The sequence below is a fragment of the Amphiprion ocellaris genome, chromosome 16 (assembly GCF_022539595.1).
Source record: "Amphiprion ocellaris isolate individual 3 ecotype Okinawa chromosome 16, ASM2253959v1, whole genome shotgun sequence".
In the NCBI taxonomy this organism is placed as follows: domain Eukaryota; kingdom Metazoa; phylum Chordata; class Actinopteri; family Pomacentridae; genus Amphiprion; species Amphiprion ocellaris.
In genome coordinates, this window is record NC_072781.1 from 14,972,828 (window position 1) to 15,114,997 (window position 142,170).

The window sequence follows — 142,170 nt, forward strand, 5'->3', positions numbered from 1 at the left end:
ATGGAGCATCAACAAGTGACGTCTACAACACAACAGAAATGTCTGGAAGCCAGTGGCCTCCACTTTGAGCACCTCTTGTAATTGTAGAGGCCAAAGATAACTTTTATTAATCTCATGATGTCTGAATAAATTTGGTATTGAAATATTTATGCAAGTTTTTCTTTTCCTGATGTGTGTAAACATTATTTTGGCTGACTCTGTATAATGGGTTTCTGACAGGTCACCAGGCAACATCTTTTTATAATAATGACAAACATACCTGCATTCTACAGGAGTGATTTTCCTCATGTGCAGGTAAAGATGTGTGAGGAGCTTAGAGATGACAGGAGCAGGAGTCATCCTCACTAATTCAGCTTCCACCTAGAAACAGAAAGACCACAAACAAACACACTGATATACTCTCAAACGTTCAACCTCACAGCCTCAAAATATCTGTTTAGGAAGTGTTGTGTTTCTAAATTCTGCTGAAAGCATTGACAGACATTCTCTTACAAGGTTGTGTAAAAAGCAGCCTGTCCTCTGAGCTACTGAGAAATCTTCCTGAACAAAGTTTCTACGTGTAAATCAGCTCAACAAAAACTAAAGCCTCAGTCAGAGATAACAGGTATCGCCAGTTATAAAGAACTTTCTTTGTTAACTCAGACTTTCTGCTTCAACCTCACATAAAAAGGGGAGTTTAACTCATCAAGTGACTGAAAATGAACGGCTTGTGCAGTTCTAGATCCAAAAGTAGGATGTTTCAACTCATGTTTTACTACAAATACATACAGTAATAAATAAATACAATGGCTGGTTGTTAGTTTATTCACTATTAATGTCATTTTATATACCGGATTGAACTTGAGCAGTGGAAGAGAGAAGAAATTTAATGAAATTATGGAGATTCAGAGAGGTAATGTTGCGCAATGTTAAGCGCGGTTTAATTCAAACCAGCTGAATGTTAAACTTCAGTGCAGTTCAATGGGTTTCACTTAAACTTAAAGTAAAATAACTTTTTTAAAAGCTAAAATACACGGCAGAGAAATACAGGTTGAGAAGGTTATTCTAATAATGACGGACAGCTGCGACAGCAACTAACACAGGTGTTCAGCGGTAAGTTAGCCACCTGTGTTAATTAGCCCGCTAGCTAACTTAGCCGCTTAGCCAGCTAACGCGTCCGGACCAACTGCTCAAACACGACAAAACACAACTCTTCACAAGGCGCTGACTTAACGTACAACAAAACAACGTTACTGATTAGAAGTATTTATCTTCTTACCGTGTTTTACTCCAAAAACAAGGTCGACAGCAGCCACAGGATGCTACCAGACGTGCAGACCATAGAAGACTAGATACGCTAGCGCCCTGTCTTCTATCTTTGGTCTGACCAATCGCTGCTCTCTGGCTCCGCCCTCTGAGAATCTTGTTGTCGTTTGGCTCCACATTTGCTGATGACCACTTCCGGTCTCAGAAAATGAAAAAACGGACCTTTTTTCGTTTCTGTCTCTTACTGATTTTACTTTCTTGTTATTCTAAATATAAAACGAAAATCAAAGTTTTTTTTTTTTTTAAATCGTATATCCCTTTTTGATCATGAAAAGGAAAAACGCCTTGTATTTCAATTTTAGTTTTTGTATTTTAAAACAAAAATCAAATAACCACTCGTTTTTTGTTTTTCAACACCCGTTTCAGAACGGAAAATCCAATTACCAGATCCGTACACGGACCCACCACACACACCTTTGACACACTTCCACACATTAGTTGAGGAGCCGCGAAAACCTGGTCGCGCCAAACTATTTTACTTCTGGCGCAAAGCTCTCCAGCAAACTACAGCGTCGGAGTCCAGGCACTCGTCTGGCCCGGATTCTGCCACCAGCGCGGATGAAGCCGATCTTATCGAAGGAATTGATCATTCCAGTTACATTTAAGTCTGTATTCATGAGAAGTTGTTTGAGTTGGAGAAAAGTAAAGAAAGTATAATATACATGGAACGCCGCCGAAAGCATTCCGCGCAAAATACGCATCATTTTTACAAGTCATGTGCTGCGCACAGCTAACGTACCACGTAACTTTTTCTGTGTGCAGCATTTACAATGTTTGGAAGGAGGAGGAGGAGGAAGAGGAGAGAATGGAGGTCTCCTGCTGTCCTGGTACCCAGCTAGAGGTAGAGGGACAGACCGCCTCCAGCCAGGAGACGCTGCAGCAGCCGCTCCACCAGCGAGCGCTCCGGGCCAGAGGCCTCCCTACAGCTGGCTGGAAAACTGAGAAGGAACCTGACAGCTTACCTTCTCTGCCACATTTCCTGCCGAAAAGGAGGCCAGGTGTCCAGCCACCTCTGTCAGAATATGTGGACAGCCCTTCTCCATCAGACCTGTCCAAGTACTTGGACCAGGAGACTATCAAAATACTGTTTCTGATTCAACTCAGTAAAAACGATTTTCTTTTATTTTCAAATGCACTTTTTATGGTCTGACCATGGTTTTGTACATAAAATATGTGTGTTCATAAGTATCTGGCACACTTAGAAATTTGATTGCACTATTGTAAATAATTTGTTTTAATGTTGATGTTGTCTCTGCAAATTTTGCAGTTTTGTTTATTTTCGTTTTTTTTACAGGTTACAAAATTGACCATATCTCAAAAAGCAAATTATGTACAGACTCCAAATAAATTTCCTGTGGTTCCAAAGGATATTGTGCAACTTTTTTACATTTACAAATTTGAGGGATACAGCTATGCAATTTCTGTATTTTGAAATATATGTGAAAAAAACAAAAATGTTTTTCATTTTTTTAAGGTTTATTGCACTTTTAAGCAATTTTTTGTAGTAGTTAAGACATAAGTCAATACATATTGTTGAAATTTGGGATATCAGGGTTATTTTGATGTAAAGCATATGAAAATACTCCAAAAAATGGCACTACAGCATGTAAAAATGTAAAAATATGTCCTGGCGGACTTGCACAATGGTGGGTCTTAAAGGGTTAAATGTCAAAGATTCTCAATCACATTTTCTGGGTTCCAAGTGGGACACTGGTCTATACAGTTTTCTTAAGTGCAGAAGCAATGCAGTCATGCTTCCTATAAGTATTAAAAGTTCAACTGTGAGCAGCCTTGTAGCCAAGTATCTAGGACATACCACTGGGTTTGAGTCCTGTCAGCTGTATTAGTTGATGCATGTCACTCCCCTCCTCTCTTCCCCCACATGTCCTTTCTGTCCCCACTGTTTCTATCAAGGCCTAAAAATTCTTTTTAAAAAGTTCACCTATGTTTTACACACTGAATACACTAGAGCATTTTAATATAAGGGTATAGCATCCATCTAATTTAGTTGTGCTTTGCTACAAGGACAAGTGTATAGCATGAACCAATGTCACATACACATAATTTATAGCTTAAGCTAGTTTGTAAACCCTTTGAAATACTTCAAAATTCAAGTCCATTGTTGAATGCAGTTGTGTAATATTGCAGTATTGCAGCACAAAATAGGTTTTATTAAAGTATCAGATTTTTCTGAAAGTATAGTCACATTTTGCCCACACCTTAGATGGACAAAATATAGTAAGTTCACTTTTCATTTTGATTCCTAGTGGGAAACAATATAGCATTATTAATATGCAACATCTGATATAACTGGCCAATTTATAATCTAAATTGAAAATCTTTCCCCTTCTGCAATTTATAATTTAATTGTCAGTCCACTACAGTCAAACACAGAGGAACAGTTACTCTTTAAAGTTCATCTGTACCCACAGGCACGTGTCAAAGAAATGGTATTGACTGTTGAATGACAATTAGTGTTGAAAAAAATCTATGGATTAATTAAGAGTGAAAATGATCCTCCGAGAAATCCATATTATATTCTGCGGATAGGGGCAACTCCACTGTGGCTTTGCAAACACAACAATATTGCAAGGAAAAAGGCAGTTATTCAGTGTATACATCACAGTCTGATGAGGTTATGTGGTTGATCAGGTGACACCGGTTGCTATGAAACACCGAGATCAAGCGCAAGCTGTTCTGTGGAGTTGAATTAATTATTTATACAGTTACCAAACTGAACACGACAACAAAAAGAGCTGTTCACTTCCCTCTGACGAGACAGAATCAACCTGTTAATAACTATGTCCTCATTACTGGATCATGGTTTGATCAGGACTGCAGCGGTGGAGCAGGTGGTTGCACCTATCGCGAGTCATTTATGCCACTTGGTGCTGCTGTGTGACAGTGCAGAGGACCCTGAACAGTTCAGCCAGCTGGAGGAGGCGGCTCAGGCTGTGGCTAAAGCTACTGAGAACCTGGCAGCAGCAGCCTCAAGGTATGTGGAAAGAAATTTAATACGCAAAACTCAGATGCAACAGTCTAAAAAAAATCACTTTCCCACTTCTGAACTCATTTAATTTATATAGGAGACTGACATGTGTATAGTCTGTATTATGAGATGAACACCAGACTCTTTACTTGTAGACATATCAGTGAAACAGAGGATGAAGTCTTGCATATGGAGATGTCGTCCCTGCTAGAGTCGGTCACTGTGTCTGGACAGCATGTGCTGCTGGCTGCTCAGAAACTCAGCATCCAGCCCAGTTTGCCTGAACACAGAGAGGAACTCATCACTGCTACACAAAACGTCTTCCTGGGAGTAGTCAAAGTAAAGTATGATTTTTCTTCTGATTAAAAAGGGATCTTCAAATGCATTATAATAAACCACATGCTCTGAAATAATACCTTTTCAAACTAAAGAATGGAAAAGAGAATGGCAGCTGATTAAAAGCACTAAAAGGTTCCAGCACATTCATTTTGAACTACAAATGATTTTTACTGTCTCAGAGATTTACTTAAATTAGGACTGTACTAAAAACAACAAGACTCCCACACTGACTGCTTTTCATTTCACATGTGAAATATTTCAGCTATTCATCCTTGATCTGTGGCCTAAACTTCCAGTGTTGTTATAAATAACAATTTAACCAGCTGTTAATTTGCTAGAACAGCGAACTCTTTCCTAATGTTAGCTACTGACTGATCTAATCTGTAATGTCATGCTAGTGTATATACTTGCTACTTTATTTCATTGTCATAATCTTTCCAAACTTTACATCTAAGCTGGGGATTGTGCTGGTCCAAACTAGATTTCATGATGATCCACCCAACAGCTGTAAACATATTTCACTAAAATACAAACATTTTCATCCTCATGTGGCACAAGAGGAAAAGTCTGGCGGCCGCTAATGTCAGCATACATGGGTATGATGAATGATCATATCAGAACCAAACCAAATCAGGACCAAAGTGACTGACAGATTACCTTTTTCATGTACTGGTATGCCTAAAAAAGCTCAGAACACTGCAGCAGTAACATCATGACTTTATCTGTCTTCTCTTAGGTTCTGTTGGTGGATGACGATGCTACTGTAAGAAAAATTGTAGCTGCTGCAGATCGGGTTTTGGAGAGCCTGTCTGAGCTGGCCTCCTCCTCAGATATCAAGTCTCTGCTCAGATCTTTCCAAGCATTTTCTGAAGCTCTACTTCTCCTCAACAGTCTCACAGTGGAGAGAGCAAATTCCTTACAGGATCCCAGGCAAGCAAAACAGCTTCTTGACTTCTTGGCGACCCTCAGGAGGTGCATCTCCATGCTGCACACAGCCATGTGCACAACCATCAAACACCCCACTAGTGAGCAGGCCCAAGCAGCCAAAAGGTACATTCTGGAAAAAGTGCAGAGCAGCGTAGGAGACATTGCTGCAACTCTAAAGAGTGACTGCCACAGAGGACAACTGGGACCATGTGGGTATTATACCATGAGGCGCAATAGCATTTTGCAACTACTTACTGGCTGTTCCACCTCCTCAATCCAAGAGAGCGGATTTGACAGTTTGGTCCGAGATCTTGTGTTCCATTGTATGGTCGTAGCAAACTCTTCTCGAAGAGAGTTTCAGCAAAGACTGGTGAGCCACTGTCGTCATATCCTGCAGTTCTGGTCTGACATAAAAATGATTTTAAAGTCCTCAAAGGAACCTAATGAACACGAACAAAGCTTGGAGAACACCTGTACCTTGCTGGTCCAGCAAATACAAATGCTTGACAAAGCCTTGATGACTAATATTCTTTATCAAGTCTTAGACACATTTATTGAAGCATTTTCTACAGTTGATGAACTTTTAAGTGTGACAAGACAGATCTTGGTTGCAGATTCATCTACACAGGTGGACCTGAACTTTATCCAGCCAGTAGTTGAGGATTTCATAGCTTCCACTGACAGAATAATCCAAATGGCAAATTTTATCTCAGCTGTAGCTGTTGATGCAAAGAGTTTGGAAAATGTGGAGAACTCACGAGTGTGCCTCACAAGACTCAGAGATCGAATTGCACCACTTTCACTGGACTTGGCAGATAATTCAGAGCAAACAGGTTCAGAAGCTTCACGAAGTGTGTCAGAAATGGGAGGAGGAGACTAGTCAGCTTCAGGATGCTCTCAGTGACGTAATGGATGTGAGGGAATTCACTAGTATTGCTATTGATGAGATGATCAATGGCCGCCATGGATGTGATGCAGCATACAGAGAGCAGAGTTATGAAATGTTTAAGGAACATACAACAAATCTAATTTATCATATGAAGCTGACGATTAACTCAGTAAGGAGGCGCTTGGACAGAAGTGATAACCCCATCTACAGGAATGGACTCCTGGTCCTGCTGAAACAAGTTCAGTCATCTCAAACCAATGTGGCTGAGTCAATCAAAGACATGCTTTTTGGTTCCAGTCTGAATGTGGAGGTATATTCTATGTTTTCAGACAATGTTTCCATAGTTATTCAGCATTTTAAGGTGCTTAGAGAGGGACTGGATGGCCAACAGCATCCACATCTCCTGAGCCCGCTGCGAGAAGGGGCACGCCAGAAAGAAATCTCACAGTCATCTTTACCAGTCAAAGACACCTGTGAACTTAACCTGGATCATATGTTAAGAGGCTCTGATTCTCTTGTTTTTGATGTTATGGAAAGAGATTATCAAGCTGAACATGAGGAGGAGCTCTCAGATGAGGAAACCATAGAAGCGGAACTGGCTCATAAACATGACAGCGATGATTTAAAGATCCCAGCTGTCTCTGATGAGCCTAAACTGATCCACAAGGCTCTTGAATTTGACCTTTTACCCCTTTTGTATGAAGTTGTGACTGTGACTAAAGGGAAAGACGTGACAGCGCTCAACCAGATCTGCACTGGTGTTCTTGAGTTGTCAAACTGTTACGCCCAAGCTACGAAAGAAGCCTTGGCTATTGTTGATGCGGTTGATTGTCAGACGTTGGAAAGCTTTAGAGCAGAGCTGGTGTCATTGACCCCGCTGCTCGTCCAGACAGCTCAAGAGACAGCGATGAGCTCAGCGATGAGCACAGAGAGCATCTACAAACACAGCACGCAATTTTCTGACCTTATTAACAACATCCGCAAGGTTTTACTGCCCGTGGCTGGAACTTGGTATCATGCCATTTACACTGAGCTGCAAGGGAATCTGCGAACTCTGGCAGCCAGTGTTACACAGCAACTAAATGAAGTGATGACTTTATGTGCTGACGTGGTCCAGCTGTTGATGTCATCTGATTTAACCTTACAAATTGAAGGTCAAGAAACATTCAGCGTTTTACACAGCAAGCTGAACAAAGCCCAGAACCACACAAGGTATCTTGTAGAGTTTTCCACCTCAGGAGAAGGGTACATTGATCAGCTTGAGGGGCTTTGTATCCTCTGGGGTCTCTCTGTTCAGATTTTAATAAATTCTTTGGACAAGATTTTAGGAACATCGACTGCGATGAGCCAGCTGAATCCTCAGAAACAGCTGTCAATGTTGTCTGAGAACTCACTTAGAATCCAAGAGGCCACAAGGCTCACCAGCCTGAACTGCAAAAGTGCTTACAGAGCAAAACAGTTAACAGGATACCAGGATGAACTGAAAATACTGACTGACGCCTATCTTAAAGCTGCACAGGAACTCGACATAATGCCAAGTGTGATGCAACTTGCAAAATCGGAATTCTTTCGGAGACAGCTTTTGATTAAAATTAGAGTGCTATCTGGTCATTTAAGCAAACAAAATAAGGATTATGACACATTATTTCAAAAAATTGTCAGCATTGCCTACAGTGCTGCAGAACACTTCAGAGAAAACAATGGGGAAGAAAATACAGAGCAAGAATTTGAAATCACAGCACAGAAACTTGTTGAAAACATAAAATCTGCAACCAGAAGAGTTGAGGACTGCTTAAACTACATCCGTGACCCACACGTTCGTTCCAATCTGAGGTCTATCAATGACCATTTGTCTTTTCAGATCTCAGATATAGTCAGCAGGGCAAGGCTCATGGTAGAGACTCACTACATTTGTGACACTCTCTGCCTGCATGTGCAGATACAGTGCTGGTCAGCAAAAGCTCACTATGTGGTGGAGGAGATCAGGAAGCAAGATGGGATTCATCAAGAAGCTAAAGAGCACATCCAGACTGGGCTTCAGGGCAGAACACCTGAAGATACCAACAAAGTATTAACTACAATCCCATCTAAAGTCAAAGAAGTGGAATTTCCCTCTGACACGACAATGTCATCCTGGCAGAAAGGCAATACAGAAAGTATAGATGCTGCCGAAAGTAATTTAAACATGGCAGCTGTGGCAAAATATGTACCTGGGAATCTGGAAAAAGATGTAGGTTTCTCCTGATTGACAAGATTTTATAGTCCAGGCATTCCATTGTGTCAAAATAAAGCATGCTCTTCTTCTGAAGGATTTTCCTGGGTCCCATATATACAAAGAGGCTTCTTCACTGACCTACACATCCCTTTTTCTGAAACAAGAAAGTGACAGCTGGGACCCTAAGGACAACAGAATCGTCCAGGTGACCAGGAAGATGGCTGACACAATATGCTACATGACTCAGTATTTGAAGAAGAAAGGCCCAATACCGGTAATGACTACCAGAGGTCACTATGTTTTCTTGACCTTGAAATTTTCAAGCTCATTCATCCATAATCATTATTTTTTTGGCAGAATAAAGACGCATTTGTCAGCGCAGCCAAAGATGTGATCTCCAACTGCCAGTCAGTCACTCAGTTTATCAGAGTCATTGCCAACCACAGCCTTGATAAACAGTGTACGGTTGAACTCTCACTCATTGTTGAGCAGATTCTCACCATCACCAGTCAGCTCAACATCATCTCCAGGTCAGGAGAGTTTAAACTTTAATCACACTGAAAACTAAGATAGGAGGAAAAAACAATAAATAAAACTAATGAGTTAATTTACTTACTGTTTATGTAGTGTCCATGCTGTAACCCCTGGGTGCAAATCATCTGATGAGATCCTGGTGAAGAATGCACAAAATCTCCTCCAGACGGTCCTGCGTGGGGTCCATGCAGCAGAAACAGCCTGCATTACGGTAAATCGAACACAACACAGATACAAATGTGTAACAATTTCGGATATTACCATTCCACAACAGAAATAAAAGATATAGCTACAAATATCTACATATCATGCGACATCCTGTGAAGTCCTGTACAATTCCACTCTTGTCCCAGGGTCTGAAGCAGCCTGAGCCAAACTCAGATGGTGCAGAGGCCACAGCTTTGTGTTTCCAGTGGAAGAGAAACCTGGAAATCCATCGCGCCCAGCAGACTTCTAACCCAGACACAGATGAGCTGGGTTTGAGGAAGACATCATCGCACCCTTTAGCGCCCAGTCTAGCCCCTCATGTACAAGACACCTACAAGTGACCTCTATTGCCTTAAAAACAGATTTACTAATGTGTCTCATGAAACAGATGCTACACTGATTGTTTTCATGACAGTAACATTTTCTTTTAAGATTGTCTGACTCAAAGACACATTAGCGGTGTGGATGCTATTAAACGTGCATTATTAGGGCTGATCTTAGATACAATATTAGACTACTTCACACTAAAATGAGGCATTGCTGTTGCCGTTTCATCTCTTTATTTTAGATATTTATAATAAAATCACCAAAAAATGATGGGCATATGTGTTGTTAAAATACCACACAGTATTATTACAACCATAACCACCGTACTGACATGAAAAAAATAAAGCATTATACAGTCGAACACTCAAAAACACACCGTACATGTGGTACAAAATAAGCATTTACAATGTGTATTATGAAAACAATAAAAAAGTAAATAGCTTAGTTTCAGTCAAACAAGAGTAGCTCACAATACAAACACAGAACCATCACCAAAAGCAAACTGCCGAGTGTTATGTCTACAACATTCACCCTTTGTAGCACACAGAACCCCCTAGAAGTTCAATCAACAAAATTCAACAGTAAAAACAGTCATAAAGGTCACGTTTGTATCGCATATACATACACCTGCAACATCCTCAAAATAGTATGTCTTCCTCTCAGTATAATACACTTGAAAACTTTCTTTCCTGATCTCTTGTACTGATTATCTAGTTTTGGAAGTGTTTTAAAAGTGAAAAGACAGTTTATCCGCTACTTACAAGCTCATCAGAGTGTGTTGAGGCATGGCAATGATAAATCTAATTAAATGATTAATTTTAATTTTCCCAATTTGGTAGACAGGCTTACAAGAGTGATTCCCTCAAAGTATTTAGGCCACTTAATACAAAAAAAAGTGAAGACAGGAACCGTGTCAAATACTGCAACAATTTCAATACGACAGCTTAAGTGTAAGGAGTTTAAAAACTGTGAAAGTGAACAGTAATCAATCACTGCTTCAGGATTTTAGTCAAGGAACTGATGAGCAATCTGCTGTATCCCAGTATCAGTTTGTAATACAGTGCGTATGTGTTACATACAGTAAAAAGGCTCTGCAGGGATTCTGTTTTGATTATCGGACCAGATCATATCAGCAGCTGACAAACTCCCATCAGATATGTGGTAAAAAGTGAAAATGTTCAAGAAAGTTTCTCATCATAAAGGTCAGCGTAAACATATAGATCTCATAATATAAAAGAGTTTCAAGATAAATATGTGAATACAAAAATCCTCAAAACAATTTGTTGACTGATTATTTAGCATCATCTCTCTGCATGTAGAGTGAATGGATGATATTTTCTACAGGATGGAATGCCTGGAACGAAATCAGTTTATGGGCCAGTCCTTCGTAAAATCTTGGCGAGTTAACATAATTTCTTTTTTTCTGATTGTTTAGAACGTATGTGAAAGTTACACAATAATAAAAGAACATACGCACATTCAAAACGCACATTTCAGCATTAATATGTTAAACAAAAACTGGACTCTGTGTCTGTGCACATGCCCAGCATCATCTCCATACTGACAAATGTGAGGTGTAGTATTTCATCTATACAGGATTATGTACAGAAATAAATAGATTCTTGTAAAGCTAAATAAAGATTAATAGACATGTCTCATCAGTATACAAATCTTTTCCACAGTAGAGTGTTTACTGACAGAAAGGGGAAGCAGTGGGATCAAAAGTCTTGAACACGTCTTTCAGTGTCCTGTCGTCGGCCTCCTCTTCTGGAACCTCCTGTTTTGGTTCTTCCTCCATAGCTGCCTCCTCCTCCTCCTTGTGCTCCTGCTCCTTGTTTTCCTCAAGCTCTTCTTGTGCTCCCATAGAACCCTGTCCTCCTAGTTTAGCCTGCCTGGGTTCAGTGTACTGGGGTCGGATGAGCCCAGCCAGTGCCTGGATGGGGAGATTATGAACTGCAGGGGGTTTGACAGGTGAGGCGGGAGGCACTGTGGGAGAAGGAGCTGGAGTCGGATCCGAGGCAACGTCTGGGCTTTTAATCTCTTCGAAAGAGCCAGTTCGTTGGCTTGGTGAGAGTGATGGTACAAGAGTGCTGTCCTTTTTAGCAGGCTGTTTCAGAATCCCTGCCTTTTTAGGAGGCTCCACCTGCTCCTTCTGAGCCTGCTCGGTCTGAGCACGAGGATCGTACAGGCTGATGCCCCCGAGGATTGTAGTGGGACTCTCCAGCCCTCCACCAGAGGAAGCCAGTCGAGGGGCATACGGTGGCAGCTTCTCAGGCTCTGGCTTGGCTCGGGCAGCATGAGGAGAGGAGCTGGCACTGGCCTTCTGCAGTCTGGGGTCCACAAGACCAACCCCAGAGGAGGGCTCTTTCTGACCCAGTAGCTTGGAGTCCAGACTTCCTGTACGCTTTAGTCTGGGGTCCACAGACTTCTGCTGGCGTGGATCTACGGGTCTCTCAGTGGAGGATCGGGACTCTAGAGACCCACTCGGCAATCGACTCATACGCTCCTTCAAACGTGCAGCTGTTAGTCTGGGGTCAGATGGTGGAGGGCTGGAGACTGGGGGAAGGTCGGGCAGGTTCGTTCGGTTCATCTGAGCATCAGCAATTAGTGGGGGAAGGGGCAAGTTGATGGAGTGTTCCTGTTTGGGCACAAGGGAAGGGATGAGATCCTCGGGGGCCCACACCACTGTGTGTGCAAAGGCAGGCCGCTGCAGCAGAATGTCAACCCGAATGTGACTAAACTGCTTTAACTGGCATCGAGGGTCCCGCAGCACCACACTGGGACTGGCATCTAGAGGGATAAGAACAGCTCTGTCCCTAAGTTCCCGCTCTCCTTCATCATCATCCTCTCCTGTAGGAGGCTTTTGAGTAACAGGATGGCTCTGCTGGCGATAGGAACTGGGCTCCATCGGTCTCATCTTCCTGGGGTCTCTGGAGAAGCGTGGATCTGTAGCTCCGTCTGACTCCTTTTTCATATCTGGGGGTCGCTGTCTAGGGTCGGCCTTCATGCGTGGGTCCTTTCCAAGCCAAGGGTCGCCAAGCCCCGGAGCCACTGAAACACCCTGTAGGGTTTTGGACTGAGACTGCTGCATCTCATTCTGCTTCTTTAGAGTTTTAAGGATGGAGGAAACGCAGCTCCCGTCCTCCTCGTCACTTGAGTACCAGTTTGTAGTTTCATCTGAAAAGAAAGATTAAATCAAATTTCAATATTTGTTCTCTCAGAGCCCTGTTGTAAATTATCCGTGTATCAACACTTTGTCACCCTTGTGGCTTGTTTCAATAACAAGTTTACTGAAGGTTTTGGATAATTTCCCTTGGTAATACAAGTGTTTTTACTTCAGTCCATGCTTTGGGATTTATCAGGTTTTTATTTAATCCTAATTAATTCAGCAAAGCTGCTTCTTGTCCCTGGACACTTGCCTCTGTTTGTATTATTATCATCCTGGACATCTGCTCTCTGTGGTTCACTCCCCTGAGGATGTGACTCCTGTTGTTGTTGCTGCTGCTGCTGTGTCAGGTGTAACAGGATGGCTTTCTGCACTGCTGGTGGTAGAGACTGTAACTGTGACTCTGCCCCCATCTGCTGCTGGAGGTTCTGTATGAAGGCCACACTAGGGTCCACTGCATTGAAAATAAAAAATACACACAATTTTGCAATTGTAGTAATAATTAAAAGGTAATTAATACATAGGGTAACCATACTAGAATATCACTCACCTTGTTGGCCACTGGCTGGCTGGTTTCGGAGGAAGTTGCTTAAAAACTCAACCGGGTTCTGACCCATCGATGGAAAAGGAAAGAGACCCTGCAGCATCTGTAGATCAGGTACAGGGGGGAATGGAGGCCTCTGCATATTCATCTGGGGGTTGATATTGGGTTGGTTTCCAAAGAAGGGTGGAGGCTGACCAGAGGGGATTGGTGGCTGCATTGGAAACCCCTGTGGTGGGTGCTGTCCTGGGGGGCTCTGTGGCATAGGTGGTCCAGTGGGGTGACCCATGGGACCAGGTGATCCAGGAGGGGGAATAGGAGGAGCAGAAGAACCTGAAGGCACCATACCTCCACTCTGTGTTTCATCTGAGCCTCCACTAAATTGATTGGTGCCATCACCTTGATTCTGGATGTAATTGGATCCACTGAAAAGAAAAGAGTATCATTAGTTTGAGGAAAAGATCTAAGCAACCTTTACAGTTTGATCAAAAATTATTATGGTTACCTCAGACCAATTTTTTGTGCCAAGTCTACAGTAGGTTGAACCTTGATTTCAAACAGGGAGGGGATCTTCTTCCCTGCCTGGCCATCTGTAGGACTGGTCTGACCAGGAGTTGGCAGCAAACCCACCCCAGGAGGAGGCTTTGGGAGTGGGGCAATACCCTGCTTTCTCAGATCCTCCAGCTCTAACTCATCCTCACGGGCGTTCTCCTCTTCAGTGTTAATTATCTGATGAATGTATCAGAAAGAAGAAATAAGACCGCTATTGACCATCGGAGCTCAGAAGGTTTAAAATCAAATCACTTTTTCTTTTACCTTATCGAGCAACTCTTTGGTTACATCAGTCAGAGCCTCATGAGAGAATTTACAGTTGTCCCCTTGATAACATTTGGCTCCTGTGTGAAAGAACTTGCAAGGGTACTCATGTGCAATCACAGGTTAAGGAAAAGTACTAATTAAAAAGTACAGTGGGTTTTCAGTTAATTATACAATGCAATTGAACAAGTGTAATTAATATCACTTCGTGAAGGATATTGTGCATATAAATGCAATTATCTCCTTTGCTGCAGTATCCTTGAAGGTAAAATTTGCAAAGCTCTTTCTTCTTATCTGGTACAACAAGCTCATGTTCAAACTTGCACTGTTCCCCCTGTATGAAAAAGAAATTTTGTTAATTCCTCATTAACTTGGAAACATCTTAATTTTTCTTCTTTATATTAGTATAAAAAGGCTTCATTATAAAATGACTATTAACGATACAATACCTTGATGCATCGACCCTCCAGGAAATACTTGCAGATGTATCTACCGTTGTGTTCAACCGTATGCTGATTAATAAACTCCTTGCTCATAATTGGTCGTTTCTTCTGAAAACCAGAGGAATTTTTTCCCTCCTGTCACACAAAAAAAAAAACAACAAATAAGTTTTTGTGCATGGATGAAGGACAGACAAATTGTGAAATGTTTCGTCTGTCAAAGCAGAAAAGGTGCAGTCCATTTACAATAAATAGTGACGCAAAATAAAATACAAATACAGCACATCTTGCTGTATTTTCAGGGGTGTACTTACCGGTCCCATGTCCTCCATGCCGTGGTCTCCTCGCCCTCTTCCACGTCCTCCCCAGGGTTTGCCCTTCAGCTTCTTGTTCTTGTTAAGCATCCCACGTCCTCTGCCTGGTCCACTCCCTCTGCCTCTTCCCCTCTGCCCAACTGAAAATGATATTTTAAAAGAAGTGATCAAACAATGCTTGTCCGTACAGATGCATAACACACCAATGTGTTATCACTGTTTACTGCAAACCTTCCAATCACATAACATAATAAAGTACTCCAAGAATTACACTACTACATACACTGTTGTTGCTTCATCCCCCTCATGATGCCTCTGTTCATGTGGTCTTTAGCATGGCGCCCCTTTCCCTGATCTTTTGAATGCTGATACTCGGACATGTCATCGTCATAATCATCCTCCTCTTCATCGTAGTCATACTTGTCATCGCTGTAGTCACTGTATTTGTCAAAATCACTGCTCTTGTGCGGTGAGGACTTCAGTGTGTTGCCATGGCCTGCCTTTGAATGCTGAGAGTCAAACCAGAGAGAGAATAATGTCACACAATAATGCTTATATTAATATTAGCTGTAGACTTATAGCACTCTTGTTTTTAAGCCACAAATTTTGAATGTGACCGTCACCATCTTGCTCCATTAAAACAAGACGGAATGAGAGAGTGGTGGATCTGACTGGAGAATCTCAGGACACTATGCATGGTGATACAGTGACGACCTGTCAATCACAAGGTAGCACTTCCCTAAAACATACTATCTTTTATCATCCATGCTACTTTAAATAGGACCAGAATTTACTAAATGAGCATTTTGTTGTAATCAAGAAGTCTTGAAAGTACTTATTGAGACCATAAGCTCAATTGAAAAATATTTACAGAAGTAGCAAATCACAGGAGAAGTAGGGTCATTTTCTAACACATCTCTGTACACATTTTTTGTAACCAGAGGTGTCGTCCCCTGCTGGCTGTTGGAGAGAATGCAGGTCAAAGGCATTTCTATGTTACCTGTACTTTTCAGATCCAGAGGCTATGACCATCTTTTATCAGAGTCTATACTATTAACATGGCAGCATACCAGCTGTGTTGAACTCACCTGAGAGGACTGGCCATCAGACTCGCGACTAGATCCGTGGCCCCTTCTGTTTTTGGGCCTCTCTGGTCGATCGTAGTCAGAGTCATAACTGTCAGAGCTGGAGCTGCTGGAAGGAGAGTGATGCTGAAGGGAGGGCAAAAAGAACAAAGGAAAACACAACATTAAAGTGAATTTTAAATGAGTCTACGTAGTTCACATTCATGCTCTAATTGCAACAGCAGTAAGAGACATGTTATCACAAGTCTGACAGTGTCTTACTTTCTGTCTGTCACGTCTCCTCCTTTTCGACCTCCTCTTCTCTCTGGTCTTCTTATATCTTTTCCTGGAGTGTCTGTGACTCTTCTCTTCTTTGTCTTTACTTTTATCTTTTTCTTTCGCCCTTTCCTTCTCTTTCTCTTTTTCTTCAGTGACCTCTGTAGCCTCTTTGTTCTCCTCTTCAATTCCAATCCCTTCGTCATCAATTTCCCCATCTTCCAATTCACCATCCTCTCTGAAAAGAGGAAAACAGTCATTTAACAGGTGTACATTCTGTATTTTGCCAGCTTCAGATATACCTAAAATGTAAAAAATCTGATGAGCTCATGAACAGTTCAATAAAATATTCAAACTATAGCAAAACAATAAGTAGTCTTTTCCCTTTATTTGGAATAACCAACTATCATATCAGACCATTTCCATTAGAGCCTAACCCTTTCCTGCACTAAAAAAATATGTCAATAATAGCTTCAGTTTCTTATGAGCCAGTGTATAGTGATTTTATGAAAACCAAAAGAAATTCATCCTCGTGTAAAGTATAATTTATGAAAACCTCTGACTTCTAGAAGCAAGGTAAGTCAGTTACTTTGTGTAAAGACAGCCTGGAATCACAGATAAATAAAGTCTGATTTAGGCAACACAGGTATTTCTCAGTCAAAATTTTTATGACAAAGGACCTCCATTACTATAACGTAAATGTTATATATTGATTAAATAATACAAGTCTTGGTGGAATTCTAACAAAAGTATTCCTGCTCCCAAAATATCCACATATTAAGATAGCTTTGTATCCAGAGCAAGACACCTCAATACAGTGAAGTTAATGTTCACAGACAATGCCTATGACTTTTATAATCAAGGAGCGTCCCTTCTATTTGTTTGCTGCTACTGGAACATATGTCCAGGGTAGTATTTCACATTAATGTAGCTCTTATAACCAGTTGTGTTTCAGACAGGGATGGTAAGGGCAGTTTTTTTGTAACACTAAAGCTGGGAAATTAAAATCCAGTTTTTCCAACTCTTGGTCCAAATTCATAATCATGCCTACATTTAAAACTAAAACAACACACACTGCATTGTTGTAGATGACCAATACAGAGTATTTTATATGAAAATATGTCGTGCAAATTTTTATTCTAAAGCAAATAGTCCATGTGAAACTATTCCCTACTAACACATGCCACATGTATAAATTACCATGTCAGTGCTGATATTATTCTCATAGCGTGTACTGTCAGCTGCTTTCAAAATACAGTGCAGGTAGGAATGTGAAACAAAAACACCATGAAATGCTAAAATATGTCCACCCCACTAATCTGGGTCATTTCTCACAGACACTGGCTGCTTCTTCCTCTCACAACAGTGCAGATCAGGCTTCAAACTGAGATTCATCCACATCCAGAGCAACCACAATATTCAAAATCTGCATTTAGTCCAGTTAAGGCAAAAGAGATCTCATAATTCAACATGAAATACCCACCAATTTAAATGACTCGTGTTTTGTGGGGGAAATAGCAAAAAACTACTCTCTTATTCCACATTTGTCTGGAACCAAACACCAAACACAAGATCGAATGAAGAATACTAGCATAATGTTAGTTAATCATGAGGACAGTATCCAAATATCTCACATTTATATATTTGTAGAAAAGTGTACTTTTCTAGCACAAAGTGTAATCACATTACAATCCTGAGCACCTCAATTACACCTTAAGTCCACATTGGAAATGTGCATGATCATTTTAAAAACTTAAAGCAGTGGTTTAAGTCTTTAAGAAGTACTAGCTGCCTAGACTGATGCTTTCCCCCCCAAAACAAACCCTACACCAGCTGGTTCTGGTCCAGTCACATCACCTGCCACAGTTTTTGATAGAAAACCACAGCAAATTCTTTGCCCTCTGTGTGCACATGGTCTGACAGCCATGTTAAGATTACACAGAAATCACAAGGACACAGGCATGGCCTACAACCAGCAGAAAGCACATAATGCCAACCCTGCATGAACCCAGTCTCAGCAGTACTGCCAGGAGCCCGGCAGGGGGAGAACAGTCCGAGGATGGGCGTGGCATTTACATTATAATCATTTGCATAGTCTCCTGCAGATGGCAATAATGAAGCCATGAATCCCCGTAGCACAACAACAGAACGATGAGGTCAGCTACCTTGCATGGAAATGATCATGAATGCTCGACGCGGTGATGTGATACCAAGGCTGTCTGAACAGCGTTATTCAATTGCACCAAAGACGCATGCAAAAAAAAAATCAAATAAAGAATAGAGATGTTTAGGGGGGGGAAATGTCTCTATACCCTGCAATTCATGGTTAAAAGAGAACACAGTAGCACACGAAGCATGTAGACCCACAGCACTGAAACGCACAGATGAGCGTATTAAGAATTGCATAAGAATGTTACTCGACCTTTCATCCCCTGCAAGCTCAGAGTCTGTCATGTTTTTGTCAAGAACAGGGGCTGGGGGACTGGAAACAAGGCTCACAGAAGCCATTGGAAAACGGATCTGCCTCCCTTCTCTCCGGTACCAGAGTGAGTTAACACAGTCACTCAAGGAGACGTTGGTTTGTGAGAGATGCTGGAAGATTTCAGACTGAAAAAAACTCACGGTGTTACATGTCTCGACAGAGACAGTAAACAGACACTCTCCTCTTTCATATCAATGACGTTTTAACTCTGTGAGCACAGCTCGATACCCCGCTTTGCTAATGTCCCGTCGGTTGACAGCTGCCATGGTGAAATAGAGGAGACGGAGGGAGAAACAGACAGAAATGTAACCATGTTCGTTGGTTTCAGCATCTTCATAGGCTTTCTCGACAGGGGCATCATCTCAAAATGGCTTCTGAGTTCTGCAGCACATTCCTCGGTAATATATTCTCCACGTATTTATACTTCTGTCGGGATCTATCTAACTTGAAGACAGCGAACCCTGCTGTATGATTGGTACGACGTCACGAGGGTGAAAAGAGCTGCGATTCTCATTGGTTCACAGCAGTGTCAGTCATTTTGTGCAACAAAGAAGCGCATATGGGTCGTTCCATATAAAATCAACCAAATCTGAGAAAAGTTCCCACCTGACCTCCTCAGAACCAAATGTACAATACCTTTAGTATATTTAATGAAGCCATGCAAACTTCTGCCTGAACACTATGAGCACTTTCAGAATTACAGACTCTTTTTTGTATTACTTTTCCCTAACTTTATAATTACAGGAAGTAGACGCGTGGAATTTTCAGGAATGAAAAACAAATCTGAGTACTGTATAAAGAAACGTAATAATTTTTGCATCCACTTAACATTCTGAAGTCCAATTTTTGTTCAGAATGTTTTTTGCTATAAGTATTAATATCATGGAATATACCATAGTTTCAATGACAAAACCTACCAGTTGAGTGTCTGTGACAGTAATAGAGACGAGCACTGGCCCTTTGGATGTGTTATCTGTTATCTGATAATTCACAAGAAAAAATTCAAACAGTCAAAGGTCATAACAACATGTGGGATAGGTGGTTGGTCAAAACAGGTCACAGCATATGATGGGTCTCAGTTTTCCCTACATTTTGATACCAGGCTCATCTTCTAGCCACCATTCCTTCTGTGTCAAAATATTTAATATTTTTCTTTAATTTTCTAATGTAGACATATTTTGACACTGCACAATCATTTTCCTTCCCCCACAGAAATGACAAGCGCTGGATGCCAAGATTACACATCATCACCTTTGGTTACAATCTGCCAATGGAAACAGACCGACAGAATAAACTGACAGAAGAAAAACTTAAAACACGAACAGAATAGAAACTGAAACACTCTGAAACAAGCACTGCATGCTCCAAGCTTGTCTGATTAGAATGATTTGTCCAACTGATACATGTCAACAACAAATACTGTTTCTCCATGTCACGGCCATAAGCTACATGTGAGTGTTAAAACATGACTGTATTAGAAAATTATTTTATTAATTTAAATATATTATTTAATAATGATCATAGTGAAGAGCATTTCCTATTTCAGTGACAGAAGTATTGCACAAATATTGGCCAAACAAAATGAATACTGTTTGAGGAGGTTATCCCTCACATTGTGATTTCTTTGGCAACCCAGAGTCTTTCTCATCTGCCCCACAGAAAACCTACCCAGGAATTAGTCTGATTCTTAGACCTTGTGAGCATTTACAACCCCATCTTCATTCCAGATCTGGACCATATATAGCACCTAACCTTTGTTCTAAGGCTTGCGCACGCACGGCGCACTTCAGGCAGCTCGTGCAGTCCAATTATTAACCAGCAGGTGTCGCTGCGACTCTACAAATGAAACCCTTACAGACAGACTGACAGACAGCCGAGCACACACTGTATAGGTGAGAATAAAACCTATAGACTTAAAATAACCCACAAAGCAGATTAATGTAATATTTATTTGCCTGTGACCTGATATTATAGGTAATATTTAGGTGTGCGTTTAGGTGACGCAGCCTCTGACCAAAAGATAACGACACGTTTCGTAATTAATAGTATGCAAATGCTAATTTGTTGAGTTTGTGAGGGAAAAAAAGAAACATTTTTACCTTTAGAATGCTTCAAAACTCGTGTAGTTTGTGATAAGTAGTTGTAACTTGTGTGTCTGTGCCCCTGTCAGCAGCAGAGGGATGCAAAGAGAAAAGTGTTAGGGAGTATCGCGGTGGGAGGGATTCCTGCTGCAGGAAACCTGGTGGCGTGCAGAGCTCAGAGGCTAAACTTTCCAAGAGTGCAGATAAACAGAGACGGAGCGCATCTGTCTCAGGCACCTGATGAGCATCTTCCTCACTCCTGAAACGAGTGGAACAAAACTGTTTTATTGGGGATTTTATCGAAGAAAAGAAGTCTGTTAAATATTTGAGAACATCACCAAGGAACATTACTTTATTATTCCTGGACTTTCGGAGATGGCACTCTCTTTTCCACGCAGGTGTTTGCTGTTGTTGTGTTTGACAGCTATCCAGAGTGGTCATGCCACTGTTCAGGTAAGAGTTCAGAATGTCATATGTTTAAGAGTGAGCAATAACTGTACTGTATCAAATCTCAAACTTTGATAAAGTCATATTTTTTGGAGGAATTAATACATTTGCTTATTTAAAATCTTAATCTTATCAGTGGTGTCATCTAACAAGCAATATTTTATATTTTTATTTTGTTTGAGCATTTCATCTAACTTCCATCCAACATCACTTGATTGTGTATAAGCCGTGTGTCATTTTGTTACTTTTGTGATCACAGGCTACAGTTTCCATTTTAGAAATTACTTTACACTTTTTGAATTTTCAAATATATATATATATATATATATATATATATATATATATATATATATATATATATACACACACATATATGGTTGCATCTGGATATGAATCCTCTCATGTCTTGTCAGCTGGTGGCATTTCCCTTTTGCCTGGGGCAGGTAAAATGAACAGAAGACAGTCTTACTACTGCAGAGGTCCAAACTATGTGCACGATGAATTTTAATGTATTGAAGCTAGTTATTATTGTACAAAGCCCTCCGAATGCCAGAGCAGGAATTTAAGGTATGCTGCTCAGAAGAAATTGTTCCAATGAGCATGTGATTAATAAACCCTCCTGAAAGGATTAGAGGCACTTTCTCTGAGGAACTTTGTAATGGCTTGACAAGCGTTCTCCCCAAAGTAACTGCCTGTGGCACCCATGCTATTGTGAGTGTGCCCATTCAGGATTATCCAATGAGCGTGTGCCTTCCTACCGCCATGCAAAATGTACACAGGAACAGCATTTTGGACTTAGGTCCCTCTGACATCTGCCAGACAGCTTTTGTCCAGCTGTGTTGTAAGAGTGAAAAGAGGTGAGGCAGAGAAGAAGAAAGATGGTAGGCCCAGAATATCTCACATGTGGGTGCACTGAGGTCTAGTGGAAAAAGTGGAAAGCAATAGTTTCAAGCAAAATAAATGCAGAGTTCCTCTGAAATCAAATACAGTAAAAACATCTCACTAAAAAGTCTTGTCAGTGTTACATAATGTCATGATATCAGTGAGAAGTAACTCACTATAACGACTATGTGCCCACCAATAATAGGGATTTAGTTTCAATTACATCACTCTCCACAGCTGCCCAATAATGTCTATTCACCTCTCATGTTTTACATTTTATGGCCATTAAAGTGAGGTAACCTTTAATCCAGCACTCATTTTCTTGCTGCAAAGTCAACACATTTTAAAATGTTTTGCCAACACTCTTTTATAGCTCTGAATTCTGCTCACAGTCCTCATGCTTTTTTTTATTAACAGACGTGCATGGATAAACATCAGGTGGTCGGGGTGCTTCGTCAAATGGAGAAGTTTCTGAAAGGCCAGGAGATGCGATTTACAGAGGGCCTCAGGATCATGAAGTCGAAGCTGGCGACGCTGCAGAACTCGGTGTCCAAGTTACCTCAAGCAGACCAGTCAGCTGGTGAGTAATAAACAGACAGAAAACACACAGCACCCCAGCTATCATACTAGTCCTCATGAGTGTCAACTTGATAAGCCATTTTTGTGCAGAAATTTTAATTTATCAAAGTAGGAAAACACAAGTGTTACTAATAACTGTAACACTGGCTCTGTTTGATTCAAGCATCTCAGTCATCTATGACAGTGTGACAGTGAGCCAACATACCAGGACCCTGAAACTGTAGCAGCTAGCAATCATTTTGTTATGTATACCTTTGATATGTGAAAATGTGAAAAAAGACTTTTGCCCTCACTCATTATTTTCAAAAACTACTTCTTATACCGTAAACAGATGATGATCACTAAATCCAACTTGTAACTTTATGCTATAAGAAAAAATAATTTTGAACAACTGTATGAAATAGATTTTTATTATTCATATTTTCTTACACATCTATGAGGTCTATGCTATAAAATCAAGATGCCTGATAGCAGGCTGCCAAGACTACAGAAGAGATGTTAAGATTTGCTCCACTTATCATGTAAACAGAATATTTAGTTAGCTATGAGAAAAAGGACATTATTTAATCTGTTATGCATTTGATTACTTTGCATGCTTATTTCACAGAATGAGCCCAGTGTATTCATTTAACTTAATTTGCAATCCATGCTGTTTACATTTTCATATGGACTCATGATGTAACTGAGGTTTTGTTCTGTAATTCAGTGAAAGACTGTTCAGTTAAAGGCAAAAAAAGACTCCACTAAACTATCAAATCTGCAACATTTTAGAAACATTCACTTGTTTGAAGTTGATCTTCAAACACTTTTTCCCTCAATGAGTGACAACAGAGTGCCAGACATGGCTTCTTGTATTATGGGATTATGTATATTCTTCCAACCGTTCAAGGCCATCTCGGTTACAGACCTGGGTACTCAACAGGGGAAGTGGATTTGTGGAATTGTGTTGTTTGGCAGCCGACACTGAGACCAATTTGTTAGTGATGGACCAGTGCAGTCCACAGCTCTGTGGAGAATACTTGGCGGACAAGAAGAGGCTGATATTTTACATTTATGGCAAAAAAGGCTCAACAACATAAAAAGACAAAGAAAAAATATTACACCACCTGCTTTAAATTCTAAGATTAGAATAAAAGCCAACACTATATCTGGAAAAATGTAATTTTTTTATTTAGATAGTATTATATCAGATTTATTCCTTCACATTATCTGCCCAATAATAGTCAGAATAGGGCACAGTGCAGCTTCAAACATGAGTTAAATGTGACTGAGGTCTGGTCATGTGTGATTTATCATGCTGGATCTGAAATGTTCTCTTTTCACTTGAGGTGTAAAGAGTAGGAAACATTTTTCTGCAATAGTCCAAGTTGAAGGAAGCATAAAAATCCCATAAATGTCAAAAATGTAATCCACTCACATTGTTATATAATGTAATGTAATTATATACTATTCTAGCATTATACAAGCATTAAACTCTCCAGAGCATACAACATACTAGAACATTTAACTGCTAGTGCAATTCTGACTCATAAAAATGGCTGGTCCTTTGCTGGTTGACTGTAAATGAAGTATTTGAACCGTCCTTTCCCATGAAGGCTCTGCACTGCCCGGTGACACGTGTATATCCCCAGGCAGAGAATGCCAGAGGATGTTGGGAGGCTTATTCCACATGTGACCAGCCTTCCTCTCGTGCTCTCTTTCTTTCTCTCACAGCTCCCACCACCTGCCCCTCCCTGGAAGCCCCTGCTCATGGAACCAAGTTTGGCTCAAAGTATTTTGTCGGACATGAGGTCCATTTCACTTGTTCCCAGGGATACCATCTTGTTGGTTCTGCCACACGTGTTTGCCGGGATAACGGCACCTGGACTGGCATCAGTGCAATCTGTAAAGGTGAGCTTCGTTGTCGAGAAAGATACAGCAGGTCCAGACTTATCACCTTCCACAAATACTCAATTTTGACCAGGCATGAGATCATAGTTATGTATGATTTGGTGGAATGTTTTGGGCCTGAGCAACTACATTATTCACTTTAGAGCAAAAATCCCCACACCCGTTTAGGGTGACCTTGGCTCAGCAGCATCTGAATGCCAGGCTGAAAGAGACATCAGCTCAGAAGCCACACGCAGATAACAGGCAAAGAAAAGAGCCATTCTTTGGAGTGTCTGCAGCTCCTCAGTACACTGAATGAAGCCCTCGTTAAAATGGCATTAAATGTCTCTGAACACAGAAAAACACCTGTACTGCATTCCACTGTGGGGTGCTTTCCCCTTCAGGTTTCTACTCCTCATTAACAGCACTGCTTGGGCTACTGTAAGATAACCCCCTCCCCCTTGCTCATGTTTCCCTGGTTCTTTGACAGCAGTCCCACTGGATGGGGTTAGGTCCAGGTATTATACCAGCACTTTGGTCTGATAGCACAAAAGAAAGCTAAGTATGCTATTGATAGCCCCCTTTCAGCCTCCACTGGTGGCATTCATCCAGAAATTCCAAGTGGCACACTCAGTTGAACATGTGCATACGTTTATTGACATTCATGGTTAAAACAACATGAGAGGGCTTGACTCTGCACAGTATTATCCCTGTTCATGTTTTTCAGGCCAGCATAAGAGGTCTAAATTTAGTCATGCTCGAAAACCAGTATTGACAGAGTGTGAAAAACTTTAAAGCTAAGAAGAGTTTAAAAATATCTCGCAGAGTGAAGTGGGCCTTTTCATGTCATGGTCCTGTGGTGGCTCTCGGTGAAGCCAAATAAAAATTAAAGGAACTGGTTGTCATCCAGTATACTGTGGCCTCAGCACTGGAGCTCAAAGAGCAGCCTGCTTCATGATATGTACATATGCACAGCTCACTGAGCCAACGACGCAATCAAAGATCATAACTTTTATTTTTTTAAACCGTCAGACACAGAACAAAGCTTAGTGCTGCTACAAGATTACAGTCAGTTTCATCCTACATTCTGTTGTGGCCAGTTTGCATTTTTTTGGTATGTCTATTAAATGGTAGTATTCACTATATTATATTATTCTTAATGTCTGATAATTAATTCATCAGTTTGCCACAAATAACACAATATGTTAACAATGATGGGTTGATGTTTGGGTCTGTCGCTGCACTCTTACTCACAGTTACAGTTCACAGTGATACTGATTTACCTGTGTTCGGTAGGAAGCCATAGAAACACTTGTAAGAAAGTATGAATCATGTTTGCATGACAACATAGAATTGCTGTAAACCTGAAAAATTTTGTGGGAAGCTGCTGACAGCACTGAAAATTAAAGATGTCATATTTTCAAAGTAACGAAGGCTTTTATGTCTATATTTGTACGTTTCACAGTGCTTGAAATACAATAGTAAAACATAATACATATCCATGTAGTCTAATACAAATAACTGAACATTTAGTCGTAGAGTCAGTAGTTCTAATCCCATACACCTTCTCCAAGTCCTTGAAGGCAACTCTCATCACTTGGTAACTCCCCAAAAGTCATTTGGAATAAAAAGACTAGGCCCCTATTTAAATGAATGGGAAGAGAGACTCATAACTGCAGTGCCTGGTGCTTAAAAACTGCATATACACAACCTGGTCAAAAAACGCTCCCAAACTAAGGTTTAACAACTGTTTTTCCTCACAGGTTGTACTTCTGCTATGCCTGTGCACACTTTAACACAGTGGTTGTGTCAGGGTTAGGGTTAGGGTTGTGCAACAACATGACTGGCTGAATGTTTCCTTCCTTGGTTGTTAAAAAGCAGAGGATTTGTTATCTGGGGGGAAGAAGTAGGGGATATGTCATACAATCGTCATCCCACTCAGATTTCTTTAAGTGGCAAGTCTCTCTGTGAAAACAAATCTGACTTTTTGTCAGATTGAGTGAATGTCGCCTTACAATCTGCTAACTGTCACTATTCTGTGTCAGTGCTGAAAAAATCTGCTGTTTGGTAGGCAGCCTCTGGTTCTGTCAATGGGACACAATGTACCTTGGTCTGATCTAAGCAACACTATTTCAGCATGTTCTGTTCACATTCATGTTTGTGCATAGGACTAGGGTAAAGGAAGGGGGACGGGGGATCGGTGGCAAAAGGGACAGTGGAAGCAAGAAGGACAATAAATTTGGCAGGTTAACTATCTAATGTGCTAACTAAGTCAACTTTAACATTTTTTGTCTAGAGAAGACTCTATCTTTACTTAATGACACTTTAGTAATATTCCCTCTTAGCTTTAATCAAATAATTGGTACCATTCCACAACCAGAACAAATGAAAGAGGCCACTGACTTATTGTTGATATACTTTGCTAGTAGTGACAATGCCAGTACTCAGTCTTAAATATGAGTTATCAAACTGGAATGACACTCTTTGCTACAGAGGTGTTTGGAGGCCTTTCATATTTTCCATAAAGTTTTTCATAGATTTCAAACTTGACCTAATCTTACCATCCTTTTTAATGCCTTTGCAGACATTTTGTTTTCAGGTTATCTGTACATTCATCCCTCTATCTGATTCTTGTGAACATGACATCTCTTGAAATCCTTGACAGAATTTCTTCAAATTTGACATAAACCTCCACTTGGACACAAGGATGAGGAGATTAGATTTTAGTGGTCATTGATCACTGTGACCTAACAAAACAAATTTTTGGTTATAGATAAAAAAATTTTTGTAATTCTGACAAAAATTTTACTCAAATGTTGCAAAGAGTAAAATAATGATGACGTGATGATATTTTATATCCAAAAAGTCAAAGGTCATATGACAACATAATGCTTTGCAAAAACACAGGGCAGATGACTGTGACCTGCAACTTGACTGGTTGGTGGAGGCATACAACATTTTGTCCATGGTTCTTAGTCTTTAAATTGGTGTTGCATTGTTTGATACAAGACACATTCTGAAACCTCAATCAAGCATCTTGTCTTCTCTAATTTCATCATTGGCAAAGGCTCATTGATAGACTTTTAAGACATCTCTGGATACATTTTTCACTTTATGCAGGTACTTATATAAACCCTCAATCTAGAGAAAACTATATAATACATTTTTAAAACAGTGTTGAAGATAGCACCAAAACAGAAAATGGTTTCTTTTTAATTTTCATTTAATTTATAGTTACAGAATAGTGACAAATTTGTTGTGCCTTTCATGTATAGTGGAGTTAACATGTTGACTTACGCTAAGTAAATTCTGTCCTACATCCACAGATATAAGTGAGTGCGCCAGTAATCCCTGTCAAAATGGTGGTACCTGTGTGGAAGGGGTCAACCAGTACAAATGCACCTGCCCCCAAAACTGGAGTGGCTCTCACTGCCAGCACCAAACCCAGACAGGTCAGTAGCACAGAAGTAATGTCTGAGTTGCTTAGTTCAATTCTATTTGCAAGACTTTCCTCTTGGTCAAGTCCAACTTTTATATTTTCTTTCAGCGCCACCAGAGTGGAGTGTCATGAATGATCCAGCTTTCAGCCGCAGACCTCGCTGTGCCCAAGTGAACCAGGCGCAGCACTGCAGCTGTGATGCAGGCTTTCACATGAGTGGCACCTCTGACAACAGCATCTGTCAGGGTGAGCTGTAATTATGTGTTAACTTAATTGATCCCTGTGGGGAAATTCTCCTGTTGTTGCTCTTCCTCGTAGGGAGGTGAGGTCAGCTACACAGCAGTTCCCTTGAGCTGGTACACTGCTCAGGAACATCCCTGCAGGGCAAATAGCTCAAGTTATAGGGACTTTTTTTGCTGAAAGTATCCCTGAATACCTGGATGTTTAACTCCTTTAGTGATTAATATGGTTGCAAATGAGAGTAATCTGTAGAACCAGTCTGTGACAAACAAAATAATCCTCTTGAGAGGTTACAAGCTGATTAGCATCCATTTAGGTCGCAGTTCAGTTGCTTTTAAGTTGTAAATGCTTGAGTAACATTTTGAAATGAGAGTTTGCCTCAAATGTGTTTACAAGATGCTGGAAGTGCTAAAGTGTGCAGTCTGAATACTGATGATTTAATGAGACAAAGGAACAAAATACCTTGGTTCCTGTTATGTTACAGTGTTTAATTATCTATATTTTAAATATCTCCTCCCCTCTAGTCACTTTTGTATGCAGACTGCATGGGGTTAGTCTTGCGATACATGTTTACGGCTGACATGTAGATACATTTATTTTGTTATTTCTTGACAGATGTAAATGAATGTGAGGTGTACCGCCTCGACCAAGGAGGGAAACTGTGTGTCCACGAGTGTGTGAACGTCCCGGGTTCGTACCACTGCTCTTGCCCCAGCGGTTACAAGTTGCTCTCGGATGGGCGGAGCTGTGAGGGTGAGTGACAAGGGGGAACAGAGGACAAAGGCTCATTCACAGAGGCCTGACTGCAGATCTGGCTGGGTATGTAGCTCCAGAGAGGAATACCTGTGAATTAGAGAGACGAGAAGCCTCCTGCAGCCGAGATCTTAGTCTCTGCAGAGGTATCTGTTGGTCCCAAACCTTGCTACTACATTCATTTTCATCCCTGAAGCTTCTAGCGCTTGCCAGTGGAATGAATGATCTCACCCTTTCCCAGCAGAAGGGATCCTTAGGACATGAGGCGTTTGTGGAAGACTAAACTAAAAACCAAATAAAGAGCAGAGCACCCCCTTCTCAGACTGTGGTAACCAGGAAGCATGGAGTCAGTCTGGCAGATTTCTCTCCCTGCTTCTCCTACTTACATGCCTCTGCTGTTTTGTCTTCCAGATGTGGATGAATGTTTAAGCCAGCAGCACAACTGTAGCCGAGGGACAACTTGTATCAACACAGGGGGAGGCTTTCAGTGTGTCAACCCAGAGTGTCCACGTTCTCATGGCAACATCAGCTATGTCAAGACATCTCCCTTGTAAGTGCATACACCCCAAAGTGAGCCATTTGTTTTGTCTGTGTATCCTTGCACACAATTTCACATTTCAGCGAGAAACTTTACATATTAAATTAGACCCAGCTGTGAAGCACAGATGGGCTCCTGGTGGACATTTTGACTTGTAATAGCAAGACAAACAGAAATAACACCTATGATTTCTCTGTTCAAGTTTGCCAGTAATCCATGCCAGTGGCTCCACATGAACAATAAGAGCTTAAAAATACACTTATCTGCAGTGAAACTGTCTGTCATTGAAGGCATACACTTGAGCACGGCGAGACAGGTTTTATACAAGCTGGGACTTATTTCTGGCACTTTTGCCCATCATTGTATTGGAAGAAATAACATTAAACCCACTGTGGTAACTGCTGAGGTCCAGCAACACAGAAGCATCACTACCAGCCAAGTTAAAAGAAGTTGTTGGAAGGGAAATTAAAGGCTCCAGATGAAACCATTTTTTAAGCTGTAGAATATCTGTGTATTCAGAGACGTTACCACTTCCATCTCCCTGTTTGCCATTTAGAAGCAAGCTGCCTCATTTAAAAGCCTAAATCAAAGCTCTATCTGCTACTACTGAACCATCAATATGGTGAAATATGGCTCCAGTGTCAGCAAATGGGATGCATAAATGTTTGGGAAAATACATGTACCAAGGGGAAAAACTAGGGAATTAAGTAAGACAGTAGCTATGTCCTTGTTTCATAGTACATAGTCATGCTAAGCAGATTTTGATTTTGTGAAGTGCGTTGAGTGACTGAAATAAATACAGACGTTAGTGTGCAAAATACATTCCTTTAATTTGTGATATGTGACACGATGCAGTGCTTAAAGGAAATATTTACAGCTGAAAAAACATGAAAGGATAAAGATGAGAAAGCTTCAGGAACGCCTCAGAAAAATGAAACAAAATTTGTATTATGTATTTTAAAAAATTGTTTTATTTCTTTCTGTAAAATATCATTGGCATATGCATTCCACAGCTTGACTTCTGTTTGTCAGTGTAGGTCCTGTACTAAAAAATGTCATCCACTCTCTTTCTTGTTTCAACATGTACTTCCTACAACACGTAAAAAAGTTCATAGCTTGCTATAATCCCAGACCTCAGTGCACTTGTGGGTCACATCTCTTAAGTCACAAAGAAACAGTTATGAACACTTTCCCACGGGGATAGATTAATTATGTAACCATTCCCCCTGTGTTAAAATGTCTGAAATGGGTGATGACTATAATGCACAGAGAATGTCAAACATTTACCACATCTTCCTGTAATGTCTCCACTGTTTGATATTGGCTGCATTTCTGTCCTGCAGTCAGTGTGAGAGAAACCCCTGTCCCATGGACAGCCGCTCCTGCCACCTGGCTCCCAAGACCGTGTCCTTCCATTACCTGTCTCTGCCCTCCAACCTGCAGACTCCTGCCACGCTTTTCCGCATGGCGACCGCAGCTGCCCCCGGGCGCACCGGGCCAGACAGCCTGCGCTTCGGCATCGTGGGCGGAAACTACCGTGGCATCTTTGTCATGCAGCGTTCCGACAGACAGACTGGTGAGCTGATACTGGTGCAGCAGCTGCGTGGGCCCCAGGAGATCAGCGTTGACGTGGACATGTCTGAGTACACCGACCGCACCTTTCAGGCCAAGCATGTGGCCAGAGTCCACGTTCTGGTCTCACCTTACAACTTCTGAGAGAAAGGAAGCAGACCACAGACTGAAAACTGAAGAAGAACCAGGAAGAGTGGATAATGGGCACTGACTTTACTGAAACTGTTTCCTCATCCCCAAATTACTAAAAGAGTGGGAAAAGCAATATTTAATAGTTATATTATAAATCCAACAATATATGGCAAAACGCACCATAGATGCTTCTTTGCATAGTGTCAGTACAGTCTATAAATAGTGGTTATATTTGGCTCAGTGTGTTCGAATTCATGAGATCTACCTAAGCAAACATAGAATTAATTAGTTGGGAGGGATGGACAGCTATTTTTGTCATTGCTGTTACTTTATTGTTTGTATTTTTATGTTCATCATAGATAATGTCTGTGTAGCTCAGGGTCAGGCCCCGGGGCTGATGCACTGCCCTCGTTTTTACTGATGACAAATCCCTGTAAGACATTAGTGCTCCTGCAGCTCTAATTTATTAGAAATATTGTTGCTGGTTTTTACAATGTAACATACTGTACGCCACATGTTTATCTTTGATCATATACTGTATATTTGTTTTTTGTACTAGCTTGCTTTGTTTAAGGTACCATTCATTGTACTAAGGGAGTTTTTTTAAACAGTAGCTGCAGTACTGTACCTGGTTTGTTTTCCTCTATTTCTCATTTTCTATATGTTACCCAGAAGGAGTCTCATTATATCCTAAATCGACGATGATTTTTTGGCAAACTTGCCAATGTACTACACAATTTATCTGGAATTTTAATTGCCTCTACATAACTGAAATAAAGTCAGTCTAACATTTCAGTATTTGTTAGAACTGCCTCACTTGATGCTGAACAGTGGGCTATTAAATGTCCTTGAGAGTGAATTTTAATGACTGAAATGCAAACCCATGCATAGTTGATGAATGAGCGCTGAATGACTATAAAAGGTTTTCTGAATGAAGGCATGAAAGTGAAGAGAAGAAGAATGTGTGTTCAATAATATAACCCCTGAAGCAAAAGTTCACGGGCAGTACAAGTCAAAGCATTTCCCACATGTCTCCGAAAACAAAAGGAGTCTCACAGTATTTTTATTTGACTTTAATACAAGGAAGGGTAACTGTCACATTTTAAAAACATATCTCAGTGTGTCTATTTGTTCGAGAGAGAAAAAAGAGACTAATGCTCACCACATGTGTTCTCTTAACTTCCTTCACTCTGTGCTCCTCTTATGTCTCCATCCAGGGGTTTACACTGCAATAAAAGGGGCCAGAAGAGCTGCATGCTTCCAGACTGGAGTGGATGGTGACAATCAAAACACATGCCCTGATGGTATGCACTGCTCTGAAAATGACAACATGCCTTAATGGCAGGCGTAATTTCCTTCGGTAACCATACTGGGAGTGCTCATATTGCAGCCTTTCTTTCAGTCTTGTGCTCAAGCTGTTTGAAGTTCACATGTTTCATCCATTCTCAGGCGGAAGGATATTGCCAGAGATAAGTGGAGAGCGCTGAGCTCTACATAATGCAAGCCATTTGCTGGAGAGTAATGATAAAAATATACAGCATAGGCCCTGAGGCAAAGTCAGCGCAGAGTTGTGTAAATTTGTTTTACATCAGAGACGAGGTGACATTAGTGAAGCATTCACAGGAGGTGGATAAAGTAACTAAAGCACACATGTAGTAGGTAAGCACAAAGACAAAGTGGCATCCAGAAATATTTGATTATGCTTACAATGCCATTTTGAAACTGTAAAGCACTTTCTGATGTTGTCCTATTGTGGTAAAGATAATTTCTCACCTTTCCTAATGTAAGTTTCCTGTACAGTTTTGAACTGGTAGGCAAAATTGGCTCAAAAAATGTAGGAATTATCAGCAAAAATGACATAAAACAAAACATAAATAAACCACATTACCAAATAGAGCAATGTTTATCAGTAAACATTGAGCAACACTGGCTAAATGACACAATAATGGCCGAATGACACCTAGAACAAAAAAAATAGTCACATATTTGACAAAACAAACAAAAACAAGAGGTATGAATTTAAGCAATCGGAGATTTCATTCCACTGACAGAGTTAGCTTCCTATTTTGGCCATTTACTATAGCGGGACTATAATGTTGGGAAAGTGCCACCTACAACAACAAAAAAAGACTTTTTCACAAAAATAGGACAGTAATATATACACAGTACGCTGCTGAAAGAAACTCTTAACTTTGTGAGTCACTTTGCAGTGAGACAGCAGAAACACTAGCATGGGTGGATGGATTAATGGATCTCTTGGATCTCCATCAAAACACAAAGCAGGAGCGGGTTAGTCCAGAAGGTAAGGTGCTCTAGAGGTGTTTTTCTCTACTTTTATTACACAGTAGAGATGAGATGTCACCTGCAGAATGAATGTTTGGAACAAATGCATAAATATGAGAATGAATGAAAGGAGACTGAAGGTCCCTGTGCCATTTCTTTGACTTGAAAAGCGGCCTTTATTTGTGCATACGGTTTATGTTGCTTTGTTATTAGTTTATCAGTCTAGGAACAAAATATATATGATGGACTGACCAAAAAAAGGATGTAGCAGGTTGTTCAGATGTAAATCTATCAGTGAAGAGTTTCATTTGCTGTACTTGCTGTGATACTCTACTTTCTCCCTAAGGTACACAGGCTCTTGTTTAAAATTAAACCCAAATGTAGCAAAGCCTACGACAGACTTGAGACTGTCTTCATTAAAGAAGGCTGCAAACTCTGAAGTTCATCTATAAAACGGGAAAAAATGCACCTCACTTTACAAGGAAGGTGAAACTAGTTTGGACTCCATAAACAAGTTGCAATGTTTTTATGAAAAGTGGTTGTTTAGGGATTTTGTTGTTCAGCTGTCTTAGTCACAGGCCTATTAAGGGCTAATGGCTTGGAGCAAAGTCAAGGTTTATATTTTCAGCAACTGGGCTTCATTCACTCGCCTCTCAGCATTTTAGTCATTATCATTCATCATAATTTTGTTCACAATAGCCCATTCATTCAAGAATTTCTTCTCCTATTTCCTCTTCAGTCTTGCTTTTGTAAGATGGCCTTAAAAAGAAACACATTTGAAGTGATGCAACAAATTCACAACCATAGTAAAATATGTATTTTTATTGCCAAATTAATACTGAAAATCACAGATCAGGAAACAAACATTGCCCTGACTTCAAATAATATTTAATCTGAGTGTACACACTTCCTGAGAAGGAAGAGAGAAGAACATCACTGGTATGAAAAGTTCAAGCCCAGCTCTTCATGACACCCATGGAAAAAAAACTGACAAGTGATATTATCCAGACACCTCTCCACCTGTGGAATTACAAAATAACAGGAATCAGCCAAAATCCATCTGTACAAATAACTCAAGTCCACTGCAGGTGTCTGCAGTTTTATATAACAGAAGGACAGCTTGCCATCATAAGCACAATTATTCCAGGTTTCCAGCCAATGCAAAAAAAAGGAAAAGTGACATTATGAACTCATTTAAGTGATTAGCTTGTGCTTGTGCTAACCACATAACTCATCTAGTTTGTTATAATATTGGATGGCCTGGAGAGACAAAATTACAAGTCCTTACAACACACACAACAACGACAGTGTTCCAAACCCAAAACTGCACTGACATAAACAGGCCAGCCACTTTTAAAATAATAAAAAATAAACATATCAAGACTCACTTGAATGAACACGACCATTATTAAGGTGTCTGTGAAAACAATGCAATTATTTAATCAACAATAAAAGCAAACATTGCAAGGAATTAAAAAAAACAAGCTGCAGTTTGCTGTTGGTGTAGTATACTGTAAGATTGTGCAGGGTCCAAATTATTTTTTAAAAAATGGAAGCACACGTAAACACACTTAGAGTAAACATGGGTAAACATACAAATGAACAACTTATAAGTACACTTGAAACACAAATAAATAATGACTTAATTCCATATTAACATACATACAGCATATTGCTCCTTATTTCAGAAGACGCTAAACCTGCCCGCCCACACCCATACAGTAGATTCACAACATGACTGCAAACTATTTCTACACGACTGATCTAACTCAGTTACATTGAAATTCAAATTGGACAGATGACTTGTGCTTTGCCGCTCTGACGCTCATTCACCAATACTCTAGATGTTGGGTAGTTTCAATCTGAGACATGAACGACTCTCTCATACATATTGTTCTCAATTACCTGAACAGATTAGGCCTCATACAGGAACTACATGTAGGCACAGTTTTGATCTCGAAAGTGCATAAGAGCAAATGCTCTATTCAAAGGTAGTGTTTGAATTTATAAAGTTATCTATGTCTCAGATTTGAATGCTGGTAACAAAACAACGTGCTTCAGACACTCACTTAAAAAAAAAAACCATACTGTTTACTGAATTCTTCAACTTCTGTCAACTTTACAATTCTAAAAGAAAGATCCTGATTGAAATGAATCAATCACACACACTATGGCTAAACTCTGTCTGTCCTCTGGCTGCAAAAATAACGGAGATAAATTATATTCTATTAACTACCTAAGGAAAATGCCTTTTAATTATTTATCCGGACATATATAATCATCTTACTTATATTACGGCCCACCAATAATATCTAGATTTTCTCAAAAGACATTTTACATATATTTGAGAGTATGTTCATGCATGAGGCCCACTGTTAATTCTCTGATAAAATAAATTCATAGAAACATAATAGAAATAAATACAGCACTTCATATAAAATGAAACGTTCTCTTTGGAAAGATAGGCTCAAAACTGATCGCAACATGGAAAGAGTGAAGCTGTTGGTCAGTGAAAAGACAGTTTTCCTCAGGTAGAGTCCTTAAGAAGTTAAGGGGAAATTAGCAGAGGTCCCCCTGAAACTGTGGCCCGCACCACCCTGTGAACTAGCAGCCATTCAGAAGGATCCCTTGAAAAACAAAAAGTCACTCCACCACCACCACCTGACTGGAAATCTTGAAGAAAACTTCAGAGGCAGCTGCTGTGTTCTCCCTCCATGTCTGCAGATGGCTGGAAACATTTTGTCTCACTCCAGCTTTGACATCTCATACTTGGTCGTCATGATTTCCTGGGAAATAACATGCAAATTTAAACATACTTTTTCGTTCGAACAGACATGTTCTCAGAACCAATTCTATGGTCTGTTATTGTTTGTTCGATGTACCGTTTATCTCACTTAGTTACTGTTGCTATGTCTATCAAGTTTCAGCTGTTTCACTCAAAATTCAAACTACTTCTTGAAACAAATTTCAGACAAAAGCAGGGTTTTCATTTCCAGCCAACAACTACTGGCTCTACTGGCTGAAGTGACCACAGATGTACTGTCGGCACATTGTATCAGCAGGAGCAAGCTAATTACTTGTACTTGTTACCAAAGCCAGCTGTGATATAATGTGTTTCTATAGCGGTAATGTTACATCACTGCTGCACAGAGGGTGAAAAAGGGACGCAGTCACCACTGGTTGTCAGAGTAAGTCAGACTGTTAGAGCGGGTGCAAAGCTTGACATGCTTGCTGTCAATGGCAAATTGAGCAAACCCCATTCAAGAGAAAGCTTCAAGGTCATGGTCAACTGTTACTGATTTTAATATAGTACTAACACGTGTGAAAAGAATGTGTGCATTAAATACACACAAAACTGACTGTGGGTCCAGTCTTAATACAGCAATGCCAAAATAACTCCTAGTATTAACAAGCAGGGCTTTCTTTATACTGATTTTTTTTCTTTAACCTGACCTCCACATATTTAGACGATTGTATCTTTGTTTTTTGTAACTGAAATCATACCTCATCTGAGTCGAGCAGGACTGGTAGAGCTCTGTAATGACAAACAGACAGAAACTCTGTTAGAATCACACGTGTCATATGATAACACCTTGCTGGATTAATAAATATGCATTCTATAGGATACTTACACATCAGTAAGAGAGCTAGGAATGTTATCCTCCACCCATTTCAAGTCCTCGTCCTGGAGAAGGAGAAAAAGAGGATAAACAGAGTAAATACTGCCATCTGCTGAAAAAATACATTTAGAGAGCTGCATCGACCAAACTCAGACTACAACTCTTATTATTTATGCTTTAATAAAACATAACTTAATAAGACACAGTGATTCAACAAATGAACACACAACTTAGTAGAGTTACTTACTGGGTTTATTTGTGGAGGCTTCACTGTACCATTCGTCTCACTTTTAGCTGCTCTCAACTTTATACCGTCAGCTGTGAGTATAAATAAAAAAAAACAATAATAAAAAACAGGAAAGAAAGAAGAAAAATAGATCTAAGAAGACTATGACACACTCCAAATGGAAAGTAACGCTTCCATGACATTATCATACCAAGATTTGGAGAGGCGATGAACTCCTCTATCTCCTCATCGTCAGAATCATCAATGAGAGGCGTAAAAGCATACCTGTGGGCATTGAAATAAATCATAAAGAAATGTCTCATTCAGTTCACTTTGGCAGAGAGTCCTAATGTACTACTTGCCTTTGGTTGTTTGCAGATGGCCTCCATAAAAACATGATGACGAGCAGAATGACAGAGAACAAGAACCTCCAGAAAGCATCTTCTACCCACAGCTCAATCCAATCCTTCAGATAAAAACAGGTGCAGTTGTCACAAAAATGCAAACCTACAATCTTTATATTAATATTGCTAAATACGCCAAACCATACTCACAGACTGGCAATCTGCTAGTCGAAACTTTTTTGCCGTCCAACCCATGAAAATGATGGAAGCTATTACAGAAAATGGAGTGTGAAAGTCGTCAGTGTGCTACATATAATCTCCTGTGTGCAACTTTTGTTCTTTACGAGTTTTATTTGGACAAAAACACATATAACTAGAATTACTGTGACTGGCCAAGATAATAGTATATTTTGCTGTAATTGCGAGTGCAGCTGTCCAACTTACCAATGACAGCGAATATTAGTGTGTTTGTAAAGTGCCTGTAAAGAGACAACTTGACGGGGTTTCTCCTCAGCTTCAGAGTCTTGATGGTTTGTGCAAGGCTGACAAAGATGTCAGTAGCAGTCAAGGGAAACACATGGCAAATACTACATAGGAACCATATAAAAAAAAATGAATGAATGGGACCTTATCATCTCTACGTGTGAGAATGCACTACACAGTATATACTATACACAATAACATCCATATATACGCTGCAATTACAGAACTTTACAGTGGTCACTTCACTAAGCAGTGGCAACTCGGCACTGGGATGGAGGTGACAGCTTATTGAGTGTGATTTTGAATGCATCAGAAACAGACAGTCCTGCAAATGTTCACGTTCTGGTAGCTCAGATTGTGTTGAACAGAATGTAAACAGGATTAACGTGCCACTACCCAGTTTGCCTGAACCTAATAATGTGGATAAGTGACATGTTTGTATGTTTTGATTTTAAATTCTTCATACTTTTTTATTTTAATGGCTAACTGAAAAATGCATAGAGGTAGTCAATTGCAAGTTGTTAAAAAAAAAAAAAAATTTAGGCTTGGATGATCTGATAATATATAACTTGAGGAAACACACATTTTTAAAACTGGGGACTATCGGTTCAGTTGCTCTGGGTCTTCTGGCACTTTTTTCATTGACAGTTTCTCAACTAAGGTTTCATAAAATGCAATAAAATTTAAAGAGTCCCATAAAAGGCACATATGCAGGTTTATCATTTTATTTTTGCCATCATGTCTTAATGTTAAAAAAAACACTTGTGTTCTCATACTGTTCACTGCAACTCTTCTCACCCTGTGTCTAATGCAACCTATGTTAGCTCCTGTCTCTAAAAGGCCTACCTTTACAAAAGCCAGCTGGATCGATGAAAGTAGCAAACGCAACCCCAGACCAGAGTATAGCTGGACAGACATAGTCCTAGCAAAAGCGGCTATAGTGAGGAAATAATGGTAGACTGCAAGGCAGAAGCTCCTTCTTTGTTTGGTTAGGCAGGCATTCTGCAAATGTCTTATATGGTGACGTAAATAAGTGACGAAAGAAAAGCCTGAACTTCAAATTAGGCATTTCAAAGGAGTAAGGAGCAGTGTTTTCTGTGGGAGAGAATAACTCCCGTTGGTTTAGACTTTGGGTGTTTGCAGACCTTTTAGAGGCATAAAAAAGCTATAGGACACTAAAATAAAAGGAAACCCCCCAAAAAGATTATTTTGAGCTTTTTAAATTAGTATTGGTATCAAACCAATATTGCAATAAAAATTGTAAATATAGTGCCCACCCCGGTGATACCCATATTTCTATAATCTCAAAAACAGAACCACTCAAAGTCTGGTGGATAGGTACACAAATTAATCAGTTCTGCCAATTCAGACTCAAACTGTCGATTGATGTAAACACTGCAAAATGTCATTCAATGTCCAACTAAAGAAGCAGTGAGGAAGAAGGAGTTCAAGAGCAATTAAATTATCATCCAGAAAACAACATGTTCTTGCAAATTTCAGTATAGAATGAATGATTAATGCAGGACTGTTTCTTCTGAAAAGTAGGATGTCTTTTTGTTAAACTGCATTTTAAATGCTAATTCTGGCAAAGAATAAGACAGATGCAGATCACAGTCTCCTGGCCTTATATGGGTTCATGTGTAGGAGATGAGGAGCAGAGGGGAACCACACAGGGAAAGGTTGCAGGTGCACAAAAGGATATCCACCAGCATAAAGAAGAATCAAGCAGAGCCAGGGGAATGTTGGCCAGCAGGGCCAAGTCAGAGTCTTTCGCCTAGAAGGGATAGCAGAGCAGGACCAAAGGACACAGGGAAGAGGAAAAAGTTGTGGGGGAAAAAAAAAAATCACAGATAGGATAGGAGATTAAAAAAAAGGCAGCACAGCAACTAAAATATAGAACCACTCACCCAAGTGCAAAGAAGAAAATAACAAATCATCCAATGCAGAAGAACACTCAAAATCACGTGGGCTCAGTTCATTAACAAATACGTCCACTTAGTTGTTACAGGGGAGTATAATAACCGTTGATTACTGGAGCTACTGCGGAGTACACTGGAAGGATATGAACCAGATGGCGCAGGAGTCAAACACAGCCAGAACAATTGCTGTAATGAGAGCGGGGCCATTGTCTCGACCCTTGAGTTTTGGTCCCCCAACAAATCAAGAAAATACACAATTACGATGTCAATTTTACTTTGAAACACAATCTCAAAACAAACAACAGAATAGAGAGTTAGTGCTGCTGCTTCTTGTGTACTTTTCAATAAAGCAGTAGTGAAACAATGATTTAGCTCATTGATCATAATATGCATTTGTCATTTGCAAGCTAACACCAATTGTGTAGAACTGGTCAAAGTTGAGGATTTGTTAATTTTCCTCTAATTCAAATTGGGGCTCATATATTTTAGTTTTTTATTACTGTTTGTTAGATAAAAAAGAAACTTGAATTTATCACTTTGGGCCCTTTAAAGTTCTGATGGGGATCTGTTATTGCTGACATGAGTTAATACTAATATCTATTAAGAGAAAATATAAAGAACAGGACTCACCCCTGTGATCCTCAGGACACCCTCAATGCTAGCAAAGGCAAAATAGAGGATACCGAGCCCAACAACTCTGTGCATCACAGTCCCCAGTCGAGGCCTAAAAAGAAACGGACACAAGGGAAATAAAAAAGTTGATTGTTTATTTTCACGTATACAAAAATTTGGAGGGAATCAGTGAATGAATAATTAGCCACAGATATTTGTTAACATACTTTACAATGCCATAGCCGAGGCTGACGATGATGACAAGTAATCGAGCCAAAGTCCTCTTGAGGGCAGAGATCAACTCGGCAAAGATCAACAAGCCTGGAGCTGAAGTAAAAAATATCTTTAAGTAACAGCTTACTGTCTCACATGAGAAAGGTAACAATATTTTGCCACTCACAAGCGGAGCCGACAGCATTGGTGTTTTCATATTCGGCACAGAAGACAGCCTTCTCTACCATTCCCAGGAATATGACCCCTGCTATCCAGAACTGGATCCTCAGCAGATCTTTCCAGTAGCAGGCTGCCCAGATAAACCACAGCAGGGCGTACAGGATGTACACTATGCACATTACCATGTAGAACTGGAGACAGACAGTGAAGGATTAGTCTAAAAACATGTCACATATGGAAGCAGATGTTCTTCGTTAACTAGAGATCAAATTCCAGAGAAAATTTACCCAGAAATATCTGGTATGTTTTCTACTCAAGAGTACTGACTGAGCAGTGTTTCCCCAAGGCTGACCGTCTGGAGAGGGTGGGTTGTGGCTGAAGGGATAAAGCCTTTCCCTGTCGGCTTCTCTCTTTTTTCCCCCTTTCTTTATGCTAATTAGTAATAACCTTTTCAGGTATACTCTGCTTCTATTCTATTTGCTCAATTTTATGTAGCTGTTGCCTTGAATTTGATCACAGTCTAAGTGAAACAAGCCTGTATGGAATTGAAGCAAGAGTACATTTGTATTTACTTTTCCACCTAACTGCACCATTATCATTTTTGTAGAGCCAAGAGGAGTATTCCCCCTCTGGGAGCCAAAATGCACAAAGCCTGTCCTCCTGTGCGTGTCGGGGAGGGTGCAGCTGTAACATTATCAGCAGGAGACCTGCTAATGCTCTGGCAAAGACTAGCTTCCCTGCTATCAGTAGAGAGCTTCTTGCTTTCTTGCTACTGTTGCCAGACTCAGGTTGGGCTCGTTTAAACATGCAGACATTTGGGCCTGGCATTCAGATGTTTGGGGTCGACGTCAGCCTATCTTTGGTTTTAGACCGATTGACACTTGTTGGAAAGAGAAACATATAACATAATGAGTTGTCGTTAACTCCGGTTACACTATCTGCGCTTCACCTGTCTCTCCTTTACTACGTCCTGAAACAGATCACAACAGAGGAGAGAAACTAACGCGACTGTAAATGACAGTAAAACACAATAGAAATTCTCACACAGAGCTTGATGATTTAAATCATTTCAATAAAGTATTTAAAAAATGTTAAAAATCTTTTTCTTTGGTTTCAATAGGGGGGTGGGGATTGAGGGAAACACTGCTGGGCTTTCTGTCTATCAACTGTAGCGCATTTCAATATTGCAAAGCCCATATAGATTTGGTTTTCAAACATTTTAACACACATTTTAAGCAGTAATTTATTATCCAAGTAATAGATTTGTAAATGATAATTCAATAAACTTTCAGGTTTTTTGTCCTGTGACTGTTAGTGTGCACACTTTATAGTAAGCAGTTAGTCACAATGGAGTCTGTGTATTTTTTTAACAGAAGAAACCATGTTGCTATGTACTAACGTAAGGTGTTTTATTGTAATTTAGGTGAACTATTGCTTTAAAGCAGTAAACACATTTGGTCCAAGTATTCAGGGTGGGGTTGAAAAGTAGAGGCTGGAGACTTTTAAAAAAGGTAACAGCATTTGAATCTTTACACTCTAAAGTAGGGGCAATTTCACACACATTGATGTGTTTTTTTTTTTAATGTCTCTAGCCCACTGAAATTTACTTTTCAAACCCACCTTTAGTGCCTGGACCTGGATGTTTCATCATTAATCACTTCCATGAGCAGTGGTGGTTTGAGGGACACCAGCAGCATTTGTGCAGGTTTTCCTCACCTTCTGACTGTGTAAATACCCAGCTTGTATAAACCAGGCACAAACCCAAAGCAGTAAAATACAACCCTCTCATTAGAGGCAGGAAGGAATTATAAGAGCATAATATTAATGTGCATATAATTAACAAACTGGTAAATAATGTCTCCAACATATATCACAAAAAATGATTCCTAAAGTCATCTACTTACAATCATGAGAGGCCATTCTGTGACAGAAATGTAGCCGTGGCTGCCTTTCATCACCACATTAACTGGAAAAACAAAAACTGGACATTAGACAAATGAAGCATGACAGTGTTTCCCAGCACATTAAGAATTTCTTTGTGGTGATGGCAAGTTCTGAAATCTGACCCTTCTGTGTCGGCTGGATAATAGCTTGGTATTTATGAGCCTGCTTCACGGAAGTGCATCATTTTAGCAGACCAACTCATGCAGGGCAACATAACACAGAAAACAGTGATAATATTCCTGTTTAAAAAACATCTCACCTGTTAAATTCCAATTTGCATCCTGCTTGTTGGATACAATTTTAACAACCAGCAGGTAGGGGCCGTCCTTCCATGTGGTAGCTATGATATTGTCTCTAATACTCTTGCTGCTGTTCTTTGTGGTGCTGCTGCTTTCATACTCTTCAACAATCCATTTAATTTGATTTTCATCCTGCATTATTACAAAAGCAATGCAGTGTTTACCACTTATGAAAAGCATCTCTTAAGACTGTATAAGCAGAAGGAAACAACACAATAAACAAACACAAACACCGGCTGATGTTTATGATGGTACTACGGGGAAGATTTTTCCTAAATATCTGCTAAATCTAACTTTCACTATTCTTTTAAAATCAAAGAGGATTTATGTTTTCTTACCGGCACTTCATTCTCAGGAGGTGGACTGACTGGATGTGGATCAGCCTTGGCTTTCTGAAAAACATAGACAGTTGCAGAATGGAGATAATAAATACCATGATGTTGCATCCGTGACTATGCTGAGTAGAGTAACGTAATAAACTTACTCTGAGCATTGGAAAGGAGTGCAGTCCATTATTACATGTTATGGGACTGTGTATGTGTTCGATGTACTCTCCTTGTCCGAGGGGATTTGGATCCAGGCCCTTCCCATGGCTCAAAGGTGTTCTTTCATACATTTCCTACAGACAATAAGAGTCACAATTCAACATTGAGAAACAATCAAGACACAAAGACCGTCTGTTAATTAGTATGCCGCAAAGCATCAGTACTTACTTCAATATTGTTGAATTCGTTGTGACAGGGATAGTATCTTAAATACCAATGAACAGTGAAGGTCACCGTCTCAGGACAGCCAAAAGACACAACTAAAAGATGAAGACATGTTGCGATAAAGGACAAAAAAAAGGGGGCATAATTTTTATCATAGCACTTTTGTTTTAATCATGTCTTACCTTTTAATTCAATATCAGTGTCTTTATACATAGATTTCCTTAACAGCAGTGGTCTTGAGGTCTACAGAATAGAAAATGAGGTTTGTGAGGCACAGAATATTATGACCAACATATCACTACTTTGGTGAAGTGATTAATCATTTATGGCCAGTGGCTAGTACGGTTTAGTATTCAAGTCCTATCAGTTCAGCTGTGTCTGTGCTTGTTAGGAGGAAAAAGAGCTGTCAGACAGGTGATCAGGAACCACAAATGTTTCTATAATATCACTAAGATGAGGGTGAGTGTGTCTGCCTGTATGTGTTTTGACTTGCGATCTGTTCAGATTGTAGCCTGCCTCCAAGTACACCTAATACAGAACAACAGAGGGAAACTGAAACTTCTCAGTGCCTAAATTATTGATCAAGGCTTTCCAGTTCTGCTTGAACCGTACGCGGGAACTGTGTCTTAATACTGAAACCAGAGAAATAACTCCGCAGCACCAGTACTAGACTGACATTCGAGTATCAAGATGTGTTTTATGTGTATTGAAACAATGATGTGTGGGAAGCTGGTGAGAGAAAACCAAACATATACAGTAAACCTGAAAACACACAGTCGAAGCTGCGACATGGACTCTCAAACACTGGTCGAGAGCTTGCTGCATGGATAGACACTTAGATATATTCTTAGTGTCCCCTTCAGTTTACCGGTAAAGACTCCTAGGAGCTGTTATGCTGAAGCTGTGGGCAGCTAGTTAGCCGACTGCTAACCTTGAAGTGCAAATCAGCCATTCACCACAGGGCGAACAGCTAATTAGCAACAAACACACTCCGCTCTTTCGGTATGTACACCTTGTCAAGATTTGTTAAACATAGCAAGTCACACCTACGAGTGGCTAATGAGCTACAAATAATACAGCACAAGTTACACGACTGTCAGCACACTCACAGCTGACAGCGAGCTACCATAACAAGGCTAATGCAGCTAGCGTTAGCTAGCAGTAATCCAAAGTGTTTCCACTCACATTAACAATTGTGATTTTCCAAAGGCCCGTCTCTGGCGCTGCAGCAGCTTCATTTACAATATGGAGTAAAACTACAAAAAACAGCGCCCAAGGACAGAAAACTCCTATGGTCGGACAGCTCCACGTCCTCATCCTGACTGCAGCAGCCATATTCGCTGTGTATTCAGTGCTTCCCTGCAGGAGGCGCCGTGAACGCATCAGTCAGGGGAGGAACCTACAGGTTAGTTACCTGCATTACCTGATGTCCCAGCAAGGTGTCAGGCAGACTTAGGATAAAAGAACCTCTTATCACGTACGGGACAAGTCTAGGTTATCTATTACTCCGCCTCCTACTTGTCAGTGGCTTATATTGAAGTGTGTTTTACTTTAAAGGGGAAAAAATGTGAAATGCAGCATGTAATCAGTTCACTTTCCTCATGAAAAACTATGCAGCAACAAAAATGACCTTGAAGAGGACACAATCGCGTTTAGCTGTCTTAAATGAATATAGAATTGCACAAATGGGACCTACTCAACTTAACATATTCTACTTCACATGAATATAGTCTTCAGATTCTGGTAACTGCTCAAAGAAATTAGATTTTTTTTTATGCACCAGTGCCAAAACTAAAGGATGATTTTTTTGAAGGATGAGTAATTTTTCTTTATCTTCACTAATTTTAGTCTCATCTGCTTAATTATTGTTCCATTGCCTTTCTTTTGTTAAAATATTTCATGCTATGTTTTTGATTAATTAATAATTTTCATTTTTTTCCACTGCCAAACATAATCACAATGATTTCCATGAACGTGAAAGGAGATCTTGGAAAAATGAATCCCAGTTTAGTAAACAAGTTTCAAAGCAGTCAATAAAACATTTATTTTGACAATATAAGATAATTTCATAAATGTCCTGTACATATTCTATATTTACATCGCAACACAGACTTTAATACAGTAAACAATTTCACAGTTCAGTGTATCTTAAGCTTATGGAACAACATTCCTAACACTGACATGTAGGCTGGCCGTGTAAAGCGTAAACCTCCTCTATAAAAACACTACAGAAAGTCCGCAATAGGAAGGTGCTCCCAGTGCGACGAGGCAAAACGATTAGTACTGACGAACCATGGAGAGAGCTTTATCACAGTTTATGTCCGCTGGGTACCAATCGTTATAGCAGGAAAGAAGTGTCACTCGAGCTGTGATCCGTTGCTGTCACATCTGTAACCGTGTCTCCGTTTGCTTGACTTAAAGCGTCAGCAGATAAGAGAGGCGTGTCCACCGTGGGAGACCTCAGGGAGGATTCAGAGGAGATCACCACCACATATCGATCATTGTCCTCATCCTCCTCTTCCTCCAGGCTCCCGTGAATGTCCGCAGTAACTATGGTGTTTTCTGCTGCCTGACGGCTGCAGGAAGGAGACGAGCTCAACACGAGATGCTCTGCAGGGAGAGTGTCACCATCAGGGTCCTCCTCAGGAAAGCTGGTGTTAATATAGATGATATCGTCCTTGCTGGTGGACTCTGGAAGCTTTTCGGTGACCTTTTCCAACATTTCTCGCAGTTGGGGAAAGGAGGGTCGGTCCAGAGGATCGGCCCTCCAGCAGCTGTACATGATCTCGTACCTAGACACAGATAATAAGAAATAAAATCACTTAATAAATTATAAAATTTTTTAGAGACTAGCATTAGGATACAGAAAACAAACCTCGAGGCTTTATTTTACATGTAAGCCAAAATCAGGAAAAACAATGCTTCACATTAAACTGCAAAACAAATTATAAATGTCCAGGTTTTTTCATGTAGTTTGCAGTGACACAGGAAAAAGGGAAGACTGTATATATATATATATATATATATATATATATATATATATATATATATATATCTCAAGTGGTCATATAGTGGATCCTAAGTTTGGATACAACATTTTATCCACAAAGAATTTCTGTGAATTGCATGAATTACATTTATCACATGCTTAATGTGTTAAATTTCCATATTTAATTCCCCAAAATTAGTCCCATTCCTGCAAGATTTAGACAAAAAATTATTCCTTTATAGTCTTACATGGTCACCTCCATAATAATCAAACCTGAATTTACCACTTCTGTCAGGAAGAAACAACACTTACAGTTCATCCAAACAGTCTGTCGGCTGCTTCAGTCTGTGTCCTTCGACCAGGTGGTCATAAATCTCATGGTTCTGGACTCCTGGATACGGCATCATGCCTCGTGTAGCAATTTCCCACATAGTAACACCAAATGCCCACTGCATGACAAAGAGTATCATCTTCAGATCCTATTTCACACTGAGTAAAAACTTGAAGTGTGTACTGTAAACTGATATTTTTTCCTGCTATCTAGAAGTACTATTATTTTACTTGATAATCAAAAGGATCATTTGGAACTGTATTTGCATTCAGCTACAATAATGTGTACATTATTATGTACTTAGCCTCCCAGTATGGGAGATAAAATATTTTCCGTGATTTAGCTGCACGATATTCTATTCTAAATAATACAAAAAGCATACTTGGTTTTTTTTTTTTTTTTTTTTTTAATCTGGCATCTCAGGAAATTGGATTTTAGTCTACAATGTCCAACACCTAGATCCGTAACAATGCAAAACCAGGGAAGAAAATATAAAAGAGAGTAATAATCCTAGAAGTTGTCATATAATAATAAATGCTTTGATAAAGACTGTCCAAAACACAACTTTCACCACATTCTTATAGGCAAGGACAAAAGGTCTTAAAATTCTTTTGTGGCACAACAGAAAGCAAAATTAGAAACAGAGTGTAGGCAAGCGGTCAGTTCTTCTTTCAGTAACTGCACAGTATTGTGGGGACAATTTTCAGTAGGTACTTACCACATCACTCTTTACAGTAAAAACTCTGTCTGCCAGACTTTCTACTGCAATCCATTTTACAGGCATTTTGGCGATTCTGCCCTGCCTGTAATAATCTCCACTGTAGATCTTCTTAGACAACCCAAAGTCTGCGACACACACTGTCATGTCATCCCGCAGCCTGGAAGACAAACATATATGGACTTAAGGCAAACAGAAAAAGCAAATCACACAAAACTCATAACTCATTGTCTATATGAAGTAAAAAAAAATTACCGTTTTGTTGTGACTATTTCAAAAAGGCTAATTCAAAAAGGCCATTTGAGCTGCCAGCATAGCCAGACAACAACTTGTAAATCCAAATGTTTGATCAATACTTCCTGTATTTTCCACATGAACCAGAATAAGCAACTTACATGCAGTTACGTGCCGCCAGGTCACGATGCAGAAAGTTACGACCACTGAGATACTCCATACCCAAAGCAATGTCAACCATGAACTTCAGGAGTGTCTGAGTTGGCAAGAACTGTGTAAACAAAACAAAGACAAAATTATTATTTTTAATATAATAAATCAAATGAAAGCATTTCAGTATTTGGTTGCAGTCTAACCAGTGGACTCTCTCCGAGGCGTGAGCGTAGCAGGAAGCTGTGTAGATCTCCATATTTCATGAATGGAAGGATGACCATTGGTTTGGGAAAGTGTCCAGAGCCTACTTCCAAACACACACCTGAAGAGGACAAGCCAACACAGAAGAATTTTGTAAGGATTCACTAATTAAAAAGTAAAGAGTAGTGGGATTTTTAACGCATCACTCATACCGAGCAGTCTGATGACATTAGGATGGTTGAAATCCTTCATGCAGGCAGCCTCATTCAGGAACTCTTCAATCTCCCTTTGAGAGAAGCTGTCCACTGTTTGTTAAGAAGGTCAAGATTTGTCAGCTCAGTTAGTTTCAATTTCACAAATATTTAAAGCATTTTATTAAGACAAGACTCACATTTCATTGTCTTCACAGCAACTTTCTCTGATGTGCCATCTGGTCGTCTTAAATGTCCCTCCACCACGGAGCCAAATTCACCTGAAAAATTGAAATGAATCATAAATATTTCATACAGTGTGTGTTTTCTTTAATTATCTAACAAGATGAAAGTGTAAATATGAACACATTTATGTAAATGAAAGTGTTTACTCACCCTCTCCGAGAATTTTCCCTACTGAGAGCAAGTTCCTCATAACCATCACATCCTGAAGTTTAGCCTGGAGTTCATCACTAACACCGAGGTTCCCAACTGCAGACAGAAGACAAGAAAACCGTTACTTATTTTAAACATGCGCCAAGGTAACAGGATATCATAAATGTGCATATGCATTTTTCCTACAGTTATATTTAAGAACATACGTGTGATTCCTATGGCTGATCGATTGTAGGATCTCTGCGGTGTGAACTGTACGACAGGCGGCAGCTTCTCTCCACCTCCAAACACCCGCCTGCAGGGGGAGACAGGAAAAAAGGAAAAACATGGAATGCTAAACAGTGAGATAATCCCCTCTAATGTAATGTAATTATGCACACACACGCACACACACAAACACAGGTTGAAGAGTTGCGGTGAGGAAGCCATCTGAGCTGTTCTGTTCCTGACTTTGAGGTCAGATACTGTTTTCTTATCAGAGTAACAGCCTGTGACACATTCCTATCCATGTCCTGAGCAGCAAGTGTGAGTCACAGCCTCCATAATAAGAAAATCCAGCGGTTTAACAGCTGGTTGTTGATCATCTCTTCAGCTGCACCGTTATTACCAACTTCCACTGCCGGCAATAGTGATTAAGAGGAAGCAAAGGCAGTTCATGAACACAATCCGGAAGTTTTTCATTTTTCCAAGTCCTACTTTTGAAGATAATAAATGTAATAAAGAGGCAGATTAAAGTCGACTCACTCATTCAATGTTTTATGCATGTAACATAAGACATAACATATCATACCTGGAGAACTACTGCTAATTAATCGGTAACTGTCAGCATACCCAAAGCAAGAGTGAGACGTCCTGTTGCGTACGCAGAGAGCCACCCAGAGGATCAGCAGCAGAAAACAGACGGCACACGCCACCGACAGCACAACATAGGCAGAGTATGGAACCCTGATGTCAGGGCTGATCGAAGGGGATACGACAGATTCTGGGACAAGAAGAACAAATGATAGGCAAAGTTTAGAAAAACAACATTCAGCAAAGTCAGCTTTCCAAAGTCTAATATACAAGACTAGTCATCTGAATGATATTGAAAAGATTCAAAAGCTTTTTCATCATGTGCAGCAATAACATTTTATTCGTGCAGTAAAATTCAACCTTGAGCAGTGATTAACCTGTTTTCAGAAGACGTTCATTGAGACACACTCATCACTTTCATCTACTCATACATGCTGAGATAACAAACATGAATATACAAGAATAGTCCAAAAAAGTTTGTAAAGAAAAATAAACTCAAAAAAAAAACAGGGTGTGTCATATTTATGGTGCAGGAAGTTAACATCTGTCCATATGAAATGAGGTAGGTAATGTTGAATGTACTAAGAACAGTGCAAAAAAAGCATGCGCAGAAGAAACAGTGTAAAAAAGTATGTGCGACCTTTTTCAGTGCAAAGAACACTGTCAGTGTCATCACAGCTAATGGAATTTTGTTCCTTTCCCTGAAAATTAAAACTGTGGCAACACGTCTATAGATACCTTGTTTCAGTGAGAATCAATAAGGACATGTAATTAACTCAGTGTGTAGCTGTCTGTATTCTTTGTATATTCTGTGATCATTGATAGCAATTAATCAATTTAGAAAGCAAGATATTTTATTTTGCCTTGTAAATGATCGCTGTGTCTAAGTTTTCACTATTTTGAAAGCAATAGACCTGATTCTAAACTATCTTTGTCAAAATGTTCAAGATAATTCAACCTTATTAAGTTGCAAAAACAGGTTACGATTGCAGAGACTCAGGCAGAGTTACTTTAACCTGAATATCAGCTTGTTAATATGCTCACAGTGACAATACCAGAATGCAAATGTTTGTAATGTTCAGTATTTCAGTTTAGCATGTAAGCATGCTAAGATTAGCTGAATAGCAAACTACAACATCAGCTAGTGGTACTGTCATTGCTTTTGAAGGTAGTTAGTCAAAGTTCAGATTTTTAGGTCAGGGAAAGAAAGTTATTACATTTTACTCTCAGGGAGAATGAATGTGTTTGCTTCATTTTATGGCACCTCATCTAAAGTTGTTGAGATTTACATCTTGGACCAAAGTACTTGAGAGACTGTCCAACTATGCCATCACAGAACTAAGCTGGCTAAAAATACCGCAACCTTAATAAGTACTCTATCTATCCCAAGGGCTGTAATGTTATTCTAGTGTAGTACATTATATCAGCTAAACTTTGCCGGCCCATTTATAAAGTTAACAGCTCCCAGATGATGAGATAAATCAATAATGCAGCTTACTGTCTTCTGGCACAAAGAACGAGACTCGTGGGCTGACCATGCCGCTCCCTGCCTGCGTGCATGCAGCCACCTCCACACTGTAGGTTGTGTTGAATTCCTGCACAGCTACAAAGGCCATGGTGGTGTAACTGTGGACCTGAAATAACACACAACAGAGATAACGTCGACTGTGTCCCGTGACATAATTTGATTCGTCTTAAAGACATATGTTATGATTAATCATTATCCTTGTGAAGGAAAAGGCTTATCACAGGCCAAATAGAGTTTTAATGGTACAGTAAGGTAAGACGTAAAACCTAAAAGGAAGCAGTAGAGAGATAATGATTCTAGGTCATTCTTGTGGAACATTTTTGACGTTTGAGCAACATCTCACATCCCGCTCAGCAACTTGGCTGGATGTCATGTCTTTTCTGTCCCTTTGTCTCCTTTCCACTTGATGCATTATGACAAATAAAGAAATGCAAAAATGCTTCTACGCAGTCACTTGCGGTATAAAACCTTTTTTGGGAAATGCTAGGGAACTTCATAGCAGGAATTAGAATACATAAAGAAACTCCCTACAAAAACAGGAAGGAGACCAACTTTCTGGATAAGCTCATGTGCTGAATAGGAGGGAACATGTGACAGACATAGCCCTGAATTTCACAACACCACACGGTAGCATCTGGAGCTGCCCTGCTTCACCAAAATGCTGACATGGAATGCAGAACCCATGATTAATGTCTATCTTGTCTGTGACATCAAACAGAGGGCAGCGTGTGGTTAATGTTCTTCCAACACTAAATTCTTGGTGCACTTTGAGAATCAATTCAAAGAAAGATGATGGCGTCATGACTTTCACTATGAAACACCCCAAATCATGAGCCAGACAGTTTTGATTTTTTTTCTCTCTTCTACATCTGATTTCATCCAAACTTTTCCACGAGTAAAGATTCTTGTCGAAGCAAGTGAATCTGGGGATTAAATAAGTTGCCGCTGTGCATATTTCCAGTCACTGCTACATCACTACCTGACTGGACAATGCATAAAGTACACATCCCATTGTATTCATACTCCATTCACTGTGTGATGACTCAAAACCACATGCCAAGCGGAGAAAAATACTGGTGACCAGTTTTCACACATCAGCTTCCTTTAACTACAACACAGACAGGAAGGACAGGAAACACTCTATTGTATTAGAGAGCACTAATGCAGTAACAGGAGCATGACTATGCACCAACAGCATCATAGATTTCTCAACTAAACAACTGATGTAATGGGGATTGATATAAAAAAAATCAACAATAACATTTCTTAGAAAGTGTATCTAAAAAAAAGTGTTCCTTATAAATGACTTTCCCTGTCTTAAGGAGTGGAAATAAGTGGAAAAAACATTGTTCACAGATAATAGAGAAGCTGACCTATGGGTCAGTTAGCGGAAAAAGGGAGGATAGAATATTCCCAAACTGCAACACTCATTCTTTTCATATTTGTCATACATTAGTCATTGTTATCAAAAACTGAAAGAAGAACTAGATAGATAGATAGACAGACAGACAGACAGACAGACAGACAGACAGACAGACAGACAGACAGACAGACAGACAGACAGACAGACAGACAGACAGACAGATAGATAGATAGATAGATGTACTGTATGTATGTAAACATGTAAATCAAGCAATAAAGAGCTAATAACTGTCCCAGACCACTCACTATTGCAATTAGCTTCAATTAAATCTAATCTAATCCTTAATATTTTCAAAATTCTCATTTTCTAACCCATTTTTGATACATTTTATGGTGGACATGCATCCATTGCTGTGAAGGCTACAACAGAGTCCAACATTCCTCCACTGAATATCATTTTCCGTCATATGCACTGTGATTCTGCAGAAAGCGATGCATGCATGCAAATTGCAATTTATCTCAGTTTACAGTCTTTCATTGTGTCAGAAGTGTACTGGGTTATTGTTAATGCAATGATAATACAAACTGAAAACTCCCATTTGCTGGGTGGCGTATATTTTGAAACAGTCATGCAAAATGTAGTGTATTAGTCACTGCTGTCTGTAGTAGTATTAAGGTATGGTATGTTCACATTACACTGCTGTCTAATGGATGTGTTCTACAGTTGCCATTAACTTCTGTGAAAAGCAAACACTGGACAAATCTTAGCAATTTCTTTCTTGTTTTGGATGTTCATAGCTGACCAACAGAAACACTTAACTTTAGTGTCTCTGACACACACCACTGACAGCCTCTAACCACTCAGATCAAAAGTTATTAAATGCCTGTGTTAGAAACATAAAACTTGTGCTTTTCTTCAAGGGCAGAGTTTTATAGGATGGAAACATAATGTAACCAAACATCTGAACTGTATTTGCTGTTACCATGGTAACCACAGGTGTCGCCAGAAACAAAAATGAAATAATAGGAACTTCAACGTTAAAGCTGGATGTGTATATTCCCTTTTCTTTCCCCTTTTTTGTATTTAACATTTTCTTATTATGAGGGCTGCACAGTGGCTCGGTGGTTAGCACCTTTCTGCATGGAGTTTGCATGTTCTCCCTGTGCATGTGTGGGTTTTCTCTGGGTGCTCAGGCTTCCTCCTGCAGTCCAAAAACATGCTGAGGTTCATTGGTACTTCTAAATTGCCCATAGGTGGGAATGTTAGTGTGCTTGTTTGTCTCTATGTGTAGCCCTGTGATAGACTGGTGACCTGTCCAGTCAGCTGGGATAGACTCCAGCCCCTCTGCAACCCTAATGAAGATTAAGCAGTGTATAGATAATGGATGGATGGATTTTCTTATTATTGTGACTGATACATAAACAATAAAAACTCAACAAAAGATAGATGAAGAGGATAACAGCAAAAACAAGAAGCTACATTTTAATCACCATGTGGCAGGCACACTCACCTTTTTCTCTTGAGTGCCATATCTGATAATGACATCATAACCACGCAGGACGCCATTTATCTTGTCATCTGGAGGAGGTTTCCACTTGATCACCAGCCACGACTCATTCAGCTGTACGGTGACATTTCGCGGATAAACCGATGGCACTGAGGATATCACAAGAGATGGGAAACAGGGGATAAAAACAATACACTTGGTAAAGAATGGCAACTTAGGAAAGAAAACGAAACAAACTAAAACTGTCCCTCTATTGAATTATTTGATTACAGTTTGGTATGTGGTCACTTCCGGACACAGCGTATCAGATCTTTCAACTAAAATATCCCCTGCGGTGGCGTTAGGAAGGAAATAGAAAGCAGCTCCACCCAAAAAGAACTTTGTGTTTTCTCAGTGACGCCACTCCTGTTTCCTATGTGAGATTGTGTGGATAGGACATTTTTCTGAAGGGGAGAGCAGGTAGTTGCACAACTTTTGAAAATTCCAGCTACTACATGCTACTACTGCAGAGAGGCTTACATAAAGCACATTCTGGACGGAAAATAGTCAGATAATTACATAGTCCTGCAAACCTAAAACCTAAACATGAATGATGAGAAGAAGGCCGGAGCATAACAAGATTCTGTGAAGCAGGGTAGTTTGTAGGACAAACACAGACTCAGGCTTCCTAATTCAATCAGCCAGTATTGTTTAATATGTTGGGATGGCTTGAATTTAATTTTGGATTATTATCCCGTGTTGTAATTGCTCCACAAATCTGCTGGTGTAGCAGCAACTACCAATAAAATTAACTTGAAAATACATCCATAGGTCGTTATTAACACACCTCCTTCTGTGGTGTTGCTCTGGATCCACATGCTGAAAGGTGAGGCCCCCACTTCATTGCTGCAGGAAACACTCAGGTTGTACCACGTCATAGACTGCAGCCCGGAGACTTCATAGTGAAAAGGCGGCGCTGTGATGTTGATGAATCTGGTGGTCATCACCTCGCCTTTCCGGCGACTCACCTCTTTAACCTTAGACGGAACAGAGACCACGTGAAAAATGTGAAGCTGCATTAAACGACAGCTCTGTTCATTCAGGCTTGCAGCTTACCCTGATGTGGCATTTAGTGAGTGGAGAGAACCCATCGTGTCCAGGGCTCCAGCTCAACATCAGCTTATTGGACTGCCTCGCAGTCACAGTAACATCAGACACAGGACTGGGAAGAACTGCAAAACATCATAAAAGCCCTTATTAACTTCCAAACATGGAGTCAGCTTGCAGAGCATGAAAATCTCATGGAATGTTATTGGACCTTCACATTCCCTAAAGGGTCTAATGTTACCTTTGATGTTGACATTTGCTTCTCTGGATGTGGTGACACCCTTTGAGTTGTGTGCTTCACAGCTGAACTGAGTGTATTTGTCCACACCTGCAATTGAAACGTAGGAGTAGACAATGTGGCCATTCAGTGCTGTATGAATCAAAAACAACCCGTCCTCAAGGTCATGATAGCACTGAATATTTTGAGAAAGTAACCACGACTCGGGCGTTATTTTACTACAACACTGAGAAAGAGGTACAAATGAAGAAAACAGAGGACACATTGTCACCACTTTCTGCATTTTCTACAAACTAACTGATTTCTCTCTGTGCCAAAGTTGAATCCGGGGCAAAAGTGCCATGTCAACCTCTATGAAGAAGTGAGAGCAAAGCCAGGCTGAAAATGACAGAAGAAACACATTAAGGAATGACTCACTCCTTTATTATACCGCAAAAGTTCACATGGCAGGGCCTCATGCAGGAAGCTCAAATAGAACCTCTCCAATGTGATGTACTGGGGCGACAATTCTGTTGCTGGGTCCTTTTCCCGGACACACAATTTACATCTTTCAACAGCCATAGATCTGCCCAGTTAGAACAGAACTGGGACATCTGCGAAATAATGTCCCTTTTGTGCTCTGTTTTCCAGCGTCTCTGTCTCGGAAACAGTCAGTGAGAGACAACTGGAACCAACTTGGGATGTTTTGTTTACGTTGGGCAGAATATCACGGCCTCAATAGTTTGCCTTCCTCTGCTCAGGAGAACTAGGGTAGAGAGCGTTTCACTTTTCACCCAAACACTGACTACAGCAGGTTTGTTTGCACAAAGATAGAGAGCCTTAATTAGGTTGGATTCAATCATCAATGTAGGTTACAGTAGCTTTGTTTGCACAAAGATAGAAAGCTTCACCTAAGCCCGATTGAATCACCAATAACCAGGTTGCATTCACATGAAAAAAGATCACAATAAAGAGAAATCTGCAAATACAGCAGTGCATTGCCATTCTAGCTGTGCAAACGTAACAACCACATTCCTGAGTGCAAACTGCATAGCAAACAGATGGTTGGAACATAGTGGCAACTGAGCTAACTATCTCTAAGAGTATGTTAAAGCAACATGAAAGTAAGTGTTTGCATGTCTTTAGCCGTGTTTTTGATAAAACAATGCATGTTCACAAAATGTTGAGGTATTAAATGTGAAATCAGAGTAGTGGATTCGGTGTAAAATATCAATTTAAGGTCACAAACAAGAATCTGTCTCTGGTTCTCAGCTAAAAGTTCAATAAAAGTACAAATTCTTTTTCAGTAATGTATTTGTTGAAAAAGAGAAACGAATCAAGGTCAGTATCTATCATTTCTGCTTTCACTTTACTTGGCAAACAGATCATAACACAAAAACAACAACACAATAGAAAAATAAAAAGTGTTGGCGCCTCGAATGGAACACGGACTCAGAGTTGTGAGTGGGTTGGAACAAAATGTACCACGTGGAAGTCTGCAGGATGGATCCTGCACCCTCTAATTATCAGGTTTTGGGGTTGCTCCAGCTCACATTGCTGCCTGGGAAGTCAGTTCTTTTTCCATTTTTCACTCAAGGAGCAAAAATAGCAAATAAACTACTCCATCAGGTTATTATGAAGCCAAACCTATATCCACCTTGGCACCGTACTCTGGACTTTATGCTGTTTCTTTCTGCTGAGCCAGATTAAATAATGAAACACATGCAAAAAGATTTTCCATATCCCAGAATATAAAGGCAATATGATTCAAAAGAGCGTGTTAAATAACTTTCCTACAGTACAAGAAAGTCAACAATAACTTACTACAGCACTAACAACACTGTAATAATATCATGGAGTTGCACTTTTTAGTGAACAAGGGGCCTGCTGCGACTCATACAATGCATGAGGTGAACATGCAGAGAAGTGGGTTTACACTGTTCTGTTGTGCCAATACTTGGTCCTGCGCAGAGCTCTGAAGGGCTGCAGTCTGCCAGCCTCGGTGTCCAGCCCCTCCCTGCAGGGTAGTGGGACGTCCTCTGAATGAGGTCTTTGTCCCCTGAGCCAACCCCCGAACAGACTCCCTGTACAGCCCCCCATCCCTCTACGGCCAGGGCCCTTGCACATGCTGGACCAAAGCACAGCTCTGAACCTTTAACCCCCTCAGCTTCTGGCTTTATCGCTTTATCACCACCACTCATTTTCTGTGGCAGGGACGTTTAGCCTGCGGCTAGCTGAAAATAAAGGGATTGAGCATACAGAGCAAAGGTTATGCTTCTAATAACAAACATTTATGTTCAAGAAGAGGGTCCAGTAACAGAAAATATTGTGGTATTTTTTTTAGATTTTCAGAAATCTAGTATTTGTGTAATTACAGCATGAATAGAAACTCAAACCTGAAGTGATCCTATAACCACTTTTTTGGAAACTAAATGCTCAGAATTCTCTGGTTCCAGCTTCTCCAACGTGAAAATGGGTTTGTTTTCTTATTCTTGTAAGTTACTGAACAAATATCTTTGTCGTTTCTAACTATTCTAATACAGCAAGCCAGTTGAATATCCAAATTTGTGGGACATTTTCTAAGCAATAACATTTATATAATGAAGGGTCATGCACACCTACAGTGGTTGAAGACAGATGCATAGGATGAAATATTAACAGGTTAAAGAAAACAGTACTCCCACACACTGTCTTATGGCTTATAGTAAACTCTGTAAGAAAAGCTTTGTTTCAGGCCTTATATCTTCCTGAGTTAAAAGGACCAACATTTTTTTATTGAAGGTTATTGCAAGCATAGTGCAGTGTGTGGGAGTTCCATCTATCTACATACATAAAATGTGAAAATTACTGTACATGACAGCCATTTCTTTTAAATAGTTAGATCCTTCATATCTAAATTGAAGTATCCAGCAGCTCACAAATATCTCACCTATTAGTATTAAAAAGGTGGTGGATAGGATGGATATAAAGGTGCTAATAAAGTATACACAAAGGGTCCTTGAGTCCTAGTAAATGCAGGACTTAATGGGTTAGAGCAAGAGTTTATCCATCCATCCATTATCTATACACCGCTTAATCCTCACTAGGGTCGCGGGGGGGCTGGAGCCTATCCCAGCTGACTCAGGCGAAGGCAGGGGACACCCTGGACAGGTTGCCAGTCTGTCGCAGGGCTACATACAAAGACAAACAATCACTCTCACATTCACACCTATGGGCAATTTAGAGTAATCAATTAACCTCAGCATATTTTTGGACTGTGGGAGGAAGCCGGAGTACCCGGAGAAAACCCACGCATGCACAGGGAGAACATGCAAACTCCATGCAGAAAGATCCTGGGAAAGCCGGGACGCGAACCAGGGATCTTCTCGCTGCAAGGCGAAAGTGCTAACCACTACGCCACTGTGCAGCCCAGCAAGAGTTTAATACTTTGGTAAATTTTGCTGTTGTTGCTCTACATCCTTTCATTTAATATAAGGCTACAGCCAACTGCTGGTTGGTTTAGCTGAGAATTTGGACTGGAAACAACTAGTCTGGCTCTGTCAAAAAGCAAGTTAATTAATTAACATGTAGTTTATTTGGCCCATACAAAAACAAAAATAGTGCAGTATGTCCAGTGGCCTAATAATCCCTCCTGCCCTCTTTTTTTTGTTTTTCTCAGTTGTCAACAAAGGCAAAAGCAAATCTTCAATGTTTCTGCATTTAACAGTTGCAGTGTGATGCAAATTTCGAGGCTAAGCTAAGCTTACCAGCTGCTGGCTTCTGCTGCATATTTTACATAAGAAGCACATGTTGAACATGTTGTATAAGCCAATATGCTGAACTATTGCTTTAATGAGGATTACAGTAAATGTTGCAATTCAACATTTAGCTCATTCTCGAGTGTTGCATTGTATCTGCCACGCAACGAGCAGTGTACAGTCACAAAAAGCATTGACCAGACATGAATGACCGACGTTAACCATTGAGCAGCGCAGCAGTCAGACTGAGTGACATTGGACATAGTGAGTAAATCTCACTGCAGTAAGCAGAGTTCAGATGCTGAGGCAGCAGAGACGAGGCAGAATAGAAACCACTAACCAAAGCGATGAGAGCTAAGTAACACTTTGTTACCGTAAAAGAGGCAAATTTCTCTTTTATCTCTGTTGATGGACGCTTTCATTTTCAGCCACACAAGGAAGTTAATCAAAAAGGAACCAATTAAGTGGTTTAATAAGATGCAGCACCTGTGTTACTTTTACAGCATTTTATACAAGCCAGAAGTTGTTCCAGTAAAAAAGTTCAAGTATGCTTTTATAAAGTTCAAGTACACTTTTGTCTTTTAGAAGAAGCTTGATCATAAAGCATTTTTACTGAATCCACACAGATGTTTCTGATTTTAAACAAGCACTTCTAAAGGAAACAAAGTGCTTCTACTTGAGGAAATGACTTCTTTGGCTCTTCTAACACAACTCAAACTAATAAAGGAGCAATGTATCAGTGTTATAAATCACATCTTCAGCTTCGTCTGTCTGATTCAAGGTGTCATTCAGACGTATGGAAGGTTATATTCTCTGCTCATACGATGTATGAGTAGAACTGTGAGAAATTACACTTTGTTCTTCTGAAGAGGAACAAGCAGAGAAAAGGAACTGTGGTAGGTCAAAGTGAAATTATATTTTCTGCATGTCGGAGACAGAGAGAGAGATAAAGAAGGCCGGACTGTTTGGACAGTTTCTCACCTGCCACAGAGAAGCTGCTGGGAGAGTTATGAAAGTCACTGTCTGGTAATCCATCACGAAGCCAGCGGATCTGAACAGGGTCCGGAGGTCCCACCGCCTCACATGACAGCGTGAAAGAAGTGTCTCTGGTAATGTTCTTATCCTCTGGTTGTTGGAGAAATGTTGGTAGACCTAAAGACAGATGAAAGAAATGTGAAAGGACTGCAAAATACGTGGAGCAAAGAAGCTTCCATTGTTGGTATCATCACAAAACTCACCTTCTACCTCGATTACAATTCGCTGAGACTCTACCATCATGTTGCTGATGCTCAGTCTGCAGCGATACTCTCCAGCGTCTGCTCTCTGGACAGGGTTAATGCTGTAAAGCAACGCATCAGACCACATCAGACCACATCATCCTGCGTATTCATACACTTTCTCACATTTCACCTTCACGTGTTACATACATGACAGTGGAGAGGAGAGTCGTGACCCCGTCTGTGATGGTGCGCAGCTCATTGACCACCACTTGACTTTTTTCCGCCAGGTCCTGACCGTTTTTCATCCAGATGATAGTGGGCTCCAGCCTGGTGTCGGGGATGTCAATAGAGCAGTTGAATTTAGCTTCATGGCCCTCTGACAGCTGGATGGAGCCTATGGTGGGTTTGAAGTGCAGCCGTCTGAGCTGGTCTGGGGTCAGGTAATATCGAGGAACATGACGCGGTATCACAAGGGGCTCTGAGGTCCTGGTCGGACGGTGAAAGCGGCTCTGAGAATGTTGAGCTGAAAGAAATGTTACAGTGAGGGATCAGCAGTATAAAATTATGGTTTTGATTGGACACAAAAGATCAGTCAAGTCACTGTTATTTATATATCACATTTTCAGCAATAGAACATTAAGTCAAAGAGCTTTCCAGTAGAAAAATAGCGTTAGTTTTACAAGTTAGCCTAACACATTTAAATACTGAGGTTGAAACCCTACAATGTGATTTGTAATGTTAATTTACTTCATTTACAGAAGTATTAAAACTTAAAAATGACATAAAATAACAACTTATATACATGTAATTATTCAGAGACAACAGATGTGACATAAAAAGTGAGCAAACTAGACATATATTGACATCTAACATTTAAAGTTGCATTTTTAAATAAGATAATTATAAAATGTCAAGCATATGTAATTTATGAGCATTAATTAGTTTCTATTTCAAGAAAATGGAAAAATAAAATAAAATAGAAAGAAAAGATAGTTTAGGTTTTGAAATGACAGCAATTTTCTAATATTAATATATATATATATATATATATATATATATATATATATATATATATATATATATATATATATATGTATATATATATATATATATATATAAAAGACAAGAATGTTTCCAAATTCTTCTCATCATTTCTGAGTTATGGCTCCCTACCAGATGGGCATTTTTAGGTGTTCATCTTTCTGCCCACAACCACAATCTGCCACGTTTATGATTTAAAAACTACACAACAAACACGCAAGCACTTGACAACCAACAATCATAACTGTCCTCTTTCTTTTAGACCACTTTAAAGACTTTTTGTGAGTTTATACAGAAAAGTATTGAAGTTTTCCAGCGACTGAAAAACCGGGATTTAAATCCATCCCAGCTGCAGCCCATCATGCAGAGAGCTGGCATCTGATAACAGACCGAGAGGAGCTTGAGGTCCCACCATGACAGACGTGAAATTAACGCAGGAAAATAATAACAACCGTCAGAAAACAAACAACTTACCGCTGACCGGACTCCCCACAAGAACAGCTACAGTCGTTAGAGAGAGAAAAGCTCCAAACCAGCCAGGAGGTGACTTGTTGGCCATGGCCGGTGTGAAGTCTCCAAACTGCAGCTCTCCGTTCCACAAATGCTTTAAATCGATCGTAGCAGATCGGACCGTTTAGCTCCGACAATATCCAACATCACCCACTAGAGAGGCTTCAACACAGCTTGAGTAAAGAGTTGTTGACCCAAGAGCACATTGAGCTGGGGAAAAAAAAAGTTTGGAACGTCAGAGGAGGGATCCCATGAAGGCGGGACTGAGAGTAGAAACGCACAAAAACAACCCAAACACCGCAGGAAACAACAGAAAGGTGTAACTACAGGCACTCAACGGAATATTTTGCACGAAGTTATACGCGTTTTAATTGTATTTTAATATTATTTTTTTCCACATATGCTCTCTTTTTAAAAAAAAAAAAAAACATGAGATACAAATATCACCTTGTAATAATCACTATGCGCATTTATACATATTCAGACTTACACGTTAGTCGATCTACTTTAATTTCCATATCAAGATCTTCAAAAATAAATAAAATAAAGAATAAATACATAAAAAAAAAAACAAAGTAATCTGTCCAACTCCTCCACCACGTGGTCACATCTGGCAACTGAGCTTGAAAGCTACAATGAGACCAGTAATATACACTTATACATAAAGGCAGCATGCAAATGGTGTTATTTAAGGGGAAAAAAAGCTTTAAAAATCTCATAAAGAATTAGTCAACTGTGCACCAAAAGTGCTTTAAGTTGTTCACCTGGTGACACATTCATCACCATTAAGTTAATTCACACCCTATCAGGTGTGGCTCTAAAGGTCACTGCTCAGCTAGTGTGACCCAGTTCACAGACACTCCTTGAAGTATAAAAGTCCACCTTAAAGTCTCGTGATATTCACAAGACACAATGCCACAAGTGATGAAAAAAGAGCTGTTGGCTTGCTGGATGTCAAATACAGACAAGACCTTCACTTGAATGTCCACAAATCCACCATTTGTCATCTAAGAAGTAGGTCCAGACAGCATGCTACAACAGGCATTCTACCACATGGCGATCTGGATAGACGTGTCTGACAAGGTGATCCTGTTTTCCCTGAAAATGTCCACCAACTTCACATCGGGAAAAACAGGACAAAGTTCTACAAGCAGCTTTGACAGCTTCATTAACATAGATGTTAATCTCATAGATGTGTCACTTGTCTTCTAAGAGTGCTGGAGCAACAAATGTTAATTCTCCTACGTTAAAAAGAACTGATGAAATTTTGTAAAATATTGCATGCTGCGTTAATATTTTTGTTCAGAATGGATTAACTGTGCCCTCCTATTATGGAATTTCAGATGTTCATATCCATCCTTGGAGCACTTTAAAGATTTGTCTGTTTTGCTCATTCACGGAGATGCTGAGATTCATCGTTCTTTCTGACAAAACAGTCCATTAAGCTACACTAAGTAGCTGCTGTGGAGCTTTCCTCTGCAGATTTCTGTTCATTTGAAGTGCACAGATATTTTTTTTTATGGCACACATTTGGTGGAATAATTAATTATGGCAATGTAGATATATCTAGGGTTCACTCTGACACTTAACTGGCTAACAGGTGCCATGAATGTTGTTATTTACTTGGGATTTTTCTGTCATATACAGCTTGTCAGTGGGGAAAAGGGAAAATCAAGTGAATGCATCCAGTTACCAAACCTCCACTGTGTCTATTGGAGTTAACAGAGTTCACAAAATAATATACAGTTCAACTCTCTGCTAAAAAAACAAACATCTTCAACAGTACAGCCTGACATTACAATGTCAACGTGAGAGATGACGAATTGTTATTTTTGAAATCCAGCAGAATTCTCAGTTTTCTTTAGTGCAAAAGAGTTTTGCGTTTCTCTTTTCAGGTGAGTGCTCCTTCCTCTTTCAGCTGGCGGTTCTGACGTGGCAGGGCAGACAGCCTCGCTCCTGTTTGGGATCCATTTTTATTGGCTCCAAAGTTGCTCTTGATTGCATTTTCTGAGCAGTAGGCCTTCATGCGATAAACACTGGCCTTGTTTTTACAGCAGCCCATGACGCTCATGAGCTGATACGTGTCCTTTCTGAAAGCCTTGGTGAAGATAGCGTAAAGGAAGGGATTGGCACAGGAGTTGATGGGGAAGAAAAGGACGAGCAGAATCTTGGAGTTGGTAACAGTGATGAGGGGAACCTTGAAGGCAGCGGAGATGGCAAAGAAGGAGATGGGAGCCATGCAGAGAAAATCTGTGAAGATGAGCACAGCCATGCGCTTTGCAATCCTGGTGTCAGCTCCTCTTCCTGGGAACTCGGGGTTCTTCACAGCCAGATAGATTAGCACATAACAAACGCACACGACAATGAAGGCGCCCACATTGAAGAGCAGGATGATTATGATGAAGGCCTGAGCCAGAGGAGTCTCTATGTCCATGGGTAAGCACATGCTGACTTTGGTATAACTGCTCACACCAACCAAGGGCAGCATCCCCATCCCTAAACAGACGAGCCAACCAGCTGCCATTATAGCTGCTGCTTGCTTAAGAACCAGTTGGCGCTCCACCTGCAGAGCGTTGGTGATGGTGTGCCAGCGCTCCAGGGTGATGGTGGAAAGCGTGTAAACTGACAACTCCCCACCAAACACAGACAGAAAGCCTGCAGTACTGCAGCCAGGCCCTGTCTGCCATTCAATAGCATGCTGACTGTAGCGACCACGAGTTCGCGCGTCTACTGTAGCTATCATAAGCAGGTAAACCCCGATGCAGAGGTCAGCAAAGGCCAGCTGGCACATGAGGAAGCGAGGCACCGTCAGCTTGTTCCGGCTGGTAAAGAAAACCAGCAGCACCGTCAGGTTACCTGCGATAGCTAGGATATTGATGAACCAAATAGCCACTCTGAGGAAACCAAAGCCTGCAATGTCCTCACAGGGATTGAAAGCATCTGCTTCTGGCGTGCAAACTAATGTTGGTCGGGTCTGACAGAAGTCCAGTTCTGGATAATGGAAATTCACATCCCCAAAGCCATCGTCCTCCACAAACACGTCAAATTCTGGGAAAAACGGCATGTCCACAAGTAGAGTTGAGTCTGCTGAGCCTCCGATCACATGCTGAACCCTGTTTTGAGGCAGAAGAGAAAGGTGAGGAAATTGTTCTGATTAGCTGATTTTAAACCGAAGAACTCTGAACAGATAATTGTTAGGGTCTGTTAAACGTGGAGTCTGGATAAAGATTTCTGATATGTAGCTCTTGCTCCCACTGCCACTTTTCCTTTACCTCCCCTCACCTTCTTTTCCCCCTGTCCTGAGCATGCACAACAAAGTTGGAAAACTGTTGTGTGGATCTGTTCAGAACACTTTGTTTCTATCTGATTCACGGAGGCAAGGCTGTGTACGAACACCAAATCTGTTTATTTTATTTTTTTGAGGGTACTCACAGAATAGAGGAGATATTCACAGAATTTAATAAGAAGTGCATTGCAATGGTATTGTCTTTCTTCAGCAAACAAAGCAACACAATTTTTCCCCAAGGTGGTGCCAATAAAATCTTGCATGATATACTGAAATTAAATGCAAAATTTTATATTCAATGGAACACAACCAAAACATTTTACCTTGCTGATGGATCATCGCAGGATGTAGAGCCATTATTCCATGCAGGATTAATTGTAAAGTCCCTGAAGAAAAGGAGAAAATATTCAATTGACTCACTGAAGCCTGAAACACACCAAACATCTGTAAAATATTATTTGGCATTTCTCATTCTAAATAGGATTCTGTTTTTGGTGGTACTTCTACAGTAGTGAGTGAGAAACTGGAGCAGCTGTGGTGCAGAGCTTACCGAGATAATCCATGAACAAATGCAACCTTGATTAGCCTTTAAAATGCACCTAAATCACCTGTGAGTGTTCCAGCTCAGCAGTGCACAGCAGTGGCTGTTGTAGGTGAGATGAGCCTCTCGTAGGCTCCATAGGCCCTGGAGGGGTGGAAGGCTCTTCAAGGCATATGCTGACTGAGCTAACAAGACCAGAACCGACTCCAGTCCCTGTGATGGTAACTTTGTGAGAGCTGTTGCAGACACGTCCCTATGAAGTAACACGGACAACAATGTGACGTAAAGATCTTTTTGTGACCACTCTGCTGGTTGTACACTGCGGTAGACTATAAACTAAACAGTGTACAATAATGAGTAATATATTAAACATCTGAGAAGTGCATGAGGAATAATTTTGTCCACTGATGGAAAGAATAACAGCTCAGAAGTGCTTGACCTCAAATATCTGCTTTGAATCATATCTCAAATCTACACACAGAATACAGCCAATCTATGACAATATAAAAAATCTAAAATTTAAACAATCAGTTTGGCAAACTACTTCCTCGCCCCATTCCAAATCAAACAAATTTAGTTTTACATGACTTTAGAAAGGCTTAAAATATCACTTACAAGACTCCAGGGCCTGTGGCTCCTTTGAAAGCATCCATGTGGATCACTCTGAGGTTTCGATTATTCTTTAATACCCTTGAAAATAACAGAATGTAGTGTTTAGGAGCAGAACTTTATTGCTGCAAGAGCTGAAATTAAACACAATAACTTTTTTAGAAGAAGCAGCAAAATACAGCTTATCGATCTTTGTCCCATTGAAGGCATGCTCATGTATTTCTCTTATGCCGTTGTTGTACAGGTTCCTGCAAATGCAAATCACAGAATGTGTATGTTTAATGGTCTAGGATTGCTGTCTTGATAGTTTAAAAACATGCACTTCAAAGTAAGTGACATAATAAATCTGTACGGCAACACTTACATTGTAACATACTCTCTTGTCATTCCGGTAAAGGTGTTTGGAGGTATTTCTTGTAGATAAAGGTTGTCATATATATGCCTGCAACAGTAGCACAGTTAAAACTGGAATAATTTGAACTGTTACACACCATCAATTGCCAATAATTACTCTGTAGCAATGGAATTTTAAGTACATTAATGATTTGCAATAAGGTTTTCTCTAAGACTTTAACAACAGGAATACTTACAAGATAAACTCTGATTCAAAAGAATTGATTGATGTAATGTCAGGAAAAATTGTTACACCAGTATTTGAGATGCTCCTGTCAATAAAATGGAAAACAATGTCATTTTGGAATATATTTGAGGACTTAGAATTTATAAAACAAGGGAAAAAACGTTTGTGATAAATCAAACTGCAGACTGATTTTAATGACTCGGATGTTTGACTCACAAACAAATGAATTTTCACAACACAATTATATGAAATTTAAGATACATAGGGCTCTGTCTAATTTATTCAAATCTGTGAAATTAAAAATTGAAAATGCCCATTGTAAATTTTGAATGTTCTCACAAGTAGCGGAGTTTGGGAAGGTTGTTAAATGCCCCTCTGTCGATGTGCATCAGACTTCTTGTGTTCTGGATTGAGCTGCAAAATAATATTTGCATGAGTCAGCTGGGCTGTGCAACAGTAAACATGGATTCAGTTGATTCAAAGAATCGCAGAAAAGACTTACATTTCAGAGAGGTTGAGAAGGTTGTTGAATGCTAATGTCTCAATGGTTTTCAGGGTGACGCTTTGGGCAATCTCACTGTGTGCCACAGAAACAAGGAAATTAATTTTATGTCAATAACATTTACATTAAAAGGGTCATACTCAATGAAAAGAAACCAAGATGGCATCTTTAAACATCATGCCTGTAAACTAATCTGTGACCAAGTTTGTTTGTGAGCTTTTGCTACAAAAGCAATGCAAATCTAGTGTCACATTTTATGTGATAGTTTGCACAGCCCTATATGTTGTGGTGTACATATGAGAGAAATAGCAATGACTTAACAAATAGCACTTTTACGTCTGTGCAAGTTTGTAATTGGAAAAAATATATACTTACATCGTCTGTGCTCTTTTCAGACCCTCAAAAGAATGGCTAGAAATAGTTCGTAAAGACAGGTGATAGAGAAAGCTGAAAAAGAAAATGAGGAGGACGGTTTCATAAATAATAGAAGGCATCTTAAAATGTTCTTAAGGCACCATGACAAAAATGTAACTATTCTCATGCCACAGGGTTTAAATATTGAATAGTAAATATTCTTTGAAAAAAAACATCACAACTCCCAGGATTAGTTGAAGCCCCTCAGATACAGTGATCCTTTTTATACAACTAGAATATATTTATATTACATAATGGTTGTAGTTTCTCACTGTATTTTCTTACTCCTGCGAAACATACAGTAAATCTCTCCGCCAACCAATTTGCATCTGTTTTACTTGTTTTGAAGACAAGTGGACACATAAAACATCATATTCCAAAAAAAAATTTTTGAACTCAAAAATAATATTTTATTTGTAATTTGAAAAAACACAAACTTCCTAAGGTGCATATCTACAAGATGTTGGCAGCATGTGATACATGCATGAGGCTGTTAGCCTTGATGTTCATGGAAACTTATCAGGAGAAACTCAAGGCTCTGTGATTTACCAGAGGATAGGTCAAGTTTTCCTCACCTTCAAGGCCTGTAGCAATCTGGGGAGCTCTATGTGAGAACTCTGTGGCCCAGAAACCGTAAAGACTAAGAGGATGCACGGCGTACTTGACTGTGTGGGAACAACTTGACATTTTCTTCATGGGTAATTAAGTTTGCCACATGCAGGTTACTCTGTTTTCCCAAAAATAGGGTGAGATGTACTTTTGCTAGATGAGGTAAAGCACCAAACATTACTTGGAAGCAGAGGTCCTCTTTCAAGAATAGAGGCCTATCCATATTTTTTTGTTATATCAGAGTTATTCTAAGCATAGATCATAGGTACAAAAAATGCTGCACAATGGCCAAACAATATTAATTTAAAAGACTAAAATACAGTTGATCATTGTTGTCCTTAAAATAGGTGTGCATGTACTTGTTTCTTGACCGAACTGGTCAATACTGTCATTTGACTAGCACCAGTGATGTTGACATGATATTTAAAGTATATATTGAAAATTTTTGGGAAAAGAAAAAGCTTATATGGTTATGTTTTGGGAGTAAAGTATGGACCAGATTGTGAAATGCACAGCTAATTCTTCAAATTTTGCCAAATAAAATGTTGAATTTACAAAAGCCATTAGAGCAGAGTAGCATTTAACCTAAAATTGAGCACATTTCAGCATTTAACCAAGGAATTACTATCATAGGTATCCTCGCTCCGTGCGTAAATACGCGTGGACCAGTTCTGGATTACTATATCAGATGAGTTAATGCTATAAAAAGAAACACCGTCACTACACGTGTTTTATGGCATGCACACATCACCTCACAGGCTTCATTTTCGTAAACCCAGATATGTGGTGAACTTACAGTCTTTTATCCCTGTGGTCCATCATCGGAACTGACCCTTCTGTTACGTTGTTGCACCTGATGGTGTTGGAGAAGCAGCGGCAGGTCCTCGGGCACACGAAACTCGAGCATCCACAGAAAAACAAAACTGTCACAAGCAGGAAAAATGGCATCGATTTCCACATTATAGCTTCAGTCTGTAGAACGTCCAAACGCAGAGACGCTGGGATGTCCAGGGAGAGCTGCGCATTTAGATGTTTGACGCTTCCTTACAGTGTCTCCTGCTGTAGCTGCAACAGCTCGCTCTCCGTGCAGACAGGGAACCTCAGACACCTGATAGACAGCCTCCTATCAAGTGGTTCGCGTGCCACAAAGGGTTTCACAATCATACGAAAAGCAGCCACTCATAATAATAAAAGCAAACACTTTCTAGCTGTTTACTGTTGTGTTCCTTTACAGTAAAGAAAGTTTAGACGTTGTAATACATGAAATTAACCTTTAAACACAGAGTTGCAGTCCAGAGTGCTGAGAGTTGTCAAGATGAGATAGTTTGTTGGTCTGTCCAGATTTAGACATTTCAACTGAAAACATCTACTTGTAAGCACTTTGAATATTTTTTTCTTCAATTTTAACTTGCTATACTGATTATGGTTAAAGGTGTATAAGTATAGTAATGGGACCCTTTCAAAATGAAGAGTTTTACTCAGATTGACTGACCTTAAGGTGATGAAAACTGGGGCAAAACTGAACAATAATGCCCCAGTCTCCCCTCTATGGAGATAGCTTCAGGAGGAACCACGGAGCCAGCAAATGTCAACAATGATTTATCTTGGAAGCTCTATTCTGTCTTACTCCAGAGACCCCTTGGTGTGCACAGATCAAGGGATGATTAAGGAACGCTCCTCCTCTAGCCTCACCACTCCACTTAGAACTTATGAACAACTCTTTGACTGCAGTTTAAGGGATCATGCAATTACTTTTTAAAGATATTTTGGTATTCTTCTCTACTGGCAATGAGTTTGGTGTGATTGGGTGCCATCATTTCTTTGTCGTTGTGTTTGCTGACTCTTGTGTCTCTAATCGGGTGTATTCAAGGGGCTACTTACAATGAAGATTTCTGCTGCCATACACATTAAGAACCAAGTGAATGACTGTGTGCCTCAGAAGGACAGTGTGACCCAAAGTGAAAAGCCTCCCAAAACTGTATCTCACTTGGCGCCGGTTATAATGTTGATAAGGGCAAAGCAATGGTACATAGCCTTGACTTTCAAAATGCTTAAAGACACATTACGCTAAAAGAGTATATTCCATTCTGAAATTGAAAACATAACACTTAGGCTTACAGAGTTGATGAAAACTTTGGGTAAAACAAGGCTTTTATGAACTCCTGGGTGATTTCCCAAAAGTGGATAACACGTGCCAGATTAAAAGTAAAACGGATAAATCAGGATTTTAAAAAAAATAAACAACTTCCAATGGTTCTTTCCTTAAGCATTCATTATAATAAATGTGTTTGAAGCCAAATGTCCTTGTGCATGACTTGTTAAAGCAAAAGTTATGCATGGAATCAATCAAAATGCTCTAAATGCAAGATAAGCTAAAGCTACCAAGCATGTTCAGGACAGAGTCTGCTAGCTACCCTACTGTGCTGACAGTAGCAACTGTTTCTTATTTTTATTACCTGCAGGATTCAATATTGTTATGTTCTGTTATCTGGCCTCCCCAAAAAAGAACATATCTCAGTTTCCTTCAAAGGTCAGCAGGAGGAGAGCTTACACTATACCAAATTTAAGGTCTCTGCACTGGCTACCTGTCTGCTTTAGAATTGATTTTGAGATCCTTTTATTGTTTTTTAAAGCTCTTAATGGTCTTGGTCCGACTTATTTAGTGGATTTGCTTTTATCCCATGAACCCTCTGGTATCCTAAAGTCTTCTGGTAGTGGCCCTTTAATTTTACCCAAAGTCAGAACAAAAACATACAGTAAGGCAGACTCTTTTTTTTCTCAAATTATTGCATCTTTTCTCTTTTACTAAATTTAAATATATGCAAAATCAATTAGTTGATTTTAAATTAATAATCAATTTTAACAGAATTTCTAGCTTAGGATTTTATTAGTTGTTCTTAGACAAGTTTGGAACTTCAAATTTGTTATTATAACTGCAGCAATTTTGACCTAAAATGATGAGTTGAATGAGGAGGTCATAGTTCATTTTGATTAAGCTTATAAGAAACAAAACTAACATAATAAGCAGACTTCACATGATGCATAATATGAGAGTTAAAATTCTCAGAGGTTTTTCTTTTTGTAGTTTGAGAGAACAGACATGGTGGAATCTTGCTGTGTCTGTTAAATTAAGCAACAATTGTTTTTCTTCATCTTCAAATCTAAACTGAAAATAAATTTGCCTGTAACCAGTCTATGTGACTAGTTGATTCAACTTCATATCTGATCATCTTAAGTTTATTGAACTTCAGCTTGTTTTACATTTTTAGAACTCAAAGGGTGACTTTGAATTAATTAATCAAATAAAATACACTTAACCGACATTTTTAAGGCAGCAAAGGAACTTCTGTACAGTTGCACTCAAAAAAAAAACATTGCAAATCAGGTTTATTGGCAAAATTTACAAACTTGCACCTGTTTTTGATGAAACAACTCAAACAAGAACAATTTAAAAAGCTCAACACAACCAGTATGACTACTGCTGTCTCAAAATTATTCAACCTCTTCTTATCAAGCATCTTTAGTAATTAGTAGAGCACACTTTTGCTGCTATGACCTGCTGCAAACATGATATATATAGCCAGACACCAGGTCCTGGCAGCATTCCTGAGAAATCTTAGCCCATTCTTAGTCTCTAGCTCTCTAATATTCTTGGGTTTGTGTGCTACAACCACCTTCTTCAATTCCCAACAAAGATTTTTTTTATGTTATTCAAGTCAGGCGATTGTGATGTCCACTCTTTTATCTTTCAGGACTATTCCTGAAGCCAAGTCTTGCTGGACTTTAAGGTACGCTTGGGATCATAGTCCAGTTGGAAAGTCCAAGATTAAGCTTCCTCACAGACAGCATGACATTTTCTCCTACAATTTGCTGATACTGGACTGAATCTAGCCTTCCAAACGCTGCAGGTTTCCATTGCCAGAAGATGCAAAGCAGAAGCCCCAGAGCATCACCGAGCCACTTCACTGTGCTTCACTGTGAGCAGGGTGTTCTTTTCAGGGTATGCCTCATTCTTCCTCCTCCAGACATACTGCTGAAATATAGGCCCAAAAAGTTCCAGTTTTGTTTCATTGCTCAACAGAACAGAATCCCAAAATTTCTGTGGCTTATTTATATGGTTTTGAGCTTATTGGAGGTGACTTTTCTGGTGTTTTTGGATAAGTAGTGGTGTACGTCTTGGAGTTCGGGCATGGAGGCCTTCAGAATTTAGCGCCTAATGTAATGTTCCAGTGCCTGCTGCCACCAAGTCTTGCTGAAGGTCTTTTGCAGTCACTCGAGGTATTTTGGCCACCTGCCTCTTAAGACATCTGGTGGCAGCTGTTGATAGCTTCCCCTCTCTGCCACGTCCAGGTGTAGCCACTGTTCCTATAACTTTGAACTTGCGAACTATGCTTCCAACAGTATCTCTAGGAACATTCAGTGCTTTTGCTGTCTTTTTGCATCCTTTTCCTTGTTTGTGCAAGGCATTGATCTCTTCTCTAAACCTTTGGGACAATTTTCTTAACTTAACCATATTTCTAGCATGAATTCAAACGTCACTATGAACTCCAATCCAGGTATTTGAGCTCTAACTAAAGCACATCTGATGCCACTAATGAAGGTCTTGATTAGTGATGTCAGGTGTCCTTGAGGCAACTCCTGATTTGCAAATGAGTGCTCTTATGTGGGATTTTATTCAGAGGGTTGAATAATTTTGAGACAGCAGTAGTCAATAAAAGTGGCATTTTGTCTTGAATTTGGTGAACTCCCCTGTAATACTGGCTGTGTTGAACTTATTATATTGTTTTTGTTTGAGTTGTTTATCAAAAACAGCTGAAAATTTGTGCATTTTGTCAATAACCTGATTTGCAATGGGGGTTGAATAATTTTGAATGCCACTGTATCTGAGCCGAATTAACTTTAAATTTTTTATGTTTAATTTATTTTTTGTATCTTTTATGACTTAACTGTTTTCATTGCATTTTGTCTCACTTCTCACAGCCTAAAAATCGTTTGTTTTTTTTAGTTCTTTATTTATAAATTCATGACAAATTATTTATGTGGCTGCGAACAAGAGTAATATTTTTATGGGTTTTTTTTCTTTTGTGCTATACAAATTACAAAACACAAGTTCGATCCATTGATTGATTGCGTTCTTGCTACATGTCCACTAGGTGGCGACAACACTACAGAAAAGCAGCAGGGGAAGACAAACTGTGAATTATGACACTAATTTCTTGGTTATGCTGGCATGTGCTCAGTTTTAAATTAAATGCTGCTCTGCTTTAATGACTTGTATTTGATAAAATTTGAAGAATTAACACTTCAAAGAATTTTTAAAGTAATAATACAAGGGATACGTATTTGCTTGTTCAATGTTTTTTAAACTGCATGAAATGTTTCTTTTAGAAATTCTAAAATCGTAAATATGGCTTTTTCATTTTGTTTTAAACAGCCCCTACTGATTAATAGGATGTTTGATGGCACAAGCTGTCAGTCACACGAGGAAGTCCGTTACATTATTCATATGAGGTCCGGAAAAGTTGGGAAATTTCCGACAATTTGATGAATACCATTCAGCGTTTGGTTCATACGCACGTAGTTTCGTAACCCAATTATGTCCGACAGCCTTAAAGGCAGCACGAATAGATCGGCGGAAGTGTCGAACGGGAAGCTACCTTCACGCACTGATCTACGGTCTGTAATTTAGAGACCTTCCAGGAGGACTGAACATACTGTGTGCTATTAAACCGACTCCAGGTCAGCACTGGCAGAAAGCAGGAACCGTGTAGAGAGCCAGGAAGTCAAACTTCCAACTACTGCCGTCAACATTTGTAAACGGTAACACGGGGAGTTGCAAACATACACATCCATACGTTTTGTTTGTTTTTTTATACGGAGCAGTTAGCCAGCTAGCCTGCAGCGATGGACAAGCTTCGTCGTGTGCTGAGCGGCCGAGACGAGAACGAGGAGCAGGGTCTGACTGCACAGGTACCGAGCTACTATATGACAGCTGCTAATGCTAACCCTCTGACGGTGTGTGCAGTTTAATAATCTAAACAAAATGGCACTGAGCTAGCTGTGCTGGCCCTATGTTACTGTTCAGATACATGCTAACAGTGTTAATGTGGTTATATCTTCGAGTTAGCGGTTAGCAGCTGACAGTTGATTCTAGCGGAGTTGCTAACTTTTCCTTAGACGTCTATCGGCTAACGTTAGCTATCAAAGTATTTTTGACACTAAGTGTGTATTATAAACTACTTTTAAAGATGCCTGTCACTTTCCTCTGTTAACACTTAACACTAACAAATTGTGTATATTCATACTTTTACACGCATTCACCAAAAGGAGGACATGAGGTAAGGTACTGATACACCATATTGCTGTTTTTATGTTGTTTAAATGTTCCAGTTTCACTCTGACCTTGACAGAGACAGTCCCCGTTGGAGATTATTCTTTAGTTTGGTTTTATTGCTTTATTGTCCTCAGCTAAGTGTTCTAAGTGATGTGTCATGTCTTGTTAACCTACAGTTTTGGAAAAAATTATTAGACCGCCTGCTCTTTTCTGTGCAAAGTCTAAACAACAGAACTTCAACAGTGGTAATTTATTTAAAGATGTTGCACAGTGCGTTAATAATTACAGCATCTTCTAAGATATATGAAACAGTTTCGTAATGATTCAATACCTGCAATAAATTTGGTTTAAAAGTATGATGTATTGAAACTGTTTAAATGTTAATATTCACGCTAGATGTCCAAAAACATTTGGGGTCACCATTATTTTGTACATAAACTGACTATGGACAAAAGAATAATTCAAACTAAATTATCATCCAGCAATGCTAAAAGAAGAGAACTGCAAGATGAGAAGAAGAGAAGCCATCTTAGCGCTTAACGAAGAGGGATACAGTTAGAGAGCCATTGCTAAACAACTCTGACCCCACAAAATAGCTTTTCATTACAACCTGAAGTAGAAAGCAGTTTTTATTCACCAACAACCGCAACGGAAGAGGCAGAAAAGTGTGGTCACAGTGTTCTCATAATTATTTCCTAAGCTGTACACCAATACTGTCTGTGTGTTAAGATAAAACTACGATGCTGTTTACTTGGCTCTCGCCGACATGGTTAAATCATCAGTAGGAGGCCTGTGGGTCTTTCTACAGGCCATTAGGTCTGTCTTGTGACATCCTGCTATTGTTCTCACCAGGTCCTTGATGCCAGCACTCTCAGCTACAGCACCAGGGTGAAATGGTTCGTCATATGCTTTGCTTCAGGCATCCTGTGCTCAATACTTGTGAGTGTCTCTCTGTGCTTAAGTTGAACAGGCAGTTTTAATGTTCTGTCTGGCTTTATGTGGACAAAAGGAACACTGTTAATGCTATTAGCAGCAGTGTTTTTTTGTTCTGTATTTGGTTTGCATTTACGCTAAAATTTAAGTGGTCAACATGGCTCAACGCCATTGCTGTCAAGGAAAGTTCCTCTTCTCTCACACTTGTAGATTAAAGTGACTGAATTCTGTCACTTATACTTAACACACAAAGCTTTTGTAATGTCTCTCCAACTTTCAGTTTGTAGTTTTACACTTAAGATGAGAGGAAGTCTCGTCACAGCTGCACATACTTTTTTTTTACGACACACTGCGAAAATTCACACTGACCCCAGAACACAAATTCTGTTTGTCGGCCTGGGTGGTGAAATTCACAGTTGAAAGATCTTTACACATCTAACAACTGAATAACGCATAATAACAGGGTCTCTAAATGTCTTTTTAATTCATACATTTGGCTTCTATCTGGATGCACAGGCATTTAACTAGACATTCTCTGGTAGTGTTAAAATAACGTCCACAAGTTGCTTCTTTTATATGATATGATATGGAATTATTAGCTGCAGATTATTTGAATATCCTTACAGACTAGTGCAGTTAAGTAAATTATTAGTTGCTCCATATTATTAAGAGCTTTATTCAGAGCTTTTAATAAGTTACAAATAAAGCCTAATTATTTAATAAAAGATTATGAAGGGAAAGATGAGACTAGTGTTCTCTAATCCTTCCAATGGTGAAATAGCAACAATGTGGCACCAGTCTGGAAGTGATCCAAAGAGTGATGTAGTCAGCAAAGCCTTATGAAATTGTAGCACTAGGGGGAGCCAACTATGTTTTGACAAAACCATAAAACGGCTCACAGAATCCCTTATCTTTTCTTAGGAAAAAATATAGCAAAAGATCTAAGCTTTTAATCGTATGATTCATTCATTTGTCTGGTAGGACTATTTCCTTGTGTCTTTTCCCCTTACTTGAAGTGTGGTGGCATTATTCTGTGTGTCTGACAAACTGTTTCTCTGCGTTATCAGGGCACAGCACTGCTGTTCCTTCCTAATGGCATCAAGCTTTTTGCTGTCTTCTACACACTAGGAAACATCGCAGCTCTTGCCAGGTAAGACTTTAAAATCCAAATTAATTTAACTGGTGTTGGTGTTATAAGGTATTGATACAGTTTTTTTCTCATTAGTATGCCACAGTCCCCAGAAAATGGCACATGATTAGCAGTAGGCGCATCCACACAGAAATCATTTTGCCTTGGTAACTGCTACACTTTCACCCTTGGCACAGCTACATATTTCTTTAAGGTTTCCTTCTAGACTGCTTTTGAAAAAGATGCATAGAGTAGTCAGTAATTTACCACCATACTGTTCTATATACTCACTACCTATTGCTCAGTGTTTGGAGTGCTATGCCTAAGAAACCATGATTTCATTTGATTTAATGATAATAAACAATAGTTATTGCTGGTTCTGGCTTTGATGATGATTTATATAGTCAGATTAGTATTAATATTGAGACTGGTGATATTCGGACAAACATTTGACAGATATTGAAATTGTCCTATGAGTCACGGTTTTAGTTGGAATCATCATTTTTGTGTTTCTTTTCTACTATGAAAAATATAAAAATTACTTGATTTTTGCTGTGGTCTGAAACAAACATGCATTTTTGGGCCTGGAGAGTTTATTTTGTGTGGACATCTCTGTAGCACTAAAATGTTTAATTTGGAAAGAAATGCTGTAACAAATTTCACCGTTTTGAACAAAAATAAATAAATGCCCCTGTTGCATTTTGGATATTAAGTACTAATATTATTTATTTATAAGTTTGTGATTGAAATGAATGGAAAATGCTTTTGCAGTCACATTGCACTTAACTTAAACCCTAAATTTGATTTACATAAACATTTTAGCGCAGTCTACAGCTTCAACTTTGCTTGGGGAGGAGATAATGTTCATCACTGTGTGGGACAAAAACCTGTTAATAAGGCTTACCAGTGAATAGGAATTGCACAATCTGATGCAACAAAACAATTGTTCTAATTTTGAAGGGTTAATAGCTAGTTTATTTAATTGTGATCTTGATTGTTATGCAGTTGTATATCACTTGAAAGTGAGTGTGTAATTATCGGGGATTAAGAGATGATGATCAGTGGGAGAACAGTAGCTATCTGTGTCCCTTAACAGTTTGTTTTGGTATCTGTTTCTGTGAGTGGACCACACAATGTTTTTCACATTGTATTATTTGCCGACTTAAGTTTTCCATAAGAGCAGATCAAGTAAATCAAGCGTCTCCTGTATAGGACACAAAGTTCATTTCTTGCCAGTGACCATACTTACCAATCTAGTTATCTTAATGTAATGTTTAAGTAAGATTAGACTTAAATCTTCACAACATATCAATGGGTGTACTAGATTTTACAGCATCATGGATTATTTATGGTAGATAATCCAAGGTCTAAATCTAATAAAGATGTCTTTGACTTCTTTGATGGACAGTGAACCATTGATGAGGGGTTTGCTTTCAGACAGAGCAGTCTCTATTTTCAGGTATCGTATGACCAGAGGGTTTAGATGCATCAAGAAACTGGGTCATCTTCTTCATAGCCCAGGTTAACGATCAGTGCAAGAGAGTATCGTGTTTTTAACGGGCTTAAACTACTTTACATCTGTATGAAATTGCAATAAGATGTACATGGAGACCATTGGTTACATCGTTTCAGCCACAGTTGTGGAAGGTCATGTTAATAATAGGATCCAGTGTCACGACACGTTACACCGCTATACTGTATAGTGACATAACAGCATATAATTTTTCTGCCAAAATATGACAGTCACTTCAATAGGATAAATATACATAGTTGTACCTCTATAGGCTGGTTACTATATTTGTTTTGTAACCACAAAATAAAATGTCAAAGATAAACTGCCAATCAGAACACCTACCAGTAATGTAATACAAACTCCACACTAAATCTGTTTAAATCACAGTATCAGATTTGCTTTCAGTTATACGCTGTGTAGATGACACATTTTATTTTCCCTCAGTCTGCAGAAGCAGCATGTGCGTGGATATCATTACTGTTTCTGTCACACTGAGCATTTGACAAAAAGCATCCATCTCTTTCAGCAGATCAGTAGAAAGAGCCTGCGTCACACACACTACTCTCATGTCTCATCTAACAGATGTGACGCTCCACAGACTCCCTCAACCCACTCGGCTTTGCAGAGCCCAGAGCTGTGTGCTTCGTCATTGGGGAAAGCCTTTGTCTTGTTAAATTTGCTGACGTAACACACGTATCATGTAGGAGGTTCTAAATGTGTCATCGTGGTGTTGGGCATAAAATATTTAACCCCTAATAACTGCGACATGTACTGTAAATTTGATTATGTTGGCCACACGATTCTAGTGCTTAAATCATCCTGGCCTGTTTATTTTTTGGTTTTAAAGTTATTCAGTAGAATTATATGTTTTGACTGAAAATACTTATTACATATATAGGTGTAACAAGTTCTATAAAATTTCCTAATGTGATGGTGTTTGTACTTTTAATGTGGCACAGTTGTAGTAGGCAGCAGGCTGAACAGAGAAAAGAAAGTATGCCTCCTACGGAAACTGAAAAATACGTCACTCGTATTCACAGTGTTGGCTGCACTGTGTAACAGATGATCACTGGAAATGGCAAAAAGTATACTTACCTGACATGATATGATAGGATGCTGGATTAACATTTTGAAACGGCACATAACTTTAACTCAAGTGTGTTTATTTAACCTGTTTATTTGTGTTTTTTTCTTGTAAAGTACCTGCTTCCTAATGGGACCACTCAAACAGCTGAAGCGCATGTTTGAGAAAACAAGACTGATAGCCACCATTGTCATGCTGGTAAATATTATGTGTTTTGCTATTAATTGAATCCCCGTGTTTGACTGGATATTTGAGTGTTATGTTGCTGTACTCCATGCTTTGTTATAGTAGTTGTTGGAGGTTTATGACTTTGGATTAGATGGCCAGGTTCAATTGAATAACAGTTCTCCTTACCTTGTAATCTTAAAAAACTGAAAATAAAGTAACTTACATTAGCAACACATTTCAGTTTGACAATGTTCATGTATTCTGTTGGTAGATTTAGGGGCGTAGTTGGTTAGAAAAGAAATTATTTCTTTGATAGCAAATGTCATTCTACAAGCATACAAGAAGATAATTGTTCCTGATGTTCTTCCACCAGCTCTGCCTTGTCTTAACACTTTGCGCAGCATTTTGGGTAAGTATGTCAAACAGATTCGAAAACAGTTACAGTCTTTATTGTTTTAGAGAACTGCTTTCAACTGTGCAATAATTGCTTTGTACTTTATTTTATAGTGGAATAAAAAGTTATTGGCGATCATCTTCTGTATTTTGCAGTTTTTGGCAATGACATGGTAAGTGAGACCTGCCACTCTAAGCCATTACTTAGCACTAGTACAGCTGACAATTAACTAATCATTCACACCTATTCAGATGAAGCCACCTTTCCACTGAAGAGAACATTGCTCTGACTTGTGTTACTTGTGGGTTGAGTTAATTACGCTGCAGATAACTGAGCTTACTTTACTCCTGTATGCACATTCTTGGCTGAAACTATACAAGATTACATGATACTTGTCTTACTGCACTGTCAACAACACTATACCTTATTTTAAAATTTAATTTCAAACCACTGTATATTTTAAATGTCTTCTTTCTTTTTTTTTTTTTTTTTTTAAATCAGACGGCCTACTATCTAAGTATCACATGATGATAAGATGCTCAAACATTGATTAAATTGGTTTGCCCTAGTTTGCCAGAGCAGACAGCTACATCTGTCTAAAATGCAGGTCGAGTCAGAGTTGCTGTAGTAAGGTTGTAGGCAGGATGCCAGTTGTCATTGTAGGTCAGTATATTTTTGGCTTCTAAAGGAAGACGTACTGCCAGAATCAGTGTGGAGCTTGCTTAAACCCATGTGCAGTTTTGGCAAGTGGAGACAGATGGGTATTTATACCTGCATTGCTTCCATGCAAGATAAAGTCACTGCCAGGTGTCTCTGGTGAAAACGGTCCGATGACGGTATGTGGTACCCATAAGCCTTTACTTAGTTCGTTAGGTTATTATAAGAGTATGTCAAATAAAGACCTAAAGGATTTTAGTGCCTTTCACATACTGTACAGAAGGTAATGTCTATTCATAAATTCACTGGCAAGATTTTATTGCAGTATTCAAAAGTTTATTAAGCATCTTTGTCCTCAAATCATTTTATTAGCTTTTGTTCACACTGCTTAGTTTGAAAGTTTTAATCAGCTCTTTTCAGTTGAAACAAAAATCCCAGTTTTGCCTTAATATTAATTAAGGTTCAACCTTTGAGTGTATTGATCTAGAAAAGATTGTCAGGATTTTTGCAAATTGATTAATTGCTTAAGCTGGTCAGGTAAGGATTTGTTGCTTTTTTTAGTCTTACAAGAATGTAAATGTTTTCAACTGTTGTGTGGACAAAACGTCAAATTTATCTTGGGGAAATTCTGATAAGATTTTTTTTATTTTTTTATTTTTTTTTACATCTACTTTAATTTATATTACAAGTAACTGTTAGTAGTGTACTGGTTCCAAATTGAGTGTTAGGTCTGCCTTTCTGATTCCTGCAGCTAGTAAATTGAGAAAAGCTTACATATAATAATGAGACTTGGCCCTTTACACACTGACAGCCATAAGGTCAGTGGGGTTAAGCTTCACCATAGCAGTAAATAATAAGACCTGTGAGTAATGTGTATTGACATGTCACCACTTCATTAATTTGGACATATTTACACAGCACTAACAAAAGAGTTTCGGTACATGACTTCATGTGGAAACTCATCCACAGCAACTCAGCAGGAAGGGAACGGATAATTTCAGTGCATCACTGGGCAACACTGTCAGACTTGTAACTGCACTGCTTCTTCTGCACCTACATATAGTACATTCATTTCCGCTCTGCCTGCGTTCTCAAAGGCATCCCCATGGCAACCGCAAGTCACACATCCCAAGATTATTCGTAACAGACTGGGGGCATAGAGCAATCCCACGCAAGTACTCCGACGTCAGGTAGTTCTGTAATACGACGTCGCCACTGACCCACACGGAGGCAGGCAAAGTCCAGCCCTTGGGGGAATTCTAAGTGACTGCATCACAATGAACCATTACTGACTAACAGACTCAACACAGAACTCGACAGACGGAATGAAGTTTAATGACAAAACAGCACTGGTGACTGTTTCTTAACCTACTTGATTAGATTAGATGTTCAGATTATTCACTTCAAAAATTGCTACAATATTTCTAATAAGTGTCGAAGCTCTGCTTAACAAGATAGAGGAGGATTTCTTGCTGTTTCACTTCGGCTTTGGCTCCAGTTAATCATTCAACTGCTGTACCAGATTCCTCACATATTTAAGATATATGTCGTTGTCTCATGGGGGATTTTTTTAAGCTAAGGTTTAGCTGTAATCATTTCCAGAGCAGGATATCATGTTTTTGTCGCACTTGGTATTTGGTCTACCAATCTGTCCAGACTCATTAGTGCAAAGCGTACAGTGTATCCAATTCATTCACAGTCATGTTTTCTTAATCCTTGCCGAACGACATCAAAGACCTGTCGGTCCAATGATGCCTTGATGGATTATTTAAGTGTATTTTACATTTTTGTATGTTTTTCATCAGATAGCCATTATTGTGCTTTGGTTAAGCCCTAAACCTTTCATAGGTCCTGTGTTTCCTGTGGTTGTTTTTAATGCTTTTAATCTCTTAAAAATCACATATTTACCATGATGTGAAGACAAGCATTATCAAAACAAACCTAAACTTTCAAGTAAAGATTCTGGAATTTTTAGTCATGCCAACTCGATACATCATGCTGAATTACAGGAAAATGTAACAGTGTAGCTGTAAGTGTTTCATCCATGGCATAAAAGTGAAATTTTAACTTTATACCTGTTTAAGAGGGACCTAACAGAGACATTGATTCATTACATGATCATTCATTACAATGGTTTCCATAACATGATATACTATACATACGTATTATGTATTATAATTTTAGCTTTTTGAGCAGGTACTGGACATGTTCCTCATTTTGACAGCTAGTGTCTTCTTCTTCAGTCAGTGTTTGTCTTTTACGTGGTCAGAAAATTGCCCTTCATCCTTTTTTTTTGTTTGCTTTTCTCTTCAGGTATAGCATCTCTTACATTCCATTTGCCAGGTAAGAAAACAGGATTATGCTATTTATGTTACATCTACTTTAAGCTCGTGGTGATATGCCTGCGTCCTCCATGTTGTTTTTAGCAGAATGTGTTGCTTACTGACTGTGATCTTTTACTCGAGTCATTTCTGGAAAACCAGATGCCATCAAAAGAGAACTTCGAAATGTTTTCAACTCCCTTTTATATCTCAGTAAGGTCTCAGTGACAAATGACACTGAACAGTACAAAACAAACTGGCGGAGCTACGATGAAAACATGTTTTTATTTGCCTCTTGCCTCTGTTTGCCTCCACCATATGGCTGTAATCCCCCACTATGACTATTGTAGGCTCTTCGTGTCAAACAAATGGCAGCTTGTTGTTTCACACTCTGCTGTGCTTTAGCCCTGTGACATCATCGCTTAGTCCATAATATCAAAATGAAATGATTGCTTGTGAAATAATGCTCTTTTAGCCAGATTTACGAAAACATTTCTTCCCCAATTTAGCTTTTACACTGCTTGTAATGAGCTTATGTTAAGCACTATAGGGTTAAAGCACAATACAAAATTTTAATTAAATCTAGACAAGCTGTCTAAAGCTGCATAAATGATGAAAATAAAAACTTTATAGTAGCATAACAGTCCTTCTCACAGGCTACTTGTGTCTTTAATGTTGATCATACACAATATAAAGCTTCATATATATTTTACAGTTTTCAAGCTGTTCATTTTGAATTATCTCACCGCAGTATGCAATTTTTAAGATAATACTCAAATGTTTGCTTCACAAAATGTCCCACCTCAGAGCTTTCCCCGAGTCAGGCATGAAGTGTGATGTTGTTTTGTCAGTCCAGCTGTAAGTGGGGTTAGATCTTATTTGGTGAGAAGGCCGGAGACCCCATGCAGCCCCCGCACTAAGTGTCTTGTGTGTTTGGGCAACCCTATAATCCATCCTGACAGCTGAGAGACTTCCACCCAGTGCTCCCCCTCCCCGAGTCCAAATGCTATCAACAATACAAAGCTGAGACAAAGACCTTTTAACGTGTCACCCCCTCCTAAAAACCAAATTCCTATGGAGAAAAGCACATTTGACAGCTAATTTTAGATGATCACTTATTTTTTACTTCCTTTGTTATTGTATGTCTTACAATCTTTGTCAACACGTTACTATCCTGTCTCTTTAAGCCTCTTACTTTAATCCAGTTTTCATTTAATTTAGATTTGACCACTTGGCTCTCTATTGTTTACAGTGTTGCTCCAGAGCTGATATATATTTTTAATCTCAAGCCTCTGTACCTTTAGGTGACACATTTAAAAGCATTAGACTGTCGTACTTCCCATACATGTCACTGCTTGAATTAACTTTGATACCTGGCTAGTCACAACACCACATGGCAAATGCACTTGATCCTTTAATGTATTTTACCTAGTTGCCTATTTATAACCTCTCACGCCAGCAAATTAAGGTACTAAAGCCTGCTGCATGTGCGCTTCCCACAGCGCTGTAAGGCTGCTGTAGCTCTGATGTTTAATCAAAAACGGGGGAAAACCTCTGAGACTGCTCGTTTATTCATGCAGTTTTCAGGGGAACAAAAATAGCATCAAACCTCAATGAATATAAAAAAAACAGACCTCAGGCTGTACAGGAGGAAGAATATGAGGATTCTGGTGTTGAATCTTTTTTTGTTTATACACCGGGGAACAAACCAGATCTTTTGAAGGAGTCCGTCTCCTGTCTGTCCACCGACCTCCCCTCCTCCCCCTCAGACTGCTTATGATCCCCACTTCTGCCTTTTAACCTTGACGGGGTTTTTACACCTCCTTCATCGAATTTTGACTGTGGCTGCAGGGGAAGTCTGCATAGCAACATACCGATGGCAAGAGCAAACTGTGTGAAGGGAAATAGAGAAGGCAACCGTCTGCCGTTGCCATGGCGATCGCTCCTATTGCATCATCCTTCACCACTGTGTACCTGGAAAAAGGGAGCCCCCGTCACCCTGAACATGTGGTGCTTCCCCGCCAAAACACACTCACTTATTCATGACGAGCCCCACCCAAATCATCGTAACAAAGGACGGAAGTGCTTTTTTGTTGCTTTTAATTTCATACGCTTGATGGAATTTTGTCTTTGCTGTATTTATTTATTCCTGGTCCATTTTAGAACAACACTTAATTCAATTTTTTTCATTCCTTTTTCTTCTGCCCCTTTTTTTTTTATTGTTTAAATTTCTGACTGTTAATTAGATTTATTTTTTCCTCAACAGGGATGCTGTGATGAAATGCTTCACGACCTGTCTGAGTTAGAACTCAGGAATTCACAATTTTCTAAGAAGACTGGTCCTAATATGCAAACTGCTAGAACAGTGACTTTGTAAAATATACATTTGTATTGTTTATACACTATATCTCCACTTCTTACTCTGACTCTTTCATACTGATTTTTTTTTTTGCCTTTTAAATCTAGCTTAAGGTCAGTAACTATAATAGGATTATAACACTTCTCATTCATTTGCTTTTGTGAGAATAATGAGTGCCTTTATTGCTTAATATATTTAAAGATATTCATATATTTACTATGGATTTTATACCGTTTAAGTGCAGGGAAATGATTTTGACTTTTCTATAGAAAGTAATTTACAACAAAATGCCTGAACATAACTGTACATAGGTGGAGAGCTATTGATATATAGATCAAACACATACGTTTACGACTTAAGCAGTACATGATTTAATTTTCTTCCAGATGTTTTTAAAGGTTTTCTGGCTTCTTGCACACAAACATTATTAAAACATTGCCTCTCTGCTTTCTGTCTGTGTATGAGGCACTAATATATAAATAGGCTCTCAGATGCTATTCCATGTTCAAATGTGATTGTTTTCCCTTTGGCAGTTGACTCACTGCTTCACTGATGATGCACTGGGATGTGTGATACCCACAGCTCTTTGAGGTGTTTGCAGCTAAAGAGATTAAAAAAAAGCAACTCCTGTCTGGTCTGTCGGTCTTCAGTTTGCATTTCAACACACTTGCCTCCCCCGCTACTCATCAAATTACATTCAAAAATGCTTCTCTTTTTAAACTAGATTTCCTGCCGGATGTAGCAATGACCCATTTAATTACGCTTTTCTGAGCATTGTGATTCTAACGTGACCTAATAACCCAGTATGGCTTGCATCGTATTCCCTATATTGCTCCAGCATGATGCCGCAGCCTTTGAGGATGTGGTTGTCATGACAACCTCCTCCAGAAGATTCATAACCTCTGCTACCCCCATCTGTGGTGCAGATGTTCACATTATTGTGAGGAGAAGGTGCATTTCATTTGACAGAAATAAATCCTTGGACCAAGTCAGTCTTTAATTTCTCATCATATTTTGATTTACACTATATATATATATATATATATATATATATATATATATATATATATATATATATATATATATTTGAGCGGGAGAGATGGGCTTTGCATATTAGCTATAGAATTTGCTTAAGACCATGCCTCAAGGTTTTGTTTGTGTGCTTAGTGTGATTAAATAACTGCATTCTCTTCTTGTCATGCGGCGCCCCCAAACTTATTAGATGCTTGTGTAATGTGGTGGTGGATTAGCATGGACAAAATCTCTCTTTAGGACTACTTGTTCAACTAACTTCACAGAGGCCCTGCAAATCCCTCTGAGTAATCTGAGGGCTAAAATAATTCTTTTCAATGGCAGGAACGTGGTTGTTTTTGTTATTCGCTTCCTTTGCCCAGCATTTTTCGATTACGCCAAAGTTTGAGGATGAAGGGGAAGCATCCTGACTTTAGCAATCTGTTAGTGTCCCAACTGCTTCCTCTTCATTACTTCTAATCCGCTGTTATGTCAGAGAGGAGAGGGATCCCACGCCACAACAACCTCTGGAATTAAACAAGTCTTTGCATCCTCTTCAGCTTAATGATCCAGATCATCTTGCAAAAATTGATAAATAACTTGGCCTGTGTTGTCAGGGGCAGTTTCATGTCATTTATTGATTCCAAGAGTGAGCGAGTCAGGGGACTGTTTGGCCTAAATGGATTTTTTTGATGTGTTAGAAGCGCCAAAGTGATGATATCTATCCAGAAATTTGACTAATAAAATCTGTTCATTAACTCAAATTCCAAAATGTTTCATATACTGTTATAACTGCAGGCAATTTCAAATAAACCGCGTTAAAAACTACAGATTTGGAAACATATTGATTTCCTGTTATACCAGAGGAAAAAATCGCATCAAGTTAATTGTGGAGCTGTCTGGCTGAAAGTGCAGATAACAGCAGAAACAAAGAAAAATCAATATTGCAGACTATTTGTGTATTCACCCAGATGTCTTTCATAGGCTACATGGCTGGAAGAACAAAAGTAACCACCTATACATGTCAGATAATTGACATTTGAGACTATACTGACTGACAGAAAGGAAAAAAACAGAATGGCGTTGTGCTTTTGACATATTTTAGTTTAGCTCAAGGACAGATGGGGTTATGGGAGGCATCTATAGGACTAAACAGTATTTATGACCATGAGTATCGACTGCAGGGAGGCACAGATAGGTGTGTGGGGCGGCTTTAGCTGAAGAATGTGTTTTTCACAACTTGTCATAGTCCAAACATGTTTATTGGCTGTGCAGACAAATGTCCACAGCATATGAAGACATTTAGTTTTCTCTTGGAAATGGGAGAAGGACATCGTTTCACAATCCCTTGAGGATGGTTCATATTTTTGGGCTGATTGTCTATTAAACAAGTATTAAAAGTGGTCCACAGCAGAGTGGCGCTGTGAGAGGAGATGAGGGGAACATGAGGTGGATGTGGATCATCGCTTCAGGAAGTTCTTGAAAATTATGAAATGACATCACCAATTTTTTCATGGCTTTGTTTGTCGGTGCGTGTCCTGGCCACGCCTCCCTGCCAGCCGCGCCATAAAGCAGCCAGGCTGTGTGTCTGCGCACCAGTTGAACTCAGTGCGGACAACAGGTGCACTGCATCCCTCCTCTCTCCACGTCGCTGCTGGATAATGCCCGCAGAGCGCCGCGCGTCGCCTTGCGCAGGGTTTCCTCTTCTGCACTTGCACGTTTTTATATCCTGATCACTTCCAGCCACAGAGATGCCTTTTCCACCCATCAGCCTCCACCAGCGGATCTCCTCGCCTGGCAGGGAACTGTTTGGGAAAAAGAAAGCCAACGGAGTGCCTCCTCAGACTGAACAAACCAGCAAATCTGCCAGAGAGAAAGGGGGGTCCGATAAGGACAAGCAGTCCACTTCTTGGGCGTCTGCGAATTTACGGAATTTAGGGCGAAAAGCCCAACAAGACAAGAACAAAAGCCCGTCTCAGAAGCCAGTTAGTGGGCAAGAAACGCAGGGAAAATGCTCCTGGCTGTCGGTGCCCAAACCTCAGGATTCATCCCAAGGAGTCAGACGCTCCAGCTCCATGGACTCCACCAGACATCTCCACGGGAAAGAGGAGGGGAAGAAGGAGATTCAGTTTACCCTCAGTCTCACCCCTGAAGCCATTCTTGTCATCCAAAAACGGAATCTAGAGAAGCAGATGATGGCAAAGCAGCAGAAGTGCTGCGCCTCCGCCGACTTCAGACATAGGCGAGTTTTTCCATCCAAGAAGACGCACGGAGGCTCCAAAGGCTGCGCTCCTAACGGGAAAGGAGAGAGCGCAGAGCAGGACATCACCGCCATCGTGAAAATATCTCTGCTAAATGATCAGTACAAGTACGATGATGTGGAGTACGAGGAAGAGGACGGAGACGTGGATGAGACTGTTGTAAGGAAATGCAAAGAGTGGCTGAAAGGGGTGGAAAACGCCGCTGCTTTGGGAAAAGTCGACAAACTTTCCACACTTCCGCACCTTAAAGGCTGCTGACACCTGACTTTTGGTTTTTCATTTTGAAAACTTAGGCTGATGGACTCGTGAAGCGTGTGCCATGCTGCAATGGCATCTTAAATTCAAGACTTGTGATATGAACGTTTGCAAATGAGGAGAGGAAATCCACTCCTCTCCAGAGGAATGTCAGCCTGGTTGGGGATCATTATAAAAGATGTCACTACGTTAGAAATGTCACGTATTTATGAAAATGGACAGAAATGGGTGAATCGCATTGGGATAAGAGGAAATTCGACATTCACTTCCTCAACAAAAGTACAGTTTTAAAACTTAGCCTGCGACCCATGCAGCAGGGATGATTTTGTTTCGCAGGAACGTTGCTTCACGAGTTTAATGCCTATTCAATGCTTTTTTTAAAGTTACAGTTAAATACCTTAATATTCTCGTCCTTTGCACATGTTTTTTGGTTTTCAGCGGGGCGCTTGTGGATTGGCAGAGAGGTTTGCGTAAAGGGACGCCAAACCGTTCCTTTGTGCTGGAGAACAATAAACTGTTAACAACAGGGCTCCATATTCACCTGCTGCTGAAAACCAAACTGGAACGTTTATTTTTCCTCTAATCAGAGGGTTATATCCTTTGTAGGAATTTATCATTGATGTACAGTATTTTAATATTTACAAAATATTTGTACTGTCAATTTTTTTTTCTCAGCTGTTGATTTTAAGCCATTTTAAGTCAAATGTCTTTTTTTTTGAAAAATTATGTAATTGTCACTGGTCCCTTTGAATCTTTTAAAATGTGATTTGTGTTGTGCCTCTCTAATGATTCTGTTACATGATGCTGATTTGCAGTCATTTAGATTTCTTTCACACTTCTGGCCAGTTCCCAGACAGCATTTTAAAGGCTTCTTTGTTGCCACTGTAGCTACCTGGGGCCATTTGGGCATTAGTGTTCTAAGCTTCTTAGATTTCCTGTTAAGCAGGGTTGACCAGAGTACTGTAGGGCCCAGGTGCACAATCCCTTCAGGAAATTACCTCCAGTCTGCTTTACTTTGCCACATCAAACTAAGCAATGCGACTATACAAGATAAATAGTGTTGGCACCGCGATCTGGAAGATAATTTCACCCCCAAGTGCCAGATTTGTATGACTTGCTGCAAATGTGTTCACAGTTTGCGAGCTTAACCCTGACATTTCCATGATCTTTTTATCCTGAAAGTGTTCTGCTCAGGGAGAAAGAGCTGTTTCGGAAAAAGGCCAAGGTTGAATATGACTGTTTTCAGCAAAAATAAACTCAAAATATAATAAACCAAACACGAGAGTAAAGTGAGAATTTAATCCATGTAATGACTTTTTGGCTTCTTTGTTGATTCACTCCACCACATTTTATTGTACTGGTCAATAAATGAAACCACATGCAGGCCTCGGACACAAATTTAGCTTCTATGCATTGTCACAAACCTATTTTAAATATGTTTGTGTGTTCAATGAGGAGGTTCTTTGCAGTGAGGTTTAACTTTCTGCATTGTTCTGTAACTTGGTAACCACAGTTTTTCCATAGTGTCTGTTAGATTGCATAAATTGAAAATATCATAGCGTATATGAAGGGCTCAAACACCAACAACTGGTAAGATATATTTTTTAAAAAGTACCTCTACTTGTCTCCTCAGGTCATATTGTTGTTTTTCTTTTCTGCATTAACAGATTTTTTTTTCTTGTGAGTGACCTGCCTGTTTTCACTAAAGGTTACCTTGATGGTGGATTTTTGTCATGAACCTTGAGTGCAAATATCTGCACCAGTCAAGTACTCTTCGCTATGTTTTGGATACACACTTGTTACCCGTCTGTGCCAGCAAGGTATTTTAAACAACACACACATCAGCAGTGAGAGTTTCCCCATTTTGTTCTACTGGTAAATTACATTTTTGTCAGGAATGGATAAACATTGGAGTATTTCGTCTGGTGTCAAATATGTGTCCGACTTTGTAAATATTGTACTACAGTACATGACGTTACACATTTTCTCATTCATGTCATGTGATTTAACAAACAAGCTGCTGCAATAAAGCATCTTGTCCTGAATAGATGTTCCCATTCAGTGATTTTCATTGTGAAACGGTGCAGACTGAGATCACGGCTGACCCAATACAGTGTGTACCAAGACCCGTTTGGTTCTCCGTGGCTCCTGTAATGATATTATCAACTGGCTTGGTGACCACAAGTTGTGTAATCCTTTTCTATTGTGTCATTTCAATTGTGGCCTTGTTTACGTGGCTCATTCTCTGCTGTCTGATCTGGGCCTGAAGCCAAGCTGTTTATGACTGGGTCTGTCCTGGGGGTAAGAACTGCATTATTATGTCTGATGTAGCTCAAATAGTTGTATTCAGCTGGATAAAGGGTGAGTTTAAAGAAGCAGGATCTAGCAACAGTTGCAATGGTTGGCTTGGTTACAAGTGGAAACACTTTCTCCAAACTGCCCTTTGAGGTCTTTTTCACTTGTGGTTGTTAAATCCAGCCCTGCAGGTCTCAGTGTTCAGCTGTTTTTTCATCCTCTGCCACGAACTGTTTGCTTACACTTTCGGCATCTAATGTCTGTATTGTCTATTTTGGTCGGCAATGCTGCTTAAGAGTTAGAAAGAAATGACTGCAGGCTCCTGTCCACCTCACTGCAGCATCATGCTCACTGTCTTGGAGAGTGGCAGGGCACAGCAGGGCAGCTACAGTATCTTCCACTGATTTATTGTGGCAGGGAGCACAGATGGACGCTGTCCTCACCCTGTCACCGACGCTTTGTACACAGCAGTGAGAGCAAAAGAACTGCAGGTCCCTCTGCTCTTCTGCGACAGTATTACTGTGGCAACGGAACTGATAAATCCTGTGTCTCCAGCAGCTTTTGTAAGAAAAGACAAAGCAGGCACTTCCTGAACAGTCTCGGCCCATAAACTTCAGTAATGCGGTCATTCAGTGGCAGCCTGTGAAGAACGAGGCATTTCCCAGGGACAGGCCGACCTCAGAGAAGACTTAGATCAGAGAGTGCAGTCCTCACATAAAAGCTCAAGCATGTTTTATTCCTCATTTAAGGGCTGTAAAAGGGAGAATGTAGCTTTTCTATGGTACATTTACTGTGGCATGTTACTCCAATTAGCCTTGCATTCTTCTTAATAACAGGCTCCACATTTTAAAATCCTCTACATCTCATACTTTTTAGATTTTAGTGCATTTGTTGCTAGCTGAGGTTGTGAAAATCTGTCCCAAACACTTTCCCATGCAGCATCTGTGAGGTATGATTCATCATCAGGATTAAATAAGGACACTGTTGCCCACTGATATGCTTAGGGCAGATCATAGCCTTGTAAAATTCTTTCCTAGAGGCATGCAGGAGATCAGGGGGACAGAGTGAGGGCTTTGTAGGGGAGGAAGTGGGCATATTCCTGCTGCGTATATTTGTATTTTTATTTTATTTTTGAATTGCAAGAACACAATGTCAGGCTGTTGTGTGGGAGGATGCTCTTGGCAGGGATTACCAAAAAGTATATATTTTTTTAATCTTCTGGCAAGTTGACTGATTCACTCCCACAGTGTCTAAATTAGGATTTTGCTGTTGATAGGCAGGAGATGAAGACCAAGCCAAGCTCTGTATGAGGACAGCAATTAAAGACAGGGGAAAAGACCCAGACCAAGAGGCCAAGGCCTGGAGCTGGGTGCAGGTGGAACAAGTTGATAAATCCTGTACCAATATTCTAATGTTCAGGACACTGATAATTACTAAAACCCTCATTCTGCTCTCTGCAGAAAAGACTGTTTTTTAAACACAGTTATTAGCAGATATCCATACCCAATAAGAAAACACTGATCTCCGCCTCCATACTCAGGTGGACCTTTCTTTTTAGTTCATTTTTCTTCAATTGTGTCTTTGTTTATCCCTCAGCACCATCTAGAGGCCTACATGAACATGCATTACTTCAGAGATGCTCCCCATCACCGCCATGCTGGCCTGATCAAAGACAAGGTCCACTCACAAAGATTACTGTGAGAGCAGAGAAATGAGAAAACCAGAACAAAGTCAGAGATTGAAACTAAGCAGGTAAATATCAAAGTCTTAACATTTATTTCATAAACCTTTAGTGATGCTGTGCATGATTTGCAGAGGCTGCAAAACTTGCAGGTATTTGTCTGACATTCACATTTTTTGGTTTTAAATAAAGGAATTCTCTGTGGAAGTATTATTTATAATATTCTTTAATTTCTTCAACTCAAGAGATTCAGTCCTTAATTGTTACAATGGCAGATATCCTTCAGATATGGGGATTTTTTTCTAGTTCATTGCTTCCATTATGTGCTTCAAGAGAGTTAACACACCATTTCTGTCTGTTCTAATAAAAGGAGGCAGTGCATCAATCTGAAATTAAGTTTGGGATACTTTCATTAAACAAGTTTGTTTTGGAAAATGCACTACAACTACACTAAACTGAAACAATAAAGGTCTTAATTTTAGGATTTTGACACAATATTTATCTACAAGACAGCCAGTATTTCAGGGCAAGCCTTAGTTGACATTTAGTTGATGTTCATGGTGCAAAGTTGCAGGATCTCGGTCCCCTGAGCAGCAGAACTCTTGGTTATCCAGTCTTGCCTGTGCTAGCTGTGTTTCTAACTCAACACCAGGGGTCAGCAATGCACATCCAGCTTTTTTTAAACTGGAGATCAGTTTTGCAGACACATTGGAAACACTGGAGTGTCAGTTTTAATATGTTTAGCTGTTGTCAGTTAATTCAGGGATATTTAACACAAACACAAGAAGGACGACCGCTGAGTGAAGAACCCCCCTTACTATGCCCTCTACTAATAAATTTAGTAGCCTTTTATAAATTCTAAAACTTCAAATCCTAACATTGTAGATTATAGATTAAAACTGTAGCATTCTCAGATTCAAATCATAACTTTGTAAAATTTAAAATCAACCCATTCTAAGAGTCAAACCATAACAGACTTGTGCTTTGATAAAAAAGGATGAGCGCTCACTGAAGAAAACCCCTTTAATACGCCCTCTACAGGTAAGTTTTGTGGCCTGCCATATTGCTTTGTATGTCCCTAACATCCCGAGATAGATAAGTCATATGGGCAGCAAGAGACAGCAAATCACCAGAGTTATCAAGTGTGCACCTCCCTTCACTGATGTTTTGTTAAGTTACTCCCACGACACGATTGAAGAGGCCTGACAGTAACTTATGCGTCCCAGACCCACCCTGCTCCATACCAGCTCCCACTGTCCACCATATCCACTAGCAGGACAGCCCAGTGTAACAACACAACCCTTACAGTATTGTCACATTCAGTGGACCCAGGCTCCCTACATGCAGTCCCCAAGAAGTGACAACAGCGATCTACTCTGGGCCCCCAACTGACATTATTTCTCCGAATCCAGATCCACGGACTTGTCTTAACTGCTTTGTTTGACATTTCCATTGTCTGTGATTCAAATGATAACAAAATTCAAATCATGACATCCTTATATTTCAAATCATAACATTCTAAGACTCAAATTATAACATTAAACGACTCAAAACATACTATTTTAAATATTCAAATCATAACATTCTGAGATTCAAAATATAACATACTAAAATTAAAATTATTACATTTTAAAATTAGAATCAGAACATTCTCAAAATCAAATCATGGCATTCAAAAAATTCAAATCATATCGTTCCAAGATTCAAATAAAAACGTTCTAAGATTTCAATCCTAAAATAAAAAGTTTAAATCACAGCATTCAAAGATTCAAATCATAAGATTCTAAAATTGAAATCATAACATTGTAAGAATTCAAAAACACAAAATTCTAAAAATAAAACCACAGTCTAAGATTCAAATTATAACATTGTAAAATTCAAATCATAGCATTCTAAAATTCAATTGATAACATTCGAAGATTAAAATCAATACTTTCTAAGATTTTAATCCTAAAATTATAAGTTTGAATCACAACATTCTCAGATTCAATTCATAACATTCTAAGACTCAAGGCTTAACATTGTAAATATTGCGATCATAACATTCTAATATTCAAATCATAGCATTCTAAAATTCAAATAATAACATTCTAAAATTAAAATCACAACATTCTGACATTCAAATCATAACATTCTAAAAATAAAACCTTACTCCAACATTCAAACCATAACATTCTAAAATTCAATTGATAACAATCTAAAATTTAAATCATAACATTCCAAGATTCAAATCGTAACATTCTAAAAATTTTTTAAAAATTAAAATTCTAAAAATAAACCCATATTCTAACATTCAGGTTATAACACTGTAAAAATTTGAATCAAAACATTGTAAAATTTAATTGATAACATTCTAGGATTAAGATCAAAACATTCTAAGATTTAATCCTGAAATTAAGTTTGAATCACAACATTCTCAGATTCAACATTCCAAGATTGAAATCTTACTATTCTTTAAAAAATCTAATCGTTACATCCCAAAATACAAATTATAACATTCCAAGATTCAAACTGTAACATTCTAATTTGAGATCAACACAAGGTACTTGTGCTTTGATAAAAAGGTTGAGTGTTCAGTGAAATAAACCCCTTTACTACGCCCTCTACAGATAAGTTTTGTAGCCTACCATATTGCTCCTTATGTCCCCAACATCCTGAAATAGATAAATCAGATGGGCAGCAAGAGCCAGCAAATCACTGGAGTTATCAAGGGGGCACCTCCCTTCACTGATGGTTTGTTAAGTTAGGCCCACGACACCATCGGAGAGACTTGACAGTTAGCTCTGGAGTCTCAGCACTCTCAACTTGCTCGCAGTAATGAAATAGTTGACCACGTTAAAAATCCTCTACATCCTTCTTTTAATGGACAGACTGTAACTTTCCAACCTCACTCTTCTGTTTCTGCTGTCATATCTGCATAGCTCTAAAATTTAACGGTAAAATTATTTGTTTTGGGACGTTATCCAAGGACAGATGCATTTTTTACTGGTGACCAATAAACTCACAGGAGCTAATACTCAGGTGGCAACAAGTGACTCAAAGTATATTTTATTTTTATGTACTGAGACACTAGAGGTGTTCATCATCTAATTTATTTTATGGTTGAATTCAATTTTACAGACTCTGTTGTAGCCCTGCGATCTGTCCAAAAAGCCTGGTACATTTGTGTTTTGCGAGAATCTCGGCATACTTACCGGGATTTACATGAGTCTTCATTTGTATCTACACCAGCAAAGGATTCGATATAAACTATGCATGTAAAAAAACAGAAGCTTTCATCAGGCTTTCAAAATATCTTGCTGTGGGGCCAGAGTTGGCTCCACACTATTCATCTAGCAGACATTACACTGTTGCTCAAATACACAACTGTGCAAATCAAAGCCTCTCTGTCGTGACTACAACACCTTCACATTGTCTTTTACTCTTGAAGTGACATGCATATCATTAACATAATTACAGTTAACAGCTAGATCCTGTGAGTCTTAATGCAGGACATTACGACTCACAGGATCCTAATGCAGGACATTAAGGCTCAGTTTGAGCAGTTTAGTAGGTTAATTCTGTTCAGTAGCAACAGATGAAATTATGAATTTTGAAGTGAGTTTGGCTCCATTAACTCAGGTATTTTCCGTTTATTCTGGAGAAATAAAAAAGTTTTAAGTTAAAAGCTTCCAATTTGAGCAACCTGATTTTTAGACTTGGTCCGAATCAAAAATATTAGAAAAACTGCAGGAAAATTTATGAAACTTTGATTTGTTTTGGGGTTTTTTCTTTTGGTCTAAACATTTCACAATATAATGCTTAATTTAACTCATTGTGGCCTTTCTTGTCTTCCATCCATTCCTTCACTTTTTGAACACTACAAATTTCAGTTGCTGCTGCTCGATCGCTTTCCCTCTCAGTCTTACTGTAGCTCCTGTGGTTGACTTTGATTTTGACTGTCTTCTGTCTCCTCTGGGTGTGAAAAGAGCAATACGCTTCAGAGAGCGCCTGCATAGACGGGGTCTAACATGAGAGAGATCCTGTCTTATCTTCCCCTCCTGTAAAAGTCGAGCTTCTTGAGGAGGATGTAATTGTCCTCTCTAATGACTTGCACTTGGGGAGGGGGACAAAGAGAGCACAATAAAGGACTTTAGAGGCCCTCCAGTAGGAATCCTTTGCTTCAAATTGCTGAGCAAATGAAACTACCCGTTGTTTCCTCAGCTCAGATCGAGGCTCTGTCCGAGGTGAGGCAGGACCAAAGCAGGCAAAAGCAAGAACACCTGCTGAGGCCTAATTGGTCCCTGCTGCAGTTAATGGCTTCCTGTGGCTGTGTGTTTACTTCTCATTTGTTCTGTGTGCTCTGTTTCCCAGCCACTGGAACAAGGGAGGCTCACTTTAAATATCCATTCCCACAACTCTCTGTCTCTGTCCTTCTCCATCTCTGTCTCTTGTCTGTCTGTCTCCTTCTTATTGTCTTCTGTGCTCAGAGACAAAAGAAGTTGGTCTTCTCTAAGCTGCAGCACAATGACTCATACCTGAAGACCCTTCCCAAAACCAGTTACTACCTGGTAAGTTTTGCCACAACATGGAAAATGTTACATCATATATGAATGTTAGAAACACCCAACTTTAATATTTTCTGTTCTATGGATTGTCCCTTGTGATGGCATTAAAAAAATGTTTGCCAATGTAACACTTTTCTGAGATCTTTGACCTCCAGAAGCACTTAGCTGAAAGTAGATATCTGAAAACACACCAAGACTTGGAGGATTTTTATAGGTGCATCAAATATAACGGCCCCCCATCAGAGCTACAGAGAAGTCTACAGGATCTCAGGAAAAAGAATTGAGTTGCACATGTTTTGTCCAATAGTTTTCTTTCTAGATCTACTATGAAAAAAGAACAGCAGATGTGACCGTGTATGCATGCTTACAGTGCTGGAAAGCAGATCTGCCAATGATACAACATCAGAGAAACATCTCTGCGCTGCTGGCAACAACGGACAGGAGTTTTTTGATCATATAAAATCTCCATGATCATAATTTCTAACATGACACAACACAAACTCAATGTGAGCAGCATCAAACATCAAGCTTTTGTCCAGTCGGACAGATCAAGTCTTACAGTGTACTCCACACGTAACATTATGTCTGGGCTTTTACGTATCCCAGATACAGCCAGTGTTGTGTTGGAGGGAAATGTTACTCAGCTGCAGAAAGTATTCTGGGTCTTTGTTTGCACTAGATTCACGAACAAACAGTCGCTCCACTGGAGGCTTGTTTAGCATGGGCCCTCCTGGAGGAGAGAGCTGATTACTCACGTAGAAGTGAGACGACCAAACACAATCTGACCCCTCCGTTGTGGAAACTCCACTCCTCCAACAGCCGCTTTGACTCTTACAAACATCATCCAGGGGAAAATGTTGTAATTATGTCCACCTCAAAAGAGATATAGCAATTGGGCAAGTGGTGTCACTTCATGCCAGAGCTGCGAGCAGATGTTCAACTGTTTGGAGAGTTTCTTCTCTTTTAAAGCTCTATGGGCTTCCAGGCAAACAGCACTCCATTTACCAAAAGTGGCAGAGCTAATCTGAGAGCCTTAGAGTCTGAATTGCACTGTGGTTCTACTAATTGTTCGACATATATTATCACTATATATAATTCCACTGCAAATGCTTTATTTTTTTTTTAAACTGTAAGATTTTGCTTACACTTCAGCTGATAGTTAAACTCGCATTGTCATTCAATTCCTGCAACATATACAACAATTCCCTTCTAGCTTTATTGTTTACCAGACGCCAGCTAATATTTCAATTTCTTCATTGAACTTCAAGCGTTAACTTGTGTGAGACTTTCTAATTTGTTGTTTTCACTTATATTTTAACTGCGATTCATTTCTTCTTCCAGTGATTTTATTTCAAATAGCATTTCAGATGTTTAACTGTTTTTCTTCAGCTGCACACGCAAAATTCCTTTTTAAAAATAAGCCTTTTAGACTTGAGGCTTTGCAGGTCTTGAAAGTACTTGCAACATTTATATTTCAATTAAGAAAACTCTTAAAACCCCACCTCGTTTCCTGAGTATGTCATTTATCCTGACACACAACAACTGGCCATTAAAGAAAGTGCAAAATTTAAAATACAAATTTCACTAATTTTACACGCTTTATACCTTTAATCTAAGTTTACATTTTGAACCTGCGTACATCACCCTTGGTGTCCTTTGTGTTTCTATGTTGTGAACGTGTAGCAGAACAGTGTCGGCCGCTGTCTTCCTTGTTGTTAAGTAGGGATGAACTCTGTTTAGTGGCAGCCTGTATGATGTTAGTACGAGGCTGCCACTGTGAAACAGCGCTTCGTCCTGGGGACCATTAGAAGCTTGGTAAGAAGGCGAGTGAAGGGTTGAACTGACAAGTTCTCCATCAGTGTGAAATCTCAGCACTCCACAGACAAACATGGTGAGACAGCCGCCCCTCCTGCCTCCACAGCCTGCCTGTGCCATGAGCACATTCCCCACATCCATGAGAAATACCCAAAATAAAAGCAATTAGAGCTCAAACCAAAATAAGGAGTCTATTTAGTCCTCGGTTCTGTTTTTAAGTAACAAGCCAGTTCATCCAGTCTGTCCCGCTTTGTGTCTATTTATACGTTTATTATTAGCTGCTGTGATTTATTGGACAGTCAATGCAGTAATTTGCTATCTCTGTGGCCATCTGGTCATGCTCTCCTCAACATGTTGAATTTCACAAGTATGCATTACAGGTCTGCAAAATTAGATTGACCAGAACATACTGTGTCTATTACTGACCTCCATGAGTGGAAAAAGTACATAAGACAGGGCTGGTCTGGTGAAGTTTAATTTTGCACGATCCTGTTAGGAAAAAAGAAGAACTTGTTGTAATATTCAAGCTTCTGCATTGTCATTTGCTAACATGTCAGCACTATTACTGTACATAACAGTGCACAGGTCCACATCCTCATTCCTCCACCTGCATCCTCTGCAGCTCAGGGGGTTTGTACAGATCTGTTACCTGCTGCACTGTCCTGTGAGTAAACGCTGCCTTGCTCAGGAGTCTTCCTTGGAGCCAGTTTGCACCCAGCAGACAAAGTGTGTTGTCACCCGAGTGTGCAGTGTTATCGGGTGTGAGCTGCACCACACCATGGCCCCGTCTTGAGAAGTAGCACACCATTAGGAATATATTAGCGACAACATTTACTGTGCAGGTCACACATCAGAGAAACCCAGTTAGCCAGGCGATGCTGAGAGACGTCTTTACACATTTGTACAGGGCTGACACAGTATTCCTTTGGATTAAAGTCTGATGTCCGGTAGATAACCTTTCGCCCCTCCAGCTGTGATATAAAATGGACTCCTTTCTGATGTCTCTGTGTGTAGATCATTAAAGCAAGGGTCTGGTTCAGTGGAGAGTTCGGCAGAGCGGATCTTCGATGGCAGCCAGGAGAAGAATGAAACTGAGCAAATGTTTCTCAAGGTGAGTGTGAAAACCACAGGGCCAGTAGTCCCACTTAACAAGGGCAGTGAGAGGCAAACACCTGCAAGTGCCTCCTTAAACCAACACACAGACACCTACACTGAGAGAATACACTCAACACAGAAGTGTTTTACTATTATGTCTTTAATACTATACTGTATATCCAATTACTTAGCATCAAGCTTTACTTCACTGCTTACAATTAACATTTAACAATGAAGAATAAAAAATAAGGGCAACATAGATTGTATTTCAAACTGCTACATATTACTGGCTGACACAGTAATACGCAATAAAGTGGTTGTGATTTTCATGACAATACAACAAAACCCCAAAATGTGGCGTTATAACACTTAAGATATCTACCTAATGAGCAAAAGCATGCCATTAACTTACTTAAATCCTTTTTTGGTAACATTTGATGGCCTACTGAAGAGAGTCTTGTAGGAGATTTGTTAAAGATTAAGGGCCTCTGTGCCCTGTTCTGTTCCTAATAACAAAAACCCAAACTTAACAGTAGATTTATGTTATGTATGTTGTGTTGTTTTCTGTTGACAGTTTTCTTAAGTTAACATTGCTGTCTTTGTGATCACAAGCGTTAGCTTAGCAGGCTTAACTTAAGAATGCAGCCTTGCCACAATTAGGAACTGTTCTATTTATTCAAGGTTTACTTAGACAAACATGTAATAAGTGGTACTTACTTTATTTTGTGCTCCTCGTTATCCACTAATATCCACAATTTAAACGGTTGCTAGGAACGTTTTAGCACGTTACATTGTGTGGCATTGTACAGTAAGAGAGGTAGACTGGTCCGATCCATACTGGAAATTTCATCAAAATCAGTGTTGCCTCCAGATATTTTTCAGTACACTGCAGATTTTGCTTTATTTTTGCATGCTACTGATACATTTTGGGCAAATAAGTATAGGCTGGTTTAAATACAGCCATAGTTTGACATTTTAAAAAATATTATTATTTGGTCCTTTGTCAACAGTACAGTGAGAAGACTGACATCACTTTAACATCTGTGCAGTAATTATGAGACTACCAGTTAATTAGCTTAGCACTATAACAGTATACACCTCCAGCACTCACTCACTAATACATTTATACTTGTTCTTGGCATCTTTGGACATTGACTGACTGCCTAAGGGTGATGGAAAGTTTCTGTTCCAAGCCAAGAATTAGTCTCTTTCCCCAACTCTCTATAAAACCACGGGTTATCATTTTAACACATTTTAAAACAAATGTTACAGTATAGATATTTTTTAGTTCTAGAGATGGTGCTAGAAGGATTTTAACAGCATTGGAAACAGGCTAGCTCTTCTCCCATGTTTCCAGTTACGCTGCTAAGCTAAGCTAACCATCTGCTTGGTGCTTCATATTTAATTCATCGTGAACCACTGGACAACATAGCAAAGTAGTAGATTTTTCCAAAATATAAAACTATGCTTTTAAACTTTCAGATAACAAACTGCAGCATAATTTTGACTTTCTAATTTGTTGTTTTCACTTATATTTTAACTGCGATTCATTTCTTCTTCCAGTGATTTTATTTCAAATAGCATTTCAGATGTTTAACTGTTTTACTTCAGCTGCACACGCAAAATTCCTTTTTAAAAATAAGCCTTTTAGACTTGAGGCTTTGCAGGTCTTGAAAGTACTTGCAACATTTATATTTCAATTAAGAAAATTCTTAAAACCCCACCTCGTTTCCTGAGTATGTCATTTATCCTGACACACAACAACTGGCCATTAAAGAAAGTGCAAAATTTAAAATACAAATTTCACTAATTTTACACACGTTATACCTTTAATCGAAGTTTACATTTTGAACCTGCGTACATCACCCTTGGTGTCCTTTGTGTTTCCATGTTGTGAATGTGTAGCAGAACAGTGTCGGCCGCTGTCTTCCTTGTTGTTAAGTAGGGATGAACTCTGTTTAGTGGCAGCCTGTATGATGTTAGTACGAGGCTGCCACTGTGAAACAGCGCTTCGTCCTGGGGACATTAGAAGCTTGGTAAGAAGGCGAGCGAAGGGTTGAACTGACAAGTTCTCCATCAGTGTGAAATCTCAGCACTCCACAGACAAACATGGTGAGACAGCCGCCCCTCCTGCCTCCACAGCCTGCCTGTGCCATGAGCACATTCCCCACATCCATGAGAAATACCCAAAATAAAAGCAATTAGAGCTCAAACCAAAATAAGGAGTCTATTTAGTCCTCGGTTCTGTTTTTAAGTAACAAGCCAGTTCATCCAGTCTGTCCCGCTTTGTGTCTATTTATACGTTTATTATTAGCTGCTGTGATTTATTGGACAGTCAATGCAGTAATTTGCTATCTCTGTGGCCATCTGGTCATGCTCTCCTCAACATGTTGAATTTCACAAGTATGCATTACAGGTCTGCAAAATTAGATTGACCAGAACATACTGTGTCTATTACTGACCTCCATGAGTGGAAAAAGTACATAAGACAGGGCTGGTCTGGTGAAGTTTAATTTTGCACGATCCTGTTAGGAAAAAAGAAGAACTTGTTGTAATATTCAAGCTTCTGCATTGTCATTTGCTAACATGTCAGCACTATTACTGTACATAACAGTGCACAGGTCCACATCCTCATTCCTCCACCTGCATCCTCTGCAGCTCAGGGGGTTTGTACAGATCTGTTACCTGCTGCACTGTCCTGTGAGTAAACGCTGCCTTGCTCAGGAGTCTTCCTTGGAGCCAGTTTGCACCCAGCAGACAAAGTGTGTTGTCACCCGAGTGTGCAGTGTTATCGGGTGTGAGCTGCACCACATCATGGCCTTGTCTTGAGAAGTAGCACACCATTAGGAATATATTAGCGACAACATTTACTGTGCAGGTCACACATCAGAGAAACCCAGTTAGCCAGGCGATGCTGAGAGACGTCTTTACACATTTGTACAGGGCTGACACAGTATTCCTTTGGATTAAAGTCTGATGTCCGGTAGATAACCTTTCGCCCCTCCAGCTGTGATATAAAATGGACTCCTTTCTGATGTCTCTGTGTGTAGATCATTAAAGCAAGGGTCTGGTTCAGTGGAGAGTTCGGCAGAGCGGATCTTCGATGGCAGCCAGGAGAAGAATGAAACTGAGCAAATGTTTCTCAAGGTGAGTGTGAAAACCACAGGGCCAGTAGTCCCACTTAACAAGGGCAGTGAGAGGCAAACACCTGCAAGTGCCTCCTCAAACCAACACACAGACACCTACACTGAGAGAATACACTCAACACAGAAGTGTTTTACTATTATGTCTTTAATACTATACTGTATATCCAATTACTTAGCATCAAGCTTTACTTCACTGCTTACAATTAACATTTAACAATGAAGAATAAAAAATAAGGGCAACATAGATTGTATTTCAAACTGCTACATATTACTGGCTGACACAGTAATACGCAATAAAGTGGTTGTGATTTTCATGACAATACAACAAAACCCCAAAATGTGGCGTTATAACACTTAAGATATCTACCTAATGAGCAAAAGCATGCCATTAACTTACTTAAATCCTTTTTTGGTAACATTTGATGGCCTACTGAAGAGAGTCTTGTAGGAGATTTGTTAAAGATTAAGGGCCTCTGTGCCCTGTTCTGTTCCTAATAACAAAAACCCAAACTTAACAGTAGATTTAAGTTATGTATGTTGTGTTGTTTTCTGTTGACAGTTTTCTTAAGTTAACATTGCTGTCTTTGTGATCACAAGCATTAGCTTAGCAGGCTTAACTTAAGAATGCAGCCTTGCCACAATTAGGAACTGTTCTATTTATTCAAGGTTTACTTAGACAAACATGTAATAAGTGGTACTTACTTTATTTTGTGCTCCTCCTTATCCACTAATATCCACAATTTAAACGGTTGCTAGGAACGTTTTAGCACGTTACATTGTGTGGCATTGTACAGTAAGAGAGGTAGACTGGTCCGATCCATACTGGAAATTTCATCAAAATCAGTGTTGCATCCAGATATTTTTCAGTACACTGCAGATTTTGCTTTATTTTTGCATGCTACTGATACATTTTGGGCAAATAAGTATAGGCGGGTTTAAATACAGCCACAGTTTGACATTTTAAAAAATATTATTATTTGGTCCTTTGTCAACAGTACAGTGAGAAGACTGACATCACTTTAACATCTGTGCAGTAATTATGAGACTACCAGTTAATTAGCTTAGCACTATAACAGTATACACCTCCAGCACTCACTCACTAATACATTTATACTTGTTCTTGGCATCTTTGGACATTGACTGACTGCCTAAGGGTGATGGAAAGTCTCTGTTCCAAGCCAAGAATTAGTCTCTTTCCCCAACTCTCTATAAAACCACGGGTTATCATTTTAACACATTTTAAAACAAATGTTACAGTATAGATATTTTTTAGTTCTAGAGATGGTGCTAGAAGGATTTTAACAGCATTGGAAACAGGCTAGCTCTTCTCCCATGTTTCCAGTTACGCTGCTAAGCTAAGCTAACCATCTGCTTGGTGCTTCATATTTAATTCATCGTGAACCACTGGACAACATAGCAAAGTAGTAGATTTTTCCAAAATATAAAACTATGCTTTTAAACTTTCAGATAACAAACTGCAGCATAATTTATTTTTATATATATATATATATATATATATATATATATATATATATATATATATATATATATATATATATATATATATATATATATATATATATATATATATATATATATATATATATATATATATATATATATATATATATATAGTCCAAAGAACAAACAAAGACTTAGATTATGAAATGTATAAGGAAAGCAGACAAAAGAATAGTGGGAGTTACTCTAGGACAGAGTGCATTATTTTAAATATTTACAGTGATATCAGGTCAGGAGAGAGTCTGGTGAAGAAAGTCAGAGAACCCTGGAGAAGAGGTTATGCTGAGGTGTGGAGATGAGCATATATGAGCAAGCATGCAGGACTCATTTTTCCTCTCACCTCTCTGTCAAAATGGGCCTGAGCAAACAGAGGATGAGCCTGGCTGAAGGGAGAGCTGGGGAAGGCAAACAGAGACTGGTCAAAGCCAGCAGGCATGCAGGAGCGTTCCTCACCACAGCTCTGGACTGAAATATTCAGAGCTCCTGCTGCAGGACAGACCAGTCACCACTATTGACACCCTCAAGGTGTCAGTTCAAGCTTTGAGTGAGGTCCCTAAAGCACCAATGTGTGGGAACATATTCTACTCCCAGGGCATGTTATATAATTCCAATAAGTAAAGTATTCTTGTCTTTCTTGAATTATACTGTGTTTAGTGAGGTCATAGATCTCTGAGATGTGTTGTCCTGAGGCAAGTTGTCAAGTTTTTCTGATTTGCTTCTAGTCTACTTTATTGTTTACTCTGGTAGTTTTTCTGGTGATATTTAGTTTTCATTACATGGCTGTACTTTTTTGATTATCTAATGCACTATATTTTTTGTGATATGTTCTTGAGAACAAAATAAATAATAATAATAATACCAGATAATACCAGAGTTTCCACATTTTTAGCCCACTTAATTCAAATAATGTAAAATTTATGACTTAGATCCGATTGTTTCTTCTTATAGGCATTTTGTTTTTGGTTGGGAATTGAATCGAAGACTCACTGCTTGAAATCTTTTGTGCCCATGTGGTGCCCATAACTGCCTGTTTATAGGGTTGCCACAGTTTATGACTTTATATGGCAACGTTACATACTCCATTGTGTATTTCACAGTTTGAAGGCCGCATAGCCTCCATTTATTTCTATGCAAAAGTGAGCTTGTAGAAACTTGCTTGTGGTATGTAACAGATCACAGTGAACACCCAGGATCCCCACCTACCAGAGGTAATTTGTGGTTGAACAGGAAAGGTTTGTCGAATCAATTTGCACTCGTAAATGTCATCATGACACAACAATGTCCAATTGTAAAACAGATGTTCAGCATCTAATGTAATATCATAACTTTAAAGAGCTTGTGTGTTTTCAAATTGATTCTCACTCAATTTGGTCAAGTGTAAACCAGCAGTAAAAGGTGAAAGAATCAGAATGAAAAATCCACAGCTAGCAGCAGGAAAGTGATTTGTAGTAAATGCGTTAAACCACCATCAAGGTTTTGTTTTTTTTTTTTGTTTTTTTTAGCTTTAAAAGGAATCAAATCTGAGTCAACATAAGCTCCATGTGTTCTCTGAGATATATTTGAGTTGCACCTGCATTTTATCCTTTGACAATGGAGGGTATAGGCTGGGGGATCTATGGCGCCTTATAGATCAGTAATGTTAATTCCCAGTACAGCAGACTAGCATCAGGAAGTGGCTTGGTGTGACAGTTAGCGCTGGGTGGGGCATTGGAGGAGAAGAGACAGGCGCCAAACGGGACACTAGGACTGTGGGAAATGACACTGGTTATAACACCTCCGACTTTTACACCACGGTTACCGCGGCTCATATATAAGGAGAGGTCTCTTTTCAAACAACAAAATGGTTGACCGGCAAGGAAATGATAAATAAATGTAGCATGTGCCACCCACAGATGGAAGCCCCCACATTTGCAAGCCTGCAGCCAAACTTCATGAGGAGCTTCCAGAGCAAGATGCCTGATTTGGTAGGTCAGCCATTAATACGTAGCAGCTCAGCACAGAACAACAGAGGGAAACACTCGTGTTCAGTACTTTGTATTAAACCAGATAATCCCTGAGATTCCACAGAAGAGCAGGAAAGCAGAGATTTACTTCAAACAGCTGAGGCAAATGTATGATCTTTCTATAAGCAACATGGCTTTCACCCAGAGGTCAGTAAAAACAGACAGAAACATAAAGGACATAATACACTGGCAAGCTTTTTCTGTAGTTTTTTTTTAGTGACATTCAGAACCAATAAGGACACTGAAGATGAGAAGTGTGTTGAAGAAGTCTTTCAATTGCTCTTGAAACTGAGTTGGGGTTTGTTTTTCTCTGCTTGCTGTGAACTCTGGTCCAGACTGCAGGACAGAGAGACAGACTCGCTGTGCTGGCAGCAGGAATGAGGCGTCCAAGATTTGGTTAGTAACACAAACCAGCCACAACACAACACCACAGAGCTCTACGGAAGCTAACATGTAGCTGTCACACACAATCTGCTTTTAGCCCTTGTTTTTTTTTTTTATTTTCTATTGTTTTTTGGGAGCCACCATAGCAACAGCATGAGCAGCATGCAGTGGTTATTTATGAGAATGACACACATGCACTACATGGATGTAAATCACTGCATATGTTTCATTTACTGAGTTGTCAGTGACAGTGTTTTTCCTTCCCTCTTCCTTCACAGGTCCTTCCAGTCATTGACTCCAAACAAGGGAAGCAGAGCCAAACCAGTCAGCCATGTCTCTGCTCCACGAAACAATCAAGAAGTGTCCAAAATCATCAACCATTTTGTCCCCAACGCTTGAACAGAATGACTTCAGACAGGTGCATGAAAGCAAATATGCAAAACTTTTTTTTTTTTGTTGTTGTTTACTTGTTTGTTGGAGGCAAAAGACTGATTGACACTTGGCATTGTGCATGTGTGGGTGTTTTCTTGGCAGCCATGGATGTTTTGAACCTCTGGATTGGGACATAGAGGCGGACTGTCATCAAACACCTGATCCATTATCCATTGAAGATGTGTGTGAGCAAAAAAAAAAAAAAGTCCAGGTAAAAGTATCTCTCAAAGTGGATAATTCTTTTTGCAAAAAAATCATTTATTTATTTGTTGTTTTTTTGATAATTTCAGTTATTTCTGTTCTCTCCTTAGATAATTGACTGGGCTTAAGCTATGGAGAAACTATACAGAAAACACAGATCACTGAATTTACCACAATTTTAGCATCTCTTGTAAAAGAAAAAAAAAGGTGACATTTCTTATCATTTATGAGTAATGTGAAATTAAAGACATCTTAATGTCTTTAAACTTGGAAAAATCCACTGTATTTCTTTTTTTTAAAATTAAAATCATGTCTTTTGTCCACATCATACTAGTAAACTGTATTACAGTCATAAAATAATATTGCTCATTGCCCATTTAATGTCAATTGTTATTACCGTAAAGCCTTAATACATGTGTAGGTTTGCTGAAATAAAAGCTATACTACAATAAAATATTAATATAGCTATCAATGTTATTTTTAATTTGCAATTAGAGTTACTGAGTGATGATACATATCTGAAGTGAGTAATTTGTTTTATTAAGTGAAAGCTGTAATAAAATTATAAAGGAAGTGGATCTTGCATTTGAGTGCATCTTATAATCTTTAGATTTTTTTATGTCGTCATCCATTTATTAATTGATTCATCAGTCATATAGAAGAACCCACAAACACAGGGCTGGAATGATGTCATTTAAAATGTGAGAAGGCTTATCAAGTCAGAACAATTTCTCTGCATTTAAATTATTTTAAAATTGGACAAAGCTTCTCATAAAAATTTAAAGGAATAAGATATAAATCTGGACTAAAATCTGACTCTTGCCGGACTGCAGCCCGGCCGTGGTCAGCCCACAGTGGCTTGGTTTCTGCAGGTGTGGCTTTGATCTAAGTGTCAGTATTTACAGGTTGATGTCATAAAGACGGTTAAACTGCTTTATTCAAAACGCTGTCATCCTGTGGGCTTCAATGATATGGCCGCTACCAGCCAATCTGTGACAAGCCCGCAAAGATCAAAGAGGAGACGAGCCAACCATCTCTGCTCCAAACACCCATCCTGACATGGAGCTTCTCTTCAGCCTATATATTTAGGAGCTGTAAAAGTGTGTCTGTGTGAATGCACAAGAAGAAGAGGAAAGAGATTCTGGAGCAGCTTAAGGTTCTTCAGTAATCCGTGTGATTACAACCATCCAACCCTGGAGCTGTTGGACAGGATGGCGACAGGCGCGGGCGAGTGTCCCAGCAAGGCCGTCCAGTACCGGGTGGATCACCTCCTCAGCGCCGTGGAGAGTGAGCTGCAGGCCGGCAGCGAGAAGGGAGACCCCACGGAGAGAGAGCTCAAAGTGTCCCTGGATGAGAACGAGCTGTGGCAGAAGTTTAAGGATCTTACAAATGAAATGATTGTTACAAAGAATGGCAGGTGAGCTTCATAGATAGATAGATAGATGAAAGGTTTACTTAAATTCTAATTTTTAATATCGTGTTTTCCTCAAGGCGCATGTTTCCAGTGCTGAAAGTGAACGTGTCTGGACTGGACCCGAACGCTATGTATTCTTTTTTGCTGGACTTCGCATCTGCGGACAACCACAGGTGGAAATATGTGAACGGGGAGTGGGTTCCTGGTGGCAAACCTGAACCCCAGACTCCCAGCTGTGTGTACATCCATCCAGACTCTCCGAACTTCGGGGCACACTGGATGAAGGCTCCCGTCTCCTTTAGTAAAGTCAAGCTCACTAATAAACTCAACGGTGGAGGTCAGGTAAGTGGATTTTCTCCCACCTTCTTCTTTTCCGTATTCGTTTCCAAATTCAAACCTTTAATTTCAAAATGAAATACGCCTGGGAATTGTGGTTCCGGTATATGAAATTATCATGTTTGTGTTGTTGTCTTTTCCCCAGATAATGTTAAATTCTTTACACAAGTATGAACCACGCATCCATATAGTTCGGGTTGGAGGGCCGCGGAGGATGATCACCAGCCACTCATTCCCAGAGACACAGTTCATTGCAGTGACGGCATACCAAAACGAAGAGGTTGATTTATGGTTGATTTACTTTAAAATGAATAATGATTGCTCAACAACTAATAAAATTCATATTAATGTGATACAAAAAGGTTTTGTGTATGCGCGTAATATAGGTGCGTAATTTACGCACGTCATTTACGCACGCTTTGGTTCGTTCTCTGTGATGTTTATTAATGCCAAACCACCACTCTAATTACTTTTTATGTGATACATTTTTGGATTTTAGATAACTTCGCTGAAAATAAAATACAACCCCTTTGCCAAGGCCTTTCTGGATGCAAAGGAGAGGTATAAGAACGCATGTAAAGAACATTTGCAGTAACTGGTTAGTTAAGCAATGTGTGCAATGGAAAGAAAACAATCTGTATTCTTGCAGGAGTGACAACAAAGACCTAAGAGAAGATGCCAGTGAAAACCAACAATCTGGTTACTCTCAATGTCAGTGTACACCTCAGTTATGTATATTTATTTGTACTTTTCCATCTAAGATTGGTAAACCCATGCTGCTCATCTGATCCCATCCTTTCTTTTCTCCTCTGTGGAGCCAGTAGGTAGCTGGTTCATTCCAGGCACAGGCTCCCTTTGCCCTCCTGCCAGTCCTCACAGCCAGTTTGGGAGTCCCATATCCCTCTCGCCATCCCACGGCTGCGAGCGCTACTCCACTCTGAGGAACCACCGCTCTGTCCCCTATGCCAGCCCATATGGCCATCGAACCAACTCACCCAGTGAGTGCCTCCCTCCTCTCTTTACCTTCATACATCCAAGAATCACAGCACTTCCTCCCCCGACTATTAACAAGAAACTCAAACAAATGTTGCTGCGCCGGGAATGTTTTGCATTCCTCTGGCTTTTGTGTGAGTGGAGCCACAGAGCTGTAAATGGTTTGGCTTCAGACAAGGAATGTATAAGATTCACCCCTTCAACTGTCATACTGATATCAGGGAGACAAGTCCAGAAAGACACTGAGAATACAACAAGTTAAGCGGCGTAATTTGATTTCTGATTGATATATCTTAAACCACTAATCCCCAGTGTCTTGTTGTGTGTTGCAGCCAGTTACATTGACAACTCCTCACCTTGCCTGTCGATGCTCTCAAGCCATGACAACTGGTCCAGTCTTCAGATGCCAGCTCACTCGAGCATGATGCCGATGGCACACAACTCCACCTCTGGTACCAACTCTAGGTTTGTGTTGTTCTTCTATAGTTTATTTTTGTTGGATCTGCTTAAATAAGATGATATAACAGGAAAAAAAAACGTGCCCATATACAATTTGTTTCTAATTACAAAACAGAGACACAGCAATTCAAGAAACAACAAAGACAGGTACAAATTGTGATGGAATAGCAAGAAACTTAACAATAAACTTAATATTGGTGAGAAAAGAAATATAAATATAAATGTAGGGCAAAAGATCACACAAAGTATGATTTCAAATCAGTTATTTGTGGAAAAAACAACCAGTTTTATAAATGCCATGTTTTAGAGCAGAGTTGAGTTTCTATTTTAAAAATTAGGGATCTCTTGTTAAATTTTCAGCTTGGGTAAAAACACACACAAGCAATTAGAACAACAACAAAAAGCTTTCAAAATTCTTAAATTAACTTTAACTCTGACTTTACAGAAGGGTAACACATTGGCATGAGATTGTTCAAAAATGTCGTAGTGTCCCCAAAACGCTGTTAAAACAACAACAAAATATCATCTTATATTCAGATATGGTGTGTATTTCTTGATAAGTGACCTAATGTGTGCAAATTTGGCTTTAAATCTTGTCTTCTGTCCTAAACTCTCTATAAAGTTTAACCTGTTGTAACATTCTGTAACACATAAATATATAAAGCAATATCAATACATGTTTAAAAGAAAAATCCATACTTTTTATCTTTTGCATGAGTGGCACTTTTAAAATATTCTAAGAAAAGATGAGTGAGAATTTTTCTGCCCGACTCTCTGTGCAGTCAGTACACCAGCCTGTGGTCTGTGAGTAACTCCCCACTGACTCCAGTGTCCCAGAATGGGGGGATAAACAACTGTCTGAGCTCCCAGTTCCTTCGAGGGTCCGGCAGCCACTATCCCAGCCTGTCTCACTCAGTCACAGTGCCTTCTTCTGGCTCTCCCATGTATGACAGCAGCACAGCCACAGAAGTTCATGATACCACTGCTCAGTACGACGTCTCGCCACACGGTCGACTACCGTCAGCCTGGACCCCCGTCACACCTCCATCCCTTTGATGGGAATATATCTGCGAACTGAGAGAAAGACACTCATCAAACTTCGTCTGCAGGATGCTTGATCTGATGTGACTTACAAGAATAATTAACTAAAAAATAAGCTGTTTTCTATGATCCCAAACTAAATTCCACAGACCAAATATTCCTCTTTAATTGTGGTCAGTTTGAATTGAATCAGGATGTTCACATTCCAAGACTTTTCCACTGTTTATCTGATGCTAATTAGATACAAAAAAGGCTTTAATTCAAACTATTTATGACTTCACAAGCAAAATAACTATGCAAGTTTTCCCTTTTGGTTTATTTTGTTCTTGAATTCATTGGATATTGCTGTGCAGGATAGCGAGAAAAAAACATATACTTTAATTTTTGTCAACCAACATCTATTTTAATCTGCTTATATTAAGCATAACTCCATGATATTCACAGAAGTTAGCAAAAAAGACGTACAGCAGAAAAATGTTGACGATTTTAAGCATTGTTTATAGTGTAAATGAGAAAAAAATCATGGTTTATGCACTGTAAATAGATAAATGAAAGTTTTTGTACTACAGTGAGATAGTATGCTCCGGAATATTTTAAAAAATAAAATAAAAATGGGGATCTAATGTCAATATTCTGCTATGCAGATGATACACATCTTTCCATGTCATTAATAAAACACATCTCTCATATGTCTTAATGTGCTTTGTGCATTGCAAACTACACTGCTCAACGAACTCTTCATTTTCTGTGTTGTAAAAGTACAAAGCCATACTGATTCAATAAGATATTTCACAGAAGCACCACATGTGATTTATCACACCCAACTAGGTTTCATATTTACAAATGCTATGATGGACTGGCCAGTGGAGAGGGCATTTTTAAATTACTAGGGGGGTCATATTTCCACAGACCTTCAGGATTCATTTAAATCATGACAGGCCCCTAGTAATATGAGGGACAGTTCTTTGTTTCCTTGGAAGGTAAAACATCAATTTGTGTTTGTTCTGTCGTCATTTTTATTTTTTATTTTTTTTTAAATTTGAATGTAGGTTCACTGTTTTTTGTAGCATTTCAATGAATAAACTTAATTTTAAAATATCTTTTACAAGACAACTCAACCCCTCCTCCAGTAGAGAAATACAGAAGGACTATTTTGCACACATGGGTGAGGAATTACATCTGTACATCTGAAGGAAGGTTCTGTCTGGTGGGGTTGTGTAAGACTGAGTGTGGACGTCAGTGAGAAACGACACAACTTTAACACCCTGTTTCCATTCACATCCCTCTGGACAACTTCCTTCATCACACAGGACCATCTCCTGCGTCTGGAAAGTTGTGAGGGTTGCCATTATGAATAAATTGGACTACTGGCAAACTCAGTTTAACCTCTTGAAGCTTGATCTTTTCTATATGAAACATGGTTTTCCCCCCTTTGACAATACCACACTGAATAAATTATTTTTTAAATATTTCCATGGTTGTACAACATATCAAATGCAACACTGGAGATAATTTAACCATACATGATATATCTTACATTGATTGTAAACAGAATAAAGCTCTTAAAATATGTTGCTTAAGGCTGTTAGTTAACACATAAGATTAATGGTATTTTCAGTGGCAAAACAAAGCTGAATCAGTAACCATATTAATCTGTATGCTCAGTGTACCAGAGAGGAATCAAGTGTTGATCCCACTGTTGAAATAATAAACAGGATAAAAATTCACAAAGTAATTACAGAGACGCTACGCACTAAATAAAGTAAACTCCTGTGTTGTCTCAGTTGTCATAGAAAGGAAATTCTGCAGGAAATGTTTATGTAACACACAGAGGTGCTTATGTTGGACTTTATGTGGCCTCATGTGACTCAGGTCTGCAGTTGGATGCAATCAGGAACAACAGGATTCATGATGATGAATTCTCTGTAATCATATTGATGAATAGTTTTCAGTTAATCTGGCTCCAAATACTTGGCAACATGCAGCGTGTAAGCATGTTTAAACATGCGCTGTTTTGCTAAAAAAAAAATTTTATGGATGGATAGACACTGGATTCAAAGTTGTCAGCAAAGCTGTCCAGCAGACGTCTTAGCAGATGTGAGATGAAGCAAGGAGAAATTAAGCTGTTGTCTTTTCTGATTGTGCATATATTTCACTAACTTTGGCAGTTTTCCTGATGTTTTGGAGCTAAACAAATGTTGGTCGCAGAGCTGGACATGACTGAGTTAAATGTTTCATTCAGTAAGGAGGATTAGGAATTAATGTATCACAAAGACAGCTGAGGGACAAAGTAAGAGAGGTGAGACGGAGTGGGTCTGGACATGTGTGGAGGACAAACGTTGGGTATATTTGGAGAAGGATGCTGACGATGGAGGTGGCAGGCAAGAGGAAAGAACTAGGCCAAAGAGGAGATGTGTAAGGACATGCAGGTGGTTGGTGTGACAGAGGACAATGCAGAGGACAGCAAAAAATGGAAGCAGATGATCTGAGGAGGTGACCCCTAGCAGGAGCCAACAACAAAACAAGGATGTAGATACACTTTCAAGGATTTTTTGTTTTGTTTTCAATTAAATCAACCAAGCAGCAACCACCTGGGGTATAAAATGGAGCTAATGCAATTCCTCAAATGGCCACTTGAGGCTGCTACAAAAGTGAATCTGTCCTTGTATTGTTTTAAATGTCCAAATTTACAGCAGAAATAAACACGTTTACAGCCTGGTACAATAAACTGTTTTGGTCTCTGTTGCTAATTTCCCCATTCCTGACATCTGTATGGGAGAGGATGTTTTTATTACTGACTTTGCTGAAATTTTGTTAAGGTTTATGCATAATCATAGTCTGTCATAGAACAATCTGTGGTTCAAACGTTTGAATGGTCCAAATGAGGGCCATTGCTCATGTTGGGATTAGCCTGGAGCTAGGAGGAGTCAGGTATTGTCAAGATATCAATAGCCAGAACTACTACATGAGCTTCAAAACTCTTCCTCGGGAAACCTACCAGAGTTCATCCATTTTATAGTGTTTGCTCTCAACATTTCCATCCATCCATCCATTATCTATACACCGCTTATTCCTCACTAGGGTCGCGGGGGGGGGGCTGGAGCCTATCCCAGCTGACTCAGGCGAAGGCAGGGGACACCCTGGACAGGTCGCCAGTCTGTCGCAGGGCTACATATATATAGACAAACAAGCACTCTCACATTCACACCTACGGGCAATTTAGAGTAATCAATTAACCGCAGCATATTTTTGGACTGTGGGAGGAAGCCGGAGTACCCGGAGAAAACCCACGCATGCACAGGGAGAACATGCAAACTCCATGCAGAAAGATCCCGGGAAAGCCGGGACGTGAACCAGGGATCTTCTCGCTGCAAGGCGAAAGTGCTAACCACTACGCCACTGTGCAGCCCTCTCAACATTTCTTCAAAAGAAAAAACTTAACAAGCTTCAGTCTCCCAAAGTAACACGGTTTTGAAACTAGACACTAATTGTGATTTTTCACTGGATTGCTGTTGCTGGGAATAGTCCAAGTTCTGTTTGTCTTTTAAAACGTTATGAAAAAAATGAAATGCCCAAACATTTCTTTTGAGATTTCATTCACTTTCAGTTGTGCGAAAGGGTATGTTTTTGGTGACATTATGACCTATGTTTCTTCCGTTTTAATTCTTTCGGTTTGTATTTGCACTTCCCTGTCGGTATCTTTCACTGAAAACTTTCAATAGCAGCAGAACACGGCTACCTACAGAGAAAATTCAACAACACTAACATCTGCATAGACAATAGTGATTGAATATTAAGGCATAGAGTCGCACAAAGCGCAGAGCAATTGATGGAGCTGAGAAAGTGTTAAAAATGGCATTATGACTGAAGCGAAGCGAGGCCAGCCAAGAGGCACAAGAGCCTATTCAGCCCAGAAGATCAAGGTCAGTGTATAAGGACATCATGACATCCTCCGCCTTGTACAGGCAGACTGACAGGAAGGAACAGACATCTAATCTGCTAAATCAAATACACAACTGACTGATTCACTCATGTCTCGAAGCATCTCAGTGTCAACCCATCTCAGCAGCTGAAATGGTCTCGGTCTATAGTTTGTGCATGCTACTGTTTTTGTCTATAGAGATATTTAACTGAGTATTAATACAAGACAAGGTGCATTACTGTTACAAATAATAACTATTTTCTTCATTTTTGTGCAGATTCCTGTCCATGAACATGAATTTATCTCATCTGTGTCGCTTCTTTCAAGGTTTATGACCACTGCTGTTATAAACTGTTACAAATATCATAGAAAATCCAAAGCAAAAGCATCATCATCAGATTGTGGAATGATACACAATCACTGAGTCTTTGCACTAAGAGCCAATTATGCGTCTCATGTCCTTTTCTTGTTCTGAGGAATAATATTTTAAGCAAGAAAAAAAGACAATGGGACGTCTATCCAAAAAGAAAAAAAAATCTCAAAAGCCACGAAGGCAGGGTATTTCTCTAAGCCTAATAATCCCATTATGATCCCAATGAAAAAAAAGCTCTCTGTCAAAGCAGGGAGCATTGACGCAAGCATGTCTTGACGTCAGTAGCTGCAGTGAATGAGGGATGGGAGGGGGGAGCTGGAGAGGGAGAGAAAGGCGCGTTTACCTTCAGAAAATACCACGAAATAACAGCGTCAGTGGCATGACTGCAATAATTTGCAAAGAAATAGGCTTTTTGAAAACCAAGAGTATTGTCCACTTGCCGTGCAATTGTGCACATTTTTGCACATTTTTGGGGAGAAGAAACAGTATAGGCGTTGCAATGGAAATCTAAACCAGATGTAGTAAATGGAATATGATCCCCTGACCCGGGAGTGTTCATAAATAAATCAGCATATGAGGGAATGAAGACAGGCGTGGGGGGCTTTTTTTTTCCTCAACTGGTGTCAGGCACCCATTTGTGACTTTCTTCAAAGGAAAATGAATGTGTGAAAGTGTTCACTGAAGCAGTTTTGTCCAACTGGATATCTTTTTAGAACATCTCCAAGCACCCACAGTTCTTTGTCGCTGTAGAGAGAAGGGGTGTTTTTTTTTTCTTTTATTCTCTGGCATTCAGAGCTGATTCGACCCGAGGGGAAAACTAGCATCAAGCAATTTGTAAAAGCCAGACCGGTGGCGTCATTGCCTCCTCTATAGTGCGCGCAATACCACGACTCTCCCGCTGCATTTATTCGCTGCTTATTCTCAAGTTGCTCTGAGGCTCTCGCACACTTCCATTGAAAGCAAACCGGCTCGTCCATAGACTGGTTCCTCACAACACAATGCGCGTTTGTTCGATTTATGTTACTCTGGCACTTGGATTAGGAGGTCTTGCGCAAGACGTGTCACAGACAAATAGGGTGTTTTGTACTCGTCGCTGGACTCACGGTGTTGTAAAAGAGAAGGTACTGTACCGCGCACTCCCCCCACGCCACTTCTGTAGGACACTGTCTCCAATTTTACACTTCGGAGGAATCCTCCCCTCCTTAACAGTTGTTGCCGGAGAGCATTTTCTGCCTGCAACTTAGTGTGCAGCTCAAATGTTGCCAGACGGACACGTTTCGGTGTACTTCAGCGGGCAGACTACGTCCAGATAATCTCCGTTTACATTGGCCTTTACTCTTCAAGATACCCAAGAGTTCCCGTTGTGTCGGCTGTGCGTCATCCATGCCTGATTAGACTTGAAGTCTGACGTCGCCGGGCACCATTCAAGCCAAACACCTCATACAATGTTGAAAATCTGAAATGATTTTTTAAACACATCCGGAGTGACGAAAACCGCTTTTTTTTTCTCATAAAGACGCGGATCAACAAGTTGCCTTCAGTGCGTAATTTCCATCTGAGCGGGGTTTCACGCGTAATCCGCGACACACGTGATCGACAAATCACTTCAGCTGCAAATATTTCTCATTTGTCAAGAGAAATAAGCCTCGGACTGTCCGCCGGAGACGCATCTCGTCCGATTACGGTGAGGATCACGAGCTGACCGGCTCCATGCCTCGCTGCGCCTCCAGATGCTCGGCTGGCCACCACATGGTAACTTTACGCGCACAGCACGCTGGAAAGGGCACATACAGAGAAAGGATCTGAATGAATGGGACTGAGATTTATTCGTATTTCTCTTCTCGCCTCTCCCAGACAGTTGTATGTGTTTTGTACCCTGCCGGTTGAAAGTATCTCACGTTATCAGCAGATATCAATCCAGCGGTGGATCGATCAATCACTCGAACAGAGAGCAGCAAATGTCGAAGAAACGTAAAAGTCCTGACGACCAGGGCTTTGAGGAATCTCCTCCTGCAGGAAGCAGCGACCAAGGTAGGAGTTGTCACAAATGACAGTGTGAAAGTTGAACTGTTGCCAGAGTGCAGGTATGTGATCTATCCTCATGGGGTTTTTTTGGATTCCTTTATGTAGCATATTCCTTATTGCAAAGTCAGATGCACCAGTACTTGTATATGCTCACAGGACGCACTGACTCTACAGATCCATACAGTATTAAAGCTGTACAGACATGGCCATGTTGCCATGCCCACTCAAATAAGTATTTTTTTTTATCCCTGGAAAACAATGTTTGCTGCTGCAGATTACTTTTTATAATCTCCTATCAGTCTGGCAGAGTCCCATTTGTGTGGCATTGGGTTCAGTTATCGGATGAAGTATTGGAAAGTGTGGCATTAGAGGCTGACTGAGCTCAGCCTGGTTGGTAGTTTGGCTGTGATCAGGCACAGAGAGACCTGTTGATTCAGAGATGGATGTACACACAAATAGATTAACGATGGACCAGTTACAGCGTTATTTCCACTTCAGCTGTAATAGCAGAATTGATTTATTGATACACATTGTGTGAGTACTGAAGGACAGTCATGGCTTCTATATGAATGTCCCAGCTGTGGACCTAATGGCCCTGCTATGCACCAAGAAAAATAAAAGTGCAAACTGCATGGGAACAGCCACTCTAAGTACACTTTCGCTGATAAATCCAACAAAACAAACATTTTTAAATTGGGGGGATCTTCTTGCTTCACCTTGTGGTTGTTTTCTGTCACTTTATAGTCATTCTGCCTCTCCATGTGGTCTTTTATTTATCTTTCATCATCTTCACTTCAGGTGGTTTTAGGACTTTGGGGCTCCTGGCTTGAATGAGCCAAAAAGCATCTATCTCAAAGCTGGTATCAGCTGCCTCTAACAACTCTGATTTCCTATGCCACCATGAACATATTCACATTATAGAAGAGGATTTGCTCAAGTACTTAATATCATCTGACATTCCCGCAGGAAAATTAGGTTATGGCAATAATATTACTATTTTTATAGCCATCTTTTCTTTTATTTCCAATTATTATCAACAAACTGCTTCATGTTGTTCTGATCTGCAGTGATGGAATTAAAGCATGAAGTATAAAAGCATCCACTGACAGCAATTCTGTAGAGAATGAAAGAAACACAGAGCTGTTTCATTGTGTCTGTAAATTCCATTATCGTATTTAGTGTTGTAAATTAATAGAAGTTCTGTTTTCTCATGGAAAATCATAAATTCTGTGATCTGTTGTTCTGTTGTTTTTTCGGGGGCAGGTTTTAATTTTTAATCTAATATTCTTGAGTTAATCTTCTGTAGCGGATGGGAGCTGTTAGTACTGAGAGCTACCCTGGTTAAAAGTGAGCCAGCTTTGTGAAACTGGAATACCTGGGTTAAGCCCAGAGACAAGTTTCTTGCTTTGGTATCCATTCGCAACACTAACACGTTAAGAACATATCATCCTCTGGTTGAGGAGGTCCCACCTGGCTACCTCTGGTGTGACCCCTGATTTGCTGTTCTCAAACTCACTCTGTGGTTGTTAATTCAATCCCTAAGTTATGTATTTAGAAGTTTTTTTTCCCCCATACAATAATCATCTCCTGCCTAGATATACCTCTGCACCATTATATTCCTCAGAATATGTAGATCTACAAAGACCCTGCCTCTCTCTTCACTCATTATTCCCCACTTACTGCAGCTTGAGCACACCAGCTCACCTCCAATTCTGCTCAAACACTGTAAAACTACTCAAACTCATCTCTACTGCACACTGGCAAATAATAATATTGAAGTAATTCAATCAACATGTTTGAGGCCAGAATCTCCAGCATGACATTTGACTGCTTATTTCACTCATGGTGTATCTTCTAGAACATATAATCTACCTTATGGACATGTTAACAAAGAAAAAAAAAGGATCTTCACCAGAGAGAGGTCTTAAAACTCAACCGCAGACATAAAACCTACTCACTGTAACAAACTTTGTTCTTACAGGTCAGGTCCCTTTGACATTAAACACCTTGTGACACGTGGAAGTCTTAATCCAGTCATGGTTATGATCACAGCGACATGTTCTGTGATCAGTGGATAGTAAAGGAAGGCCAGTATAAACAGAAATCAGCCCTCTGTTCAGGAATGTTATGGTTTTCTTCCCTCAAAGTGCCTGTGATCTCATGTAACTTGCATCAGTCTGATACCACTCACTCTGAGTTTGCATATTAATGATTTATATGGCCAAAGTGAGTGCAGCTGGTTTAGGTTTCTACTGCATCCCTGATTGAACGGTTGAAAACACTGGTTCCGATCATCCTTCAGTTCGAAATTCAAGCGTTCCTCCTTTTCAAGAGGCAGCTTTTGAAATACCTCGATCAGCAGTGCGGCTGCTATTATGCTGGCAAACACATGACAGGAGTTGTAAGTTCAAGGCCAAGAACAGCATCACCTTCAAGCAGAGAATCGTGCCTGCTCACATGAATGGTGTTGTAGCGATGGAAATGGACTAGAGCTCTGTGGTGCTTCCTTTGCACAATATTATTCAAGTTTAAAATTTGAGATTAGATATCCCCGAGGCTGCATTAGTCATGATTAGATTTGGAAAATACGTATCAATAATTAAATAAATATAGTAATTTCATCGATGTTTCTTATTTGTTGTATCAGATTTTGAAGACTAAATTGCATTCATCTGAAACTGAATTTATTCATTTTGGGATAGAACTCCTTTAAAATACAATTCTTAAAAGGATCAACCCACCCACGTTACAAAAAAAAATAAAAAATGCATCAAGCAAATCTTGATCCTAGTTAATATTAAGGGATGTGGAAATTTGGACTTTTTGTTCTCTGGAAAATTACATTTTGTGATTTTGTCAGCAACATACCTTTCCATAAACAGTGTCTAATGTAGAGTGGACAACAATTTTCTAGGTTTTATTTCTTTTAAAACAGCAGAGAGGTTTGTGAATTATCACTAGAGTGACGTACACATTGACTTCATCAAAGTAAATGTCGTTTACCTCCCACTGTATTAAGCTACATTTTGTATAAGTTGAACGTACCGACTCATCATGACATCGCAATAAACCCACAGATGTCGTGCAATACTTTTCAGGCCTGCAGATATGTTTGTCTGCAATGAAGATGTGACCTGTTTACATTGCAGTCTTTGGCTCTGTATCATTTTGGGCTCACGCCCAAATGAGAGTTTCCCTTGGCTAACACGGACAGAGAGCCGGGCACTTCCTTCCCCAACTGTGCCTGGCATCTGTGACTACTTAGGGGGTACACGCCCACTGAACCCCTCCCACTCAAGATTTTGCCATCCTGAACGCCTTGATAGAGGTTTGGTACACTCTGGTACATTAATACAGGCATAATGATAGAGCAAATGTAGATTTTAAACCTAATTTTAATTAGTTTGTTTGTGAATACTAGTAAGAGAGTAACCAGATAATAGATTGTACTTAAAAGATGGGTCTGGCAATAAAATGCATTCAGTCAGCTAAATGCTTGTAGTAAAATTAAATCAAAATTTGTGATAGATTCATTTGGTCAAACCGAATGACTGATACTGACAAAAACAATAAAGCTGTAGTACACTGGCACATGTTGAGCAGGACCTGAAAATTCACTCGTCACTGTAGTGCTGTTGCTCACGCTGCTCCAGTCATTGTCGCCTGAGCTCGTATTTTCTCATGGAGATCATTTTTGTTCGCTCAGATATCCATGGTGAGGCCAGGAGAGGAGGTGTTGAAACAGAGGCATTGAGATTCATATCAGGGCCACAAAGCATTTTTTGTCTTGCCTCTTGATGTGTAGCCTGGACCTGCCAATTACAGGGCCACTCCTGGGTGCCCACTTCAGCTCTCCACCCACCAACCACCTCTACCACAGCTGGTTAACGGTGTAAACGAGCAGCTCCTCTAGTTACAGGTTGATCAATTAATATCATAAAGACTGTATACTGAATATGAACTCGGTGTTATGCATGAATGAATACTAATAAACTTTAAATATGGCAGAATACAAATAAAACAATCCCATAAGTAAGAATAAAAAGAGATAATATATATTTTTAAAATGCATGGTTAATTTAATGCAAAATGACATGTTAGTGGGTGCAGTGAAACACAATCCAGGTGTAGTATGATGGTGTAAAATCACGAAAAACATTAGCAAAAGGTTGCGACAGATATTTGGCGGTCATTCTACATTAGTATGTTGTGTGTGTGTGTGTGTGTGTGTGTGTTTGTGTGTGTGTGTGTGTTTGTGTGTGTGTTTCTGCCAGCATAATGAATGCAAGTACAATATTTGTTCACCTTTCAGCTCTGTTTTGGTCTCCACCACCTCCTGCTAAAAGCCTGATATTCTTTGCCAGTTTGCCATTAACTTTTCTTGTGTGCTAACTGAACAGCCTGCTGCTAGATAAGTCTAATGTAATGAGAGCCACAAAAATGAACAAAAACAGTTCTTTGTAAAAATCAAATGAGCTAAAAATAATGAAATGTGTCGTAGAGCTGCCAGGAGCTGCAGAGTTTGGTGATAATTTGCTGGTGACTCTCCATATGACATTAATGAAAGCAGTTTCAACCATTGTTAGGCAGCTTTATGTTTTTTCAATCACTGCATGTGTAGATATATGTAAATATAATTCCAATAATTTTAGTAATAGGTTAATAAATCCAGCAATTTAATTTTTTTTCATTCATTACAAAAGAAGTTTGTCTGGTGGGAGACGAGTTAATTTTTTAAATGTGTCATCTGTGTATTCCTGCATCACAGTCATTAGAGCAAATGGCTGCCATATATCCTCTCCACTGTAACAATGATGGCGCTCCCACCTCATTAACAATACGTCATGCATTACAAAATGGCCTCCACTCACGGGAACAAAAAGGCCCTGTTCCTATGAGACAGGAGATCAGCACGGTCAAGGCCAGTTAGAGTTTCTCTTTCATTTTGAATTCCGACTGCTGAGAGAATAGTTCCAGATCTCCTGGATTGGTTTGTCCATGTAGATTAAACTGAGGCTGCTCATCAGCGTCACACGATGGGATGGCTTTCCAGCAGCGCACCACGTGTGTCTTTTTAGCTTGGCTTTGTGCCCACGATGCTGAAAGACTGTGGAAGTGCAGCAGAGGCTGGCAGGGCTGTGTGCCACCGCTGTGACGCCATGGAGCACTTAGTGTGTAAAACCGCATTCAGCCTCACACACGTACACACGTCTTTACGAATATTCTTATCCATGTTCTTCTCTCAGGACTGAAGTTGTGCAGCAGCTCACAGCTTCAGAGGCTGCAGCTGCAGACAGTTTGGAACAAGATCAACTTGTACAAGAATACCTCTTTGTGGTCTTAATGTGTATTGCAGGTCACAATAGTGCACTAAAAAAGGTTTGCATAAGAGTCCATCTTTTTCCTTTAATAATGTTTGTTAACCTTTTGCAGCTATGCATTGTTTAATAGCTTTTTCTAGTTCTGACCTTTACCCTCTCCTTAGCTTGAAGGTAGCTGGTAGATGCTTCCACCAGCGTTCTGAGATAGACAAACACTAGGTGGGGCTAAAGTATAAAAATGAAAAGCAGGGAGCGGCATCAGAAATATTCACCATGAAGCAGACAAGCAGAAACTTAGAATTAAGATATTTCTTTTATTAATAATAATAATTTAAATGTGGATTTGGTAACAGCTGCTGCAAACTTCTCTAAAATTACAGATTATATATGCACCTTTAATTTCAAAAGTAGTTCCAGGATCACAATTTTTGTGAACTAGCAAAAAACAAACATGAAAAAAATGTTATATTGAACTGAAGTTGCTAGATTTCAGTTTGACTGCAGTGGTAAACATCTTATCATTACCATTTTCAAAAAATCCAACAATTAGACTGTAAAATAAGAAAATTAAAGAAAACTATACTACAGCTGCTGAAATGTTGAGTGTTGTATTAGTTCAGATTGATCATTCAGATTATCGTGTGAGTCAGAGACAAGAGCAGTGTGTGAATGTGTGTGTGAGTGTGTTTAATTCATGAATGGACTGTATCCGTGTATTATCAGTGAACAGACAGACCTGACGTCTGGCTGCGTGGCCACCTCGCTCTGTTCTGATGTCAGCTGTGCAGTGAGATCGACAGGCGCTCATGTTTCTCACCTATGATTCATACTTACCGGTACTTTGTTTGGTTTTCTGATGAGAGATGCAGGCAGCCAGTTACCGCTCAACCCCCCGGAGCAGCTGTCCAAATTCCTTCTCTGCTTTCTCTCTTTTTTTAAGAGTTTTTTTCCCCCCCCTGAGGCACAGAATTGATTTATATCTGCCTGTGCAAATTATCAATCACATTTTATTGACTCTGTTTTGCTTTATGCACCAATTACTGTATTTTTTTAGGGATGACAAATATAATCCAAAGTACACGATTAATTATAATATAGTCTTTATTTTATTTTAGAAAAACAATATTTCCCCAACTTATATAATAATAAAACTTGACGTGCCACTTAGATATTTGTTAAGTTATTTATTCATACTTGACTGTACTCTTGCCCAATTTTTTTGCGCAACTAAGATTGAAAAATTCTTCCTCTTCTTTGTTCTTATGGCATGAAAGCACATCTGGCAAGTTCTGACTAAAATCAATCAGTAGTAGAAAACAATAAATAGAAAAAAAGCCCATATATAATAATATCCATTTCATTTTGTAGGTGCTGTAAACTGTGTTGTTGTGTCTCAGATCATTTCCCTATTTTCTTGGTGCATCTACGTGTAATGCTTGTACAAGGAGCAGAGTCAAACATTCAGTCGGCGGCGCCTCACTGTACACACACACCATCACAAGAACACACACTGAGTGTGTGTGACATCACTCAGCTGTAGGTAATGATCCAACTGTGTGTTTGTTTGTTCAAAGGCCTCTTTTTGGTCAGGGCATTGCTAGCATGTCAGTCTATATATGTTCAACAAGCCCAGTGGTAGCAGCATATAGCACTGAGGGAGGGTGTTTGCCGTTTGTAAAGCTCTGTGTGTGTGTGTGTGTGTGTGTGTGTGTGTGTGTGTGTGTGTGTGTGTGTGTGTGTGTGTGTGTGTGTGTGTGTGTGTGTGTGTGTGTGTGTGTGTGTGTGTGTGTGTGTGTGTGTGTGTGGTACAGAGCAGAGTGATGGTTTGATGGTGAGCCGATGAGGTCATGGCTCATGTCTCCTGCTTGCGTCATCACCTTTAGGATGTGACTCCTGCCAGCAGAGCTGCAGCTGCTGCTCTGGCTGCTGTAACAGGGTCAGACGCACAAAAAGCCCAAATCTAAATCGTGTTTTATCCCACGTCATGATGCAAAAAAAAACAACCTTTGCTAGAAAATATCTGCAGACGTCCCTGTATTTTTTGCCCATGTGCACGCTCAACATGTGATCCTATGTCTGCCGTCATGTGAAGATCCGAGGGAACACATCTGACCTCCTGTTTCGCCTGCAGTTTTACAAGATTGCACAGTGAAGCGTTTTACACGGCTGCGTGACGTCAGCAAAGCCAGTGAGCAGTGTTTGTTTTGTTTAGTTGTGTATTTTTTGTTTGTTTGTTTTTTACCCCCACCTCCCCCACGGACCTCTGACCACATGCTCATCATCATAATCATCCCCCAGAATTACGGATATGATAATCTAGGTCAGAAGTGGTGCCAACAGAAACACTGCCCGCTAATCTAAATAACCAGGATTTGCATGTGTGAGAGGATGCAGGAGCGTGTGTATGTAAACGTGTGTGTCAGAGAATTATTTTCTAAATGGGATTTTTATATGAATTTATTTCTATTGCATATTTGTTAAAAAGAAATGTTTTTGTTTTTTGTTTTTTTAAATCTGCAGCATCCTTATTATTTGTAAGAAAATCTGTAAATGTACCTTTTCCTGAAATATCCCTAATTAATCAGTTGACATGTAAGAACACTTCAGGACCAATCAGCAGAAGCTATTTAATGCTAATGTAATATTGCATAAATATAATATATAAATAAATTCTGGAGCCGTTCCTGTGCTGCTAATGCATGCTTTGATACTGACGCAAGAAAACCGTTTGCTTCTGGAAGAGCTATCAGGCTATATGTTGCATTTACTTAAACATTACGTTAACAGCTTAATGCTACATAAAGCGTGATGATAAATAATGCATGTAAAAACGGTTTCTTTATGAGCAAACGTCAAAATCTACCATCTTTTTTTATTTCTTGCAAATTCAAAGTGAAATCTTTCCCTGTGGTTTTACCTATAAATTACACGTCTTGCTGCTGAGCTGATTCAGATGTCATTGAACCGTGCGAGATATGTGTATAATGCGCATAAATTACATTTTCACTGCGTGTGTGCATACGTGTGTGCACAGAGCAGGCATAATTTGTGCCAGCTCTGTGACGTAGAGGACATGAGGCCCAAGCGGGTGCTGTGAGTGGCAGTAAAAGCATCTCCTGCTCGAGCCTGCCCCATCTCTGACTTCATTGGCTCGAGCTCTGACGCAAATGCACCCCCCAACCCCTCCTCCCCTCCACCACCAACACCCCCCCTCAAGCCCCTCACCACCACCACCACCACCACCCCTGCACACTTCTTTCATCACATTTTTTTTTCACCCATTTAAATTTTTTTTCTTTCCTTTTTTGATTCATGTGCCTTCTGCAGTTTTCTCTCCACTGCAGCGCTCAGCACACAGCTTCCACATCACATATCTGCACCACCTGTCCGTTTGTGAGCTCTCTGAACACGTGTTCCCCTCCCCGTCTTCTTTCATGTGTTGATGGGAGCCTTATCAACGTTTCTCTTATTTATTTCTCGCCATATTATACACGTTAATCCTCTTTGCTTTTGAATTCAATTGTGCGGCGCAAGGTCTGAGGCACAGGGAGCCACTGAGAGCATTAGAGTTGTTATATGGTCACATTAAATTTGTCAGCATGTGGCACACGAGCAGAAGACGGCCGCCACTGTCAACTTCCTCGCTGAAACTGTTGAGATGTTCAGTGAAATACGTTCATCGTGGACCACAGCAGTGCATTTTCACCACCAACTGCACATTGCAATCATGTAGTGAACAAGCTTTGAATAAACAAAACACTGGAGGAAGACGTATTTTATAGGGATTTTGCTTTTTTCTCTTTGCACTTGGCCAAGAAAACAAAATTGCCTGCGTCCTTCTGGATTAGATCTACCTGATTAACAGATTTTCAGCTGACAAATAAACAGAAAAATTAGAATTAAATTTTTTCGGCCTCTACTCACCTTGCACATATGGTAGTAAATGAAACAGCAGATTTGGTGTAAGGAACTGCATTTATATGTTGTTAAACTAATTTAACATTATGGCATTTGGCCTCAGTTGTACATTTGAGATGTCTTCTCTACACAGTCTGCTAACTGTGTGTGTGCGATGCTCTGAATTTCAGCAGAGGAATTCTGGCAGTGCTCTGAATTTACAAATGCTTCATTTTGCAGTCAGAGTACATTCTGCTGCTTGGAGTGTTGCCTTACAAACCTCTAATGTTTTTATTTTTACTGACTAGAGTGTCCTGCCTTTAGGTTCCAGTAGTATATAAGAATATCCATTAGCTTCCAGGGATCCCTGACCTCTGACCTTCATGTAGATAGGACAGTGATATAGGACTTTCCCTGCAGGGACTAAATAATTTACCGTTCAGAATAATGCTTTCTAGAAAAATTGGCATAAAATTAAACATTCATTTTTTATGAGAGACGCCATTACTCTCGTGCTGCACAGTACATTAATTGCTACATTACAGTTGTAAACACATTCAGAATTTCATCACTTGCTGAATTATTACAAGAATGAGTAGAAATTATGACACTGATGTAAAGTTGATTTTTCTTGGTTTTTACTTCCTTTTCACACCTCCTGCCTTGCATCATCTGTGCTCATCTATGAATTCTGGTTCCAGTTTACATTTAAAAACACAAAAAGCCATTGGTTTTAAAACCACAATTAGATCTAAATTGTTTTATCCTACTCTATGAAAATCGACATATAAATAGTGTGCATTAAAATCAATAAAAGATTATCATAAATTGACTAGAGATCTCAGAAATGATAGAGATGTTGCACACATACAATCAGTCTTTTACACCTGAGCACTATGAACTATGGCCTTGCACCACTGCCATTTTCTTTACTATTTATTTTCATGCTTTTTGGTATTTCCTACAGTGTAGAAGTCCTTGTCACTATTAAGTCCCATTGTTGGTACTGGGAGGAAACAGGCGGCCACGCGCCTTTAACAGAGCACATAGAATGGTTTCCTTTCTCCTGATCAAGAACAAGAAGCTTCACTGGTTTCGCTGAAAGGAAAAGAGGGGTTTTTACAGCTTCTTTGTTTGTTTTTTGTAGCTGTGAGCCATTAATTCTCTCGGATAAAATAGCCTAACATTGTCCTCCCCAAGTTAATGGCTGCAACGTGGGAAAAATCCCCAATCACCACTGAGACACAAGTAGAGAGACAACTTTAAACAAACCCTCAGCTGAACCAAAATTATATGGAAGAAAGACAAGGGTGAGCAGAAAAGTTATTGCCTAAACTAACTGCTCATAAACATTTTTCAGAGTTCATTCCCTGGTTCAGCTTTGCCCTGCTGTCTGTGTTAGCATTAACAGATATTTCCTCTGTAAATACGAGACTGTTGCTGACATTTTAGGCACGCTCACTTTAGGTTTACCTCCAAATTAGGTGGCTCAGACAATCTGGTGAAACTGGTAGTCTACCTAAAACCTGTCAGATTATCTGACAGCTCACCTCTTGCCCTGTCAGGTTTAGCTTTGGCCATTTTGCTGCAGTCTTATGTCTCAGCAATTACAATACCCAAACACTAGCCAGGCATACAAAGCTGTAAGGGTGCCAAGAGTTGCAGCAAGAAGGATTAGACTACTCACCATCATTGGCCAGATTAATTTATTACAGATTGCATTGTGTATTGATGAGTGTCTACGGGCCTAAAATATTGGATTTAGCAAAAAAAAACAACAAAGTTTTCTTAACTGAGACGTGGGCTCCAAATTATCTGTCGTTCTCAAGATTGGTCAGGACTTTTGGTACGAGTCATCCATTCATTTTCTTCTACTTAGCCAAAGAGCAATGACGCCACCTCCAGTGTCAGTAGTAATGCAGGTGTTGTACTGGACCACTGAGGCAAAAACAGAGCTAAAAATATCATGTATGGCAACTTTGCAAATCAAATATTGTGGCTGTTGTGTTTTGCATCGCGGAAGTGATTATGAACTGACTAGATAATAGTCAGATTCAACTAAACCACCACTGCCCACCAGTCCTTCAAGTCCAGCTGTACAAAGGATCCATTTAGATTACAAAGATGGTGCCTTAATGTAATTTTGTAGTTTTTCCAGAAAGATCAATTTAATAAACTGTCTCGGCAAAACTGTCAGGAGAAGACTATTTAAGTAGTGGACTGGCTTGCACAAATTAGGTTGAATTATCCAGTTAGACAGTCCAGTCAGTCGACATGTGGCCAGTCATGCACTTTTATTAGACCTTGTCTTCAAACTTTGGAGCGCCATTGGCAGGTAGAGGATAGTGAAGATGAAGAGTATGACATTCTGCCATTTTGGGGACCCTGACAGCTATTCTTTGTGTTCCCTTGTGGACTGTGCTGTTTCTTTGGGGTAACATAGCTCTTAGAAAGAACTTTGTCTTACTGAAACTGCAAAGGAATTTCCAAAAAAAAGAAACAGTATTGTTACGTGCCTGCGATATCTGCAGAGGAAGCAAAGGAGAAAGCAGAATCCTTTATCACAACCATACTGGAAAGATCAAGACTTATATTTAATCAGCTCCATCCCAAATGAAAATTAGGACCATCGTCCTCCTCAGATTTCTTGAACATACGATTAATGTCAGTGAGTCCATAAAAGGCAACTTTCACCAGATCAGCCTGTTTCCTGTTAACAAGTCAGAACTGTACCTCTTCTGGAGAGACATGCAGGCAGCTGAGGAGTTTAGGTTTTATTACTGGCCACTTGTCTTTGGGGACACAACATGTATTCCCTGCTGTATTATCTCTAAAATGTTTCCCTTGGTGCAACTGTGCTGACAAAAAGTCATCCTGTCTTTAATGGTTCCATTGCACCGGACTCTTGATTTCCTGTCACCATGTTCTCCATATGGAAGGAAATTTCCCCCAAGTTATGACATACGACAGCTGTGCAGGTCATAAAATGTGACCTTACGAGTGATGATGATGTTTTCTCTGAGAAGATGCTGTAGTCTTACGCTCATGTGGGCTCCTGACGAGAGGAGATAGAGCTTCAAAGGTGGAGCTAAAGCTTGTGGTCCTCACAGGGCAGACTTTACCCCAACTTATTTGCAGATTGAGACACCACCTACTAGAGAATAGATTTTATTGGTGTATTTCTCATCTCGATTGGCCGCAGCACTGAAAAGATCTGAAGCATCAGCTATAAATGTCTGATTATTTAAAATGTACATAAGGATCTCATTAAGGGCTTGGATCCAGATTCAAATTTATTGCAACGCGGAGGAAACAATCAGAGCTTCTGTTGGGCAATCGAAAGTTTGAAGAATCATCTGGTTCAACAGAAAATCATTAGGGTTTAACACAAGAGTTCTGGACTTTAGAGAAACCACAGGAGATGAGTCAACTGAGACCAGCTCTATTCACTTTGCTCTGTCCTCCGTGCAAAGCCATAACACACTGTAAACGATTTAGTCCGATTATTTTTGCAATTTTTTACGGACGCTTAGATGTTTAGCTTGGACTAGATTTACAAAAGAGGACAGTGGCTGCCCAGGTAACTCCTAAGGCAACAAAGTTTATAGTCACAATTTAAACAATCAACACCTTCTGCATGTGGATGGACTTGAAAGCCATCACCTTGATGCATTGTGGTCAAACCCAGTCATATGCATGAAATTAGGTTCATGAAAAATTATCTCAGAGGACCACTACTGCATTCATTCAGTTTTGTAAACTTCATTTTGATCTTGGTTGCCATGTTCTGTGAGAAACAATGACAATGGACAGACTTAACTTAGCTAACATGCTACCTCATGCACCTTGCATGTATTTACTGAAACTACGTTTACATACGACTGTGCCCTGTACGTCATTTTTGCACTACTTAAGCCATATTTTTTCGTACATGCCCCAGCAATGTGCAATATCCAGATGTGCAACATCATTTGCACTCCTGGAGAAAAAGAAGAAAAGTCCCACTGTTTTCATACATACACTTGCACATGCTATTTTTCTCTACTAGATGTTATATTCTATAGTTACACATTTCTTATTGTACCTTCAAAACTGTCAGATTGTGTGAGTGCACTGACAGGACTGCTGATTAATTTTGTTGCACGCTGTACAATGACAATAAAGAATTCTGTTCTGTGCCACAAGGTAAAAATGGAGAATGAAAATAGTCAGCAAATAGTTCTCAAAAGAGTGAAAAAATAAGGTGTGATCCAATCTGCAATTTTTCTGTTTATCTCCAAAAACTTCATGCTTATGAGTTCTACGTGTTTTAATGTAAATATAATGAGTGCATTAATGATTTTAAATACTGGTTAATTGATTGAGGGTGGCAAAATTATAGGAGCGATTTTGGAGAGCATGGTGCTGCCTTAAAAATTCCATTTTCCAGTTTGTCGTATGTTTCACTTTGGAATAAAAATCCAAATGTATTATATAAAATCATCTTTATTGTATTTTGGACCATTAATAAAATAATAAATAATAAAATAAGAATATAACAATGTTAATTTTATATTCATCCTCTGCTATATTTTTCTTATTTTTATGATATCTAAATATACCGTACATATGGACACCCATAGGCACATATGCTGACACTTTTTCAGTTAAATAAATTTCCAGCTGTATCACTATCATTTCCTGAAATAACCTACAGTGCTTTCTACCCAAAAAAGCCAAGATCAAGACACATTTTAGACACCCATATGCCTTTTTCCTGTGTCTGTAGGACCCTTCTTTGAAACAACACAGCTAAGACCACAGCAACACACACTATCTTTGGTTGCAGGCAGGCAAACAATAACTCCACCTATGATCATCTCAGAAAAGGTGAGAGGAGGAGAATGAGCAGAGAACAATGAGATTAATGGATCTGATGTCCTAATGATTTCTTAGAAGAACAAAAACAGAATGAGCTTGAGAACACTGTGCGATAAACAAAGATGTCATCTTTTCTCTCGGGACTGTGAAGATGTCTGAGCGAGCAACAAACCTTTCCTCTGGGTGCGTCTAATATACCGCAATCTGACAGCAGTTATTCAAAATGGCAATGATTAAGACGACAGAGGGCAGGTAATGGTGTGCTGTGATTTGTATTTCCATTAACCTAAATTATGCACCTGTCTCATATTTGTCCTAATGGATCACAGTGCAATGACGTCCATTGACGTCACATTTGAGATGAGCCGCATTGCAGTCGCACGCAAATTTGTGCATGCCAGGCTTTTGTGTATATGTGGACCGTTTTTTCATTAATATCTTTTATTATTATTATTGCATTTTCTGACAAATAAGAGTAAACAGAGGCATTAATATGCTCTTTGGTTGTTGAACTAGTTGCGAGCCAAGCTGTGAAGATGTGCATAACTCCCTCAGCCCCCCAGGGACCCTGTATTTTCATGGGCCTGCCTCTGACGTCAATGCTCCGGCTGTCCTGTGGATTGTCAGAACAGACTATTCAGTTGGGGGGAGGGGACTGGAAGTCTCTGTGGTGTGTGTCTGCCGCATGTGATGTGTGTGTGTGTGTGTGTGCGTCTCCATAGATGTGCTCCTGCGTGTGTACATGTGTGCATGTTTGCATGTGTTTGCATGTGATCTGTAAATGTTTCACTTACATCTGCGGTGTGCGTGTGTGTGTGTGTGTGTGTGTGTGTGTGTGTGTGTGTGTGTGTGTGTGTGTGTGTGCGCAGTGTGCAAAAAGCTTGTACAGTGCCTTGAATCAGAAATGTGCTTAAGTGGATGAGGTCTGTAATGTGGGGGGCAGGAGGGTGAGGCCGTGTGTGAACAAGAACACACATGTCTGAAGATGTGCAGCCCTCATGTTGGGAGGCAGGACGCAGTCATCAGGAGGATGTTTGCTAAAAACAGCAGAGAGGGGAGAACAGTTAAGCATGGCTGCCGACCACTCACTCTCCAGTCAGCTGTTGATCCCCCCGGCGGACAATAGCAAAGCCGCTCTTTTACCAAAAGCCATAGGAACCTTCTGCATGTGACACACACTTCCCATGTTAACACAGATGAGATTTCAGCTTCTTTCATCATCACCTTTTTGATTTCCATATTTTTTTCTGTAACACACGTGCTATCCATTCACAGATGGATATGGGATTTGGTGGCAGGATGATGCTGACAGAGAATAAAGTGTACACTCCCCATCCAAATTGATGTAGATCAAGCCAGAGAGAGCCCTGACGGACATTTTGGAGGTGTTCCTGGGTCTTTTGTGCTTAGTTAATTTATTCCATTTGTTTCTAAATAAATTACAAGGTACTGTGATTCCAATTTAGCAACAAAATCCAGCTTGTTACCTGCCTACCTATGATCTTCCTGTAAATTATCTGAAGATTCACAGACGTCCACATCATGGTCACCCTAACAGCTTCAATAAAAAGAAACCAGACATTTATTTTTGGTTCTTAAAGACATTTCACCTCCCATCCAAGAGGTTTATTTAGTTCTGAACTGAAGAAATATGACCTGAAGCCTTTTGGATGAAAGGTAAAATGTCTTCAAGCACCAAAAAGAAAAGTGTGGTTGCTTTTTATTGAAACTCTTAGGATTATCTTCTCGTAAACTTCTCTTTGTTATATGATCCTCAGTGCAAAATTAGCTAAGACCATTTGCAGAACAGAACAAAGCACATTTACTCAAGTGCTAAACCACAAATTTGAGGTTCTTTAGTTTTGGATGTCAAATTAAACATTTTTCTATACTTAGCTACATTTTGAAGGGAAATACACTCCAATATTGGACAGTTGTAGATATGAAGGTTTACCATTCAAAACATATGCACTTGTAACATATAATGCACTACTATACATTTTGGGGGTCATGCTGATTCTCTTTGTCTTAAAATTAATACTTTTGGAATTGGACAAAACTGGTTGGGGGGAAAAAAATCAAGATGTCATTTTGTACTTTTGTAGAGAAAATATTCAGTAAATTACAGTTTAAACAGAATAATTTTTAGTTATAGCAACAAAATAGTCAAAGTGAATACTTTCTCAATCAGAACATGAATGCATCCATAATAATAATACTCTGCCTGGGTAATAGTGCAGGTTTTTACAGTGTGATATTGCTACTTTTAGTTAATTATAAAGGATCTCAGTTCTTCCAACACTGCCCAGGACATTATCTTGTCAGGAGAAATGTAAGAAAATGTGTTATAACTGGAAAAGGTATACAGCTGAATGTCCTATTGAAATGACAATATTACTACAATTTAGAAACTCATGGAACAAAGTCCTAAAATGTCAGGGTCAAAGTAAGGACTGGGTAATCTTTACATGTCCACTACAGACATCAGGAGGCTCAAGCAGCAACCAACAATGTGTCCGTAACAAAATGCAGATCACCTGAGCACAGGAAACATCTGACAGCTCAAGATTTGCCGGGATCTTTCTGTTGCTCTTGTGTCTTTTTTCAAGTGTGAATCCAAAGTAAGAACCTGCATCTCTTATAAACATACATTAAAACAGAAGCCATTTTTGAACGGTGTGCAAAAAATACAGCTTTCTGTGTGGATAAAACCTAAAACCTTTTTTTTCTGGTATTGTGTCTTTAGGTAATTTTTCTGAGACTGTCTTTCATTCCAAGTGGATTGATCTAAGCACAGTTGAAATATCAGTGTGTTTTGACAGGTCAGGCTGGTCAGTTACTTCCTGTTATGCCATAATTCATAAAGCGTAAAAAAACGGTTGCTTTGCCACTTTGGAGAGCAGCGGATCAGGCGAGTTCACTGGCAGGTCACAGACAGAGCTGTGGCATCCCTTGTGATCTACTGCATTCCCTATAAGTTCTTCAGCCGTAACCGTCTCACGTAAGCTCATAAACTTCCAGTCATGAACTTTGCAGGGAACGTTTTCAAGCATTTGTTTTCTATCTAAATTTCCGTGCATAAGCTGCTTGAAGTGCAGGGAGGACGCACAGAGGTGAGCCCTAAAGCAGTCAAAGGAGCTTCATCAGCTCAGAGATTTGTTTCATTAAATTTTGTTGTTTGCTTGTTTTACTTGTTACATTTCAAACATTTTTGCCAAACTCCTTTTTCCCTTATTTTTCTTAATATGTTTCCTTATATTAGAAGAAAATAAGATTGGAAATAAGTGTTCTATGTGGGCTTCCCAGATGTATTGTTAAATAGGAGGTTGGTGATGTGCTACATGTTGTTAAATTTCACAGAGATGGCTGAATTTCTTTGATTCTCCCTTCAGCACTAACTGCCAAATTCCTGGGCATTAGAAAATAGTGTCGGATTAGTGTTTCAAATGAACAGATACGAGCTTTGTTGTAAAAAATAATCAAAAGGCAGCATCATCAATGAAAAATCAGCAGTGTTAGGGTGTAGTGTAGAGTGTTGTTTCTACGTTTAAGGGCTTTTCCGATCAGGCTAAAATGGAAGAAAAAGCAACAGAGAGAATCCATTATGTTATATATACATGAGACCTCTGAATGGAGCAGCTGCTCCAAAGTGTAGGAATGCCAGTGATTGATGGCGCACTTGCTGACGTAACCTGCCACAGCTCCCACACTATCTCTCTCTGGCGCTCTCGATATGATCAGTATGTAATGCTGCAGCCATGAGGGAGTCTGGCACACTTTATGCTGTATCATGTTGCAGAGTCAAAGCTGTTTAGGCGCTCTGAGCGCTGATAGCACGAGCACACGTCTGCAAAGGTTGTAGAGATAGGGGGCTCACTTCATTTGGGACTTGATGTAGTATCCCCACCTCAGCAATTCACATGAACAGAAAGACAAATCAGTTGATATCCGCTGATATTCTGTGCATTTAATCCAAACAGAGCTCCTTAGGAAGGCTGTGTGGAGTTTGTTGATTTACAGCATAAAATTAGTTCTATGTCAGGATTGTTTTGCTCTACCAGTGTCCTATAGATGAATAATATGTCTCTGGATACGTTGGAAATATAAACATTAGTGGTGCTGCATTCTTTGGCTAGCTTTAAGGCATAAACTGTAGAGTTAACAGGAATTAACGGTGGCCTTAAAGACGTCAGAGAAAACTCAGGCTGATTCCGGAAATCCTTTGACTCACACTTGACTTTAACTTTTTTATGTTTTTGTTTAAAGAAGGAAAAGATTTGGCATTGCACTGTGATCTCCTGGGATTTAACATTTAATTTGTGGCATTTTCAAATTTTAACTCTGCACCGTAGAAGCACATTGTTCGTACCAAGCTTCTATTGTTTTTTTTTCCCTCTAGATTGCCTTCTTGAGAAACCAAAATGTTCATCTGTTTGATAGAATTTGAGGTTAATTCCATTATTTTCATTACTCTCACTATGGGATTGGTCATTATTCTTATAGGATTATGTCTCCACTCCAGGACTGTAGTGAGTGTGTCTAAATATTTCAGTGGCACTGCAGATGTGCAGTCTTTGCAGAGATTTGCAGAGTTAGGCCTTTGCTAAAGGAATGTACCACATTGATTTATTTTACTGTGCCAATTCAAGGCAATATTTACAATTATAATTTATGTAAATGTGCAACTGAGTTAGGCTGGTGAAATAAATCAGTTGAATACCTTCCTTTAGTAAACGCACGTCTCTGCAGATATTTAAAGCTAGGAGCCAAATTATCAACACAAAGAAAGACAAACCTTATTTTCCTCGCACAAAAGAACTTTATGTACAATCTCAAGCTAGATAAGGCACAAAATAGACCTTGGTATTATCAATGTTTAGACTGTCCTTTTGTTTTTTGTGTTTTCAGTACATTAAATAGACTTTCCGTGACTGCACTATGGTGAAATGTTATATACGTATTTTTCTTACACAGACTGGCTGCGCTATGGTGGCTGTCCTTTGTCTGGCCTTAGTGAAAGACTGATCTGAATGAAAGTGCATTCTGGGAACAAGCCATTCATAAGATCTGGTTACTTCACTCCGCAGAATGATCCTTGATTTTAAATCTCCCTGCTGATGAAGTCAGAGGTCAGAGTCTTCAAGACCTGGAGAGCAGGAGGGAGTTTAGTGCCTTGCCAAAGGGCACGTCGATGCGTAAAGACCCGACGTCTTTAAACATGATACGCTGCATCTTTTCAGACAGTGCATGAAAAAACTAAACGCTCCAGTGCCTTGTCCTGCCATGCTGTAAATTTGAAGGTTGTTACTTTCTCCTCCTTGACCACAGTCGTGGATCAGGAAACAGCAGCCAAATTCAGGAACAGGAACAGCAGCTCAACACAGCAGCGTCGATGGAGAGCGTCCCAGACGCGTCAAGTGCGCAAAAATATCTGAAATAAGGACGATTGGCCCTTCAAATTACTTGTTTGTAGAAAAATAAAGGTTTACTGGATGGATAATCTTCGAAAATATTGAGAATCAATAATTTCTTTATGAAGAAAGCACACATTCTGCTTTTTCATTGTGATTAGTGCCATAATGAATGTTTGCAGTAATATCTCATAGCCGCATAAAAACAGTTTATTAATCACCAATGGACGTTTGTTTATTAGACATTCATAAAAAAATGTTGATTAATGTGTTTTCATGACTGATAAAAACAGAATCAGGCTTTTCTCGTTTGAGCTTTTCTCATTGGGTATTTCCTGCAGCAAACACCATCTGGGCTTTTCTTTTGAAAATTACAAAGGCTCGCTCTGCGTAAATTGACGGTGGCGCGCTCCCGTGTGTGTGTGCGTGCGTGCGTGCGTCCGTGTGTGTGTGTGTGTGTGTTTACTCCCATTTCTCTGTGTCTATGCGTCGACATCTCCGCTCCCCTCAGTCTGCTGCTGCTGCACATCCACAGCGGAGCCACCACGCCGAGGAGGCGGACCGACCGTAGCTACACCTCGGCCAGCGGTGCTGGATCATAGCACTGGTGGAGGAGGGGGGCGGCGGCACACTGTGCTCTCCTTGCCCTTCCTAAACCGTGCACAGCCTCAAAGCATTGAGGACACCACCATCACCTCAGCGCGTCCTGGAATAGTTTTGATTTTTTTTCTTTTTCTTTTATTTTTTTTGTGCCCAGACGCACCAAGTTGCAGCTGCAGAGGCGCACTTTTCTCCGTGGCTCCTCTCTCCTTTTGCGCTCACAATCCGACATGGAAGATGGTCCGTCTTCAACAAGCTGTTTCAGAAGGTTAACGGACTGTTTCCTGGGTGCAAGTAGGTATTTTTGACAAGCGCATGCAAAGCGTAGAGGACGATCTTGGCAGAATTTTACGCATAAAGTAGAAAGCGCTTCATGAAGCAGATTCGCCAAACACGGGCTGATTTGGGGAGGCTTTATTTGCACTGGTCCTGCGGGCGTACGTTGTTTGCCCATTTGTCTCCCCAACTTTATGAATGACAGATTGATAGCTGAACTGGATGGGTGGGGACTCCGTTGGAGGGCCAGGCAGGGCTGCGTTTTCTGGGGTAAAGAAACGTGTGTCTCGGCAGATTTACAATAAGATCCAGAGCGTGGTTATTCCCAGCTCGGATCCGAGTTGCTCTGTGACAGAGGGGACAGTCAGCAGTTCTGCAGTGAGACATGGCATGAAAAGGCGACGCGAAGTGTGCAGCAGGAGCCGGAGTGAGGACAGAGTAAATAGCGAAGCCTACTGTTTACTCCTCCAGATAATACTGAAAAATCAGAAAAATACCCTTGTAGAAACATGAGTTCAGGGATAACCATCTGATTGATATTGGAAGGCTAGATTAATATATTTAATTTGTATTTTTTTCACTCATAATATTCACAGGTTTCTTATTAATAAGCTTTGTGAAACATTTAGTGGTTTCAGGTCAGTTATTCTGGTTATTTGGTTCCTTTTCATCACAGTATGAAAAACATCAGAGAAAAACATCAGAGGCAGGTATACTTATAATTAATTTTTATTGAAAAAAATTGCTTAATTTTTAAGAAATGGGTGCCAGCATGACAGAAAATATGCAGAAAGCTAAATAATTTTCTGTCACTACAGTAAATATCTGCTATATTCACCTATAATCTATGCATAGTTCCTGAGCTTGTCCATGAAGTTGAAATTTACAATAATTGTCACAAAATGTTTTTCTTTACATATTGTGTGTTCTTGTCTAAAAAAAATAATATTTAGAACTTTATTTACATAGCATCTTATAATGCATCTGTGCCTTGACAGATATCCTACCTTAGCAATACTGCTGTGGAAACTTTAGGAATTATTTATGCAATTTATTTATTGTGATTGCAATTTTAACAGCCACTGTGGCACATAAATAATGTCAGCGGCTACAGTTGTCTCAGTGGCACCTCGAGTGACCTTTAGTGGAAACCCTGTAATAACAAGTTAGCAGTTCAAGGCCTGGGATGCCGAATGGTTTCCAAAGTACACACATAGCAGTAAACTGCAGTCATGGAATGTATTATTGAGGTACAGTATGTAGGTATCCTGCCCTCACGCTGACCAAAAAAGGACAAGAATGTCAGATTTCACAAAGCTTCCGCCCTCTTTGAATTTACAAAACAACAGTGGATGTGGGTTGGCTGCGGGTGTCGGAGTTGAGTACCTTAAAGTTGTATCTACTGTAGGATGAGCTGGAATAATTATTAGAAAATGATAAACAAGTCATTCAGAAAATGAAGTGAGAAAAAGTTCATTACTGACTATCAGAGTCGCCGTCTGTCGTAGCTGTTCGTGTGTTTGAGTATCATAGCTCACAATTATCCTGCTGCTCGTTTTTTCAAATGTTGTACAGCTGTCATTTAATCTGGGTTAAATGTGGGATTAACATGGCAAACTGTTTGCCTTCTCACTGCACGTTTCTCTTTTGATCGGTTTGGAATCAGGCAGGAATTTGATTGCATTTCATCCAAGGCGTTTAGATGGTGACAGAAACACACGAACACTTGCAGTTTGCGAGCTAGAATATGAGTCACCATGTGCGCCGTATGTTTTTATTGCACTGTTTACACAGACTGCTTTCTACAAATATTAGACATGTGATAGATGGAGCCAACATAGGCCAGTGGATGTGGCAAAAAGTGCCATTTTGGTATGTTTAATATCCTCTGGTACTGGACTGTCCAGTAAACTCAGTCCACTCTGGAGAAAGAGATTCCAGGTTGTCAAGACTTGCTCGCACTACTCTGATCAGTGAGTTAGTCCTGGGATATTACAGCTGTTTGTTGCCTTTCAGGAAATTCTATATGCAAATGTCTGGTTGCGCACATCATTTGGGGACAGCTTTGGTTAGTGAGGGAGGTCAGCTCGGGTCAGCCCTAATGTGATCTCTCAGGCATTTTCAAACTCAATTGGTTGTTGACGGATTGCTTAACTCAGTGAAGAGGGCTGCATTGTCAGGCAGGACGCGCTCGTGTTGGACATTTCCTGCCCCACCGCATGCCTTCTCTCTCATGCCCAGGACCTATCCCAGCACAGGCACTTACTATATAAATACACGGACTGCTTGATATGATTGGAGTATGAAAAGTTAAGTGTGATTGAAATTTGAATGACTAAATAATTCCAGATTGGACTAAGCACATGCCAAAGAGTTTCCCTCTTTGTGATTTGTCTCCAGTGTTGATTTAAACTCTCAGGCAATTCAAGCCAAAGAAAATGAGCTCGTTATGCAGTTCAAACACCCTTTCTTCATGTTCCGATCTGAGCGGTGCTGGATCGGTGCCAGGGCACAGTGCATTATCTGAGCGGCGAAACAGATGACATTCCCCTCCAGGCGTCCATTGACCCCTTGTCAGCTTGTCATGGGTTTGTATCTGAGAGGATGGGAAAAGGCCACATGCATGTAGATTTCTTTACAACTTGTCCTTGTGTCAAAGCTCATAAAAGAACACGGCACTGGAGAAGACACAAGGATCTGTGGTTCTCATTATCAGGTCCCCACTGGCCCCTCTGCAGAGCGGCTGCAGAGT

General features: G+C 39.7%; 10 protein-coding genes and 1 long non-coding RNA gene across 20 annotated transcripts in view; 6 read left to right on the top strand and 5 right to left on the bottom strand.

Moving 5' to 3' along the window:
- Positions 1–557, bottom strand: part of LOC129350770 (uncharacterized) — a 4,305-nt gene extending 3,748 nt beyond the window's left edge. The window contains exon 1 of the long non-coding RNA XR_008604278.1: positions 260–557. This is a non-coding gene — a long non-coding RNA (uncharacterized LOC129350770). The remainder of the gene's footprint in view (positions 1–259) is intronic.
- A 4,818-nt stretch (positions 558–5,375) lies between these two features.
- LOC118471092 (uncharacterized) lies at positions 5,376–9,746 on the top strand. The gene is made up of 5 exons (XM_035953516.2): positions 5,376–8,679; positions 8,759–8,938; positions 9,022–9,194; positions 9,292–9,409; positions 9,552–9,746. The coding sequence occupies exons 1-5, from the start codon at positions 6,286–6,288 to the stop codon at positions 9,744–9,746; spliced, it is 3,060 nt and encodes a 1,019-aa protein (XP_035809409.2). The 5' UTR covers positions 5,376–6,285.
- A 202-nt stretch (positions 9,747–9,948) lies between these two features.
- LOC111576116 (zinc finger CCCH domain-containing protein 6) lies at positions 9,949–19,239 on the bottom strand. 2 transcript variants are annotated; one of them, XM_055018884.1, is made up of 12 exons: positions 18,972–19,239; positions 16,356–16,587; positions 16,098–16,220; positions 15,293–15,518; positions 15,010–15,149; positions 14,705–14,833; positions 14,473–14,589; positions 14,256–14,363; positions 13,945–14,168; positions 13,449–13,864; positions 13,152–13,352; positions 9,949–12,909 (listed from the first exon to the last, which is right to left on the bottom strand). In XM_055018884.1, the coding sequence occupies exons 1-12, from the start codon at positions 19,019–19,021 to the stop codon at positions 11,423–11,425; spliced, it is 3,453 nt and encodes a 1,150-aa protein (XP_054874859.1). In that variant the 5' UTR covers positions 19,022–19,239; the 3' UTR covers positions 9,949–11,422. The 2 variants fall into 2 exon arrangements, with proteins under 2 accessions (XP_054874859.1, XP_054874858.1); XM_055018883.1 differs by having other exon boundaries at positions 18,772–19,239.
- A 1,838-nt stretch (positions 19,240–21,077) lies between these two features.
- On the top strand, positions 21,078–32,158 carry LOC111576112 (fibulin-7). Its single transcript, XM_023281641.3, has 8 exons — positions 21,078–21,365; positions 22,659–22,821; positions 24,534–24,710; positions 28,016–28,141; positions 28,237–28,374; positions 28,984–29,121; positions 29,533–29,671; positions 31,003–32,158. The coding sequence occupies exons 1-8, from the start codon at positions 21,288–21,290 to the stop codon at positions 31,373–31,375; spliced, it is 1,332 nt and encodes a 443-aa protein (XP_023137409.1). The 5' UTR covers positions 21,078–21,287; the 3' UTR covers positions 31,376–32,158.
- A 2,294-nt stretch (positions 32,159–34,452) lies between these two features.
- Positions 34,453–45,556, bottom strand: tmem87b (transmembrane protein 87B). Of its 2 annotated transcripts, none has more exons than XM_055018704.1 (19): positions 45,382–45,556; positions 44,379–44,439; positions 44,200–44,291; positions 43,971–44,105; positions 43,825–43,878; positions 43,447–43,618; positions 43,148–43,209; positions 41,251–41,434; positions 41,078–41,177; positions 40,869–40,962; positions 40,020–40,093; positions 38,281–38,387; positions 38,047–38,105; positions 37,855–37,958; positions 37,704–37,777; positions 37,514–37,584; positions 37,279–37,331; positions 37,151–37,181; positions 34,453–36,432 (listed from the first exon to the last, which is right to left on the bottom strand). In XM_055018704.1, the coding sequence occupies exons 1-19, from the start codon at positions 45,529–45,531 to the stop codon at positions 36,391–36,393; spliced, it is 1,719 nt and encodes a 572-aa protein (XP_054874679.1). In that variant the 5' UTR covers positions 45,532–45,556; the 3' UTR covers positions 34,453–36,390. The 2 variants fall into 2 exon arrangements, with proteins under 2 accessions (XP_054874679.1, XP_054874680.1); XM_055018705.1 differs by lacking the exon at positions 40,020–40,093 and adding an exon at positions 40,382–40,455.
- Positions 45,557–46,215: 659 nt separating this feature from the next.
- On the bottom strand, positions 46,216–62,605 carry mertka (c-mer proto-oncogene tyrosine kinase a). The gene is made up of 19 exons (XM_023281589.3): positions 62,375–62,605; positions 61,067–61,382; positions 60,878–60,978; positions 60,621–60,791; positions 55,927–56,013; positions 55,695–55,810; positions 55,426–55,615; positions 54,603–54,748; positions 51,700–51,835; positions 50,241–50,391; positions 49,616–49,704; positions 49,410–49,505; positions 49,214–49,294; positions 49,035–49,127; positions 48,825–48,943; positions 48,630–48,739; positions 48,235–48,394; positions 47,498–47,634; positions 46,216–46,988 (listed from the first exon to the last, which is right to left on the bottom strand). Exons 1-19 carry the CDS (start codon positions 62,457–62,459, stop codon positions 46,535–46,537), a joined length of 2,838 nt encoding a protein of 945 aa, XP_023137357.2. The 5' UTR covers positions 62,460–62,605; the 3' UTR covers positions 46,216–46,534.
- A 176-nt stretch (positions 62,606–62,781) lies between these two features.
- lhcgr (luteinizing hormone/choriogonadotropin receptor) lies at positions 62,782–70,489 on the bottom strand. The gene is made up of 11 exons (XM_055018703.1): positions 69,748–70,489; positions 68,304–68,375; positions 67,929–68,003; positions 67,766–67,840; positions 67,437–67,511; positions 67,211–67,288; positions 67,026–67,094; positions 66,853–66,927; positions 66,305–66,490; positions 66,020–66,082; positions 62,782–65,523 (listed from the first exon to the last, which is right to left on the bottom strand). The coding sequence occupies exons 1-11, from the start codon at positions 69,909–69,911 to the stop codon at positions 64,302–64,304; spliced, it is 2,154 nt and encodes a 717-aa protein (XP_054874678.1). The 5' UTR covers positions 69,912–70,489; the 3' UTR covers positions 62,782–64,301.
- A 4,179-nt stretch (positions 70,490–74,668) lies between these two features.
- Positions 74,669–86,473, top strand: sft2d1 (SFT2 domain containing 1). Of its 2 annotated transcripts, none has more exons than XM_035953519.2 (8): positions 74,669–74,921; positions 76,138–76,224; positions 77,286–77,368; positions 80,061–80,142; positions 80,486–80,521; positions 80,662–80,678; positions 83,477–83,506; positions 85,751–86,473. In XM_035953519.2, exons 1-8 carry the CDS (start codon positions 74,856–74,858, stop codon positions 85,788–85,790), a joined length of 441 nt encoding a protein of 146 aa, XP_035809412.1. In that variant the 5' UTR covers positions 74,669–74,855; the 3' UTR covers positions 85,791–86,473. The 2 variants fall into 2 exon arrangements, with proteins under 2 accessions (XP_035809412.1, XP_023137393.1); XM_023281625.3 differs by having other exon boundaries at positions 74,674–74,921; positions 80,620–80,678.
- Positions 86,474–86,950: 477 nt separating this feature from the next.
- prr18 (proline rich 18) lies at positions 86,951–91,415 on the top strand. The gene has a single exon (XM_055018932.1). The coding sequence runs from the start codon at positions 88,606–88,608 to the stop codon at positions 89,371–89,373; it is 768 nt and encodes a 255-aa protein (XP_054874907.1). The 5' UTR covers positions 86,951–88,605; the 3' UTR covers positions 89,374–91,415.
- An 11,265-nt stretch (positions 91,416–102,680) lies between these two features.
- On the top strand, positions 102,681–113,422 carry tbxtb (T-box transcription factor Tb). Of its 4 annotated transcripts, none has more exons than XM_055018612.1 (12): positions 102,681–103,950; positions 107,363–107,869; positions 108,136–108,275; positions 108,392–108,500; positions 108,601–109,907; positions 109,982–110,246; positions 110,386–110,520; positions 110,740–110,801; positions 110,890–110,951; positions 111,062–111,238; positions 111,566–111,698; positions 112,475–113,422. In XM_055018612.1, the coding sequence occupies exons 5-12, from the start codon at positions 109,702–109,704 to the stop codon at positions 112,746–112,748; spliced, it is 1,314 nt and encodes a 437-aa protein (XP_054874587.1). In that variant the 5' UTR covers positions 102,681–103,950; positions 107,363–107,869; positions 108,136–108,275; positions 108,392–108,500; positions 108,601–109,701; the 3' UTR covers positions 112,749–113,422. The 4 variants fall into 4 exon arrangements, with proteins under 4 accessions (XP_054874587.1, XP_054874588.1, XP_054874590.1 ...); XM_055018613.1 differs by having other exon boundaries at positions 107,363–107,434; positions 107,809–107,869; positions 108,392–109,907; XM_055018615.1 differs by having other exon boundaries at positions 107,809–107,869; positions 108,392–109,907.
- Positions 113,423–117,895: 4,473 nt separating this feature from the next.
- Positions 117,896–142,170, top strand: part of pde10a (phosphodiesterase 10A) — a 64,530-nt gene continuing 40,255 nt past the window's right edge. The window contains exons 1-2 of one of the 4 annotated variants that reach the window (XM_035953498.2): positions 117,896–118,780; positions 118,883–119,059. In XM_035953498.2, coding sequence (XP_035809391.1) covers positions 118,759–118,780; positions 118,883–119,059 — 199 coding nt within the window. In that variant the 5' untranslated portion in view covers positions 117,896–118,758. Of the gene's footprint in view, positions 118,781–118,882; positions 119,060–139,012; positions 139,437–142,170 lie in introns of those variants that run through there. The other 3 variants (XM_023281597.3, XM_035953500.2, XM_023281598.3) reach the window with 3 other exon arrangements.

What these genes read in the sequence shown, in the direction of transcription:
- LOC118471092 (XM_035953516.2), top strand. Translation starts at nt 6,286, where the DNA reads ATGCAAAGAGTTTGGAAAATGTGGAGAACTCACGAGTGTGCCTCACAA. An exon ending in CAGCTCAACATCATCTCCAG is followed by an intron (nt 9,195 to 9,291) that starts GTCAGGAGAGTT and finishes CTGTTTATGTAG; the next exon opens with TGTCCATGCTGTAACCCCTG. An exon ending in CAGAAACAGCCTGCATTACG is followed by an intron (nt 9,410 to 9,551) that starts GTAAATCGAACA and finishes CTCTTGTCCCAG; the next exon opens with GGTCTGAAGCAGCCTGAGCC.
- lhcgr (XM_055018703.1), bottom strand. Translation starts at nt 69,911, where the DNA reads ATGTGGAAATCGATGCCATTTTTCCTGCTTGTGACAGTTTTGTTTTTC. An exon ending in TTTGAATCAGAGTTTATCTT is followed by an intron (nt 67,289 to 67,436) that starts GTAAGTATTCCT and finishes CTACTGTTGCAG; the next exon opens with GCATATATATGACAACCTTT. An exon ending in GGGACAAAGATCGATAAGCT is followed by an intron (nt 66,928 to 67,025) that starts GTATTTTGCTGC and finishes GTTATTTTCAAG; the next exon opens with GGTATTAAAGAATAATCGAA.
- LOC111576116 (XM_055018883.1), bottom strand. Translation starts at nt 18,857, where the DNA reads ATGGCTTCTGTGAGCCTTGTTTCCAGTCCCCCAGCCCCTGTTCTTGAC. An exon ending in ATTGCATTTATATGCACAAT is followed by an intron (nt 14,364 to 14,472) that starts ATCCTTCACGAA and finishes GTGATTGCACAT; the next exon opens with GAGTACCCTTGCAAGTTCTT. An exon ending in GCACAAAAAATTGGTCTGAG is followed by an intron (nt 13,865 to 13,944) that starts GTAACCATAATA and finishes TTTTCTTTTCAG; the next exon opens with TGGATCCAATTACATCCAGA.
- sft2d1 (XM_023281625.3), top strand. Translation starts at nt 74,856, where the DNA reads ATGGACAAGCTTCGTCGTGTGCTGAGCGGCCGAGACGAGAACGAGGAG. An exon ending in GCATCCTGTGCTCAATACTT is followed by an intron (nt 76,225 to 77,285) that starts GTGAGTGTCTCT and finishes CTGCGTTATCAG; the next exon opens with GGCACAGCACTGCTGTTCCT. An exon ending in CAGTTTTTGGCAATGACATG is followed by an intron (nt 80,679 to 83,476) that starts GTAAGTGAGACC and finishes TTTTCTCTTCAG; the next exon opens with GTATAGCATCTCTTACATTC.
- tmem87b (XM_055018704.1), bottom strand. Translation starts at nt 45,531, where the DNA reads ATGGCTGCTGCAGTCAGGATGAGGACGTGGAGCTGTCCGACCATAGGA. An exon ending in TGCAAATTGGAATTTAACAG is followed by an intron (nt 43,210 to 43,446) that starts GTGAGATGTTTT and finishes TTGTTTTTCCAG; the next exon opens with TTAATGTGGTGATGAAAGGC. An exon ending in CTCGGCTATGGCATTGTAAA is followed by an intron (nt 40,963 to 41,077) that starts GTATGTTAACAA and finishes GTTTCTTTTTAG; the next exon opens with GCCTCGACTGGGGACTGTGA.
- LOC111576112 (XM_023281641.3), top strand. Translation starts at nt 21,288, where the DNA reads ATGGCACTCTCTTTTCCACGCAGGTGTTTGCTGTTGTTGTGTTTGACA. An exon ending in TCAAGCAGACCAGTCAGCTG is followed by an intron (nt 22,822 to 24,533) that starts GTGAGTAATAAA and finishes TTTCTCTCACAG; the next exon opens with CTCCCACCACCTGCCCCTCC. An exon ending in TGACAACAGCATCTGTCAGG is followed by an intron (nt 28,375 to 28,983) that starts GTGAGCTGTAAT and finishes ATTTCTTGACAG; the next exon opens with ATGTAAATGAATGTGAGGTG.
- mertka (XM_023281589.3), bottom strand. Translation starts at nt 62,459, where the DNA reads ATGGCCAACAAGTCACCTCCTGGCTGGTTTGGAGCTTTTCTCTCTCTA. An exon ending in AGCAAATGTCAACATCAAAG is followed by an intron (nt 55,811 to 55,926) that starts GTAACATTAGAC and finishes GATGTTTTGCAG; the next exon opens with TTCTTCCCAGTCCTGTGTCT. An exon ending in CTGGCGGCACGTAACTGCAT is followed by an intron (nt 48,395 to 48,629) that starts GTAAGTTGCTTA and finishes TTTGTCTTCCAG; the next exon opens with GCTGCGGGATGACATGACAG.
- prr18 (XM_055018932.1), top strand. Translation starts at nt 88,606, where the DNA reads ATGCCTTTTCCACCCATCAGCCTCCACCAGCGGATCTCCTCGCCTGGC.
- tbxtb (XM_055018612.1), top strand. Translation starts at nt 109,702, where the DNA reads ATGGCGACAGGCGCGGGCGAGTGTCCCAGCAAGGCCGTCCAGTACCGG. An exon ending in ATTGTTACAAAGAATGGCAG is followed by an intron (nt 109,908 to 109,981) that starts GTGAGCTTCATA and finishes GTTTTCCTCAAG; the next exon opens with GCGCATGTTTCCAGTGCTGA. An exon ending in CGGCATACCAAAACGAAGAG is followed by an intron (nt 110,521 to 110,739) that starts GTTGATTTATGG and finishes TTTGGATTTTAG; the next exon opens with ATAACTTCGCTGAAAATAAA.